Source organism: Moschus berezovskii, chromosome 15 (assembly GCF_049115385.1).
Source record: "Moschus berezovskii isolate FMDL1 chromosome 15, NW_MosBer_1.0, whole genome shotgun sequence".
Taxonomy (NCBI): domain Eukaryota; kingdom Metazoa; phylum Chordata; class Mammalia; order Artiodactyla; family Moschidae; genus Moschus; species Moschus berezovskii.
Genome location: NC_142474.1, coordinates 73,626,234 through 73,770,412, shown reverse-complemented (window position 1 = coordinate 73,770,412; position 144,179 = coordinate 73,626,234). Strand labels below are relative to the sequence as shown.

General features: G+C 44.5%; 1 long non-coding RNA gene across 1 annotated transcript; it reads left to right on the top strand.

Annotated features, from left to right (window-relative positions):
• The first annotated feature begins 46,335 nt into the window (after window positions 1–46,335).
• LOC148775474 (uncharacterized) lies at window positions 46,336–130,922 on the top strand. Its single transcript, XR_016039244.1, has 3 exons — window positions 46,336–46,465; window positions 90,697–90,767; window positions 130,742–130,922. It is a non-coding gene; the product is annotated as an uncharacterized LOC148775474 (long non-coding RNA).
• The last annotated feature ends 13,257 nt before the right edge of the window (window positions 130,923–144,179 follow it).

The window sequence follows — 144,179 nt, the reverse complement described above, 5'->3', positions numbered from 1 at the left end:
TGCCTTTGAGTCTATGTGTGTGAATAGTTCTATGCAATATTATCACAGGTGACTATGCTTATTAAAGTGTGAGTCGCTCAGCTGTGTCTGACTCTTTGTGACCGCATGGACTGTAGCCTACCAGGCTCCTCTGTCCATGGAATTCTCTAGGCAAGAATACTAGAGTGGGCTGCCATTTCCTTCTCAAGGGGATTTTTCCTGACCCAGGGATCAAACCCAGGTCTCCAGCATTGCAGGCAGGTTCTTTACCATCTGAGCCCCCAGGGAAGCCCAGCTTATAACATAACGCTAATAACTACCACTCCAGTCAATATGCCGACTGGTTCCATCCCGTCAAGACTCCCTCATGCTGTCCTTGGTGGCTGCCTTCCTCCTCCCCAGTCCCGTCCCTAACCCCTTGGCAGACACTAAGCTTTCTCCTGCTCTTTGATTTTGTTATTTCAAGACTGTTACATAAATAAACTCATATAGTGTGTTACCTTTTGGTTGACTTTTTCCACTGGGCACAATTTCCTTGCAATCCATGGAGCTGTTTATTAATATGTTAATGTATTGCTAGTATTGCATTACATGTAGCATAAGAGGTACTAGTTGTACTGGGTACATGTAACTAGCAGTAACACTAGTAACATATTACATGTATTAATAGTGCATTAATAGTGCATTCCTTTTTGTTGAATAGAATTCTACCATGTGTGGGTGCCCTGATTTGGGTTGGGACTATTATGAATCCAGCTGCTATCTTCATAGCAGTTTTAAAGCTAGAAAAGGATACCAAAGATTTGCTGAGGACAGGTTGTGTTTCATACTCATCTTGATCCCCTGGTACTTGGCATGTGTATGCATGCAGATGCTCAGTAAATGCTTCTTCGGTGAGTGGATAGATGAATAGGTGCCATCTCAAGGAGACAGTCTCAGGGTAGGTGGGGGTTTAAGATAGAAGATTTAGGCTCAAGACTAGAACACAAGGCTGGACTTTGTCACCTTGAACCTGGCTGATCTAATGCAGGCCTCTGTTCTTCATCTGTAAAATAGGATAATAGTATGACAGCTATTGGAGCGCTCTGCTGCTGCTAAGTCATTTCAGTCATGTCTGACTCTGTGCGACCCCATAGACGGCAGCCCACTAGGCTTCCCCGTCCCTGGGATTCTCCAGGCGAAGAACACTGGAGTGGGTTGCCTTTTCCTTCTCCAATGCATGAAAGTGAAAAGTGAAAGTGAAGTCGCTCAGTTGTGTCGGACTCTCAGCGACCCCATGGACTGCAGCCCACCATGGGATTTTTCAGGCAAGAGTACTGGAGTGGGGTGCCGTTGCCTTCTCCATGCTCTGGAGAGCACAAAATGAGGAAATACATGGAACTCTTTGCAAAGCCTCTGTTATACAGTTATTGCATAATAAATGTCAGGTGTGATCACTACTATTTGTAAGGTGATCATGGCTCTCCACCAGATCATCATCATAAAGCTAATAACTTATTGCTTTTACTCTGAAATGCTTTTATCTTCCAAATCTACCATTATACATTCTATATTTAAGCCTATTTAAGTCTTGTATTCATATATGTCTCATTTTAAATATCTTAAGTGATTTCTTCTTAAAATGATGATTCTTGCTTAATATTATAATAGTATCTTATGAGCATTACTGGTCAAAAATTTAATGTGCATATGCATAGAAATTCGGAAGGTTTGAAATGTTCTTACTGTGTAGTCATCCAAAGTTCCCATCAAGCTTGCAAAAAGGCATCTGTGCTTATAAAAGTGGGTCAAACAAATTTTACTTTTCCCTTTCATTATGATATAAATTCATTTGCAGAAGCAGCCAGTGTCTTGGGTCATTTTTTCCCTCTCTCCCTCAGGAATCAGGTTGCAGGTTGCGAAGTGCACACCCAGAGAGGGAAGGCCCTCCCAGCCCTCACCTGCTGGTGCTCACAGCCTGTGTGCCGGGGGCCACGTCTGGACGGAGTGTCCCTCCCGTGACCTCCTGGAATGTCAGCAGAGCCCTGAGTCATATGGAGCCTCCCGCCAGACAGCATGAGGCAGCGCTGTGAGACTGACCATTAACCAGCTACGGGGGCAGGAGTTGGGGTACAATTTCCAGTTGTTTGACAAACACCAGTCATGGTTACCATCACGTAAAGGAAGCCAGAGTCAGTAGATATTGACTTATCAAGGTTTGTCTGGGAGGCAGGCATTGCACCAGGCAGTGTTGGGTTTGTAAAGATTCTTTAGACCTTGGGCTGTACCCTGGTGGGACATGGTGTGTGTAGGGCAGGTTCTTGGAGGAATCTGGGCTTTGCAGGCGGTCAGAATAGGCAGATGTGGGGGCGGGGGGCGGGGGGACAAGGTCTTCCAGAACTTTCCCCTTTGTCTACATTACACGTGAGTCACACCTGACTGGTGACCTCTTTGCTGCCCCATTTTTGCTCATCTGCCTCCTCCACCTAAAATGCCCTTCTTTGGAGAAACTGCACTCATTTCGCAAGACACAGTTCCAGTGAGTCTTCTCTGCATACCTTCCTTCTTTCTGCCACACAGAAGTCTTTCTCTTTTTTTGGTCCTATATGGTGACAGCCCTTTACTTTTTTTAACTTAGCATAATGTTTTCAAGGCTCATTCATGTTGTAACGTGTATCAGAATTCAATTTCATTTTAAAGGTTGAAAAATGTGTTATCGTGTGTACAAATGCATTTGGTTTATTTATCCGCCAGTGGAGTCTGGGTTGTCTCTCCCTTTGAGCTGTTGTGCATAATGCTGCTGAAACATCAGTGTCCAGTATCTATCTGAGTCCCTGCTTTGAATTCTTGTGAGTATAAACCTCAAGGTAGAGTCGCTGAATCATGTGGTAATTTTAAGCATTTGAGGGACAGCAGCTGCATCATTTTATATTCCTACCAGAAATGCATAGGGTTTCAAAGTTTCCTATATCCATTTATTTTTAGCCTATGTATCTTTTTGTTTAAAGTGGTTTTCTTGGAAGTTCTCTGGGGGTTCAATGGTTAGGACTTGGTGTTATCACTGCAGGGGCCTGGGTTTGATCCCTGGTCAGGGTACTAAGACCCCACAAACCTCGCAGTGTAGCCAAAAAAATAAATCTATAAATTTAAAGTAGGTTTCTTGTACAGCATTTAATTAGGTCTTGCTTTTAATCCACTCTGACGGTCTCTGTCTTCTGACTGATGTGCTTGGACCTTTCAATTTAAAGTGTTATTGCTTTAGTTTGATATCTGCCATGTTTGTAATTGTCCTCTATTCCAATCGCCCTTGTCTTCATTTCTTTTTTCCCCTCTCCCCTTTTTCTGCCTTCTCTGGTTTTAACAAAGCATTATGTATGGTTTCGTTTTATCTTTTCTCTTAGCATATCAATTATATTGCATTGACCAAAAAGCTTTTGGGTTTTTCTGTAAGATCTTATGGGAAAACCTAAATGAACTTTTTGACCAATTCAATACCTGTTTTTTTTTTTTTTTTAACTTTTTTGAGTGGTTGCCCTAGATAGTGCAATATATGTTTACAACTAATTCATGTCCACTTTCAATAAGACTATACTGCTTCATAGAGAGTGCAAATAGAGTAATCCCAATTCTTCCCTCCTGTCTTTTATAACCTTGCTTCAATTCACTCACTTATCCATAATCTGTAACCACCAAGCGCATTGTTGCAATTACGATTTTGAACAAGCTGTTATCTATTGGATCAATGAAGAATAAGAAAATAAAATACTTCATTTTTACCTTCACTTATTTCTCCTCTAATGCAATTCCTTTCTTTATGTTGATCTGAGTTTCTAATTTATATCACTATTCTTCTCTCTGAAGAATTTATTTTCATATTCTTGCAAGGCAGTTCTACTGGCAATAAATTTCTTCATTCTTTGTTTTTCTGCGAATGTCTTTATTTTTTCTTTCATTTTAGAGGATAATTTCACTGGAGCCAGAGTGTTAGGTTGATTAGTTTCTTCCTGATACTTTCCACTGTCTTCTTGCTTGCATGGTTTCTGCAGAGACCAACATAATTCTTAATCCTAGTTCCTCTTATGGTAAGATATTCTTTCTTTCATCTGGCTTCTCTCAAGATTTTCCCTTTATTTTTGATTTTCTGAAGCTTACATATGATATGACTAGGAGGAGATTTTTTTTTTTTAAATTTATTCTACTTGGTGTTCTCTGAGTTTCCTGGATCTGGTTTGGCATATCTCATTAGTTTGAGACATCAATTCAGTTCCGTTCAGTCGCTCAGTTGTGTCCGACTCTTTGCGACCCCTTGAAACACAGCACACCAGGCCTCCCTGTCCATCACCAACTCTTGGAGTTCACTCAAACTCATGTCCATCGAGTCGGTGATGCCATCCAGCCATCTCATTCTCTGTCATCCCCTTCTCCTCCTGCCCCCAATCCCTCCCAGCATCAGAGTCTTTTCCAGGGAGTCAACTCGTCGCATGAGGTGGCCAAAGTATTGGAGTTTCAGCTTTAGCATCAGTCCTTCCATTGAACACCCAGGATTGATCTCCTTTAGAATGGACTGGTTGGATCTCCTTGCAGTATAAGGGACTCTCAAGAGTCTTCTCCAGCACCATAGTTCAAAAGCATCAGTTCTTCGGCGATCAGCTTTCTTCACAGTCCAACTCTCACATCCATACATGACCACTGGAAAAACAAATATTTTTTTTCTGTTTCTTTTTCTCCTTTCCCTTCTGGTATTCCCATTGTATGTCTGTTGTACTGTTTGTCATTGCCCCACACTTCTTGGACATTCTGCTCCATGCTTTGCAATATTTGTTTCTCTTTGCTTTTCAGTTTTGGAAGTTGCCATTGACACCTCTTCAGGATCACCGATTCTTTCCTCAGTCATGTTCGGTCTACTGATAAGCCCATCAAAGGCAGTCTTCATTTTTGTTATAGTGCTTTTTATTTCAAGCATTTCTTTTTGATTCTCTTTTGCAGTTTCCACCTCTCTGCTTATATTACCTATCTGTTCTTTCATAGTGTTCACCTTTTCCATTAGAACCCTAATTAGTCACTGTTATTTTAAACTCTGAATTTTTTTTTTTTTTTTTGATGGGGGCTTTTATTATGCCTTGAAATTTTTTGTTGAAAGTCAGATCTACTGTATCAGAAGGACCTGCGGTAGACAGGCCTTTGGTGTGAGGTTTATGTTTATCAGGCTAGGTGTTATGCTGTGTTTACTGTTTGCTGTGGTGTCAGAAGCTAAACTTGCCTTTAATGCTCTTATTTTCATCTCCCCTGTTGTCTTGGCTTTTCTGAGAGACTCCTTAAATAGGGTCTGAGGCTTGCAGTTCTTTCAACTATAATCCCCTGGAATTATGCAGGAGCCCTGTGGATGAGGTGGGTGGGGTGGGGGAGGAGGAGTGTTTTCTAGGCTTACAATTCAGTCTTTTTGTGAGCCTGACTGGATGGTTCCCTTCTCGCAGGTCAGTCAGGTTTTGGTAAAGCCTCAGCAGCTTAACTTCTGGTAAATAGTTCCTTTTGAGGGCAGGTCTTATTAATGAGAACACAATGTTTTTCCTTCCTTCTGTGAAAAACAAGAGGGGATTTCTATCTGATCTTTATAATGAGAACTTGTAGAATTCCTGTGGGGAACACTCACAAAAGTGTGGATTAGTTGCTAAGTCGTGTCCAACTCTTTGCGACCCCATGGACTGTAGTTGGCCAGGATTCTCTGTCCATGGGATTTTCCAGGCAAAAACACAGCTCAAAAACACTGGAATGGAACTGTGGTGTTGGAGAAGACTCTTGAGAGTCCCTTGGACTGCAAGGAAATCCAACCAGTCCATCATAATGGAAATCAACCCTGAATATTCATTGGAAGGACTGATGCTGAAACTGAAACTCCAATACTTTGGCCACCTGAGGTGAAGAACTGACTCATTTGAAAAGACTCGGATGCTGGGAAAGATTGAAGGGAGGAGGAGAAGGGGACAACCGAGGATGAGATGGTTGGATGGCATCACCGACTCAATGGACATGAGTTTGTGTAAACTCCGGGAGTTGGTGATGGACAGGGAGGCTTGATGTGCTGCAGTCCATGGGGTCGCAAAGAGCTGGACACGACTGGGTGACTGAACTGAACTGATAGACTGATCTCTGTGGGTCTTATTGGGGATGTCTTGGAAGCTACTCCAGTTGTAAAAGGAAATCCCAGACCTGATGCAAAGGGACGACTAAAGACTTGGCCTCACCTGTAGAGCACAAAGGTATAGGGAAGAGGGCAGCGCAGTCTTGAAGTGGAGTCTGGATCTCTAATCGTCAGCCAGGCTTCCTGGGGCGTCATCGGGAAGGGGGTGGTGTTTTGATGCCTGCTGATTTCTCTCTGTGTTCCAGCAGAGCATGAACTGAGGCTGTGAGTTTACTCAATGTGGGGATGGTGACCCCGTGTTCCCAGACCTGCTGTGCATGTGCAATGGTTGCTATGCTTGGGGGTGGTGGAAGAGCCTTTCATGGGAGAAATCATTTTGTACAGCTTCCTGGGAGGAACTGAAATATGCTCCTTGTTTCCAAGGAGGGACGCAGACATGAGGTCTGAGCACCAGAGAGCGAGCCGATACAAGATGGAAAGGCTCACGTTTGCTCTTTTTATGGGTGAATAACGCTCCATTGTATATACGTACCACAGCTTCTTATCCATTCATCAGTCGATGGACATCTAGGTTGCTTCCATGTTCTGGCTAATGTAAATAGTGCTGCAGTGAACATCGGGGTGCATGTATCTTTTAGAACTGTGACTTTCTCAGGGTGTATGCCTGGTAGTGGGATTGCTGGGTCACATGGTGGATTTATTCCTAGTTTTACAGGAAATCTCAATCCTGTTCTCCATCTTGGCTTTATCAGTTAATATTCCCACCAAGAGTGTGGGAGCATTCCCTTTTCTTTATAATCTCTCTAAAATTTATTGTCTGTAGATTTTTTTGATAAGTTGAGTCAGTTCTAGTGAGGTGGATGAACCAGTTACACAGAGTGAAGTAAATCAGAGAAAATCAAATATTGTATGTCAATTAGATAATGCATATATATATATATATAATCTAGAAAAACAGTATTGATGAGTCTATTTGCAGGGAAGGAAAGGAGACACAGAGGTGGAGAATGGGCTTGTGGATGCAGTGGGGGAGGGAGGGAGTGGGACGAATGGAGAAAGTAGCATCAACATGTATCCACTATCCTGTGTACAGCAGATGGCCGGTGAGAAGGTGCTGTATGATACAAGGAGCCCAGCCTGGCGCTCTGTGATGACCAAGAGGGGCGGGATGCAGGGGGAGGGGGGCTCAGTGTGTAATTACGGCTGGTTCACATTGCTGCAAGGCAGACACCGACACACCATTGTAATAATTAAACAAACAAATAGAACAGGAAAAGGTGTAAGTGCTGCATTCGTGTGAGCTGAGGAAGAGAGCAGGGCTGCCTCAGGGACAAGGGGAGTGGGAGACCCCAAGTCAGGAGGACAGGGTGAGCCAGGGCCCCTCTTTGCAGTGCTCTGTGGGTGCAACACCCCTGGAAGGAAAGCAGGCTTTTTTTTGCTGCAGGAGCTGTGGCAGGATGCCACCAGGAGGGGCAGCTGGAGGGCAGGTGCAGGCAGACCTGTTCCTGTACACAGGGGGGGACGTGTCTCAGGGCCTTTGCACAGGAGCCAGGGGCTTGTTCTGTGGCCGGAGAGTCCCTCCACCATGGTGCATGGGAGGCTGCGGGAGTGGCAGGAGTGGAGCTGTGCCCACCACCTTTCCGCCCATCACATCACTGAGGGGTCCTCCTTCTCCTCTGGGGGAGTTTCTAGCTCTTCTCCAGGCACTCCAGTTTTGTTTAACACCTGAGTCACAGATGTCCCTAAAGAGTAGCCCGTCTTCCCTCTGCTCAGAGCATCAGTCTGTTCCTCTGTCCAGAATGTGAATGTACAGGTGTATAAATTGTGTTTCAAACCAGTGTGACTCAGTCACTGGGCTGGTACCATGAGCCACGGCGTTCTATTTAGTCAAGGAACTTACCAGAAGGAGGAGGATTCTTAACCAGTCTGACCTTGTTAATCAGTCTGACATCTTGAGCAAAGCTAAAAGGAACCGTGAGCACAATCTGTGCCCTGTTTGGGGACGTGCAGGCAGAAGCCAGGCCACACTCAGATCTGTGTTTTGGCCCCATGAGCTGGAGTGTTTTCCTTGCAGGCTGACAGTTGGAGTGTCCTGGGGTGATGCCCGTGGAGTGGGCTTGAGGAAGGAAGTGGAGGACGGAAGAGGCCACGGTCCATCTGTTCATCCATCAGCACATCCTTCATCCTCACTGTCTTTATCAAGCTCAGCACATTCCAGATGTGATGGTCCTAAATGACAGGGGTGCTCTTCCAGGGGGGAAGTCTTCTAGGCACCCCAGGACACAGGCTCCCTGAAGGCTTCCCGAACCTGTCGATGCCAAAAAAGAACCCAGCAGTCGGTGCCTGCGTGATGTTACTCATTTTGAAGAGCGTACTGTGCTGCACCAACCATTGTTTCCATAATCCGTATGATGTCTCATTTCCTCTGCCTAAACCTAGGTTCCTCGAGCATGTGTGTGTGTTCATCTCTGTATTTGCTGTGGAGCCTGAAACCCTTGCTGATTCATACTAATTTCATTTCTTTCTCTGCTAAAGTGAAAGAACCAAATTGCGTCTGCCGCCTCTCTATTGCTTGGCACGCAGGACTTTCAAATTCTATTCTTCCTCATGCTCTGATTTGTAGGACTGAGACGGTGGTCTGGATAGCACTGGGGTCAGCTGAGTGCTCAGGGCTCACACCCCTCGGGGCACTCAGGTTGATGATCTCTGCGGGTGCGTCCTGCCTGTAACTTTCCAAGGAAGGCTGTGTTGCTTCTGTTGTGAACCAGTTCTTGCTCTTGTTTTTTCTCTCCACAGGCAGACAGGGTTTGTTCTGTGCTTCTGTACCTTGTTTCCCACCTCCATCTCCCTGACTAGGATCGACAGGCAGGTGTGAGCCGGCTGATCACAGGTGGCCGCACTTGCGCGGTCAGGACAGAAAGACCTTTGCTGGGAGGCCTGGGGTCACCTTGGGGGCTGCCATGCCTCCTGGGGATGTCATTGTTAAGCCACCCACAGCAAGTCCAGGGCTGCTGAGAGGGAACTCGAGCCTCTGCCAGTGTTGATCATCCCAGGATATTGTCCTTCCATCTGCTGGGGCAGGTAAAGGGTACCGATTTACTGGTCCCAAGTCCTCTTCTCTTCGATTTCACTGCTTCTGACCCTTAAGCAGAATTTGCTCAGCCTTGGCTCCCTGAGAACTTGCTCAGTTTCATGAGCTCTGGGGGGTTCCTCAGCTTAGAACCCCTTCCCCTGACCTTGTTTCCCTGGTTCACTTCTGCCCTGTATGTATGGCGCAGCTGAGTGTGTGTGTGTGCTCAGTTATATCTGATCCCTGCAACCCCATGGACTGTAGCCCACCAGGCTCCTCTGTCCATGGGATTTCCCAGGCAAGAATACTGGAATGGGCTGCCATTTCCTACCGCCAGGGCATATTCCTGACCCAGGGATTGAACCTGTGTCTTCTGCATTGGCCGGCAGATTCTTTACCACTGTGCCACCTGGGAAGCCTGCCGCTTGACTGACATAGCATCTATTTTCTGAAAATCTCCCAGATTCCCAGGCAAGGGTAAAGCCTAAAAATATGTTTTTTTTTTTTTATTGTGGTTAAAAAAAAAGCATATACATTTAACATCTTAACAATTTTATTTTTAAAAATCTTTATTGAAGTATAGTTGATTTATAATGCATTAGTCTCTGCCATACAGAGTAACTCAGTAATATATAATAGACTATTTCTTTCCGATTATAGTTTGCTGCAGGATGTTGACAAATTCCCTGTGCTATATAGTAGGACCTTGTTGTTCATAACCTGTTAGCAATTTTAGATGTGGAGTGCAGTAGTACTTATTATATACACATCACTCTATAGCAGATCTCCAGAACTTTCTCATCTTATGAAACTGACACCTCATATAGGTGGAAGTGTGCGGTTTGCCTTTTGTCGCTGGCTTATTTCACTTGGTGCTGTGCTGTGCCCAGTCGTGTCCACCTCTTTGTGGCCCCATGAACTATAGCCCACCAGACTCCTCTGTCCATGGAATTTTTCAGGCAAGAAAACTGGAGTGGGTTCCCATGCTCTGCTCCAGGGAGTCTTCCCAACCCAGAGATCGGACCCACGTTTCTTGCCTTTGCTGCACTGGCAGGCAGGTTCTTGACCTCCAGTGCCACCTGGAAAGCTATTTCACATATCATGATGTCCTCAAGGTTCATCCATACTGTAACATGTTTTCCTTCTTCTTTTGAGGCTGTATATAAATCACAAGCCTCATTTATTCTTTGATGGACATGTCGCGTGCTTCTACACCTTGGCTTCTGTAAACAATGCTATAATGAACATGGGTGTGCAAGTATCTCCTGGCAATCCTATTTTCCATTCTTTCAGATATATACCCAGAAGTGGGCTGGCTGGATGAAATGGTAGTTCTTAAGTTTTGAGGGACTTGTATACTGTTTTCCAGAGCGACTGCCCTGATTTACAGTCCTGCCAACCATAAAGATGCTTTGACTGCAGCACTTAAAAACACTGTTCGGCAGTTCCATTTTCTTGGCCTCTTTCTTTACTCTTGAGTGAGCATTTTCAGGCTTGAATTTTGACCTTTTTTAAGCTTGTACTCCCAGAATCTAGCACAGAGCCTGCTTGTAATAGATACTAAAACATTTTTTTATGAAGCGAGAATGGCGTAAACCCCAACTCAGGCCTCACCCAGGCCGATTACTGAGATGGCTTTTAAAATGTCCTGCCTTTTCAGAGTCCCCATTGCGGCTGCCATTAGTCCCCTGGTTTGTCCTAATGGCTGTCCATCATTGGATGCCTACTAAGTTGCTTCGGTCGTGTATGACCTGAGTGGGTTGCCATGCCCTCCTCCAGGTCATCATTTGACGTAGTGCCTGATACATAGTAGATGTTCAATAAATATTTTTAAGCATTGAACAAGTAGTGGATTCTGGAGGGTCCATTTTATTATACCAGTGAAGTCCATCCCAGTGTTTTCAGGCAGCGTTCTTTCTGCGTTCCTAGCAAATGCTTATTAACCCATGCTGACTTGAAATGTCAAATGTGATGTTTTCAGGACACAACTCAGCAGGACTCTCCTGGGCCAGGACAGTTCTAAAACTAGAAGCAAATGAAGCGGCCTTTCCCAGAGCATCTTGTCATGCTGGTTTCTTACTGACTGCCACCCAGAAACCCACGCTTCAGCAAAGCCAGACTTGTGAGTGGAAATCAGAAGCCATGTACAACTTGGTTTCCTTTCTTCCCGTATTTGAGTTCTAGATTCCTTTTTGGATTTGGGTTCCAGAAGCCTTGGCTTCTTGAGGGGATTATGCTGTAGGCAGTAGAGAGAAGTTATTGCCTTTGAGAGCAAAGTAATGGCTCAGGAGGAACAGGAATCTGGGGGTCTGGTGAACTGGGGGGCCCTGCTCTTCTCCCTCTGGCAGCATCTGGGAAGGTGGGGCGACATCAAGAGGGCGTGGCCGTGTGGTGTACCAAGCAAGCTGGACCTTGGCAACCGGAGATAACATCTTCCTGCTTCCTGCTGCTGCTTCCTGCACCCAAGCCTGGCATTGGAAGCCACTGGACGCCGGACCTCCATGGGCTGTGTGTGTGTGGACAGGAGATGAGTGTTTAGCTCTGTGTGTCTTTCTATAACCTTGGAGAAGGTGTGGGCCAGTCAGGAGCACCCACCGTTGGATGTTTCACTATTCCAGTGACTTGGAGTTGACTTTGATTTGAAGAAGGAACGTGACGTGATGACTTAGGCATGCATAGATTGCCAGACTTGAGATTTATTTCTAGCACATATGTGAGGTGTGTGGCCTGGTGCCTGGATGTTTGAGGACTTGATAAAGTTATTTTCTTTCACATTTACTTATAATGGTCGATGTCTACTCTGATTGTTTGAGATATGTAGTTAACAATACTGAGTGTTGGTCAAAAAATATTTTGGGAAACTGACTTGTTTTAAATGCACTAGGGAAGCATGTCATTTCCCAAAGTGAAGACTTCTTGTTTAAACAAAATTGTGCTAATCTGGCTTTTCACATAATTGCCTTAAACGAGATAACAGATGGAGGGATGCTCCCTTGCATTTTTCGGGAAAAGCCCTGATTTGTGTAACTGTGAGTGACCTCTTGACCCTGAAAGAGCAGCCCTGTGCAAAGGTCTTCTGTGGGACTTGCCACATGGGGTGGGGACAAGCCGTCGAGGAAGTGGACCTCTGACTTATCGTGAGGACTCTCTTGAGAAGGGAAGCCGAAGAGCATATTGCTTCTGTTGTGATTCAGTTCCAGGAAACGAGAGACCACGTGATTCCAGCACAGGCACCATGGGCTGGGCTGACGATCACGTGCTTCGCTATCTGCTCGGATCTGTGTTTAATGACTGATCCACCTCACAAGTCCCGCATGACGTGGTTTATTGCCTCTTTGCTTTCTCTACTTCCTTGTGGGAGAGGGACAGAGGACTGCTTATTATTTATACAAACCTAACAGAGAATGAGATGGCTGGATGGCATCACCGACTCTGTGGACATGAGTTTGAGTGAACTCTGGGAGTTGGTGATGGACAGGGAGGCCTGGTGTGCTGTGATTCATGGGGTCGCGGAGAGTCGGACACAACTGAGCGACTGAACTGAACTGAACTTAGTTGGGATTTCTCCACACCTCTCTTACTCAGGAAGCCAAAGGGGGATTAAAACAGTGTCTTTCATGGCTTCTAAACTGAGGAAGGTATCTATGAATTCCCACAAAGCAGTGGGCTGTTGGGATTTGTGATAATGCATCTTTGGGGTACCTTGTTTACAGATGAAAAGGAAGCTCAGGTGATGCGGCATTTGGCCCCACCCCAGGCACTAGAGCAGCTGAGGCTGAAATCAGTCCTCCTGACAGAGGATCCAGCACGTGTTGAAAAAACAAGCATAGGAATGGTCTTATAAAGCACAGATACACTGTTTTTCAACAGCTATTTACTTATTAACTCTTTAAAAACTTCAACTTAGGGACTGTCCTGGTGGTCTGGTGGTTAAGGCTCTGCACTTCCCCTGCAGGGGGTGTGGGATCCATGCCTGGTTGGGGAGCCAAGATCCCACGTGTATTACAGCCAAAAACCAAAACATAAAATGGAAGCAATATTGTAACAAATTTAATAAAGGTTTTAAAAATGGTCCGCATAAAAAAATTCAGCCTAAGGTCTTTAAGGATTTATCAAAAAAGATCTTCATGACCAAGATAATCAGAATGACGTGATCACTCACCTGGAGCCAGACATCTTGGAATGTGAAGTCAAGTGGGCCTTCGAGAGCATCACTACGAACAAAGCTAGTGGAGGTGATGGAATTCCAATTGAGCTATTTCAAATCCTGAAAGATGATGCTGTGAAAGTGCTGCACTCAATATGCCAACAAATTTGGAAAACTCAGCAGTGGCCACAGGACTGGAAAAGGTCAGTCTTCATTCCAATCCCAAAGAAAGGCAATGTCAAAGAATGTTCAAACTACCACACAGTTGCACTCATCTCACACGCTAGTAAAGTCATGCTCAAAATTCTCCAAGCCAGGCTTCAGCAATATGTGAACCGTGAACTCCCAGATGTTCAAGCAGGTTTTAGAAAAGGCAGAGGCACCAGAGATCAAATTGCCAACACCCACTGGATCATGGAGGAAGCAAGAGAGTTCCAGAAAAACATCTATTTCTGCTTCATTGACTATGCCAAAGCCTTTGACTGTGTGGATCACAATCAACTGTGGAAATTTCTGAAAGAGATGGGAATACCAGACCACCTGACCTGCCTCTGGAGAAACCTGTATGCAGGTCAGGAAGCAACAGTTAGAACTGGACATGGAACAACAGACTGGTTCCAAATAGGAAAAGGTGTATGTCAAGGCTGTATATTGTCACCCTGCTTACTTAATTTATATGCAGAGTACATCATGAGAAATGCTGGGCTGGAAGAAGCACAACTGGAATCAAGATTGCCAGGAGAAATATCAATAACCTCAGATATGCAGATGACACCACCCTTATGGCAGAAAGTGAAGAGGAACTCAAAGGCCTCTTGATGAAAGTGAAAGAAGAGAGTGAAAAAGTTGGCTTGAAGCTCAGTATTCAGAAAGCAAAGATCATGGCATCTGGTCCCATCACTTCATGGGAAATAGATAGGGAAACAGTGGAAGCAGTGTCAGACTTTATTTTTGGGGGCTCCAAAATCACTGCAGATACTGATTGCAGCCATGAAATTAAAAGAGGCTTACTCCTTGGAAGGAAAGTCATGACCAACCTAGACAGCATATTAAAAAGCAGAGACATTACTTTGCCTACCAGGGTCCATCTAGTCAAAGCTATGGTTTTTCCCGTGGTCATGTATGGATGTGAGAGTTGGACTGTGAAGAAAGCTGAGCGCCGAAGAATTGATGCCTTTGAACTGTGGTGTTGGAGAAGACTCTTGAGAGTCCCTTGGACTGCAAGGAGATCCAACCAGTCCATTCTAGAGGAGATCAATCCTGGGTGTTCATTGGAAGGACTGATGCTAAAGTTGAAACTGCAATACTTTGACCACCTCATGCGACGAGTTGGCTCACTGGAAAAGACTCTGATGCTGGGAGGGATTGGGGACGGGAGGAGACGGGGATGACAGAGAATGAGATGGCTGGATACCATCACCGACTCAATGGACATGAGTTTGAGTGAACTCCGGGAGTTGGTGATGGACAGGGAGGCCTGGCGTGCTGTGATTCATGGGGTCACATAGAGTCGGACACGACTGAGTGACTGAACTGAACTGATAACCTTCTAAGTGTAATAAATATGCCATAAATTATGTGGGCAATGCATTGATTCATTTACAAAGCAGACACCTCATGCAAAGAAAAGAATATAATTATTGCCTATTTTCCTTTATAAACAGAAAAGTGAGAACTCAATAAAAATCTGAGTAAATGGTACAATACTCCGTCATACACTGGTGGTTTAATATTTAAAGTTTTATTTATTTAAGTATCACATTGATGAGTCCAACACAAAAGCTCATGACTTTAATAATGCTGAAATGGCACTTACTCCTGATGAAAAGATAAAGTCCAGAATACGAGAAACAAGGGGCTCTAGTAAGGTCTGGCCAGTGGAATGGGCGCAGAGGCAAACCATACCTTTTCTAAAGTTTTGAAGACACAGGGGCATCCCCAGGATCTGTCCTCACCTGGATTCAAATGAAAATGAGGGTCCAGGGAGTGGCGGGACCACCAGCTGGAAAGGTCCTGGGCCCCTAATGACCCTGTGAACAGAATGACTGCTTTGAGCAGTTTTATGAACAAGAAGTAAATCTGTGTTACATTTGAGACCTTATGCCTTTTGGGTCAACTGTTACCACAGCCGAGCCCACCTCTGTGCTGCCCCCTGCTTTATTCCTGCCGGCCTCTGTTTCAGCACACACATCCCCCCGGCTCCCAGCACACGACTACAATCGGATACTGGTGGTCTCCATTGTGTTCTTCAAACGCTCAATACAATTTTAAAGTGATGATGTCTTCTTATGTTTACAGAATTTGTGTCTTTTCAAATGTGCTTGGTCATCCCATAGAGGCTCTGGTTCCTGGTTCTTACATTCAAGCCTCTCATTAATATCTTTAAGGACAGCAAGCATCATTTAAAGATCGGTTGCAGACCATTCCAGCCTCAGGGACATACTGGCCAGTCTGACCTGCTGCCTGTGTTTGCTTCCTTCTGTCTTTAGAGGTCCTTTTTTGTGAGTGATGCTTTTCCTGGTTACTTAATCTATGGAATTTCTTCAAGGCCTGGATGGTCATGCATGAGTCCAGAGAATATCTCTTCCGCCAACTGCCTGGGGGTCTCAGCAAGCTTGTCCACTTTAAACTAAAACATCCCAGTGAACTTTTCAGATCACCCCGGGGGGCGGGGCGTGTGAATTCAGACCCAAAATTTGCCTAAATTCTGGTCTCTGATGACAACTTTGAAGGGCAGGTTTTTTTTTTTTTTTTAAACCCTTTCCACTCAGTGCCAAAGTCAAGATAAGCAGGTTTTGCTGCCTTTTCTTTCTGTGCATTGGGTGAGTGCCTCCTTCCTCTTGTTTCTGATGATCTGCCCTTGCAGAGTTGGGGATGGGTGCCAGTTTTTGTTGTAGAGCCCTGCCTCCAGTATGAACAGGGTTTTATCTCTGGCCCCTGGCCCCCAAGCATCTACCAAGGCAGAAATTCTGCATATGAGCTGCCTTTAAGATCATCTTTTCTGTCAAATGTGCATTTAAAACATTTGTTGAAAGTTTAACCTAGCATTTTGGTTTATTTTCATTGAGAAGGTCTTTGGTCCTCTGCTGGTGATTTAGTCGCTAAATCCTGTCCAACTCTTGCGACCCCCATGGACTACGCAGCCCACCAGGGAATTCTCCAGACAAGAATGCTGGAGTGTGTTGCAATTCCCTTCTCCAGGAGATCTTCCTGACCCAGAGATCGAACTGGGGTCTCCTGCCTTGCAGGCGAGTTCTTTACTGACTGAGCCACAAGGGAAGCCCTTAGTCCTCAAGACAGCTGCAAATGGTCTGTTTATGCAGCTTCTCTATGGGCTTATGGGCCAGGCCAGAGCCCACGGTGAGATGGCCACCCACCCAACTTGATCAGCAGGTGGTTGAAGTCCGGTGTGCTTTTCTAAAATGCAACAAGTTTCCCTACACATTATGCCCCTAAACAAAGATAGAAACTCTTGGTTTGCAAGCTGGCCCCTGTGCAGAGAGGGCAAGGAGAGGCTGAAGAAAGATAGGCAGGCTGCTGTGTGATAAGCAGAGGAACTTACACAGCTTATGTTGGCAGTCACTGCGTGAGTGGATTTCCACCCCCACCAGAATCTCAAAGTTTCTAGGGGGAGTCTTAGCGGGGCTCGGTCCCACGTTCTGTCCAGATGCTCTCAGGAGCCCCTTAGTCTCCCAAGGCCGTGTCCTTGGAGGAGCGCCCGCTGTGGGCGTGGGGAGTATGATGTACATTCCGAGGACAGGGGAGGTTTGATCGCCTGGATCCAGCACACAGGTCAACTGTTGGTCACGTCCTCTCCGTGACCTCCTCCCACAGGACACAAAAATCCTCAAAAAGAAGAATGAGATTTGAGTAAAGGGAGGAGGTGACGCCTTTACTTGTGCCACAGAGCCTCTATTCAGTGTAATAGTTATTTTTCAGGACTTTCCATGGTGGGGTGGAGGGCCCAGTGCTAGGCCTGGAGAGCAGGGCAGGTCTCAGGACCGGCCAAAGATGAGGCTCTTCCAGCAGGATGTGGGATAACTACGCTGTAGTCAGGGCAACATTCTCAGCTCCTCAGAGGGATGCTTGTGTTTATGTATCAACTCCACTGGGCCACGGGGTGTCCAGAGATGCTGTCAAATGCTCTCCTGGGTGTGTCCATGAGGGTGTTCTTGCATGAGATGAACATTTACATTGGTGGACTCTGAGTAAAGCAAATTGCACTCCATGATGGAGGTGGGCCTCATCCAATCAGTTGAAGGCCTTAATAGAGCAGGACTGACCTCCCCTGAGCAAGAGGGAATTCTCCAGCAGACGGTCTTTGCCCCACCAGTTCTTCCTGGTTCTACAGCAGGCAGCCTTTAGACGTGAACTGGAGCATCGGTTCTCTGGGGCCCTGCAGCCTGCCGGCCCACTTTGTAGATTTTGGACTTTCTCTGTAATCATGTGAGCTGATTCTTTTTATTTTTATTATAAGGAATATTATCTTTCTTTATATATGGACCCTATTCACCTCTCTGGAGAACCCTGACTAGTACACTCAGGATGTGGATGACTACCAAGGGTGACCCTAAAGAAAGGACAATATCAGTGCCCCGAGAATAGACTGGTGACACATGGCTTCCTTTTCTCTTTCCTTCTTCCCTTCCTTCCCTCTTCCCTCCCTGCCTCCCTTTCTTCCCTCCTTTTTTCTATCCCTCCATCCCTTCCTCCTGTCTTAGACTATTTGGGCTGCTGTAAGAAAAATACCATAGACTGGGCACTTATAAACAACAGAAATTTATTTCTTATGGTTCTGGAGATTGGCACATCTGGACTCAAGGGGCTGGCCGCTTTGACGTCTGCTGGGGTCTACTTTCTGACTCATAGGTGGTGCCTTCTCCCGTGTCCTCACCTGCAGAAAGGGTTGAGAGCTCTCTGGGGTGCTTTTATGAGGACACAGCCCATCCTGGGGGCTCTACTCTCATGGCCTCGTCACCTGCCAAAGGTGACTTGGGAATCTGAAGGTCCACAATTCGGTACCCCAGCTTCACAGCTGATAAAACTCCAGCAGCTTCACAGTGGAGAAGGGCAAACATCACTATTTGAAGTAGATGCCATTGACTTCACGTAGAGTCTTCTCAACAGCCTGGCACACATCCCCTTAAAACTCTCAGAAAACAGCTTTGTGAATATACCTCCTTGTCATCAGGAAACCATCAGGAGATGTCATTTATACTTCTTGAATTTATTTAGGTAATATAAACAGGTGTAACAGATGTGATCACCTTTTAAAATGCTGCCTGCCATTAGACTTAGTTCTAAACTTTCTGTTTACTGTGTTGTATGTTAATATGTTAGCACTTAGCCACAAGAGTGAGCTTTATTAGTCACCACTGTACACTGGGCTAGGACACTGTCTTAGCCGTCCTGATCAACATGAATCTTTCTTGTTTCTGGAATCGCCAAGAAAATCACTTAAAAAACAACATGTCAAAAATGCTGGTCAACCAGCCCTAGGAAGTGGTCTTGCCAAAAATCAAGCCACAAAATTTACAAGACTTGCAGAGGACATGTGAGGATACATCAGCAAGCTACAAAGGGAAACTTTACAGGGCAAACCACATTTCTCCAACAAAATACTTCAAGTGAAAATAAAAGATGTGGGTGAGGATGGGAGTGTGGAACCTAAAGAGAGTCTAAAGAGGCAGATTCTCAACCACAATGTGAGAGACTCATGTGGACACTGGCTCAAACATCATAAAAAAAATGCATTTATGAGACAATTGGAAACTTGAACACCAGTTGGATTTTTAATGTCACAAAGGAATTCCTCGTAATGTTTAAGGTATAACAAGTATTTTATAATTGTTTTATAAAGAGTTTCTTTTAAAGAAATCTACTGAAATATTTATGGATTAAATGGTACGATGTCTGAGTTCATTTGTTTCAAAAATAATCTGGAAGATGGAAAAGGGAGGGGGCAGATGAAGCAAAATCAGTGCTTAGAAACCGAATGATGAGAATATGCGGATTCGTCATACTCTTGTTTTATTTTTTTAAGTTTATTTATTTTGATTCTGATGCAGTGGTAAAGAATCTGCCTGTCAATGCAGGAGATGGACACGAGAGACAGAGATTTGATCCCTGGGTTGGGAAGATCTCCTGGAGTAGGAAATGGCAACCCACTCCAGTTTTCTTGCTTGGGAAATCCCATGGACAGAGGAGTCTGGCGGGCTACAGTGCAAGGGGTCACAAAGAGTCGGATAAAACTGAGCATACAGATGCATGGGTCTTCATTGACCATGCGGTCAGTAGTTGTGGCTTGGGGGCTTAGTTACACTGCAGTATGTGGGATCTTATTTCCCTGCCCAGGGATCAAACCCTCCCCCTGTATTGCAAGGCAGACTTAACCACTGGACCACCAGGGAAATCCCTATACTTTTTTGTGTTTATGAATTTTAAAGCCTTCCTTAAAAAAGATTTAAAAAAACATTGACCAATCCTTATGATCTCCGGATGTATGAAATAAATTACTGTGTATGACTCAATTCACTGTAGCGGAAGCAACCTAATATATTCTGAACACCTTCAGAGTGCCAGGCGTTAGGCACATTTTCTCACCTACGTCATTTAACTTCATCTTCTTGAAAACAGATGCTGAAATTAAGACTCAAAAAAAATCAAGCTCCTTGCCTAGGACTACAGAGCTAGTAACTGGTGGAGTGGGTGTAAGCATGTAACTGTGAGGACACAGCCTCTGTAGACTTACAAGACCTTTATTAATCCTCCTTTTGTTAAAAAAGAAAAGTGGAGACGACTCCACCTATAGGGGATGTGTGCTGACTTTCTATTTTTGTTCTTTTAATTGGGGGATAATTGCCTGACGTCGTTGTGCTGGTTTCTGCCCTAGAGCAACAGGAATCCGCCATCAGTATACACATTGCCCGCCCTCTGGAGCCCCCCATCCCAGCCCTCTAGGTCCTCACAGCACACTGGGCTGAGCTCCCTGTGCTGTACAGCAGCTTCCCGCTTGACCCTGTTTTTCACCCTCCCATGTTCATTGTGGATCAGCTGGTAAAGAATCCGCCTGTAACGCAGGAGACCTGGGTTCGATCCCTGGGTTGGGAAGATACCCTGGAGAAGGGAAGGGCTCCCCACTCCAGTATTCTGGCCTGGAGAATGCCATGGACTGTATAGTCCATGGGGTTACAAAGAGCCGGACACGACTGAGTGACTTTCACTTCACTTCATGTTCATTTACCTCCCTGCTCTGCCTGCTTTGTGGGAAGTAGCTGTCCATCTGTCTAGTTCTTGCTGTAGGCGTGTCCCAGGGCTCTGTTCCTGTCCCGGGACCCTTTGCTTTTCCCTTTGATTCCTTTGGTTCCTCTCTGCCTCCTGCCAGTTCCCTAGGGAAGCCCCGCGTTAGGGAGAGATGTTATATAGTCATGGAGGCGATTTGTCGGGTGCAAATGCACTGTATCCTGTGGGGAATTAGCATCCTTGGGGGGCCCCGGTAGTGTTGAGCCCTAGTTCTTGGGCTAGGAGACAGTACCTCTGTCTGGATCTGCCCTTGTAAAGCATGAGGGCTTCTCTGTAAAGTGGTTCCTACCATGGTTCTCAGGATCGCCTGTCCCTGAGAGCAGAGGCATGGATGACAGTTTGTCTGTAACGAGCAGGTGGCAGGCTGAGTTCCCAACCCATGGAGGGAACCACGAAACACCTAGAACAGTCGCTTGCAGGAAAGCACAGAGGGGAGTGATCGCGGGCACCTGGGTACAGCGAGCTGGCATTTCCTTCACTCTGACCGTTGTATCTGTGGTGCCTTGCACCCTGCAGATCCTGCTGCTGCACGGGAAGGCTTGGGGCCATCTGTGGGGCTGGGAAGCTTGGCTAAACTCTCCACAGAGAACACAGAGTGAGGGGGAGGATCTGTCTTCTCCATCTGTTGAGCTGATTGATCTCTTGATGGAATGAAGCACGTGGATTCTATCAGAACTGCTTTCTGCCTGGGCTCTATCTACCTGTTGTCATTCCTCACGTGATGGATGGATGGATGGATAGCTTCCCTGGTAGCTCAGATGGTAAAGAATCTACCTGTAATTCAGGAGACCCAGCTTCAATCCCTGGGTTGGGAAGATCCCCTGGAGAAGGGAATGACTACCCACTCCAGTATTCTTAGACTTCCATGATGACTCAGATGGTAAATAATCCATCCACAATGTAGGAGACCTGGGTTCAATCCCTGGGTTGGGAAGATCCCTTGAAGAAGGGAATGGTTAGATAGATAGAAGTGATGGTTGGATAGATAGATGATAGATGTGATGGATGAATGGATGGACAGAGACAGACAGAAAGGCTCCTCTCTGTTCCTCTCTAATCCAGACTTTTAGCTGAAATGAGATGCTTATGCTGAGGATGGGGCAGTGGGACCCACCTTCCTGGGCACAAGCAACAGTAGGTATGTTCTCTGTAAAGGGTTTTACACATAAAGCAGAGTGGACTGATATTGTGTCTATTATCACCATGTGCTAACAGTTCCAAGCAATGTCAGTAATAAAATAGACCTCCTGAAAACAAGTCTTTTGCAGTGTAGATTGTTGCTGCTGTGGTTATGATTGGGTTTTAATCATGTAAGTTTCAAATGAGCAGATTTTTATTTGATGGTTCATAGTTTGAGTGAACTCCAGGAGTTGGTGATGGACAGGGAGGCCTGGTGTGCTGTGGTTCATGGGGTCACTAAGAGTTGGACACGACTGAGCAACTGAACTGAACTGAAATACTCTTTTACACAGGGAAGTTAATTCAGAGATCTCCAGTTATACTGTCAGCCTCAGCCTTTGTGTCAAGAGTGAGTTGGTAGTAATGTGGAGTCATCCTGTCCCCTTTGGACACGGGCTCACTCCCGCTCCTGGAGCAAGACATATTTCTGTATTTATTCAAACAGACCACGACAGCCAGGAACTAGAAAGGAAAAGAAACAGACTGAGTTATTTCACTTTCCTCATTCTATGTGCGTACCTTCAGGTGTTCATTAGTGTTTCAATAAAACTTAAGCCATGAAACTGTGTGAACCGGGAAGTATATATTTTTTTTCACAAGAGCCAATGTGAACTTGTGCATGAAATATGGTACTGAATTCAATCATAGCTCTAAAATGAAAACTGTTTCATCGTCAATCGCTTTAAAACCAAACAATGAATCAGGAGATTGTTCTTGATAGGAAGTAGTAGTTGGCTAAATTCTACCTTTGGCGAATGTTTTGATTTTATGAAACTTTATTGGTTGCTTTTTACAATGGTATCCTCGTATACACACAGTTTAATACAAGGAAAACATCATGTTCTGCATTTCTATTCTGGCCTCTATGATTGTTTATTTAATTTCATGATTGCCACAAAAAGAAATTTATAGGGTACAAGTGTGGGTTGAAATGTTCTGGCGCAAGTGTCCATGTGTGAGGGACACTGTGTTTATGATCCCCACCGCCCCCAGGCTCTCATACCTCTTCTCTGCATGGATCACAGACATGAACCCAGTTCACAGATCAACTTGTCTGTGAAACTTGCCTAATTCAATGCCACCCAAATTACTAACTGTTGCCTCTTTTTTTTTTTTTGCCTTCACTCTGCTTCGTACACTTGTTTATTCTTGCAAGGAAAGTACTGAATTTTAATGGTGGTTTGGTAAATTTCGCTGCTACTAGATGGTGAGCTAATTAAGAGCAGGGGCTGTGGCTCATTCCTCTTAGATTCCCCAGCTCCAAGCCTAACCCCTGGCATATTACGGATGCTAAGTAGTCACTTGTGGAATGAGGGACAGAAGGAAGGGAAAGAAAAGGGAGCGACGTGGCTCTTGGTGGCCATTAAATTGGCTTGGCTCGTAGACTGTAACCGTTTTATTTGCTTATTCATTTAATTTTGGGTTGTGCTGAGTCTTTGTCGTGGCGCTCCGGCTTCTCGTTGCAATGGCTTCTCTTACTGCAGCTCCTGGGCCCTAGAGCACAGCTACAGTAGCTGTGGTGCATTTGCTTAGTTGGGCTTAGTTGCCCCCTAGCAACTGGGATCTTCTGGCAGCAGGCATCAAACCTGTGTTTCCTGCATTGGCAGGCTGGTTCTTAACCATTGGACCATCCGGGAAGTCTGGAAATTGTATTCTTTTTTTTGAACTTTTTATTTTGTATTAGGTCGGGTTTAGCAGATTAACAAACAATGTTGATAGTTTCAGGTGCATAGTACGGGATCTTGGCCATATCCATTCTCCCCTAAACTCCCCTTCCGTCCAGGCTGCCACACGAGTATAGGCCATGTGCAATCCAGTAGGTCCTTGTTAGGACTCCATTTAAAATACAGCAGTGTGTACATGTCCATCCCAAACTCCCCAACTATCCCGTCCCTCCACCCTTCCTTCCTGATAACCATAAATTCGTTCTCCAAGTCTGTGAGTCTGTTTCTGTTTTGTAAGTTCATTTGTACCATTTCTTTTTAGATTCCACGTGTACGGGATGTCACACGATATTTCTCCTCCTCTGTGGAGACTGTTTGCTTTGTGCACCTTCTTTCGGTCCTGTGAGCTCAGCACCCTCCCCCCGTTCCCCAGGTCTCCCGCCTCTGCCACACACATCTTCCCCAAGGTGATATGTAAGTGGGTGAGGGGAGGTCAGATATGGGTAAGCGTAGAGACGGATCCAGACTTCTAGGAATTATATGGTGGCTAAAACCTCTGATGAGGCACGTTGACTCTGTTTTTGAGAACTTAAGCTGAGGATGAGTTTGACTAGTTTGTGAGTGGAGCAATAGGACTGATCTAAAAGGGAAAGGGCAGAATGACTCCCCTCCATCAACCCCGTCACGTTAGCTGACAACCGCATATTAGCTAATGCTGTGCCCCAAGCCCATTCTAGGTTAGGTGGAAAATACAGAGAAAGAAGCATGTGTTCACTGTAGGAAAATGAAGCAATCCAAAGAGATGGAATTAAGATAATAAAAAATGCCTAAACCTCATGATCCACAGAGAACTGCCATTAGGACTTCAGTCTTACAGCTTTGCTGGTCTCTCTCTTTTCTGAATTTCTGCGCATGTATGTCTGTTCTCCACAAAGGAAACAAGAATCCTGCTTTGTGACCTGATTCTTCCCCATGTAATAGTGTGTCATCAGCATTTTTGTGGTGTCACATACTCTTTACAGCATATTTCATAACTTGACTAGTATCGGCCTGTACAGTTATAAATTATTTAACCTGCCTTCTATTAAGGAATACTAAAGTTTGTTTTACGCTTAATTGTACTATTAAGAACAGCACCTATGCTGTTGATGAATCACTGAGCAAATGCTTCATCACATCCTTAAAACAGATTCCCGGAAATGAAATTGCTGGATAACATGTTAAGAATTGCTAAGATGTCAGAATTCCCTGTAGCTGACTTCACCTTCCGATACAGGGGGTGCAGGTTCAGTCCCTGGTCAAGGAGCTAAGATTGCACATGCCCCTCGGCCAAACAACTAACCCGTGAAGCAACAGCAGTATTGTAATAAACTCAATAAAGACTTCAAAAATGGTCCACATCAAAAAATTATTTCAAAAAATTTGAGTAATCAGCAGCCTAACTAGAAGGGTTCACATGGGTCTGTTGTGCGTGCATGCTAAGTTGCTTCAGTTGTGTCTGACTCTTTGGGACCCTGTGGACTGTAGCCCGCCAGGCTCCTCTGTCTGTGGGGTTCTCCAGGCAAGAATACTGGAGTGGGTTGCCATGCCCTCCTCCAGGGGATCTTCCAACCCAGGGATCGAACCCGCGTCTCTTATGTCTCCTACATTGGCAGGCGGGTTCTTTGCCATGCACGCCACCTGGGAAGCCCTGTGGATCTGTTGCTAGCATTTAACAAGAAACCTGATGTGGATGGATGGGATCCCAGGGTCAATTCCTACCCCACTGAAGCCAGGAAGGACCAGACACTCCCTTGTTCCCAGTCCACTGTCTTCTGCGTGTTGGCGCCTCTCCTGTCACGTCGTGACATGTGCATTCTGTTTGCACATGACAGAGCCCAAGCAGGAAGGAAGGTGCAGGGACAAAGGACTTTCTCTTACATTGTCCGCTGCGTTGTTAAGGAGGAAATTTTTCATTTTTCCAGTTTGTCAGCAAGAAAATTTATTTTCCATATCCTCCAAGAAGAAAGGTCAATAATGTAGTTACATCCTGGTGTAGTGTAGTTTTTTCTGAAAAAAGTCCTTCCATCCAGGTTGGAGACAGTCCTTTAAATTATGTCTTTTTTTTTTTAGTCCTGGTTGCAGGTCACGAGGCATCTGATCTTCATCCAAAGATAGATCACTGAGATAAGCTTCAGAAACAAACTTAGGGTGTTCTTTAAGAATTCAATTAAATTTTACATTAATATCACATAACAGCAAGGAACTATCCAAGAAATGAGTCTTACTACCTCCATTGGTAGACCGCCATTAACAAACTGGGATTTAACATTTATTGAAACATCCTTTTCTCCCTAAAATCACCCTCATTTTTACCAAATATAACCAAATTAAGACTTGTTTAAAAAATAGATCTGTTCTCAATAAACTTGACCTGATTGATCTATCCTGGAAAAGGTTCCATGTGCGCTTGAGAAAAAGGTGAAATTCATTGTTTTGGGGTGAAATGTCCTATAGATATCTATTAGGTCTAACTGGTCTATTGTATCATTTAAAGTTTGTGTTTCCTTGTTAATTTTCTGTTTAGTTGATCTATCCATAGATTTAAGTGGGGTATTAAAATCTCCCACTATTATTGCATTGTTGTTAATTTCCCCTTTCATACTTGTTAGTAATTATCTTACATATTGTGGTGCTCCTATGTTGCTGCTACTGCTGCTAAGTCACTTCAGTTGTGTCCGACTCTGTGCGACCTCATAGACGGAAGCCCACCAGGCTCCCCGTCCCTGGGATTCTCCAGACAAGAACACTGGAGTGGGTTGCCATTTCCTTCTCCAATGTGTGAAAGTGAAAAGTGAAAGTGAAGTCGCTCAGTCGTGTCCGACCCTTAGCGACCCCACGGACTGCAGCCTACCAGGCTCCTCCATCCATGGGATTTTCTAGGCAAGAGAACTGGAGTGGTTTGCCATTGCCTTCTCCGGCTCCTATGTTGGGTGCATAAATATTTTTAATTGTTATATCTTCTTCTTGGATTGATCCTTTGATCATTATGTAGTTTCCTTCTTTGTCTCTTTTCACAGCCTTTGTTTTAAAGTCTATTTTATCTGATATGAGTATTGCTACTCCTGCTTTCTTTTGGTCTCTATTTGTGTGGAATATCTTTTTCCAGCCCTTCACTTTCAGTCTGTATGTGTCCCTTGTTTTGAGTTGGGTCTCTTGTAGACAACATATATGGGGGTCTTGTTTTTGTATCCATTCAGCCAGCCTTTGTCTTTTGGTTGGGGCATTCAACCCATTTACGTTTAAGGTAATTATTGCTAAGTATGATCCCGTTGCCATTTTCTTTATTGCTTTGGGTTCAAGTTTATACACCCTTTCTGTGTTTCCTGTCTAGAGAAGATCCTTTAGCATTTGTTGAAGAGCTGGTTTGGTGATGCTGAATTCTCTCAGCTTTTGTTTGTCTGTAAAGCTTTTGATTTCTCCTTCGTATTTGAATGAGATCCTTGCTGGGTACAGTAATCTGGGCTGTAGGTTATTTTCTTTCATCACTTTAAGTATGTCTTCCCATTCCCTCCTGGCCTGAAGACCAGGACTAAAAAAAAAAAAAAAAAAGGACATAGTTTAAAGGACTGTCTCCAACCTGGATGGAAGGACTTTTTTCAGAAGAAACTACACTACACCAGGATGAGAAGACGACGACATCAGAGGTAGACAACTTGCCCAAGATGCTGGACCTGATTCGTATGATCATTTATAATGTTTTTTTGACTTCTTAGCCCTCTGCATATAAATCAAATGCTTTTCTACCATAGGCCTGATCCTATGCTAGTTTTGGAAATTAATCCAATTGTCGGGTTTGTAGACATGTAAAAGCTCATTCGGCTTATACAAAAACTCTGTTAGACTTGTGTCATCCTAATGTCCTTAAACCATGGCAACAGTCTGCTTCTAAATTGGAAAATTAAAAACAATAGCTGGAAATCAGAGTCAGGGCTATGGGAAATCCAAGATGGCTGCTTGGCTTTTCCCAGCTCCCTGACAAACCTCATTTTTTATTTGATGGGTTAAAGCCTCCCTGGCTACAGGGCCTCCATAATGAAAAATCATGGAATATTAAGTTTTGTAAATTGTTAATTTAAGTTTCTAGTTTTGTTAATGTCTAGTGTTTACTAAGACTCACTGCTGAGACAGTTCCTTGTTACGTGATACTGCTAAAAGATTTAATTAAGTTATTAAAAAGGACACTCTAGGTTAGTTTCTAAGGCTTATCTCAGTAACCAATCTTCAGATAAAGGTCAGATGTTCCATAATGTACAACCAGGAGATTAACACCAGACTATAATCATTTAACGAATGAAGTCAGGTGACTTGGGGTATACCAGGCTTTATCTAATGAAAGTTCTTGACTTACAATTCTTATTTTACTAATAACTGCTAGCTATGGCTATATTATTTTCTATGTCACTTGTTTCACTGAGCCTGTGATATAATGCTGAACTGACAGTTCCATATGAGATCAATAATTGTAATAATGTGTCTCTGGGTATGGGAAAAAGCAACAAGAGGAAATATTTTCCTGGACCAGGAGGCTAGTAAGACAGTGGTCCAGAGACTTTTGCTACTTGCAAGGCCTGGTCCAATTTTAGCACACTGAGTGGCCCATCACTTCCCTAGACCTGGGAATGAGCCTTCCCAGCACCACGGGACACAATGGCCATGAAATGGTGTCACATGGTCAGATATGTGGCTATGAAGGGACCCTGCTGACTGGAAGCTGGTCCTTGCCAGCTGCCTCTACAAAGATTACATCATGACCATTGCAAGCTGCTGACCTTCAACACCCCCTGAAAGAAGTTCAGGGTGAAAATCAGGAATGAGGCACTCTGTGCTCTGAAAAAAAAAAAAACACAAAAACTGGCAGAACAGGCCTTCAGATAGTTAGATCTTTTCAGAAAAAGGTTTTATGAGTTCCAATTCTTACATCTTCTCATACCTAGAAAAACACTGACGTCCTTAATGGTGAAATCTGCTTTGGCTATTAAAAAAATTTTTTTTTTATACAATTAAAAGTCAGAATAGAGTAGCTATGGTTCAGACTTCCTGGGAAATAACTATTTCCCAGATATCCTGAAAAATGATATTATGGGTGTGATTTCAGATTAGACGCTGTGACCTATTGTAGAACTTAATGCTCCTGTAATGCATTTTTGCTTCTGTACTTTGCTTGCTGCTCGTAAAACCAAAGTTACTCCATTTTAAGATAAGGTTGTTTTTAAGTAAAGATTCCTAAAATTGTTTTTGAAAAAAATAAAAAAAAATTTGGAAAACAATAAAAAAGAAAATGAAAAAAATTAATGTAGTTACATAAGTTCAAAAACACACAGAGATTTTAAAGGCAAAATATTTGACTTTACTATCAAAGAGCTCTACATATTCAATTGCTAAAATCTTTATGTGATAATTGTAACTGACTTTAGAAAGAGGTAGCAGTTTTTCAGAGAAGTCTAATTAACAAAGTTCTATTATCCTTGGGCTTCCCTTGTGGTTCAGCTGGTAAAGAATCTGCCTGCAATGAGGGAGACCTGGGTTCAATCCCTGGGTTGGGAAGATCCCCTGAAGAAGGGAAAGGCTACCCACTCCAGTATTCTGGCCTCGAGAATTTCATGGACTATATAGTCCATGGGGTCGCAAAGAGTCGGACAAAGAATTGAAAGTGACTTTCACTTTCATTTTTCTTGCAGTTCTTTTTTAGAATCATAGAACGTTGTTGTTATTCAGTTGCTCAGTTGTGTCCAACTCTGCGACCCCATGGACTGCAGCAGACCTCCCTGTCCTTTGTCTCCCAGAGTTTGCTCAAATTCATGTCCATTGAGTTGGTGGTACTATCTAACCATCTCATCCTCTGCTGCCCTCTTAGAGGCACTTTATTTTCTTCAGGTGAAGGAATAGATAAAAATTTACTGACCTGAAGTTCTTTCATGGCAGTGAAGTCCTTGGATAAATTACTCCTGATTCCTGCTCCCTTATGTATTTGCCCCTAGCCAATGAATATTGGAGGTATTATCATCCCACCTTATATGAAAGGAAGCTAAGATTCAGAAAGTTTTGTTGTTGTTGTATAGTTGCTAAGTTGTGTCTGACTCTTTTGGGACCCGATGGAGTCCGCCAGGCTCCTCTGTCCGTGGGATTTCCCAGGCAAGGATACGGGAGGGGGGGCCATTCCCTCCTCCAGGGGTAACTCTCCTGATGCGTTGTTGTGACACAGCAGCCAAGTTTCTTGATATCTGTTGTCTTCTAGAACGAAAATCAGATTGTGATACTCGGTGTCAGGGAAGCGATTTCAGAGTCCTGAGTGGAAGAGGGGAAACTGGACCAGTTTAGATGTCATTGCACGGGGATGAGCGGAGTGTTTGTTCCCTGGCCTGGATCTGGAGAAGAAGGCGTGTGAGCAGCCGGGGCTGGTGTTTGGCGTGACAGTGCGCAGACTGCAGTTCTGCTCACCCCCGCTCCTCACCTCCCCATCTCACTTGACTCCAGGCCTGGCTCCTCAGCCGGCTGCGAAGGCCTCGAGAGCAGGAACAGCTGGGGAACAGTGGGTGTCCTCTGTCTTGTTCATTCTCACGTCCTTTTCTCCCCTTCTCAACTGGCGGGGGCGTAGCCCACTGTTTGCACGTTGTATGTACTTGCTAAGTAAATAATTTAAGCTTCCTATTTTACAAATGAGGGAACAATTTCAATGCAGATTTTAAAAAAACTTGCTTCGAGCTGAACAGTAGGACAGGTGAGGACTGGAGCCCCGGATTGTTAACTCCATGACTCTCCAAGCCAGTGAAGAGCTTCAGTACCACTTCATACCGTTGGGCTGGCTGTCATCAAAGCAAAACCAGAAAGTGACTAGAGGCAGCAAAGATGTGGAGAAATTGAACCCTTGCACACTGCTGCTGCAAATGTAAAATGGTGCAGCTGCTGTGGAAAACAGTCCGGTGGTTTTTTCTTTTCTTTTTTTAATTAAGCATAGAATTATTCAGAAATTCCACTTCTGACTATACACTCCAAATAATTGAAAGCAAGGACTCAAACAGATACTGTCCACCCATGTTGATAGCAGCCTTATTTCCAATAGCAAAAAGGTGGAACAACCCAAGCTAGACACAAGCAGACAAATATTGTATGATTCTACTTATATCAACTCCCTAAAGCAGTTAGATTTATAGAGAAAGAAAGTAGAATGGTAGTTGCCGGGGGCTGGGGAGGGGGTGGAATAAGGAGTTATTGTTTAGTTGGTATAGTGTTTCAGTTGGGGAAGGTGAAAAGCTCTGGAGATGGAAGGTGATGATAGTCGCACAAAATGTGAATGCATATAGTGCCACTGAACTGTACGTGTGTGTGCATGCCAAGTTACATCAGCCATGCCTGACTCTTTGTGACCCCCTGGACTATAGCCCTCCAGCTTCCTCTGTCCATGGAATTCTTCAGGTAAGAATACTGGAGTGGGCTGCCACGCCCTCCTCCAGGGGATCTTCCCAACTCAGGGAATGAACCCATGTCTCCTGCCGCTCCTGAACTGTAGGCGAATTCTTTACCTCTGAGTCACCAGGGAAACCCCACTGAACTGTATAAAAATGATCAAAATGGTAAATTTTATACTATATGTATTTTACCATGGAAACAGAAAAGATAAAAAAAGAATATCAAGACAGCACAGTTGATGTTAATTTGGTTGGTTTACAATTACTTTGAGTTCATAAAAATGATCCTCTTCCTATAAATATGCACATATACATATGCATAAAAGCTTCAGCATATGGTTTTCGATAATTTTTTAAACAGATCTTTATAATTGTACTTTAGTTTTTTTTGGCCGTGCTAGGGCTTTGTTGCTGTGCAGGCTTTTCTCTAGTTGCAGAGAGCAAGGCTTCTCTCTAGTTGCGATGCACGGATTTCTCATTGCAGTGGCTTTTCTTGTTGCAGAGCATGGGTTCAAGGGCACAGAGGCTTCAGTATTTGCGGCTCCAGGCTCTAGAGCACTGGCTCATTAGTTGTGGCCCGCTGGTCTAGTTGCTCTGAGGCAAGTGGAATATTCCTGGACCAGGGATCAAACCCATGTCTCCTACATTGGCAGGTGGATTCTTTACCACTGAGCCACCAGGGAGCTCCAGCATATGGTTTTTAAAAATGCTTTGTTTTTAAACTTTTAAAACTGAATGTGAACATTATTGAAACTGAAAAGCACAGAGCAAAGAACATACAAATCATCATTACATGAAGTTTTCACCTGATGTGACCCTTCTGAGTTCTTGTGTATGTTTAATACAGTTGAACACATATTGCTGAGTGATTAAGATCACATAGTGTGTATCATGCTTTTGTAGACATTGCAAATATTTACCAAAGTCTCACACTCAAAGTCATGAGTTGTGTGCGTGTTTGCAACCTGAAAGGATTTCTAGTACCTTAGGGTGTGACACCAGGGACCTCAGTATGACTCATGTGGAAAACTACCCCTCCAGGAAGCATTAAATAAGGTTTGCCAGCTGCCCTGTAACCTGCAAGATCATAAATCCTTCTAGAAAAATCCAGGGAGAGTTTGACATAGGCCTAAAAAGGGAATAAAACCCTGTATACAGATGGCACAGTGAACAAAAGGGGTAGCTTGGCTGGCGAGTTCCCAGAGAGAGAAGTATGAACCCAGGAAAAGCCATGAGAATTTTGATAACCGAGAATACATGGCACCAACTCAATCAGGGAAGAGTGCCATTTTGCTTTTCCTGTAGATTATTGAGAAGATAGAAAGGGCCACAGGACTCTGAATAAAGATGTTGACAGAATTAAAACACTGCCTCCCTGAGACTTCCTGGTGGTTAAGGATCTGCCTTCCAATGTAGGGGACATGGGTTCGATCCCTACTCAGAGATCAAAGCTCCCACATGCTGTGAGGTAACTGAGCCCACGAGCCACAACGAGAGGAGCCCAAGCAGCACAGCTGAGATCCTTCACGCTGTAACTAAGACCGGATATAGACAAACATAAATAAACAATTGAAAACAAGCCCTGTCCTCCTTTTAATGATCAGTTCGAAGTGAGCTATAAAGCAAGACAACAGTAAGTGTAGTCCTTCTGAGAAAGTAGTCAGATCATCATATTGAAACATAGACAAGAAGATAGTTTCCACTGGCTTATTTATGTATTCACACAGCACAGCCAGCAGAGGTGCACACTCTCAAGGCTTATCAAGGTGTGAATATGAACACACCTGTGTGATTCCTTCCTTGAACTTCCTCGGCTCCTCTACTGCCAACCTGATGAACAAATCCTGATGTACGCTTCTCAAAAGTGGCTTCAAATTGCATGTCTAAAGTGCTTCTTTGCTACTAATTGTAATAAAAGGACACATCTGAGAGGTGTACCTATAAACTGACAAAAGGACATTTATAAAGGGGTTGTTGGGCCACCTCTGCTCTGAACATACCAGGAGCACTTCGACCTTGTTTGTCCTTTGGATGCTAATAGTAACCGCATTTCGCACACAGAACGACAGCTGGGCATCTGAATTCATCTCACAGCTTAGGCGATGCGCCCTCCTTGTGTCCTCCAGAGATCAAGTCAAACAATTCCATCTCCGAAGATAATTGTGTCTGTGCATTCACAGAAAAAAAGCTCCACAGTGTGTCATTTTACATTCTCTGGTTTTAGCATGAGGCTTGCTCCTTGGGAGGAAAGTTATGACCAACCTAGATAGCATATTAAAAAGGAGAGACATTACTTTGCCAACAAATGTCTGTTTTGTCAAGGCTATGGTTTTTCCAGTGGTCATGTATGGATGTGAGAGTTGGACCATAAAGAAAGCTGTGCGGCAAAGGATTGATGCTTTCAAACTCTGGTGCTGGAGAAGACTCTTGAGAGTCCCTTGGACTGCAAGGAGATCCAACCAGTCCATCCTAAAGGAGATCAGGCCTGGGTGTTCATTGGAAGGACTGATGTTGAAATTGAAACTCCAATACTTTGGCCACCTGACGCGAAGAGCTCACTCATTTGAAAAGACCCTGATGCTGGGAAAGATTGAGGGCAGGAGGAGACGGGGACGACAGAGGATGAGATGGCTGGATGGACTGACTCGATGGACCTGAGTTTGAGTGAACTCCGGGAGTTGGTGATGGACAGGGAGGCCTGGCGTGCTGTGGTCCATGGGGTCGCGAAGAGTCGGACACAACTGAATGACTGAACTGGACTGAACTTTTAACATGAGTTGTGCAATTCTAAAAATCTCAAAAGACTAGATATTCCAGATGTTCAGATGAAGACCAGAGCAGCGGTAAACAAACTGTGAGACAATGTAATAGAACCCAGGCTGTATCTGGAGACAGCCTTCCGGGTGGGAACACTCCAGCCCAGAGCCCTTTCTTCTCGCCCTGCTCTCAACCCGTGGGCAGGCCTATGCATCCACGACATTTCAAGAGAGTTTTCAGTTTCCACGAGTCCTTTCTCAGAAGACAATCTTAGCTTACCAACTCTACTTTGGTCAAGTCCTGGCTGCCTCTTGAACATCTAGGAAGGCTGCTGCTGCTGCTGCTACTAAGTCACTTCAGTCGTGTCCGACTCTGTGTGACCCCATAGACGGAAGCCCACCAGGCTCCCCCAGACACTATAAAATCAGGGCTTACTTTTTCGTGGTACATGCTGCATGCACAGCAATGTGAAACTAAATGCAGAGTCGGGGGACAAGGGCCAGTTCCTCCCACCCCCGCACGAGACACACAGGCCCAGAGCCACCCTCCCCCAACCCCCTCATCTCAGACCAGAGCACAAAGGCAACGTGTTTCAAGAGACCCTGTGGCCATGCCCTTTCCAACAGACGATACTTCTTATGGATTTTCATGAAAAGACATTTACAAGGCATGTTACTTTCTTTCCTCTACTTTTTTCTCTACACCTGTTTTTTTTTTTTCCCCTCTACATTTATCAGGCAGTTGAGAACATCAAGAAAGAGGAGCCTTCTCAAAAAAGTCATTGTGGTCAACAATCTATGCATCAGTGAAGAATAAAATGCACATGGGACCATGGTTATCATATGAAAAAGTCTTCTCAATATGGCCAACCTGGCATAGATCCCTTCTTCTAAACTCTGCCTGACTTGCCTGAATCTGGGGCTTTCATAGGCCATCCCCAGCTGCCCCAGATCTCATTTTTTTTTTTTTAAATTATATTTTTGACTGCACTGGGTCTTCATTGCTGTGCACAGATTTTCTCTAGTTGTGGCAAGCAGGGGCTACTCTCTAGTTGCAGAGTGCGGATTTTTCACTGTGGTGGTGAGCACGCGGTCTGAGTAGTTGCAGTGAATGGGCTTAGTTGCCCTGTGGCACATGGAATCTTCCCAGACCAAGGTTTGAACCAGCATCCCCTGCATTGCATGGTAGATTCTTAGCCACTGGACCAAGAGGGTATCCAGGACCTCATTCTTGTACCTTCTAGAGTAGGGGTCTCCAACCTCGGGAATCTAGTGCCTGATGATCTGAGGTGGAGCTGATGTCAAAATAATAGGATTAAAGTGCACAATAAATGTAACACCCTTGAATCATTCTGAATCCATTCCCTCCCAGTCCGTGGAAAAATTGTCTTCATGAAACTGATCCCTGGTGCCAAAAACATTGAAGACCACTGGAGTGGTCATTGAAGATTCCTGGAGTCCAGGCTTCAAATCTCTCTCTTTAAGACTTTTATGTGCTTCTTACTGGTTCTATCATTAGTCACTCATGGAGAGAGAGATTTTTGCGAACTCTTTTCATGTTTTCCAAGTGGGGCCCTGCCTTCAAGAAGGCCATTTCCAGTTACTGAACTGTCACTTCGCTCAGGGTCTCCAGGAGAGAAAAGCGTTTGACTCCCAAGGCTCCAGCATTTTTGAAAGAGCTGCTGGCCACCACCAGTGGTAGTTGGCAAGTCCTCTATTGCCTTTCTTTCTCTCTTTCCTTTCCCATGGAACCCACTCCTTCCATCCGTCTTTCAAGCTCTGCTTTATAAATAGCAATTGAAGTGGTATTGAATGCACTCTCTCTCTGAAAGAGCCTTTTCACCAAGAATGTGGTGTCTGACCGCTCTCTTGCCAATGGGTTCAACAAAGCTCTGCATGCTGGGTAACATTTTTTACCGACCTATTCACTCATGTCTGTTCTTCTACACTTGGCTTAAACCTACAACATATTCATGAAAGTAAAAAGGATAAAAAAAAAATCCTTCCCCAAATGAATTGGGAAGTATCTTTGCCATAATTTGATAAAATTATATTTTGCTACTGATTTTCCTGAAAGGCACTAATTCAGGTGTGTGTGTGCGTGTGCATATATGTGCATGTTAGTCACTCAGTCGTGTCTGACTCTTTGCGACTGACCCTATGGGCTGTAGCAGACCAGGCTCCTCTGTCCATGGAACTCTCCAGACAAGAATATTGGACTGAGCTGCCATTCCCTTCTCCAGGAGATCTTCCAAACCCAGGGATAAAAACGGGGTCTCCTGTATTGCAGGCAGATTCGTTACTGTCTGAACTAACTGAAATGTTGTTGTTGATATTCAGTCACTTAGTCATGCCCGACTCTTTGCAAACCCATGGACAACAACATGCCAGACTTCTCTGTCTTTCACCATCTCTGGAGCTTGTTCAAACCCATGTCCACTGAGTCAGTGATGCCATCCAACCATGTAGTCCTCTGTCACCCTCTTCTCCTCCTGCCTTCAATCTTTCCCAGCCTCAGGGTCTTTTCTAGTGAGTTAGCTCTTTGTATCAGGTGACCAAAGTATTGGAGCTTTAGCATCAGTCCTTCCAATGAATATTCAGGGTTGATTTCCTTTAGGATTGACTGTTTTGATCTCCTTGCAGTCCAGGGGACTCTCAAGAGTCTTCTCCAACACCACAGTTTGAAAGCATCAATTCTTCAGTGTTCAGCCTTCTTTATGGTCCAGCTCTCCATCCATACATGACTACTGAATAAAACCATAGCTCTGACTAGATGGACTTTTGTCAGCAAACTGATGTCTCTGCTTTTTAATACACTGTCTAGGTTTGTCACAGCTTTTCTTTAAAGGAGCAAGCGTCTTTTAATTTCATGCTGCAGTCACCATCTGCAGTGATTTTGGAGCCCAAGAAAATAAAGTCTGCTGTTGTTTCCCCATCTATTTGCCATGAAGTGATGGGACCAGATGCCATGATCTTCATATATTGAATGTTGAGTTTTACGCAGGCTGTTTCACTCTCCTCTTTCACTTTCATCAAGAGGCTCTTTAGTTCCTCTTCGCTTTCTCCCTTAAGGGTGGTATCGTCTGCATATCTGAGGTTATTGATATTTCTCCCAACAATCTTGATTCTGGCTTGTGTGTCACCCACCCTGGCATTTTGCATGATACACTCTGCACTTAAGTTAAATAAGCAGGGTGACAAGATACAGCCTTGACGTACTCCTTTCCCAATTTGGAACCAGTCCATTGTTCCATATCCAGTTCTAACTGTTGCTTCTTGACCTGCATACTGGTTTCTCAGGAGGTAAGTCAGGTGGTCTGGTATTCCTATCTCTTTCAGAATTTTCCACAGTTTACTGTGACCCACACTGTCAAAGGCTGTGGCATAGTCCATAAAGCAGAAATAGATGTTTTTCTGGAACTGTCTTGCTTTTTCTATGATCCAGTGGATGTTGGCAATTTGATCTCTGGTTCCTCTGCCTTTTCTAAATCCAGCTTGAACATCTGGAAGTTCACGGTTCACACACTGTTGAAGCCCGGCTTGGAGAATTTTGAGCATTACTTTGCTAGCATGTGAAATGAGTGCATCTGTGCAGTAGTTTGAACATTCTTTGGTATTGCCTTTCTTTGGGATGAAGACTGACCTTTTCCAGTCCTGTGGCCACAGCTGACTTTTTCAAATTTGCTGGCATATTGAAAGAATCACTTTAACGGCATCTTCTTTTAGGATTTGAAATAGCTCAACTGGAATTCCATCACTCCACTAACTTTGTTTGTAGTGATGCTTCCTAATTTCCACGCAAAGCAGATCCTATACTTACATACATGATAACTTAAGTGAATGTATCTAGTCAGGCTGCTTGTCATCAAATGTTAAGCAATCTGAAGGTTGAAAAATGCAGTTCATGACTTATATATGCTAAGAGGTTTCACAAAACTAAGAGCATCAGTTCAGTCGCTCAGTCGTGTCCGACTCTTTGCGACCCCATGAATCACAGCATGCCAGGCCTCCTTGTCCATCACCAACTCCTGGAGTTCACTCAAACTCATGTCCATCGAGTCGGTGATGCCATCCAGCCATCTCATTCTCTGTCGTCCCCTTCTCCTCCTGCCCCCAATCCCTCCTAGCATCAGAGTCTTTTCCAGTGAGTCAACTCATCGCATGAGGTGGCCAAAGTATTGGAGTTTCCTTGTCTCTGGAGTAGCAGAGCTACTAGGAAGAGCTTGATTCTGCTTTCAACTTTTTCTTTAAGGAAATTATGGTGGATGTCGCCCTTATTTGCATGCCCAGTGCCATGAGAAATCAACATGAAGAGAAGCGTCCACAAAATCAGCAGCTTCAATATCACAACTGTGTATTTTCTCCTAAATTGGCAGTTGCCCAGGGTGCAGGACTAAGAAATGGAATGAACCGGGCAGTTTGCTGGCTCTTTGGGTTCTAATTCTATCACAGCAGAGCCAAACCAGGGAATGAAACCGTATGTTTTCTTCCACTTTTCCTCCTGCAGTTTTCTACTTTCTCTCCCTTACTCCTCCTGCTCCAAGAGAGTTGACAAGAGCACCAAACACAGATAGATGAGAGGGCCCACCATCCTTGGTCTTTGAAGGATGCTGAGAAAGCTCCGCAGGCCCCAAACCCCTGACATTCTCAAAGCTCTCTTCTCCAGGAGAGTCACATGTGCACATGTGAGCTTGTTAGTAATTCAGCCTTTCACCAAGCCTCTGAGTCTCCCCGTGGCCCCTAGTTCCCCCACACCGTCCTTCCCTTTTTCCTTTGCATTGTGTCATCTTTGTATGAAGGTTCTGGAACTTCTCCAGGAAGGACATTTCGTGTAAGGCTGAGTGCCCTCTGACCCTTGAAAAGAGACACAGTATGCATTCAGGGGAATTTAACACAGGGCAGGATATTTGTTTTTCTCTTTCTGACTGACTTCACTCTGGGTGACAGTCTCTAGGTCCATCCACATCTCTACAAAAGAGAAAACAAATATTATATATTAATGCGTATTTGTGGAATCTAGAAAAATGGTATAAATGCTCTTATTTGCAAAACAGAAATAGAGAACAGATGTAAGGATACCATGGAAAGTGGGGAATGAAATGAATTGGGAAATTGGGATTGACACACAGACACTGCTGATGCTCTGTATGCAACAGGTAGCTAATGAGAGCACACTGCACAGCACAGGGAGCTCTACTCAGTGCTCTGTGATGACCTACATGGGAAGGCGTCCAAAAGGGAGGGGACAGACGTAAACATATAGCTGATTCACTTTGCTGAACTGCAGAAACTGACAACAGTATAAAGCAACTATATTCCAATTAAAATTAATTTTTTAAACAGTAGAATGGTATCTTCCAGGGGCTGAGGCAGGAGGGAGAACAGAGGAGGGAGGTGTACCACATCAAGAGATGATGACCTAGATAGGCTGGCAGGCACCACGGATGGCTTTGCCATTGCCCAGGAGGAAAGCAGCTGTCCAGGTGAGTATGCTCCTGTGCAGTGAAGGGCAGTGGCTCCATTGTCTTCTCTCCATGCCAGTGGGCCACTTTGACCAAATGCGAGAATCATCGGTGGAGCCTGTGATGCCCAGCGCATGCCCACACAGAATCCCTGGAAGCACTTGTGTATCAGTGTTTACAAGCGTTGACCTTGAACAACATGAGGATTAAGGATGCTGACCCTCTATGCAGTGGAAAAATCTCTCGATAACTTTATAGCTGGTCCTGTTTGTTTGTAATTGCCCATCTACAGATTCAGCCAACCTCAGATTGTGATGTACTGTAGTATGTATTTATTGAAAAAAATCTGCAGAGAAGTGGACCTGCACAGCTCAAACCTGTGTTGTTCAACTGTATATTTTAAGCTGTCCAGATAACTCCGATATGCCATCAAGGTTAAGAACTATTGTTTGATGCAAATGTTGTTGTTCTGTTGCTAAGTCATGTCTGACTCTTTGTGACCCCATGGGCTGCAGTACACAGGCTTCCCTGTCCTTTACTCTCTTCCAGAGTTTGCGCAGACTCATGTCCTTTGAGTCAGTGATGACATCCAAACATCCCATCCTCTACCGCCCTCTTCTCCTTCTGCCTTCAGTCTTTCCCAGCATCAGGGTCTTTTCCAATGAGTCAGCTGTTCACATCAGGTGGCCAAAGTATTGGAGCTTCAGCATCAGTCCTTCCAATGAATATTCAGGACTGATTTCCTTTAGGATGGACTGGTTGGATTTCCTTGCTGTCCAAGGGCCTCTCAAGAGTCTTCTCCAACACCACAGTGGTGAAGCATCAAGCACACAGAAAGCATCAATTCTTCAGTTCTCAGCCTTCTTTATGGTCCAACTCTCACACCTGTACACAACTACTGGGAAAACCACAGCTTTGACTATACCGACCTTTGTTGGCAGATGTGTAATTTATTAAGTGCCTTCCGTGTGTCAGGTGCTCTTAAGGACTGAAGGTTGTGTCCCCGTTCAGTTCATGTGTTGAAGTCCTTACCCCTGATGTGGTGGTTGGGAGGTGATAAGGTCACGATGGTGGAGCCCTCGTGATGGGATTAGTGTCCTTAGAAGGAAACTGAGCAGGGAGCTTGTTTCTTCTCTGTTCTCCACCCTGTGAGGACACAAGGTTAAGATGGCCGTGTGCAAACCAGGTCACAGGTTCTCACCAGAGATCGAATCTGAGATGCCTTCCTCTTGGATTCCCAGCATCCAGAACTGACAGAAATACATGTAAATTGTTTACAAATGGACCCAGAGAGTTGCTGAGTGTACAAAGATGAAGAAATGGTCCAGGTTCTTGGGGGAGACGACATTTGGGAGCCATGCAGCGAGGGTTCCTTTTCCATCACATCTTCACCAGTGCTTGTTATCTCTTGTCTTTTTGATAAAAGCCTTCCTAACAGAAGTCATGTGACATTTCACTATGTATTTCTTCACTATATATTGCAGAAAGGTGCAGATTATTTATTTTTTTTCTGTGCTGGGTCGTTTGCTGGATGTGGGCTTTCTCTAGTAGCGCTGCGCAGGCTTCTCATTGCAGTGGCTTCTCTTGTTACAGAGCACAGGCTGTAAGACGCACGGGCTTCAGGAGTTGGAGCACACAGGCTCCGTAGTCATGGCACACGGATCTAGTGGCCCAGAGGCATGTGGAATCTTACCAGGCCAAGGACTGAAACTATGTCCCCTGAACTGGCAAGCAGATCCTTAATCACTTGACCATGAAGGGGAAGTCCAGAAAAGTTTAAATTCAATGACAAATTTATACAAATAAATCACTCCATATACAAACAAAAGTGGACTAACCCATTGATACAGGATACACAATTTCTTCACTTTTGGAAAACCATATGACCTACTGTAATGGTTTGGACTTGTGTTTCCCTGATGACTAATGATGTTGAGCATCTTTCCATGTACCTGTTGGCTGTGTGTATGCGTTACACTGAGCACATTTAACTGCAGGCTAGCTTTGTGTAGCGGAGAAGGCAATGGCAAGCCACTCCAGTACTCTTGCCTAGAAAATCGCATGGACAGAGGAGCCTGATAGGCTGCAGTCCATGGGGTCACTACTAGTCAGACATGACTGAGCAACTTCACTTTCACTTTTTACTTTCACACATTGGAGAAGGAAATGGCAACCCACTCCAGTGTTCTTGCCTGGAGAATCCCAGGGACGGCAAGCCTGGTGGGCTGCCATCTATGGGGTCACACAGAGTTGGACACGACTGAAGCAACTTAGCAGCAGCAGCAGCTTTGTGTAGAACCACTGTGGAGAATTTGCCGTGTGCGTCCGCTTGGATCAGAGCCCTTCCACGAAGCAGCAAGTTGTGTGGGGTCACTTTGGCCAAACAAAAGATCTCTCCTGACTTCATTTGAGTCCTTGGTCTTAAACTAGATTATCAGATTTAAGGTACGGGAAGTTTCGTCCCTGCTCATTTTATTTGGCTCTTTTCATTTTTGTTTTAATTATAGTTAAGAATATTTTGGCTGGCACAGAGAAAGTCAACCAGACTAATCTCCAACCTTGGCCTTGAAAACCCCCTCCTAAGAGCCAAGCCATCTGACAGCTCCTCCTGCCTGCTGGACCTAACAGAGGCAGAGGCCCTCCCCACACTTGGTGTGGGTGAGGCAGGCTGCTGATGGGTTCCCAGAACTGGGTTCATGGCAGCAGCCACAGGCAACAAAGCCCACCCTAGCCTGGGCTGCCCCAGCCTTGGGGCTGAAGGGAGTGGGGTGCTGGTCACTGACCAGTCTCCAGCTCTCCTCTTGGCTCAGCCCTAGCTGGGAATCTGGAGTCTGGAGTCCAGAAAGGCTGTTTGCGGTCTAACCCAAGAAAAGTCTCGTTAGTTTAAAGCAGTTTCCCATCCATATAGAAGGAGGATTTTCTAATCTGCTTGTGTTAGTCAAAGTTCTCTGGAGAAACAGAACCAGTAACAGATACACACACAAACATTACATGCACACACTATGTATACACACACACACATATGAATATATATACTCATACACACATGAATATATACACTCATACACATATGCACACACCATGTGTAAATGTTTGTATACACACACACATTGCATATACATGCACACACAAACTACATAGACACACTATATATCCACATTTCCATACATAAATATATACATAATTCAGGTGATTTCCCAGGTGGTTCAGATGGTAAAGTATCTGCCTGCAACAAGGGAGACGTAGGTTCGATCCCTGGGTTGGGAAGATCCCCTGGAGAAGGGAATGGCTGTCCACTCCAGTATTCTTGCCTGGAGACTCCCATGGACAGAGGAGCCTGACTGGGCTACAGTCCATGGGATCGCAAAGAGTTACACAACTGAGAAACTAACACTGCCACTTTTACAAAGAATAGAGGAATCCCCCAGAGAAGGGGCAAGAATACTAGGGTGGGTTGCCATTTCCTACTCCAAAGGATCTTCTCGACCGAGGGATTGAATCCACGGTCTCTTACATCTCCTGCATTGGCAGGTAGGTTCTTTTACCACTAGCGCCACCTGGGAAGCTGCTACCCACTTGAGTATTCTTCCCCGGAGAGTCCCATGGCCAGAAGAGCCTGGCGGGCTACAGTCCATGGGGTCGCATGAGTCGGACACGACTCAGTAACATTTTCACTGTCACTTTTTTCCCATAAGGAATATATGCTAATTATAAGAAACATTGTATACACACTATGGAAAAAAAAGTAAAAGTGTTACTTGTTCAGTCATGTCCAACTCTTTGCAACCCCATGGACCGTAGCCTGCCAGGCTCCTCTGTCCATGGGATTCTCCAGGCAAGATTACTGGAGTGGGTTTCCATTTCCTTCTCCAGGGCAGCTTCCGACCCAGAAGTTGAACTGCTGTCTCTTGCATCTCCGGCAGATTCTTTCCCACTGCAACACATGATAAGCCCAGGAAATATAATGTACACATATGTGGAAGAGTCTGAATTTTGGAAAATTAGTTTTATTATATTCATATGGTTGTGTTTACTTAAAAGGCCTCTGTTTCATGCTCCTTAAAGTATGTACTGAATTCTAAGTTCTTAGACGAAATGATATCTTTTTAAATTAAAAAAAAAAGTAATTACCATAGTGTTCTGGCAAGAATTGTTGTGGATTTGTGGCATAAAGAACCAAAATGTTCCTACCAGATTGCAATAATCTGTTTCTTCTACAGAAGAAAAGATTCTATGATGGGCTGTAATATTCTTCCAAGTAGTAGTTCCTCCTTTCTGGGTAAGTATTGCAATTCCTGTCCACTGTTATCAGGCTTGACCATGAGACTTTGGCCAAAGAAGTCATTCTGGGTGTTCACCATCCCCCCACTTTTCCTTCTGTCTGAAGACAGACAGGGTTTCTCACTGAGGATGCCACCAGCTTGCGTTCTGAACGTGGACCTCAGCCTCCACTGATCTGTACTGGAAGGAAGACGTTTTCCTCCACCCTTCTAGATTCTTCTGGCTGGCTAGATCCTTCTTAAACTCACATGAGACAGATTAACAGGAGAAAGTCGCACTGAAATTTTATAACGTGTACATGTGAGAGACCCAGGAAGACAGAGTAAGGCATCAGAATGGCCCAAACACTCCCGTTAAATACCATCTGCAGCTAAAAACAAAAGGAGATGTTGGGGTGGTGGTTTGGGATTTCAGAGGGAAAGCAACTGTTTGGTAGACAAATGTTTGCTGAGCCAGGCACAGACAGTGTGGTACAGAGAGGAGTTTTAATAAGCAGACACTGCTGGTTCCTTTCTACCTGCACACCTAGTTCCTAATACAGTGACCTGTGAGAGAGCTCCCTGCCTGGAACAGGTCCTCTGTCAACCTTTTTTTTTTTTAGAAATTGAAAAGCATTATTTTATGTTTTGTTTATTTCTTTTATATTTGGCTGTGCTGGGTCCTCACTGATGTTCAGGCTTTAATTGTGGTGGGGGCGGGGCTTCTCTCCAGCTGTGGTACTCTGGCTGCTCAGTGCGGTGGCCCCTCTTGTTGCAGAGCATGGGCTCTAGGGGGCACGGGCTTCAGTAGTTGGTTGTGGCACGCAGGCCTAGTTGCTCCATGGCATGTGGGATCTTCCCGGACCAGGGATCAAACTAGTGTCTGCCTCTTTCCTTCTCCTCCTTTCTCTGTCTCTCATTATGGGAGACCTTTTTCAGAGCTTTCAACTAGTTTGCATTTCCTCAACATGCTCCAGTTGGCCAGAAGTGAATATCAATGAAGAGCGGGTTTGGGAATAAATAATCATAGCTTTCCTCACTTTGCTGTACACCTGAAACATTGTACATCAACTACACTTCAATTTAAAAGAAAAGTGAAGCAAAATATAATAATCATGATTTTCCTGAATATGTAACAACCTCTGAGAGCAAATGCTACTAAAAACTGATATTTCTGCAGAGGAGAATTGAGCACTTCTGGTCTGGGGTCAGTCCAGGGGCTACAATAATCTCCACGTGTGTCTGACTGCAGAATGGCTGCAGAGGGGGAGTGATGGTGGTGGAGACATTGGATGGAGAAAGGGCTCAGAGGCAGGAGATGAGGGGTGGGCCAGGTTGCAAACAGGGTGGACAGGCTGTAAAGCCCAGGGGCTGAGACCAGACTTTGGCTCTGGGCATCAGTCCAGGAGGTCAGAGGAGGTCCCAGGACCTTAGTGGAAGGGATGGAGGAGGAAGAGCAGGGGGAGCTCTGTGAGTGGGGAGGTGGAGAGTGGAGGCAGGAGAGCTGACCACCAGCTCCCAGGTCCCTGGCATGAGGTTGCGGGTCAGCGATGGAGGGAGGCGCCCAACACTGGGGCTCCTGGGCGTGAGAATCAGAGTGGGGATGCAGATTGTCCTGGTGCTGGCCCCATGCCACACCACTTCCTGCGGGCACTGGATCTGAGGCCAGGATGTAGGCAGGACCAGAGCGGGGTGGGGATGAGCAGGTTGCACCGGGAGGAGTGAAGCAAGAGGTTGTGGGTGCCTGACGCATGCCGGCCTGTGTCATGCTGCTCTCACACCTGGCCTCTCCACCTGGTGCCGGAACACGTGCAGGCAGGAACCAAACCAGGTGGTCTCTCAGCGCTGGAAGATTTCATTATAATGTGTCTCTGCTGCAGAGTGCCCTGGGGGCCAAGGGGCTATGGGTGGAAGGATGAGGGACCTGAATCTCAGCCAGGAAGCACCAGGTCCCGGGCCAGCCCCTCGGGGTCTTCAGTCGGTATCTGCCCCGCCCAGTTCCGTCAGATCAGTGTGGGCTCCGGGCCTCTGTGCAGGAGAACTCAGCTCTGTAGCTGGCTCATTTGAATCTGTGATACATGAAGAAGCAGGAGACAGTCTGGCTGGTCACCTGGCAGGCTTTTCTCTGATCTTATTCTGATGTCAGAGCTGAGCCAGCCAGTGGATGATGGGGAGGAGGGCCTTTCTTCCTCATTCATGATGCTGCTGCCTTTTCCTCCCAAATGTGAAGGGACTGTAGAGCATACCATGCTCCTAGGTTGGTCTAAGGAATGAAAATTGCTACCAGAAGGCTTGATTAAAAAAAAAAAAGATCAAAGATAGAGGGACTTCCAGGGTGGCGCATTGGTTAGGAAACTGAACTTCCAAGGAAAGGGCATGGGTTCCACCCCTGCTTCGGGAACTAGGATCCTACGTGCCCTGTGGTGTGGCGTGCTTACTCACCTAGTCATATCTGACTCTTTGCAACCCCATGGACTTTGGGGGAAAAAAATCAATCAATGGTGAGAAAAGGCAAGTCAGTGGTAGAGATACCAGCCTGCAGAGTCCAGGGTTGCCATCTCCCTTCCTTGCCCAATTCCCCTGCTCCCCACTTCACCCATTCATCCCCGTGGGCATGGGAAGATGAGTTTGGAGACCGTGGAGGCGATACCTCACTCAGGTGAAGCAGAGCCCAGCCAGATCGAAAGGCACACTTAGAAACAGAACCTTGCTGGCAAACTGTCTCTAAGAGATGCAAAGGCCTCTGGGGACCAGAGACGTGAAAAGGAAAGTGAATGTGGGAAGGGATGTGGAGGAGGATGGAGAGCCCAGCATGGGGATCTGGCTCTCAGCAGGCTTCGTGGGAGAAGGACCTGTGTTTGCTTATTCAATATCCATTCTTACCTCACAATCAGGGTGTCGAAAATGACTGTAAATGTCATCTCCTTTCTTTTTCTTACTTATCACCGTAGGACTCTGTGAAACTGGCAGGAGATCAAGAGATTGATCCCAGATCATTCATTCCAGATCAGATCATTTTATCCCGGATTCCAGATCATCAGAGCCCAGAATTTGGATTGCTACCAGTGAAAGCAAAAGCAGGTGGGGTTTGGTTTAATGATGAATATAAGGAGTGGGGGTGGAGGGGGAGGGGAGAAGACTAGCGGAAGATAGACTTGTGCAGGCATGTGCAGTGTCACGATATGAAGGTTAATTGATGGTGTAAATTAGCAATATAATTGATGGCATTAAAATTAATATATTCTTTTGTTTTGAGGAGCTAATAGCTCTGTGCAAAAATGATCTAATTTATTTCTACCACTTCCCCAATGAATCAGAAAACATCATTTTATAGATAGTGACTACATGGTTGTTGTTGCTCAGTTGCTAAGCTGTGTCTGACTCTGCGATCTGAAGGACTGCAGTATGCCAGGCTTCCCTGCCCTTCACTATCTCCTGGAGTTTGCTCAAACTATTGTCCATTGAGTTGGGGATGTCATCCAACCTTCTCATCCTCTGTTGGCCCCATCTCCTCCTGTTCTCAGCAGGAGGGAGGTCTTTCCCAGCATCATGTTTTTTCCAATGTGTCAGCTCTTTGTATCAGGTGGCCAAAGTATTGGAGCTTCAGCATCAGTCCTTCCAATGAATATTCAGGGTTGATTTCCTTTAGGACTGATTGGTTTGATCTCTTGCTGTCCAAGGACTCTCAAGAGTCTTCTCCAGCACCATAACTTGAAAGCATCAATTTTTTGGAACTTAGTCTTCTTTATGGTCCAGCTCTCACATCCATACATGACTACTGGAAAAACCATAGCTTTGACTAGGAGTTGGCTAAATATACCTGATGGCACTGTGAACTTGAGTGTCAAGGAGAAGAATACATTTTAGGTCCCCTGTCATCACCTCTGAGTGTTCTCTCCCTGAACAGAATTGAATTATAATCAAGAGTTATGAGAAATAATTATGAGTGGAATTCTTATAAAGAAAGAGATGATCAAATTGGAGCTGAGAATTCATAATACTCCCCAGTGTGAAACATTGAAAACTATTTATCACTTGGGTAATTGAATGATTTGCCCCAGGAACAGTTTCTGAGAAATGAACTCACTTTTTCCTTCAAGATATTTGAATATCTGTCTGTCTACTTATTGAGTGCTTCAGGCACTGTGCTAAACCCTTTGTAGACATAATCCCCACAAGAACCTTGTGCGGTCTAATCAGCCTCCATACTGCAAATTAAGAAGTGAGACTAAAAATAGTTAAGCATTTGCCTAAGGTCAAAGAGCTAAAAGCAGAATACGATTTGGATGCATCTGTTTGGTCCTAAACCCTACACACTGAAGCACTCTTCAGGGTTGACTTGCAGTGGCTTACATGTCTGCACGACAAGCTCAAAGAGAATTCACAGCAGCCAAAGCCCACTGATAGCATGGACACAAGCAGGTTTTGCAAACACATTTATTCGATGGCCTTCCATAGAAGGTTTTGTGCACAAGCTATTCTTATTTATCTTGCCCTCAAAAGCTTCCTTAAAAATACAGCACCTTAAAAATGGTGTGATGTTCAGAGTCATCAGGAAAGTTGGATAAGAAGACATCATTTTAGTGGCAAAGACTAATGAAATCCCATCTCCATAGTCAATAGACATGGAATCCGACTAGATTATGACTTATTCCCTCAACCCAAATGTGTCCACTTTCAAATCCTGACTTCCCAGATATAACCATGTAGAAGAAAGCCAGGCGGGTTCCGGTCTTTGCTGCCAGTTCTTGGCCAGATTCTGAGTTATAAATTTGTTGTCCTTGATGAGTTAGAAGATACTCTTGGTTCTTCAAAGGACATCGTATCTTGGTGTTTAGCTTCAAATCAACCGTGAAGATCCGTAACATGTAGAATAGTTACTTCAGTTTTGCAGTTTTGTTTTGTATTTTAAAATTTAATTTTATTTTTTTACTGAAGTATCGTTGATTTACAAGGTTGTACCAATCTCTGCCAGTTGTTGTACAGCAAAGTGACTCACTTTTAAACTTATAGAGATTCTTTTTTTTTTTTTTAAATATATTGTTTTCCATGATGGTCTATCCAAGGAGATTGGATTTAGTTCCCTGTGCTATGGTAGGACCTTGTTGTTTATCCATTCTATATGCAATAGCTTGTGTCTACCAACCCCAAAGTCCCAGTCCATTCTTCTCCCTTCCCAGCCTCCCCCCTTGAGATCACAAATCTGTTCTCCATGTCTGTGAGTTTGTTTCTGTTTTGTAGATAAGTTCATTTGTGCCATATTTTGGATTCCACATGTAAGTGGTATTATGTGGTATTTGTCTTTCTGACTTACTTCGCTTAGCATGATAACCTCTAGCTGCGTCCATGTTGCTACAAATTGTAATCTTTTATTCTTTTTTATGGCTGAGTACTATTCCATTGTATACATGTACCACATCTTTATCCATTTTTCTGCTGGTGGACACTTCAGTTGTTTCCATATCTTGGCTATTGTGAATAGTGCTGCTATGAACATAGGGGTGCATGTATCCTTTTGAATTATGGTTTGGTCTGGGTGTATGTCCAGGAGTGGGATTGCTGGATCATATGATAGTTCCCTGTTTAGCTTTCTGTGGAAACTCTGTATTGGTTTCCATAGTGGCTGTACCACCTTGAATTCCCAGCAACAGTGTAGGAGGATTCCTTTTTCTCAACACCCTCTCCAGCATTTGTTATCCGTAGACTTTTTAATGACCAGTGTGAGGTGGGATGGGCTTCCCTGGTGGCTCAGTAGTAAAGAATCCACCTGCCAATGCAGAAGATGTGGGTTTGATCCCGGGTCATCAGAAGTCCAGTTTGGCGTGATTTTGCACACAGAGCTGCTCTGTCCAGTGGATTTCCAGGGTTACACATTAAGTTAGTGAGAGGCTCAGAAAACCTTGTCCAACTTTTCAGGTGATAAAAGTATTTCTTTTTGTTGTTGTTGTTAGAAATATAGTTAGAAATGTGGTATAAGAGAAAATATTGATGACCATAGAAAAGACAACTTGTGGGATGAAGGTATTTCTGAAACTGTGACTTAGTGGGGCACATGATGGTCAAGGAAGTCATATTATTTTGGTTCAATAATTGGGAGCATTCTAAGGGTCTGGAAGTACATCTTTTACCAATGTACTCTGGTATGGGAACAAGATAATTCAGAATTGTTACCAAAATGGTGACACGCTCTCATAAACATGACATTTATGTGCATGTCTAGATGTTACCACATATCTTATCAGTGTGTGGTGACTTCCCATTTTTGGTTCCTTGTGACAAGCCGACATATAAATACACCATCAGGCACCTTTGCTTCTTCTGTCAGGGCAGAGTTAGTTGTTTTATCCGAGAGCGATGGATGACATGAATTGTGGTCAGGTGCCACTCACAGGAACTGAGTTTCCTTTGAGGTGCGCCCACTGCCCTTTTCATGCCCAGAGCAGAGAGAGGCTCCTCTGTTGTGCCTCTGGGCGCATCTCACATGGAGCCTAGAGCAGAGCTGCAAACCACAGATCTGTGAAAAAGATTCAAATCAAGAGAAAAAAATGGGGGTCTTTGCACCTGAAGACCAGTGAGAAAGAACCCATTTGCTTGGAAATGATGTAGCCATTTCCCACAGAGTTGGTTCGTTCTGCTAAAACTTCTCACCCGCTCGTGCAGAAATGTTCCTTGAAACAGAGGCTTCTCTCAGGTGGAAGGCAAAAAAACCCTCACACTTGGCTGGGCCCAGGTGGCTGGAGAAAGACTGTACCTCTCTTAATGCCAGCACCCCACCATGTGGAAGGGAGGCCCTTGTGGACTGTCTGCCACTGTTCATCGTCACTAGCCGCCTCTGGGCTGGCCGAGGACCACGGGCCGCTTTCAGTTTGATGGCTCGGCAACCTAATTAAGTAAGGAAAAGAGAGGACAGGCAAGAATGATAGGGCCAGCCTGAAGCCTTGGACTTCCTTCTTTCCCCACTCTCTTCCCAGGGTCTGTGGTCTGTTTGAAATTAAACTTCTGTTTTCTTCCAAAATGAATGATGGAGAGAGGAAAAAAAAAAAGCCACCCAGGGTTGAAACGTGGTTGCTTCTTACAGCTGACTTCCTGCCTTGGCCAAGAAGGCAGGCCCGTGTCCTCAACTCACCCCTGGCCGCCAAGCTCTATGCAAATGAGAAGCTGTTTCCATGTCTGCCCATCTGAGGCTCTCAAGTAGAAAAGAAAGAGAAAAAGAGAATGAAACCACCGTTACCGTCAACAAAAAAACCCCCAAGACCAATTAATTCTAGTTGATTGCAGCCAAGCCGGGGCGCTGGTGAGGACACGTCCTGTTTTGCCATTGAGGCTGTCACCCCCATGCCAGGAACCTCCCTGGTGAAAGAAATTGGGGGTGACAAAGAATTCACAACACTTGTGGGACGATTTTTCTAACCTTTGGTCACTGGGAATGCCATTTTCTTTAGGCTAATTTGCTTTGATGGGAAAACAGGAAAAGTAAACCTGAGTGTTAATTATGGCTGAAGATCTATTTTGGGGCCAGACTAAATTGGTCTTTGATCTTGCAAGAACTGTTCGGCCTCTCCACAGCTGTAGGCTGGGGGAACAGCTGCCAGGCAGCAGTGTGCAGGCTCAGTTGCTTCAGTCGTGTCAGACTCCGTGTGATCTTATGGACTGCGGCCCACCAGGCTCTTCTGTCCATGGAATTCTCCAGGCAGGAGAACTAGCAGGGACCCCGATATAAGAAGGGGCTCCATCCTTCACTCCTGTACTTGTAATGCACTTTGTTTGATTTGAAGAGCTGAGAAACCCTCCCAAGTCCAAGTTTTATTCCAGTGCTAATATGAAATTTAAAATCCAGCCAGAAAGATTAAGATTAGCTGTGGGCCAAGCAGGTATCATGGAGAAGGAAATGACAACCCACTCCAGTATTCTTGCTTAGAGAATCCTGTGGACAGAGGAGCCTGGTGGGCTGCTGTCCATAGGGTCACACAGAGTTGGACATGACTGAAGCAACTTAGCATATGCATGCATGCATTGGAGAAGGAAATGGCAATCCACTCCAGTGTTCCTGCCTGGAGAATCCCAGAGACAGAGAAGGCTGGTGGCTGCCGTCTATGGGGTCGCATAGAGTCAGACATGACTGAGTGACTTAGCAGCAGCAGCAGCAAGCAGGTATCAGACAGACTAAATTTAGTAGAGGTGGGAACAGGAAATGAATCTATCTTCACTTTCTGCTGTCAAAGATGACATCTTGGATGGATTTCTTAATTTATCCCTTTGCTGTCACTTTCAGCCCCAAGAATAGTCTTTTTTTTTTTCTTTAATGATTAAGACATTTGGGGTTTCATGGTCTTGTCCTATCTGACTAAGACTTCAGCTGCAAATCAGTAATTTTGCAGGGGGTTTACAGGTGAGGCTGGTAGGATAGCTAAATGGGGGAAATGCCAGAAAATGTTAATACATCTTACCCGTTTATTTTTCTCCTTTTAACTTCTCTTTGGTCCATGTTCTAGAGTATACCTACATTATGGTTCAGGAGGGCAGTTTCAACTTGTAGGTAAATATAAATCTGTTTGGGGGGTGGGCTCCAATTTTTGTGCTTTACTTTTAGGAGGGCAAATAAAATGTTTGGAGTACTGTGAAGCAGAGGAGGGCTTGAAGGGGAGGGAGAGTGACTGCCACAAGAGTGGCAAGAGGCAGTGCAATGAGTAATCCAAGAGGGAGACCATCAAGTAAGGCAGAGACCCTCACGGTAGGAGAGAAGGACTCCTTAGAGCTGGTGATGGATGGTTGTGGGGTCTGGGAGTGGAGGTGCTGTGGCAAGGTTTTGGCTTGGACGGGGGGTGGGGGGGGCGCTGGTTTGCTTTTGTTCCCAGTCTGTCCATATTCAGTTCAGTTCAGTTCAGTCGCTCAGTCGTGTCCGATTCTCCGCGACCCCATGAATCACAGCACGCCAGGCCTCCCTGTCTATCACCAACTCCCGGAGTACACTCAAACTCATGTCCACAGAGTTGGTGATGTCATCCAGCCATCTCATTCTCTGTCGTCTCCTTCTCCTCCTGCCCCCAATCCCTCCCAGCATCAGAGTCTTTTCCAGTGAGTAAACTCGTCGCATGAGGTGGCCAAAGTATTGGAGTTTCAGCTTTAGCATCAGTCCTTCCAATGAACACCCGGGATTGATCTCCTTTAGAATGGACTGTTTGGATCTCCTTGCAGTCCAAGGGACTCTCAAGAGTCTTCTCCAGCACCACAGTTCAAAAGCATCGATTCTTCGGCGATCAGCCTTCTTCACAGTCCAACTCTCACATCCACATATGACCACGGGAAAAACCATAGTCTTGACTAGACGGACCTTGGTTGGCAAAGTAATGTCTCTGCTTTTTAATATGCTATCAAGGTTCACCTGTATCAAAATCCCAGTGCTCTGAGGCCCCATCTGACTGCTTGGCAGAACGTCCAGTCTTTTCCCTCCTCAGTCACCTGTCTCTTTTTATTTCATCAAAGTATAGTTGATTTACAATGTTGCTTTAATTTCTGCTATACAGAAAAGTCATTCAGCTGTGTACATATAGTCTTTTTCATCTGCTTTTCTATTATGGCTTATCACAGGACATTGAATATAGTTCCCTGTGCTCTACAGTAAGACCTAATTGTTTATCCATCCTATGTAATGCTGCTGCTGCTGCTAAGTCACTTCAGTCGTGTCCGACTCTGTGTGACCCCTAAGACGGAAGCCCACCAGGCTCCCCCGTCCCTGGGATTCTCCAGGCAAGAACACTGGAGTGGGTTGCCATTTCCTTCTCCAATGTGTGAAAGTGAAAAGTGAAAGTGAAGTCGCTCAGTCGTGTCCGACCCTAGTTTGCTTCTATTAACCCCAAACTCCTAATTCATCTCTCACCTACCCTCTTTTACCCTTGGTAACCTCAAGTTTGTTTTCCATGTCTGTGAGTCTCTTTCTGTTTTATAAATAAGTTCAATTGTGTCATACTGAAGATTCCACATATGAGTGATATCATATGGTATTTGTCTTTCTCTGACTTACCTTCCTTACATCATCTCTAGGTCCATCTCTGTTGCTGCAAATGGCATTATTTTGTCCTTTTTATGGCTGAGGACTATTCCATTGTGTCTACGTACAACATCTTCTTTTTCCACTCCTCTGTCAATGGACACTGAGGCTGCTTCCATGTCTTGGCTGTTGTGAGTAGTGCTGCTGTGAATACAGGTCCATCTTCCCATCTTGACTCGTCTTTCACATCAAAGTTCCTGCCATCCTTCTGCTCTGCTCTCCATAGCTTTTGTCTGTTTCCCATGGTGCCTTCCTGCCCCCAGGCTGATGCTTGAGCTGTGTTCACCTGAAAAGCTCTGTACTTTCTAGTGCTTTTCTCTCTTCTATTCCAGCTTCTGCAGAGGGGTGCCTTAGAGCCAACTGGGCTTTTATACCTGAATGTCTTCTTCCCAGGATGCTGTCAAAAGATGCTCAGACCCAGCTTCATGCTCCAGGAAGCCCTGCCCTCTCCAACTTTGACACTGGCCTGCTTAGCTAGCCACACTTCTTCAAAGGTTATTTTCACACCTTCTCATGCAAATCAAGGGATGTGGCTGGTGGAAAGTCCACAGTATGGTTCAGAGTCCTGAGACATCTCATGAATATTGCCAAGCCGAGGATCAGGCTGGACGGCTAGAAGGCTGGTCCAGGCAGAACAGGCAGAGGACCACTTCCTGAGAGTGTGGGTGAAGTCCATGTCTTTACAGCAACATTTTGCCCTGACCTGATTCTCAGTCCTGATACCCAATTACTGATGAAGGGCATAATAAAGTGTAGGTGTGAGAAACATACATGTGTCAAAATCCGTGAATTCATAACCATATTCAAAACAAACGAAACTCATTTGTTTCCTTTTAAAGAGTGTGTCACCTTTGATTCTGAAAACTAGTAAAAAAGAGGGATAAAAGTCGAGCCTTTATTCTGTTTTTTTTTTTTGTATGAACCATACTCACAGTTACAAAGAGTGGACCAGGGCAATGTCCTCTTTATGGAAAAATCCAGCTACTAAATTTAGAAGGAAAGATGGAGTTAGAATATCACCATTTTGAAACTTTTAATGAAACCATTTGTTTCAGTTGTTCAGTCGTGTCTGACTCTTTGTGACCCCATGAACTGCAGCACACCAGGCTTCCCTGTTGGCAAAGTGATGTCTCTGCTTTTTAATATGCTATCTAGGTTGGTCATAACTTTCCTTCCAAGGAGCAAGTGTCTTCTAATTTCATGGCTGCAATCAGCATCCGCAGTGATTTTGGAGCCCAAAAAATAAAGTCTGACACTGTTTCCACTGTTTCCCCATCTATTTCCCATGAAGTGATGGGTCCAGATGCCATGATCTTCATTTTCTGAATGTTGAGCTTCAAGCCAACTTTTTCACTCTCTTCTTTCACTTTCATCAAGAGGCTTTTTAGTTCCTCTTCACTTTCTGCCATAAGGCTGGTGTCATCTGCATATCTGAGGTTATTGATATTTCTCCCAGCAATCTTGATTCCAGCTTGTGCTTCTTCCAGCCCAGCGTTCCTCATGATGTACTCTGCATATAAGTTAAATAAGCAGGGTGACAATATACAGCCTTGACGTACTCCTTTTCCTATTTGGAACCAGTCTGTTGTTCTATGTTCAGTTCTAACTGTTGCTTCCTGATCACTTTGCCAACAAAGGTCCATCTAGTCAAGGCTATGGTTTTTCCAGTGGTCATGTATGGATGTGAGAGTTGGACTGTGAAGAAAGCTGATCACTGAAGAACTGATGCTTTTAAACTGTGGTGCTGGAGAAGACTCTTGAGAGTCCCTTATACTGCAAGGAGATCCAACCAGTCCATTCTAAAGGAGATCAGTCCTGAATATCCATTTGAAGGACTGACGCTAAAGCTGAAACTCCAATACTTTGGCCACCTCATGCAAAGAGTTGACTCACTGGAAAAGACTCTGATGCTGGGAGGGATTGGGGGCAGGAGGAGGAGGGGACGACAGAGAATGAGATGGCTGGATGGCATCACCGACTCTGTGGACATGAGTTTGAGTGAACTCCGAGAGTTGGTGATGGACAGGGAGGCCTGGCATGCTGTGATTCATGGGGTCACAAAGAGTCGGACACAACTGAGCAACTGAACTGAACTGAGGCTTCTCTGTCTTTCACTGTCTCCCGGAGTTTGCTCAAACTCATATCCATTGAGTCAGTGCTGCCATCCAACCATCTCATCCTCTGTCACCCTCTTCCTTCCCAGCATCAGAGTCTTTTCCAATGAGTCAGCTCTTTGCAGCAAGTGACCAAAGTATTGGAGTTTCAGCTTCAGCACCAGTCTTTCCAATCAATGTTCAAGGTTGATTTCCTTAGGATTGACTGATTGTCATCAGGATGGGAATGCTAAAACCAATGGGTCAAAAAGCTGATGGGTGACGTTTTAAGGTATGGATCAAGCTGGCACTTTCTGAACTCACTGATTAATATTTAACATCCAAAACAGACACCATGAGCTTCTTGATGTGATATGATAGGAAGTACATAAAACCACCATGAAATATACTTGTTGTAAAGTGAAATTCAAATCCAATCAAGCCTCCAAATCTAACGACCAGTTTATAGTCAGGAACTACATTGGGCAGGGGACCATGTTAAGCCACACTTTGGGGGGATGCACGTAATAAAAACCTACAGTGTGGGAAATTAGGTAGGGCAAATGATCCTACTTCTTCAATAAATGAAATTCAAGGAGAACAGGAAGTGTAAAGCTATAGGTTAAAGATTTAAAAGACACAACCATCAAACTGACATGTAACCCTTATTTGAATCCTAATTTGAACAAGTCAGTTGTTTTAAAAAATTTATAAGACACATGGGGCAATCTTTATGTTTTTTGCAATATACACTGAAATATTTATGGCTGAAATAATAGGATGTGTGATATTATTATAAAATTTGCTTCAGAATGACCTGATGGCATTGAGAAGCACAGTGAGGATGGGGGTATAAGATGAAAGAAGATTGGCCATGAGTTGATAGTTGTTGAAGTTTAATGATGGCTGTTGGTATTCCTACTTTTGTGTGTGTCTGAACATTTCTGTAGTCATTTAGATTGAGGGGAAAGAGGGTTAGGCCTGATGAAGGAGGAGCATGCAGTGCAGGGGATAAATCAGGAGGAAAACCAGCATAAAATGGTGGCACTGAGCAGCGAAGATCCCCACGAACCTGTGAGTTTGGAAGTTTCAGCTGGATGACAAATTAGCTTGAGAGGCTGGAGACCTTAATTTTTACTCCATGTCTGCCTACGTGTGATTTGTGTTTGGAAAGACCACACTCTGGCTCTGGGCATTGTCATGACTGGGCACCCTCTTGCCTGTTGTTTTTTTGTCTTGACTAATTAGGAAGATCAAGGGCTCAAGAGACAGTGGCTGTTTACCTCATTTACTGTTGCCATAGACCAGTGGGTTCAGATCCTTTAAGAGGATTGAGGTTTTTCTCAGGGACCAATGAGTTATTCTAGGCAGCCTGCTTTGTGAAGGGACATCAAGACTTACGTTTGTCAGATTTAGCAAATTTAAATACGGTCTACTCAGGCTAAATTTGAATTTCAGCTAAGTAATTTTGGATAAATGTCAGATTAAAAAAATGAATACATTTTTATATAATATGGAATGAGTCATTTCAGATAAATTGATGTCCTGTATTTTATGTGGCAACTTTAACTGGAATATCAACATTAGTACTCAAGCTAAAAAGAGTTTTAGGAAGTTAACAGAGATGCAAACAAATATCCATCCATGTCAGCCCATCCATCGACATCCATTCATCCATGTCCGACCATCCATTCGTCCATCCATCCACTTATCCATCCTTCTACATGGTCATCTAGAGCTGCTACTGTGTACTGGACACTCTCTCTGGAGGCTGAGAGTACTATAATCAATGAGACAGACAACCCCCTGCCTTCATAGTGTTACATGCTAGGGGCAAAAGTTCAGCTTAGAGTGATCATAGCAAAGCCCTTGAGATAACCTTTATGTCCAAAAATAGAAGAAGAAATGAAAGAAGATATGATGACCTGTCATGCAACCATTAGAGACATCATGTTTCTGAAGGCTATTACATATCATGGGGGATTTTTCCTATAGAAAACCAAATTAAATAAAAGTTGCCCACAAACTTTTATGCAGTATCATGTAACTCTGTAAAGTAAAATAACAAGGGATGCATTAATGCTGTGTTACTGTCTAGAAGGAGATGCACCTGTACGGACTCTGAGTGCAGGAACTGTGGAAACCTTTTATTATATCTGCATGTTTTATTTTCTCATACACATTTTCTGCAAAAAGTGGTGGATCATTTTTGTATTTGAAAAGTTTTTTTCCCCCCAGAAGTTCCATAGCAACCATGGAAAGGTTAAAGATTAGTGCCAGTTTTGGCTTTGCCATTAATTCTCAGGACAATCTTGGGCAAGTCTTGTCACTGACCTGGGGCTCTTTTTGGATTCAAAATGAAGAAACTAAGCTGTGACATTTTTGTGTAATTAAGAACCAGACTAAGGTTAGAAATGCTCATTTTAATGGAATGAGCCTTCATCATCCTATTATGTCTTCATAAAGTTCACTTATCACTGTTGTATTCTTTTGTTTTATCTAGCTTTTTCAAGTACATAAAATTTACTTTTTAATGTTTTACAATTTGTTTTAAAATATTTCAGTATGGAAATTGTGTGTGTCTTCCTAATCCTCTGTGGGGTTGTGAGTTAACATTTGAAATACTCTAACTGTTCATACTCTTTGGGAATGGATGTTATTACGTTAGTACAATCAGACTTTAGTGATATGAATCTCTGCTCTTTTTGCCTTTTCATACTGTTCATGGGTTTCTCAAGGCAATAATACAGAAGTGGTTTGCCATTCCCTTCTCCAGTCCTGGCGTGCTGCAGTCCATGGGGTTGCAAAGAGTCAGACGTGACTGAACGACTGAACAACAATCTCTGATCAGTCCTAGAGAGTTCCCTAATAATAAATAGGGAATTATTATTCCCTAATAAATTTATGATGGAGAAGGCAATGGCAAGCCACTCCAGTACTCTTGCCTAGAAAATCCCATGGACAGAGGAGCCTGGTAGGCTGCAGTCCATGGGGTCGTTACTAGTCGGACACAACTGAGCGACTTCACTTTCACTTTTCACTTTCACACATTGGAGAAGGAAATGGCACCCCACTCCAGTGTTCTTGCCTGGAGAATCCCAGGGATGGCGGAGCCTGGTCGGCTGCCATCTATGGGGTCACACAGAATCGAACACGACTGAAGCGACTTAGCAGCAGTAGCAGCAGCAATAAATTTATGAAGCTATTTTTCAATGGAGAATTAAGTTGTGTCCAAGATGTGTGAGTTGGCAAGAACTATTTAACAGTACCTTGGCCAGGGCTTTCTTGATGGTCCAGTGGCTAAGACTTTGCCCTCCCAGTGCAGCAGGCATGGGTTCAATCCCTGGTCAGGGAACTAGATCCCACATGCTGCAAATTAGAGCCTGCCTGCTGCAACTAAAGATCCTGCACGCCACAACCAAGACCCAGCGCAGCCAAATATTTTTTAAAAAAGAAAACATGAATGTCATGTAGAAATACGGCAATGCTAGCAAACTGCAACCTTTGGGGTGTCATCTAAGCCAGACACATTAATCTGTCTTACGTCTGTTGTTCTCAGAGGGTTCTAGCACATGGATCCCACTAGTGTGGTAGCTGGACACTACTGTTAGGATGTTGTTGTGTCTGTTTCGAGTTAACATTTCACGGAAAGGTCCAAGCCCTGGTCCTCCATAGAGCTTACAGGAACGGCTGATTTGGTGCCCACTCCCTAATAAATATCTCTGTGTGTGGCAGAATTTGGTCTGGTCTTTGCTGTCTGAATCACACATCTCCTTGGAGCACAGTCGTGGATGATGAGCTCTGTAGTTCTTCTTTACCTTTAGTTATGGGATGTGCAAACAGTCTGATCATTTTGGATGACTGAGTTGATTCAGGTCACCTGCCATATAAACAGTAAATTTTGTTTTTAGAACTCTTTACTGAATTTTTAAAAAATTATAAAACCAATACATGTTTTGGAAAAAATGAAGCATTAAGGAAGAATATAAAGCATCTCATGAGCCCAACTTCTATTCCCACTAATTAAAGTGTGTTACGTGTCTCTTATTTTTTGGACACAGCTACATCCCTCCACTTCTCGTTGGGAGTTTTATGTGCAATAATTATTAAAAATGGATGCCGGGTTTGTCAAATGTCACCTAATAACAGCAGACAGCTGGCCCTGCCTTTCAGGAGACAGTCAGGGGAGGCTTTGGCAAGAAGTCTTGGAAATAACTGGCTTCTCTTACTGCTTTCATTTTGATGAGTTAATTTGTGTTTATTCACATATTGGATTTCACTTAGACACATGGAAAAATTTAAATGCCAAAGGAGGGGAAAAAAAACATTACATAGTACACGTTTTAAAATGCTAAACTCAAACCAATCGAGAGTTGCTTTCGGAAAGTTGAAGTCTAAAAGTTGACAGTTACCCTGGGTCATCATCCCGGGGGTTAAGCACTATAATTGCACCCAGGACTGGACCTGAGCAGAGGCTGGTCCCCAGTAGGGATGGACACGTGAAGTCAGTGCCAGCGACACGCGGGGCACACGGGAACTCGGATTCAGTTCACTACCTGCTGGTGGCCAGCTCTGGGAGCGCAAGTAAATCACAACATCTCTGTGTGTGACGAAGTCATGACCTGCAGAGCAGGGCACCTCACTCTCATTCCTTCGAGGGGCAAATTCAGCGAAACTTCTTGGGAGATCTCGTCAAGACATAAGCAGTTGGGAGGGTGGTCACGTGGCAGAGTCCCACTCTGTCAGAATTTCGACACCTACCAGTGTGACCTTGGGCAGGCGACTTATTTTCTCCCCCTTAGTTTCCTCATCAGCAAAATGGAGCTAAGAAAAAGTGACCCACTTGCCAGGGTGGTTGTACATTATAAATGTAGAGTCAGTCCACTCATTCATTCTGGATGGTGTTCTGAGTGACAAAAACCTGTAGGTATGTGAGAGAGTGTCTATCTTCAAAGAGTTTACTGTGGGAAATATGATCTATAAATAAGCATAACAGGGGCTTCCATGTTGGTCCAGTGGTTAAGGCTCTGAGTTTCCACTTCAGGTAGTAGGGTTTCATCCCTGGTTGAACCATCCTGGTTGAATTAAGATCCTGCATACCGTGTGGCGTGGCCAAGTACATAAATAACTAAGCAGAACTTCAAGCTGTGATAAATGCTCTCCTTATGGGCCCAAAGAAGAATTTTCAGAGCAGGTGAAGTTTGCTTTTAAGGGTATATGTCAGGTGCAGATGGGACAGCGTGTACTCATACATACTACAAAGCTGTTCTGCAATATGTTTATTATTAAATAAATATGGTGGTGGTGTTACTGTTGTCCTTGCCTTTGAGGGTTTATAGTATTGGCGGGGGGACATGGCAATTACACCTAGAAAATGCCACAGAAACAACAGCAGAACAAATCCTAGCTGTTGAGAGCTGTGCATCAGAGACGACAGGGCGTTAGAGGAAACATGGCAGAAAAGCAGACAGCATCTCCTGAACATTGACGAGGTGTAATGGAGCATACTGTCTTCTACAGGCCTTCCAGGTGAGGGCCCACATAGATGAGCCAGTGTCTCAGATTGCATCTTATTTGTTATAAAGGCTAAGCCAAGGGGCTGGAGTTAGGAAGAGGGTATATGACAGAGGTTGGACCCCAGTCATAAGTGAACAGAAAGTAAGAGAAAAGCTGGTCCTTTTCTGTCCCTGGTGATGTTGTGAAGAAGCTATGTGTGTTCTAGAACTTGCTGCTCAGAGGGTGGTCTGTGGAGCAGCATCAGCAGCTCTCAGGACTTTGTAAGAAATGCTGAGCTTCAGAACCCACCCCAGATCGACTGAACCAGAGTCTGCATGTTAACAAGAGCTCCAAATGATTGCTCTGCACACTCTAATCTTAGAAGCACTGCTCTAACCTGACCATGCTATGAGGAGTAGTGGCGGGAGGGTGCTGTGTGGTCCTTCTGGGCAGGAACAGGTTAGAATGGACCTGCTCTGTCAGATGGAGGTGTGCTTTGATCCTGGTCATGATGGGCACTGGGGTACCAGGCTCTCAGAGCTCCAGCTGCAGTCCATTACAGCAGCCTTTCTCTAATCCCAAGAGGAGTTCCCTGGTGCAGAAGTCTGTGGGCAAAGGATTGAGGTAATACTGCACATGGCATTTGTGTTGGTTAATTTCAAGTGTCAGCCTGATTGGGTCACATGGTGCCCAGATATTTGGTCTAATAGTATCTTGTGTGTTTCTCTGAGGGTGTTTTTGGATGTGATTAACATTTAAATAAATAGATTGAGAAAAGCAGATTGCCCTCCAAATGTGGTGGGCCTTGTTCAATCAGTTGAAGGCCTGAATAGAAAGAAGGACTGACCCTCCACAGGGTACAGGAGAATTCCTCTTGCATGATCACTTTCGAACTGGGATGTGGGCTTTTTCTTGCTTTCAGACTTGAAGAGAAGCATCGCCTCTTTCTTGGTCAAGAGTTTACTGGTCTTTGGATAAAAATTGCACCCTCATCCCTCCTATGCCGCCAGCTGCTGACTCACTGGCACACATATTTGGACTTTTCAGCCCTCCTAATGAGGTTAGCCAATTTCTTATAACAAATCTTCCAAACATTTATAAATGTTCATATATATAACATGCATATATAACACATTTCCTAGTTCTCTTTCCCTGGGGAACCCTGACTAACACAGGATTCTTTTTCACTGCTAGGAGACTCAGAGGATGCTTCTGGCTATTAAAGAAGCTTGTCAACATGGTGCAAAGTAAAACAGTGGTTTAAGGTCACCCAGTATCTCTTTGTTGAGATTTCACGTGTCTCTGGTTTTTCAGGGAGAAGGAGAAATAGACTGACCAGTGCCAATGAGTTTAACTACTAACTCCTTGACTTGCAAACTCACATGGATGTTGGTTTGCAGCTATAAACTCTCAGAGGAGTATTTCTTGCTTTCAACTTAGTGCCAGGTTTGAGATAGGTACCTTTCCTTATAGTCATCTCAGTTCAGTTCAGTTCAGTCGCTCAGTCATGTCCAACTCTTTGTGACCCCATGAATCACAGCACGCCAGGCCTCCCTGTCAATCACCAACTCCCAGAGTTCACTCAAACCCACCTCCATCGAGTCAGTGATGCCATCCAGCCATCTCATTCTCTGTCATCCCCTTCTCCTCTTACCCCCAATCCTTCCCAGCATCAGAGTCTTTTCTAGTGAGTCAACTCGTCACATGAGGTGGCCAAAGTATTGGAGTGTCAGCTTTAGCATCAGTCCTTCCAATGAACACCCAGGATTGATCTCCTTTAGAATGGACTGGTTGGATCTCCTTGCAGTACACGGGACTCTCAAGAGTCTTCTCCAGCACCACAGTTCAAAAGCATCAATTCTTCAGCAATCAGTTTTCTTCATAGTCCAACTCTCACATCCATACATGACCACTGGAAAAACCATAGCCTTGACTAGATGAACCTTTGTTGGCAAAGTAATGTCTCTGCTCTTTAATATGCTATCCTAGGTTGGTCATAACTTTCCTTCCAAGGAGTAAGCATCTTTTAATTTCATGGCTGCAATCAGCATCTGCAGTGATTTTGGAGCCCAAAAAAATAAAGTCTGACACTGTTTCTACTGTTTTTCCATCTATTTTACATGAAGTGATGGGACCAGATGCCATGATCTTAGTTTTCTGAATGTTGAGCTTTAAACCAACCTTTTCACTCTCCTCTTTCACTTTTATCAAGAGACTTTTTAGTTCCTCCTCACTTTCTGCCATAAGGGTGGTGTCATCTGCCTATCTGAGGTTATTGATATTTCTCCCGGCAATCTTGAATCCAGCTTGTGCTTCATCCAGCCCAGCATTTCTAATGATCTACTCTGCATGTAAGTTCAATAAGCAGGGTGACAATACACAGCCTTGACGTACTCCTTTTCCTATTTGGAACCAGTCTGTTGTTGCATGTCTGGTTCTAACTGTTGCTTCCTGACCCGCATACAGGTTTCTCAAGAGGCAGGTCAGGTGGTCTGGTGTTCCCATCACCTAGGTCTGAGCTTATTTCTTTTTCACGTTACAGTGAATGTGATTGGGCTATCTTCTATAGACTCCTTGTCACCTTGGGCTTTCTCCCCATCCCCTGTACCATGGGAACCTTGACTATCTAAGCTAGAATCTACTTGGTACAGAATAATGACATGAAACTTCTTTGGTGGTCCAGTGGTTAAGACTCATGCTTCCACTACAGAGACCATGATTTGATCCCTGGTGGGGGAAGCTAAGATCCCATATGGTGTGCGATGAGGCCAAAAAAAAAAAAAAAAAAATACTAATGAACACATTTGGAAACTTTAAAAAAAAGGAAAAAAAATAATATCAAGGTGAGAACATATTTGCCTCCTTGAGTTTCTGATTATTTGGCCTCTAAATTGTCCTTTGCTTTTTGGCCATCTTATCAGTGATTTTAAAAGAGATCTTTGTCAACACTTCTGCTCATCTTCAGCGGGGGAATTGTGAGGACATCCAGTGAGCCATACAGCTGAGAACCGGAACTGTGTTCCCTCTTTACAGCAGTTGCTTGAGAACAGCCTGGTGAGAAAAAGCTGAGAGGATCCCAGAAGCCCAGGTTGGGACCTGGAAGGGACTGGATAAGACCGTTTAACCTGCTCCTTCTCATTGTGTGGCTGCTCTGTGTTTCCCTATAGACTAGACATTCCCCGGTTATAGAGATCCCTTTTCCTTTGTTATGCAAAGTGCTTTCTGAAATACCAGTTCCATTATGCTCCTAGGTTTTTATCAGTTTGATTTGTTGGCCCCACACCAAGAACTGAGCTTGTCTCTGAAAGAAGGGTAAAGATTGTGGCATCATATGGATCTGGGTGTTCATTTCTGATTTGATACTTTCTAGCTTTGTGACTCTCACAGAGTCACTTGACTTTTCTGAATCTTTCTGTCTCTAAGAAGGCAGTTATTCACACTTAACCTTAGGGGTGCTGTGGGGATTACATGAAAGAGTGTCTTGGTGCTTCCCTGGTGGTCCAGTGGTTAAGTCCCCATGCTTCCACTGCAGGGGGCGTGGGTTCGATCCCTGATTGGGGAACTAAGATCCCATATGCCTCTTGGCACAGCCAAAAAAATGAAAAGAAAAATCACAAAAGAATATTTAATAATATGAAGAAAAGTTGCAATATGTTAAGTGAAGACATCAAACTGTAAAACTGAATGTATGCTCAGAACCTAAGATCCTTTATGTCACCAAAAAAAAAAAAAAAAGAACCCACCAAAACTGTGAAGTGCTTGGCATATATTATTTAATAGAAGGTAGCCTTTCCATTGATCTTTATATTTTTTCCAGTGAGTTAAGGATTACAGGATTCTAGGATTAGAAACGATCGTAAGAGTCTGATCATAGGCAAAAATTGCACCTAAGCTAACCTACTGTATTTAATCTCTAGGCCCCATTTTAGAAGACTTTCTTGACCTAGAATTCAATCTAACTACTCTTCCTTCAGTTCTTTTTACTGCTGGCCGCCTGAGATGCTATCACGAAAAGTTAACAAAGACACTTGTAATGGAAGCTTTCCGGAGGGATGTAAGGAATGTAAAATGGATGTTCCTGAGGAACTCAGGCTTAATTGCCTTCAGGGTAAACAGATCAACATCCTATTTTAGGGCCAGAGTCTGGTGTGCATACCAGAGAAACACAGGTATATTTACCACATCTAGACATTCCTGGATTTTCCCATAGTGTGTCCTGTTCCCAGCCACCTTCAGGAAGCTAGCACTCAAGCGAGCATGGACAGGGTCCAGTAAAGCCCAGTCTGGAGCGTGACTGGAATGAGGTTTGACCTCCCTGAATGGAATAAGCCAGCCCTCATGCACACAGCCCTCGCGGGCCTTCAGACACCGCTCGTCTCAGACTGGGCAGTGGGGTGAGAGAGAGTGGAAGACTTTCATACAAAACACAGCACACATTTTAGGAAAACACCACAAGGAGTGGCCAGAGAGTGGAACCAGCTGAGTTAGAAATAAAAGAGGAGGACTCGTGGGGTCCAGGGAGGGTAGATACTATTTTCATAACATTGAGAGGATAAAATCTGGCTTCTCTGAGCTACAGGAACACTTTCCCTCTTCCCTCTGTATGCTACTTTTGATTTTTTAATTTGTATTATAGTCCTTGCTGTATCAGCCTATTTCTCTTATTAGATTCTACGCACCCCCCCCCCCCAGGCAAGATCCACACAATCACAGTGTTAACTCAAATCCATATATCCATGGCTTTTAGTGATTTTTGCTCAGCCTCGCTGCTGCTGCTGCTGCTAAGTCACTTCAGTCATGTCCGACTCTGTGTGACCCCATAGACGGAAGCCCACCAGGCTCCCCCGTCCCTGGGATTCTCCAGGCAAGAACACTGGAGTGGGTTGCCATTTCCTTCTCCAATGTGTGAAAGTGGAAAGTGAAAAGTGAAAGTGAAGTTGCTCAGTCGTGTCCGACCCTTAGCGACCCCACGGACTGCAGCCTACCAGGCTCCTCCATCCATGGGATTTTCTAGGCAATAGTACTGGAGTGGCTTGCCATTGCCTTCTCCGGCTCAGCCTCGCAGTTGTGTCCTATTCATTATGGTCCCGTGAACTGTAGCCTGCCAGGCTTCTCTGTCCGTGGAATTTTTCAGGCGAGAATTCTGGAGCAGGTTGCCCTTTCCTACTACAGGGGATCTTCCTGACCCAGGGATCGAACCCACGTCTCCTGCCTCTCCTGGTCTTGGAGGTGGATTCTTTACCACTTGAGCTACCTGGGAAGCCCCAGTGATAAAATATACACACAAAAGATGTAGCTGCAGTGTTTGTTACAGCTGTTGATACTCATGGTCAAGTTACTATGGCTCAGGACTCTGAGTCACAGAGGAGGTCTTACGGCTCAGACTTTCCTAGTGAAAATCGCTCAGTCATATCTGATTTTTTGCGACCCCATGGACTCTACAGTCCATGGAATTCTCCAGGTTAGGATACTGGAGTGGGTAGCCCATCCCTTCTCTAGTGGACCATCCCAACCCAGGGATCAAACCCAGATCTCCCTCATTGCAAGCGGATTCTTTTACCAGCTGAGCCACAGACTCTCCTAAAGTGTCTCAAAGGACTCCTGTATGAGAAAGAAATGGAAAGGGATGAGATTTACCTTGGAGAACACGACTAATGCTGTTCAACTGATTTCAACTTAACAATCCTGTTATGTTACAAGGGAAGATTTTTTTGTCCAAAAAAATCTACTGGAAGAGGATTTTGGAAGACATCTTTTTAAAAAACAGTTTTACTTCTTTGTTTTATTTTTAGCTGTGCTGGGTCTTCATTGCTACACGGGCTTTCCTCTACTTGTGGCAAGGCGGGCTACCCTCTAGTTGTGGTGTGCGGGCTTCTCATTGCCGTGGCTTCTCCTATTGCAGCCCCGGCTCTAGGGCACGTAGGCTTCAGTAGCTGTGATGCTTGGGCTCAGTAGGTTTGGCTCCCAGGCTTAGTTGCTCCAAGCATGTGGGGTCTTCCCAGATAAGGGATCAAACTCTTGTCTCTTGCATTGGCAGGTAGATTCTTTACCACTGAGCCACCAGGGAAGCCCTGGAAGACATTTTCTTTTGGTACATATTCTATGTGCTCAATAAATCCTGCTATAGGCAACATACCCAGTGTTTTTCCACTCTTATCTGGCTCTGCAGCTGATTCTAGGAGAGTTCCATTTTTTGGCTGTTATCCTGTTCAGTGGTTCAGGTCACTGTGAACCAGAGGGGTGTTGAATTCTCCCACTTTAATCCCCTTTCTCACTTCCTGCTCCAAGTGGCCATAGGAATATGCAGCCATCAGTTAAAATTAATTTATCCATGTCAAAAAGATAATTGCCTAGGAGAAAGCACCAGGACAATTTCCTGCCGGGAGGAAATTTCCAATTCTTAATCATTATTTGAAAGAAGCTAGAAACGTTTTCATCAGTCTTGAAAAACCTCTTTGTTCTCTCCACAAAGTATCAATCTTACTTGAAAAAACACCTGCCCCTACAAATGTGTCTGCTCCCACATTTCCATTTTGCTGCTACTGTTTATTTCGGACCTTTGTCATCTCTTATAGGGACTCTCGCAGGAAACACCTGATTCCAGTCACTCCTCCCTTCAGTCCCTGTGCAGTACTGGAACATAAGTTGCACCCCAAGGAGAACCTTCAAGGCCCACACTCAGGGTCAGGTCCAAACAGCATGATTTTCAAAGCCTTACGTGATCTGGGACCAGTGCGCTTTTCTGACCGGTCCTCCTGGGATGCCCTTGGGATCCAGTGTCCCAGTCACACTTGACGCCTCCCCAGTTTCCTGGCATGTCAGGTACAGTTATGCTCCTGTGACTTCATCCATCTGGGCTCTGACCCTCTCCCTCTTTGCCTGGTGGAAACCAATTCATCCTTGAAGGTGCAGCCACATGGAATGGAATCTGTACAAACTCCCTTATCTAACCTACCAACACCGGGAATGACTGGTCAACCAAAAGAGTCAAAGAAGGAAATTCTAAAAAATAAAACCCACCTACCGAACCATTCTCACTTAACCACATCAAGAACGTTCATTTGTTGACTGGGGTGTGATGGTTTCACTGGTCAAAGTTTTCCACTGATTTTTGTTACAAAACACAGGCACAAAGTTTTGCTTTCCAGTGTGTGTCCTTACAAAAGAATGAGAGTTTAAAGGTATTTGAAAAGTAATCTGAATGCAGAGTTCTAGACTTTTATGATTTCATCTGCAAAAAATTTTTTTTTACCATTGTCTCATTCCTAATTGAACAACATTAGAAAATCAGTTTTGCATAATAATGCATAAGTACTTAATGTCAATGAACTATACATGTAAGTATAGTTGAAAAATACAACTGTAGTTTAAAATACAACTATAGTTGTCTGTTTGGGCTGTGTAACACGTTCATGTCAGCAGGGTTTACATGACAAACACTGTACTTCCTTTCAGTTCTGGAGTCTGATAGCTCATGATCAAGGTGCTGGCAAATTTGATTTCTGACGAAGGCCCTCTTCTTGGCTGTTGGACAGTCTGCTTGCTGTGTCCTCCTGTGGCCTTTCCTCGGTGCGTGTGTGGAGAGAGACAGAGCTCTCTGGTGTCTCCTCTAAGGGCACTAATCCTGTAGGAGTCCCACCGTGATGACCTCATTTAACCATAATCCACCCCTTTGAGGCCTCATCTCCAGTTACAGCCACACTAGGGGCTAGGGCTGTGACATAAATTTGGGGCAGGGGTGGTACAAATATTCAGTCCATAACAGACATTAAATTTTAAGTCATGTGCATTTTATCATGATTGGATAAAAAAGAGAAATTGACAAATTGTTTTCCAAAGTAAAAAAAAAAAAACTCAGTTTGCATTGTTGAGTCTCTACAAAGCCCTCAACTTAGTGGTTGTGGAAACACCCAGGCTTGTGTTTCTCACAAGATGTGGTGGCTTATTGAAATGGCCTCAATGGAGTTGAGAACCACAGTTGTTTGACACTGGTCAGCACCCCCTCCGCTGTGCGCCTCTGGTTGTGGACTCTCACAGGCTTCGAGCAGGACAGAGTCTGTCTTGCCGGGAATGTGAAGAGCTGTGGTCGCCCTTCAGATGTAGAGGCCACCCCAGGGGCTTCCTGCTGAAGTGCTCTCATTGCCCTCAGTGGCCTGTGCAATCCTGAGACCCACAGACAGCCCTGCAGGGAACGTTTCCCTAACGAAGCCTGCCTTTGCATTGGAGTCGGAGTGTGCCCCAGCACCCTTTTCTGTTTAATTCATCTTTTTAAGTTGGAGGATGATTGCTTTACAGTGTTGTGTTGGTTTCTGCCGTATAATAAGGTGAATCAGCCATAACTATGTATATTTGTTGTTTACTCACTAAGTCGTGTCTGACTCTTTGTAACCCCATTGACTGCAGCACGTGAGGCTCCTCGTCCTCCACTGTTTCCCACAGTTTGCTCAAGTTCACGTCCATTGAGTTGGTGGTGCTTTCTAACGATCTCACCCTCTGCCGCCGCCTTCTCCTGTTTATCCCCTCCCTCCCCCCAACCATCCCACCCCTCTAGGTCATCACAGAGCAGGAGCTGGGCTCCCTGTGCTGAGTAGCAGCTTCCTGCCAGCTCACTGTCTTACACGTGGTAAGCGTGTGTGCGTCAAGGTCACTCTCTTAATTCATCCCCCCTCCTGCCGTGTCCACAAGCCGTTCTCTCCATCCGCATCTCTATGACTCCCCTGAAACGGGTTCATTGGCACCATTTTTCTAGATTCCACATCTGTATGTAAATATGTGATCTTTCTCCCTTTCTGACTGACTTTACCCTGTACAGGCTCTAGGTTCACCCACCTCAGTTCAGCTGCTTCACATTCACTGCCTTTTAGTTCCTGGCATCCTTAATACTCCGAATTCGTTGCGGAAATGTTTAATTTCTTGACTGTGCTAGGCTTTTGCTGGGATTCTGCTATATAACAAATAGCTCTAGAACCTTGGAGGCTTTGTAATAATCATCACTTATTTCACATTCCTAAGTCAGCTGGCTGTTGGAGGCTGATCATACAAGCCGAACAGAGCCGGCTGGGTGGCCTTGAGGGGCATTCCTCTGGCCATATTGGGCTTAGCAAGTGGCTGGAATAGGCATCTCGCCAGACTTCCTGGCTTTTCCTATGACTCTCACCTGCACTTTCTGTCCTGATGACACACGCATACCGTGGAGATGATCTGCCCCCAATGTAGGACTTCTGCATACGGTACCAAGTGGCTTACACACGGCCAGTGTACTCCTTTGTTTGTTGATCATGTGCTTTCCGCACTTCCACATCATACACCCCCAAGTGTTTGGCACAGAGTGGGTGGTGTAGACCCACTAGCCTCTGTAGTGATGCCACTAAGAAAGACCCTTTTCACTGAAGAGAAAAATTTAAGTAAAAAATGGAAGGCAAAGAATTCGTTACTACTTACTTACCTACCTGCCTAAAATTAACACCTTTCTTTTCATAAATGGGGCAAAATGCAAAGACCCCAGGAGAAGTGATACAGTGATTTAAATTCATGTTAAAACATAAGTGATTTATTTCAGATTCTTTTTGCTCGGCCTTTCTCTAGTTGTTATGAGTGGGGGCTACTCCCACTGAGGTGCGTGGGCTTCTCCTTGCAGTGGCTTCCCTTGTTGCAGAGCACACGTTCTAGAACATGAGGGTTCAGGAGTTGTGGTGCATGGCTCAGCTGCTATGCAGCATGTCGAATCATCCCAGACCAGGGATCGAACCCATGTCCCCTGCTTTGGCAGGCAGACTCTTAACCACTGGACACCAGGGAAGTCCCAGATTCTAGTTTTTGACCAATAGTTATCAATGGCAGAAGGGGGCATTAAGAAACAGAACGACCAGAAAAGTGATTTGTTAAAATGCTTCAGCTATCGAGTTCTTAATATATGCAGGTTCTGGGCTGGGAAGCCCTGTGAGGGAAGGCCATAGTTCAGGGAGAGGAGGGAGTGCAGAACCGGGGAGCTGGAGGCCCTGAGTTTCTGTCACCATTTTCACACTGATGTCCATAACCAACCCTGTGTAACTGAAGTCATCTAGTCCTAGAGGCAAGTGGTCCAAGGAGTATGGGCACCCAGAGAACACAGTTCTGTGGCGGCACCCAGATTTCTGCAGGTGGTCCTGAAAACACCTGGGCTCAGCTCTGCATGTAGCTGGAGCTCCATACAGATCGATTGACTCAAATTTGATTATTGACACAGAGTTATGACACAGTGTCCTTCTTGAATTTATTTTTCAAGAATATGAATTTTTCCTGACTGGAAGTACCAAAATTTAAGAAGAAAGTGAATGATTTCTGTTTTAGAGGAAATTGTTGGCTATGTTGTAGGCGCTTCTGGCCAAAGGAAGAGACCTCTCTTCTGGCTCACCCTTCCTGGTCCATGCGTGGCCCTCATTGAATGATTCGCATTTTATCCTGTGCTCTATGATAGATTGTTTTTATGAGCAGAGTCTTCCACTCACAGGCTATTCATCTTGCAGATAGCTACATCTATCTACTTTTGAGAGTTTCAGGGAAAATTCATGGAAGTCATAATACTTATAATTTTATTTATTTATTTTAAAAATTTTATTTAATTTTTTATTGATACACACTTGATTTACAGTTGTGTAAATTTCTGCTATACAGCAAAGTGATTCAATTATACATATATTTATATATGTCCTTTTTAAAAATATTCCTTTCCATTATGGTTTAGCATAGGGTCTTGAATATGTTATCTATGTTATTATATACAGTAGGACCTTGCAGCTTATCCATTCCAATGTAATAATTTATATCTGCTAATCTGAACCTTATCAGTTCAGTTTAGTCGCAGAGTCGTGTCCGACTCTTTGTGACCCCATGAATCACAGCACGCCAGGCCTCCCTGTCCATCACCAACTCCCAGAGTTCACTCAAACTCACGTCCATCGAGTCAGTGATGCCATCCAGCCATCTCATTCTCTGTCGTCCCCTTCTCCTCCCACCCCCAATCGCTTCCAGCATCAGAGTCTTTTCGATGAGTCAACTCATCTCATGAGGTGGCCAAAGTATTGGAGTTTCAGCTTCAGCATCAGTCCTTCCAAGGAACACCCAGGATTGATCTCCTCTAGAATGGACTGGTTGGATCTCCTTGCAGTCCAAGGGACTCTCAAGAGTCTTCTCCAGCACCACAGTTCAAAAGAATCAATTATTCGGTGATCAGCTTTCTTCACAGTCCAACTCTCACATCCATACATGACCACGGGAAAATCCATAGCCTGGACTAGACGGACCTTGGTTGGCAAAGTAATGTCTCTGCTCTTCAACATGCTATCTAGGTTGGTCATAACTTTCCTTCCAAGGAGTAAGCGTATTTTAACTTCATGGCTGCAATCAGCATCCGCAGTGATTTTGGAGCCCAAAAAAATAAAGTCTGACACTGTTTCCACTGTTTCCCCATCTATTTCCCATGAAGTGATGGGACCAGATGCCATAGATCCCACCTATTTAGTTCAGTTCAGTCACTCAGTCGTGTCCGACTCTCCGCGACCCCATGAATCACAGCACGCCAGGCCTCCCTGTCCATCACCAACTCCCGGAGTTCACTCAAACTCATGTCCACAAGTTGGTGATGCCATCCAGCCATCTCATTCTCCGTTGTCCCCTTCTCCTCCCGCCCCCAACCTTTCCTAGCATCAGAGTCTTTTCCAGTGAGTCAACTCGTCGCATGAGGTGGCCAAAGTATTGCAGTTTCAGCTTTAGCATCAGTCCTTCCAATGAACACCCAGGATTGATCTCCTTTACAGTGGACTGGTTGGATCTCCTTGCAGTACAAGGGACTCTCAAGAGTCTTCTCCAACACCACAGTTCAAAAACATCAATTTTTCGGCGATCAGCTTTCTTCACAGTCCAACTCTCATATCCATACATGACCACGGGAAAAACCATAGCCTTGACTGGATGGACCTTTGTTGGCAAAGTAATGTCTCTGCTTTTTAATATACTATCAAGGTTGGTCATAAGTTTCTTTCCAAGGAGTAAGCGTCTTTTAATTTCATGGCTGCAATCAGCATCTGCAGTGATTTTGGAGCCCCCAAAAATAAAGTCTGACACACTGTTTCCACTGTTTTTCCATCTATTTCCCATGAAGTGATGGGACCAGATGCCATGATCTTTGTTTTCTGAATGTTGAGCTTCAAGCCAACCTTTTCACTCTCCTCTTTCACTTTCATCAAGAGGCCTTTGAGTTCCTCTTCACTTTCTGCCATAAGGGTGGTGTCATCTGCATATCTGAGGTTATTGATATTTCTCCCGGCAATCTTGATTCCAGCTTGTGCTTCTTCCAGTCCAGCGTTCCTCATGATGTACTCTGCGTAAAAGTTAAATAAGCAGGGTGACAATATACAACCTTGACGTACTCCTTTTCCTATTTGGAACCAGTCTGTTGTTCCATGTCCAGTTCTAACTGTTGCTTCCTGACCTGCATACAGGTTTCTCAAGAGGCAGGTCAGGTGGTCTGGGAGTCCCATCTCTTTCAGAATTTTCCACAGTTTATTGTGATCCACACAGTCAAAGGCTTTGGCATAGTCAATGAAGCAGAAATAGATGTTTTTCTGGAACTCTCTTGCTTTCTCCATGATCCAGCGGATGTTGGCAATTTGATCTCTGGTGCCTCTGCCTTTTCTAAAACCTGCTTGAACATCTGGGAGTTCACGGTTCACATATTGCTGAAGCCTGGCTTGGAGAATTTTGAGCGTGACTTTACTAGCGTATGAGATGAGTGCAATTGTGTGGTAGTTTGAGCATTCTTTGGCATTGCCTTTCTTTGGGACTGGAATGAAGACTGACCTTTTCCAGTCCTGTGGCCACTGCTGAGTTTTCCAAATTTGCTGGCATATTGAGTGCAGCACTTTCACAGCATCATCTTTCAAGATTTGAAATAGCTCAACTGGAATTCCATCACCTCCACTACCTTTGTTTGTAGTGATGCTCTCGAAGGCCCACTTGACTTCACATTCCAAGATGTCTGGCTCTAGGTCAGTGATCACGTTTTCATGATTATCTTGGTCGTGAAGATCTTTTTTGTACAGTTCTTCTGTGTATTCTTGCCACCTCTTCTTAATATCTTCTGCTTCTGTTAGGTCCATACCATTTCTGTCCTTTATCAAGCCCATCTTTGCATGAAATGTTCCCTTGGAATCTCTAATTTTCTTGAAGAGATCTCTTCTCTTTCCCATTCTGTTTTCCTCTATTTCTTTGCATTGATCACTGAGGAAGGCTTTCTTATCTCTCTTTGCTCTTCCTTGGAACCCTGCATTCAGATGCTTATATTCTTCCTTTTCTCCTTTGCTCTTCACTTCTCTTCTTTTCACAGCTACTTGTGACAGCATATGGTGTTCTTCTTCCCTGGATCACCTCACTGAGTGTGGTGATCTCTAGGTCTGTGTGTACGTGTGTGTGTTCAGTCGTGTCTCACTCTTTGTGACACCATGAACTGTAGCCTGCCAGGCTCCCTTCCCATGTAATTTTGCAGGCAAGAGTACTCAAGTGAGTTGCTATTTCCTACTCCCGGGGATCTTCCCATCCCAGGGATTGAACCCACGTCTCCTGAATTGGCAGGCAGATTTTTTACCAGTTGTACCACCTGGGAGGCCCCCTAGGTCCACGATGTTGCTGCAAATGGCATTATTTCATTCATTTTTATGGTTCAATAATATTCCCTTTTATATACGTTCTTCTTTATCTATTCCTCTATCGCTGGACACTCTGGTTGCTTCCAGATCTTGGCTATTGTGAATAGTGCTGCTGTGAACATTGCTCATAGTTTTATAATTCAGGAAATGACTTGAGACAGAGATGACTTCAGAAGACATGTGGTTAGTTCACTCACTGGCTTCCTGCTTCAGATTTATACTGCTGTATAACAAAGCATCCCAAAATGTAGTGGCTTAGAGCAACAATCTTTTTTTGCTGCTGCAAGTCTGTGGGGGTGACCGGGTTCACTGGGGTGTCTTCTGCTCCTGTGGGTCCACCGGGGTTGGGACATGCTCCATGGCTTATTCCCATGGCTGTTGATGGGCTGTCAGAGGAGAGCCAGCAGGAGTGGGAACCAGACAGTCTTAGTTCCCCTCCTCCTCCCGGCATCTCCAGGGGCTTCTGACAGTGTATTGACTGAGTCCCACAAGACACTGTCCTCAGGGATGAAGACAGAAACCTCAGGTCTTTCAAAGCCCTGCCTGGGAGCATAGACAGCATCAACACAGCCATATCTATCGATGGAACTGTGTCACTGGCCAATGCCTTCAAGGGAATGGGACAAAGACACCATCCCTTGGTGGAAGAAGTGGTAGAAATGAGGGACCGTTTTGATCATCCACAGCCCTGATGACAGTTTCCTAATGGAAGGCATCTTTTTTCCAAAGTGCTCTAGAAGGGCGCTTCTCAATTCTGAGCCTGCCAAGTACTCATCCGTGGTCTTGTTAAAATGCAGATGCTAATTCAGCGGGGCTGGAGGTGAAGCTTAAGATTTTGTGTTTCTCTCAAGCTCCCAGGCAGTGTGGATGCTGGGGGTCCATGGACCACAATTCTGATCTGGAAGTGTCAAGAACCAGTGTCCTTAGGTTTAATTTTTATCAGAGGCCCCTGCTGCTGCTGCTGCTAAGTCGCTTCAGCTCTGTGTGACCCCATAGATGACAGCCCACCAGGCTCCCTTGTCCCTGGGATTCTCCAGGCAAGAACACTGAAGTGGGTTTCCATTTCCTTCTCCAATGCATGAAAGTGAAAAGTGAAAATGAAGTCACTCAGTCGTGTCTGACTCTTAGCGACCCCATGGACTTCAGCCCACCAGGCTCCTCCATCCATGGGATTTTCCAGGCAAGAGTACTGGAGTGGGATGCCATTGCCTTCTCCAAGAGGCCCCTGAAAAGCTGTTAAAACATAGATTGCTCTCTTCCCTGCCTGCCACCCCCGCCATGAGTTTATGATCAAGTAGGTCTGTGGGTGTGGGGGGGCTGATGATTTGCATTTCTAATATGTTTCCAGGTGACTCTCATGATGTGGGTCTCAGGCTTGCTCTTGGAGAACCACTGCTGTAGAAAAATGTTCTCATCAAACCCTGAAAACATCTGGAGAGAAGCAGAAAGAGCAGTTAGAAACAGGCTCAGAAATGCAGCCACCTTGATTTCTACAGATTATACTTACAAGACACTGAAACATAGAAACTTCAGTCATCACTGGCAATTTACAGGAAGAAAATGTAACTGTCAGGTGGAAAAAAGCTTGCACAGATACTAAGCATATTTTAAAAAGCGGTTTATACTCATCGCACATTCAGTTAAAGTTCTTAACAATTAGCTCTACCATCTTCACCAATCTCACCGAGGTCCTTTCAGACCCGGGTCCTCTTCTACTCCTTCAAGTCAATTCAGCAAAAATGTATTGATTTCTCATTAAGGGCAAAGAGCTGTACTGGAGATGGTGGGCATATTGGGAAAACCCAGCCGGCACTCACCCTTCAGAGTTTTATGCTTTGGTCAGAAGATGAATGAAATGAAAACCCTAAATCAGTTCATTCAGGGTTTAGTATTGCAAGGCTTACTCAGTAATTCAGAGATAGAAGTGAAACCTGTATGATTTGGGAGGAATTCAGTGATAGGCAGAATCAGGCAACAAAGATCAAAGTACTCTATAATAAAGGGTCCTTTTTAGGGACTTCCCTGGTGGTCCAGTGGTTAAAACTGCACTTCCAGTGCTGGGGTTGAGAGTTTGATCCCTGGTTAGGGAACAAAGATTCCACATACCGTGCAATGTGGCCAAAAGATAAGAAATAAATCAAAAGGGTCCTTTTAGAAGAGTTAGGGGATGCATTAAGATTTTTGCCAGGAGAGGCTGGTAGGCGGGAAAAGGAGTTACTTGGCAGCCTGAGCAAGAGGTGGAAGACCAGGCTAAGAAGACAGTGAATGGTCCAGGGATACAGGGCCCACGCTGGGACTAGAGGGAGACGTGTGGAAGGGGAGGATGCTGTGATGAACTGCAGGGCCCCAGGTGCCAAGGTAAGGAGCCCTTCTTCCATGTGGAAGATGATGGGAGAACTACTGGAGGTGTCAGAGTGTGGGATAGCATGACTTGAGCCCTGCTTTAGAGATCTGGCGACCTTTGGTAGGGTGGCTTTTGAGAGATGCCAAGTGGGAGACTGGTCTGGGGGTTACTGCAGTGATTCACACAAGGCAACAATGAGGGTTTTAAAATCCCACTAGACCTGAAACTCCCCTCCATTTGGGGTTCAGTTCAGTTCAATCGCTCAGTCGTGTCCGATTCTTTGCGGCCCCATGAATCACAGCACGCCAGGCCTCCCTGTCTATCACCAACTCCCAGAGTTCACTCAAACTCATGTCCATCGAGTTGGTGATGCCATCCAGCCATCTCATTCTCTGTCGTCCCCGTCTCCTCCCACCCCCAATCCCTCCCAGCATCAAAGTCTTTTCCAGTGAGTCAACTCGTCGCGTGAGGTGGCCAAAGTGTTGGATTTCAGCTTTAGCATCAGTCCTTCCAATGAACACCCAGGACTGATCTCCTTTAGAATGGACTGGTTGGATCTCCTTGCAGTCCAAGGGACTCTCAGCAGATGCAAATTATTATGTATTATACTTCATATATTAGATATAAGATGGATGCAAAACAAGATCCTATTGTATAGCATAAGGAACTATATCCAATATCCTGTGATAAACTGTAATGAAAAAGAATATGGAAAATATATATACATATAACTGAGCCACTTTGCTGTATAGCAGAAACTCCCTGATGATTCAAGTGGTGAAGAATCCACCAGCAATGTAGAAGACGCAGGTTTGATCCCTGGGTTGGGGAGATGCCCTGGATAAGGAAATGGTAACCGACTCCAGTATGCTTGCCTGGAGAATCCCTCAGACAGAGGAGCCTGGTGGGCTACAGCCCATGCAATCATGAGTCAGACATGAATAAACATGCATGCTAAGCCAAATGCCAAAAAACTCACACGACATTGTCAATCTACTATATGTCAATCAGTTCAGTTCAGTTCAGTCACTCAGTTGTGTCTGACTCTTTGCGACCCATGGACTGCAGCACGCCAGGCCTCCCTGTCCATCACCAACTCCTTGAGTTTACTCAAACTCATGTCCATTGAGTCGGTGATGCCATCCAACTATCTCATCCTCTGTTGTTCCCTTCTCCTCCTGCCTTCAATCTTTCCCAGCAACAGGGTCTTTTCCAACAAGACAGTTCTTTGCATCAGGTGGCCAAAGTATTGGAGTTTCAGCTTCAGCATCAGTCCTTCCAATGAACACCCAGGATTGATCTCTAGAAAGGACTGGTTGGATCTCCTTGCAGTCCAAGGGACTCTCAAGAGTCTTCTCCAGCACCACAGTTCAAAAGCATCAATTCTTCGGCGCTCAGCTTTCCCTATAGTCCAACTCTCACATCCATACACGACCACTGGAAAAACCACAGCTTTGACTAGCTGGACCTTTGTTGGCAAAGTAATTGTCTCTGCTTTTTAATATGCTGTCTATGTTGGTCATAACTTTTCTTCCAAGGAGGAAGCGTTTTTTAATTTCATGGCTGCAGTCACCATCTGCAGTGATTTCGGAGCCCAAAAAAATAAAGTCTGTCACTGTTTCCACTGTTTTCCCATCTATTTGCCATGAAGTGATGGGACCAGATGCCATGATCTTAGTTTTCTGAATGTTGAATTTGAAGCCAGCTTTTTCACTCTCTTTCATCAAGAGGCTCTTTGGTTCTTTTTCGCTTTCTGCCATAAGGGTGGTATCATCTGCATATCTGAGGTTATTGATTTTCTCCCGGCAATCTTGATTCCATCTTGTGCTTCATCCAGCCCAGCGTTTCTCATGATGTACTCTGCACAAAAGTTAAATAAGCAGGGTGACAGTATACAGTCTTGAGGTACTCCTTTTCCGATTTGGAAGCAGTCTGCTGTTCCACGTCCAGTTCTAACTGTTGCTTCCTGACCTGCGTACAGTTTTCTCAGGAGGCAGGTCAGGTGGTCTAGTATTCTCATCTCTTTCAGAATTTTCCACAGTTTCTTGTGATCCACACAGTCAAAGGCTTTGGCATAGTCAATAAAGCAGAAGTAGATGCTTATATTGTCAATAAATGAAAAAAAAATTCCCCCTGGAAGCACAGCTATGGTGACTGCGATGCTTCTGTGGGTGTGGGAACAGCTGTTGTAAGTGGGGCTGTGCAGAGTGTGCTGATGGTAAAAATAATGACTTCAAAGGTTTCCGGTTACAGGATACTTTTCCCACAAATGATCTCAGAACGGCTATGAGAAGGCGGTTGTAATATTATCCCCATTTTACAAATGCACCACCGGAGGCTTGGCAAGGCCCAGGCAGTATATGGCAGAGGCGGGAGCCAGACGCCTGGGCTCTGAGGAGCAAGGCAGGAGACTCAAAGGGGAAGTGGTACCCGGGGCGTGTGCGCCGTCTGCCCTGGAGCTGAACCCCGTGTGCTCACCGTCTCCTCACGGTCCAGGGCGTATTCTTAGACCATCTTCCAAAGCCACGCACATACTAGATGGAGCCACACCCCCCTAATTTGCTCTTCTTTTCTGCCCTTTTAAATAAAACTGTCCACAGGGAAGTCTTAGTGAGGACACACTGCGAGGCCTTCTGAGCCAACCTTTAGTTGATCATCACTTTGCTTTCCCCGTCAGACTTCTCTCTTCTCCTTTCTCTACTTGCTCCTCACTCTCCCAGCTTCATCGCCCTCCTGAGGAATCTGTTAGTCCCCATGTTGACATGAATCCTTGCCAGGCGTTTGCGGCTGGAACCAAGCTCCTCACCAACTTGGCCTCGAGTCATGGGAGCGCCGACGGCTGCAGCAGCGCCATCTGGTGGCTCCCAGGAATCTGGTGGGGGCCCATCACTTTATGGGAAATAGATGGGGAAACAGTGGAAACAGTGTCAGACTTTATTGTTTGGGGCTCCAAAATCACTGCGGATGCTGATTGCAGCCATGAAATTAAAAGACGCTTACTCCTTGGAAGGAAAGTTATGACCAACCTAGATAGTATATTAAAAAGCAGAGACATTACTTTGCCAACACAGGTCTGTCTAGTCAAGGCTATGGTTTTTCCCGTGGTCATGTATGGATGTGAGAGTTCGACTGTGAAGAAAGCTGATCGCCAAAGAATTGATGCTTTTGAACTGTGGTGTTGGAGAAGACTCTTGAGAGTCCCTTGGACTGTAAGGAGATCCAACCAGTCCATTCTAGAGGAGATCAATCCTGGGTTCTCATTGGAAGGACTGATGCTAAAACTGAAACTGCAATACTTTGGCCACCTCATGCGACAAGTTGACTCACTGGAAAAGACTCTGATGCTGGGAAGGATTGGGGGCGGGAGGAGACGGGGACGACAGAGAATGAGATGACTGGATGGCATCACCGACTTGATGGACATGAGTTTGAGTGAACTCCGGGATTTGGTGATGGACAGGGAGGCCTGGCGTGCTGTGATTCATGGGGTCGCAAAGAGTTGGACAAGACTGAGCGACTGAACGGAACTGAACCCTCCTCAGGGGCTGGGAGTAGTTGGGGGAGCAGAGACCCCCTTAAAAGCCCAGGCTGTTTCTCTTAAGTTTTAAAATCTTTTTGGGAAAATGCATTTTATTTTTTAAGAGGAGTTTTGGTTTCAAAATTGAGGGGAAAGTACAGAGATTTCCCATACGCCCCCTGCCCCTACTCAGGCACAGCCTCGCCCTGGTCAACATCCTCTGCTGGGTGATGCCCCTGTTGCCCCTGTTGCAGGTCATCGTCACCCGACGTCTGCAGTGGGCATTAGGACTCACTCTGGATGCACTCTCTGTAGGTTTGGACAAAGGTATCGTGATAGGCGCCTATCATTGTAACATTGTGTTCACTGCCCTTAAAACCCTCTCTGCTCCACCAATTCATCTCTCTCGCCACCAGCCCCTGGCAACCACCTTTTCCTGTCTGTAGAGTTTTGCCTTTTCTAGAATGCCACATGGTGGTAATCATATAGTGTGCATCCTTTTCAGATTGGCTTCTGAAGTTTCCTCTACATCTTCTCTTGGCTGATGGCTGGTGTCTTTTTAACGCTGAATAATACTCCATTGTCTGGATGCACCAGTTTATTTATCCCTCACTCACTGAAGGACATCCTCGTGGTTTCCAGGCTTTGGCAGTTACGGATAAAGCTGCTGTAAACATCTGTGTGCTGGTTTTCATGCGGACAGGAGTTTTCAGCTTATTTGAGTAAATACTGAGGAATATAATTACTGGATTGTGTGGTAGGGGTATGTTTGGTTTTGTAAGAAACTGCCAAACTGCCTCCCAAAGTGGCTGTATCATTTTGTGTCCCCACCAGCCACAAATGAGAATTCCTGTCACTCTACATCCTCACCAGCATTTGATGTTGCCAGAGTTCTGGGTTTTGGCCATTTTAACGTGACGGTCTTTTGTGCTAAATTTTAAAACCATAACAACAGAATTTCTCTGCTCACTATTTGTGTTACTGGGGAAAAGGAAGGGAATAAGTAGTGCTTTTTAAGTAAGGAATTTCTCACCTGGGGATGATACTGATAACATCAGAGTCTGAACTGGAGACAGATCCTTGCTCTGTCTTTAGGATGTGCAGGCACGTGGAAGCTGTGGTTTTTCTGCCCAGCTTCACTCAGTGTTCTCTACGTGTAACATCTACCATGGGGACGCCAAGGACTGGAAGGATAGGAGAGAGAGGTATCAGTCTTTTCTTCCTAAGCTGAGCTGCCCAGCTCCATGCTGATCAGACTGGGTTTTATCTTGTTGCTTCCAGGGAAGCACCTAAGAAAGTGCCCAGCTTGGAGATTTTAAATGTAGTGTCACACATAGAGGCAGAATGGTGGCTGCCATTTATACGATCATGTGGATGGCTGATTGCAATTCATACTAGCATGTGGATGGCCGATAGAGAAAAGGAATTTCATGGGAACTTCTAGAGAGGACTGGGCTCCTGAAATAAAGAGGAGTTGGAAGCAGAGATGTGTTGACAGAGTTGGAATGAAATGGGCTCAAGGCAAAAAGGAAAATGGAGGCAGATACAGCCTCAATGACTGTCAATTTCATTTTTCCTGATGACAAGGACCTAATTTTTCCTTAGGTCTGACTGCAAGGACCCAATTCCAGGTCTTCTTTTCTTTACCTCACCTGCAACATCTGCTCCACACTCATGCCCTTCCTCCCTACCCATCCCCACACCACATCTGCCAAAGACCCATCCTATCTATTCTTTACAGCTCAGTTGCCTTTCCTGGGCAGCACATCAGACTGTATTGGTTTCCTTCTCTGAATCTCTAGAGCTTTTTGAATTAGAAACGTCTGTGCCTCGACTTAGGTTATTCTTTCTGGAATTCTTTGTTCCTCTTTTGCTGCCTGGTGAAATCTTACTCAGCTTGAAATACACACCGAGCATGCCCTCTCCTGTGTAAAAGCCTTACCCCGTCCCTTAAGGCAGAAGAATGTGCTTTCTGCTCTAGACCTTCAGTCGCACCGTCGTTATATAGTGATGTGCTGGCAAACCACCTCAAAGATACACACGTACAAAAGCACACCACAGAAACCAAAGCAACAGTAACAAAACCCGGACCTGCAGTGGTTGCCCATTTCTGTAGTGTAAATTCTCCCACATGACTGATTTCAAGTTGCCCCCGTGACATCTTCTGGATGCAGAGCTGGGAAGAGATGTAACCATTGTTACCTAGACTGTCAGAGTCTTTAGGACAGAGAGGTGGGGAGTACATCTTTTTCTCTTTGGTGACTTGTGTCTGGTCCCGTGTTCGGCATCCAGCTGGCACGCAGTGTATATCTGCTGCTGCTAAGTCACTTCAGTCGTGTCCGACTCTGTGCGACCCCATAGACGGAAGCCCACCAGGCTCCCCCTTCCCTGGGATTCTCCAGGCAAGAACACTGGAGTGGGTTGCCATTTCCTTCTCCGTATATCTGCTACTTATCTAGTATATCTGCTACTAGATATTTATTAGCTGAAAAACTGGGCGACACCATGTCTCTCAGTGGACTGGCTGGATGGCTGAATCTTTGTGGGGGAGATCAATTGCTGCAATTGCCCTGTGGCAGTTGTCATGAAGAAAGGGCACCGAAGGAAAGCCACTTGCTCTGTGGGGAGCAGGGCAACTAGTCTACACGTGCCTTGTTCTGGAAGCAAGGGCAGGGGTCTGCAGACTTCCATCAGTATGTCAGGACCTCCCCCTCTCCCCTAGTTTGCTTCTCAGGGTCTAAGCTGCACATCCATCTGAGCCGCAGCTTCACCTGACACCGAGGGTGTAGGGAGGTCCCATTGGCACTCTGGAAGGCTGTGCAAGACGAGGGGACCAGAGGCAGTGGCCATTGCTGCAGAAATGGGTTGCCTAAAAACACATTAGGCCACAACTAAGCTTTAGCTCTCCCAGAAGTTGATGTGACACTCTTACCCTGCACTGCACCCTTTTCATGGGGAGCTCCCGGGGGATGGCACACATGCCAGATCCCAGCACTCGTGGGCACGAGGAGGAAGGGCAGTGGCCTGGCCCACAGGGATGTCTGCACATCTGCGGCCCACGGTGTCCTGTCCACTCCTTCATTTCTTTCCTTTCCTATTTGGCTCTGGCTCAGGGTTTGGAGCTGGGACCATGGTTTCATGATCCTTGGCGGCCGAGCAGATATTAAACAAGGAGATGCTTCTCGCCATACACGTGGCTTTGCCTGAAGCTCACTGAAGGCAAGGTGGCCTCGGGCTGTTGTTTTTTCCTTCCCAGGCACTTAGATTGGAGAGAACTTGGTCAGAATTTGTCACCAGGGACAAGGGGCTGCTTTGGACAAATGGCTCCAAGAGGATGAGGCTGACATTCTAGCAGGTGAGGTGAGTAAAGAGAGACCTGGAATTAGGTTCTTGTAACTTGTCATCAGGCAAAATGAACCTGATAGTCATTGAGGCTGTAACTGCCTCTGTTTTCCTTTTACCCTGAGTCCCTTTCCCTTCATCTCTGCCAACGTGTTTTTCTCCTTTGGCTTCAGTCTTTCCTTATTTCAGGAGCCCAGTCTTCTCCAGATGTCCCCAAGAAATTTCCTTTCTCTATTAACTATTTTACATGCTAGTCTGAATTTCAGCCGACCATCTACATGCTAGTGTGAATTACAACCAATCATCTACATGCTAGGATAAATTGCAGTCAATCGTCTACATGCTAGTATGAATTGCAGCTAATGTCATACCTCCATATATAACAAATCCAAGCTGGGCACTTTCCCAAGTGCTACTCTGGAAACAAGGTAAAGCCCAGCCATATGTAGGTTCTCTGACCGTGTCCCTATCTAAACACAAAATGTAGGAAGGAGCTATTTCCAGGTGACCATGTTAGACCCTATAAGAAGATACATTATTCTCCACCTCCGACTCCTTGGAGCTCAATAAACACCAGCATCTCCTTTCTTAAACCTTTGAGAGTCTGAGGACTGGGGAGCTGGAATTTTTGCACAGACATCTCTGTAGCTAGAACTAAGTTTCTAAAAATGTGGCATGTTATGTAATTCAGGGGAAGGGATGGAAAAGTACCAGCTGGGGTGAGGCTGGAGACTTTCCTGCTTCTGACTCACTCCAGGCAAAAGCTCTTGTATTGAGATGCATCTCAGAGAAGCCAAACAAAACCCATTCATTCTGCAGGGTGACTGTTGGGGGAGCTGGACTGCCACTAGGGGACGGAGCCCCCAGGCACTGCTGTGGACAGTTACAAGGATTTTTCCTGTGGCCCTCAAGGCCTGCTCCCAGGGCCTGCTGCCCCCTTGCAGGGTCAGTGCCCCACACCCCTACCAGCCAGACTGCCTCCAACAGCCCCACCTACTTACTGCCCTGGTCAGTCCTTGCCTCTTCCTTCTCCTGTAGCCTCAGGCTCTGCTCCGGGTCATGCTCGCCATGTGTTGTCATTCATTAAACATTTAGATGGTTCACTGCCAGTGTGTCAGCTCTGCAAATAGAGAACACCTTTAAAAAAATACTGTTTTAACTCAAAACAGTGCATAGGTACTTCTGCAGCGACATCACTAAGAATCTAGCATTGTTTAATGAGACCCATGTCTCATATTAATTTATAACAAATTCTTAAAAAATTTTTTTTCTGTTTGGCTGTGCAGGGTCTTAGTTGCAACCTGAGGAGTCTTTAGTTGCAGCATGGGGGATCTAGTTCCCTGACCAGGGATTGAATCCGGGCCCCCTGCATTGGGAGTGGAGAGTCTTAGCCACTGGACTACCAGGGAAGCCCCGTATAACAGAAATTCTTAACTCTTATGATATCTACAGAGACTGTTGAGTGTTCTTTTGATCTGGAGATCTATTGAGAATGATGCAAAAGTTTTCCTTGTTCATCTGTAAGGAAATTTTAAGTTTTATCCAGGGGTGAGGGTCGCTTTCCTTCCAGTTTGGCTATGCCATTTATAGCTGGTACTATATTTAGTACTTGCAAATCGGGACATACCTTACATGGAAGCGAATGACATTTTAGTGGCCAACCCTCCAAGTCGACATTTCCTGGATGGGATGGACTTGCACCTCCTGGATTTTAGTGTTCTGACCCTCTCTGACAACTCCTGAATCTCAGAGCAGGGTGGGTTCCCTCTCCACGGTCTCTGCACTGTGTATCACATCCTGCCCTGTCCCTCCCACATGGCTCACAAGCTTGGTCCAGGCAGCCCAAGCGTCTCCTTCCTGTTTTCTTTGATCTTCAGTTCTTTCATTTTGGTTGCGGTATTTTCCTCATAGTGAGCTGGTGGCCAGAACTAGCAGAATCCCAGTTATTTTAAGATGAAGCCTTCATGGATACACATTTGAGGGGTAGCCCCGTTAAAGCACCAGAGTCCCCCTGCAGGGTTTCAACAGCATCATTCAGTCTGTTTTACAGACAACCTGTTGTCTAGAAGGGAGGCAGTTCCCTATGTTTCTGTGGGAGAAGACAGCCCAGGTAACCAGACTTTCAGACTCTAGTCATACAGCCATGAGAGTCATTAGAATCAAAGGAAACTCTGCATTGTGATTGCCAAACTAAATGGACCCTGGTTAGAATGTGTTTTACTCTATCTGAAAGAAGAGCAGTGGTAAGCTCTATGCCTCTCAATTTTAAACCCGAGGAGTTCTTGATTTTTGAAAATTGGAGTAACGAACTTTGAAACAAAGTGCTTTCCTTGGCTCGGTCATGGTAAAATAGAATCATGGGATGCCAGCACTGTGGGAATCTGTTCTCACTCCCTTCTTGACGAAGGAGGATGCTGTTGGGTACCACCCACGGCACACAGCTGTTAGTACCCGAGAAGGACTAGAAACCCACCACCCTGCCTTCACGTGTGAATTGCCCTACTACTCCGCACAGCCCCCACCCCATATCCACATTCTCAGGCGACTTGATGTAATGAAGTGTTTTGAATTTTATATCATTGCCTAAGCTATGTCCTTTGAAGTATTTATTTAAAATAAAAGCATCATATGGCTTTTGTGAACACCCCCAGCAGGAATGTAGATGTTCTGGGCTTGGGGAGAGAGATGATGCTGGCCATTCTAGTTTCCATATAAGATTATCGGGGCCCGTAGTCTGACATTGGTGCTTTGCCTCTGGATGGAATATTCGGTCTTTGACTCTGCACATGTTGGATTAAGGGAAGTGTGGAAGGTTTATCGGGGAGGTGGGGCGGTAGTAAGATGACTTGCATCCAAAAGGTGTGAAACTGGAACAGATTCTGCTTGAGCTGATTTGGGAAGGGATTATGGCGACGCTGAAGCTCCAGGAGGGTGATGAAGACACAGTGTGCATTTTGAGTTTGGCTATTTGAGCTGTAAAAAGGGAAACTCGTGACTCCAAAGGAATGCACTGGGCTGAATGCAGGCATGCACCGCCCACTCTCCCTGGTCCCACCTGCCTTTCCTGGACGCTCAGCTGGTGGGTGCTGCAGCCTCTCTGGCTCCTAACCCCCCTCCCCTGTCCGTGGGGCTCATGGTGGCCCTGGCTGCTCCCACCACATCCAGATCAGATGAAGGGCTGCACTGTGAGGTGAGGGTTCCCAGGTGCTAATGGGGGGAATCAACCAGAAGTGCAGGTGAGTTCACGCTCCAGGGGGTGAAGACAGCCCAAGGTGGGGCTGAAAGGGGGAGGCTTGATGCTCCGTACAGTGAGCCCTGACCCTTGAGACGGGAGACGTGCCGCAGCTGCCGTGTGAATTCCTCTCCCTCCTTCCCTCCCCCTCCAGGCCCCTCCTTCTCTGCCTTTGAGGTGTCCTGGGGCGGTGATGCCCTCTGACCTTCCCTGATAGGTCCCACATGACAGAACCACCAGCTGTGTTTTCCTTGGAGGCGCTGATGCTGAATAGCATGCCCCTTGTGTGGATCTGCTTCTCCTGCTCTGTCACTTCCCTTCCCCTCCCTCTTGCTGCCCTGGGATGGCACTTACCTGTCCATAAAGTGTCCCAGGTAAGATCTGACTCAGGTGGTGTTTTTGAGGCAGCGCAGGTCAGATGGGCGTTGACTGTAAAGTTGCTCCAGTTTGTAAGTGTAACCAGGAAGCTATGATCACATCACACCCAATTTCTCTGTTTAACTCAGTTTGCTCATGAACATCTGAAGCGACCTAGAGGGTGAATACTCTGTGTTTCCTTAATGTGGTGTCTCTGCTTCTCCATCTGTGTTTGGTTTGGCCGTTTCTTCTTCCCCGACTAGTCAATTATTTCCATATTCTTCATTCTGGATCTCCTAAAGAGCCTGGCTAATGGGTTTAGCCAATGGCTATCACTCTTCTCGGATAAATATTTTGTATGGAGTCAAGTCACTTCCCTGGTTGCTGGCCAGGGGACAGCAGGATGATTCTTGGGTTTGCAGCTCTCTCGGGCAAGATGACAGCTGGTCCTGCTCCTTAAACTAAACTCACAGGTTTAGAGAAAAACTAATTGTTACTCAGGCAGAGGAGCAATAGTGGGGTAACAGAGTAAGAGGTACAAACCATTAATGGAGGTGCATACCATTATGCATGGAATGAGCTACAGGGATAGGGCTTTCTAGGTGGCTCAGTGATAAAGAGTCCACCTGTCAATGCAGGAGATGAGGGTTTGATTCCTGGGTTGGGAAGATCCCTTGGAGAAGGAAATGGCAACCCACTCCAGTATGCTTACCTGGGAAATTTCATGGACAGAGGAGTCTGGTGGGCTACAGTCCATGGGGTCACAATTAGTCAAACACAACTGAGCAACTGAGCATGCATCATGCAAGGTACAAGGATATTTTGGATAACATAGGGAATAGAGCCAATATTTCATAGTAACTATAGAGTATAACCTTTAAAAATTGTGAATCACTATATTGTACACCTGCAACTTATATACTCTTGAACAGCAACTATGTTTGTGTTAGTGGCTCAGTTGTGTCCAGATCTTTGTGACTTCATAGACTGTAGCCCACCAGGCTCCTCTGTCCATGGAATTCGCCAGGCAAGAATACTGGAGTGGGTTGCCATTCCCTTCTCCAAGGGAATCTTCCCAACCCAGGGATTGAACCTGGATCTCCTGCATTGCAGGCAGATTCTTTACCATTTGAACCACCAGGGAAGCCCTCCACTAAATGTCAATTAAAAAATGCATTAAAAATAACTAGAGTCCATTGGAAGAACAGAGTCAGAGGGAAGGAGAAGTTGGCCTGGATTGGTCAATAGAAATTCCACTGAGGACAAAGGCATGACCTCAGTTGTCGTGGACGGGCTCTCTGGGTGCCTTTCATAAGATGGTGGTGTGTGTCCTTAGCTACCTGGCCCCTCACTTAACTCCTTCATGCTATTATCCTGTGTGTGGTCCGAGCCTCCATCCCCAGGGGCCATTTAGGCTCTTGGGCTGTGGCGGGTGATGCCCCTGTGATAGCTAAGGCGTGCTGTTGTGCAGAGGAGAGTGAGGATGCAGGTGATGACGTCATCTGTGCTCGTCTTCAAGAACCTGACAGAACGTCTCCGGTGAACTTACACTCTCCAGACTCTGAACCAGGATGTCTTAAGGAAGATGATGATACGGAGGCAGTTTGGGGGGTGGTTCCCTGGCTCATGGAGGAGAAGCTGTCCCAGAGCTAAGAAGCAAAGTGGAACAGATCAGATAGTGCCAGGTTGAGCAACAAAGGAGGTGAAGAGGAAGCAAATGCCGAGGAAACTGGTTAAGCAAGAGCCTCGTGGCTGTGTCACAGGGGTTCTAATTGGCAACATCAGGAAGGGGAGAGCTGATGGGGGCCTGGAGGACATGAAAGAGGAGGAACAAAAGCTGCTCACACTTAGTGCTTCTCTTCATCAGACCTTGCCCTAAGCACCTCATTTGGATTCTTTCTTTTTAAATTAAAGTATGGTTGATTTACGGTCGGAGAAGGCAATGGCAAGCCACTCCAGTACTATTGCCTAGAAAATCCCATGGATGGAGGAGCCTGGTAGGCTGCAGTCCGTGGGGTCGCTAAGGATTGGACACGACTGAGCGACTTCACTTTCACTTTTCACTTTCCACTTTCACACATTGGAGAAGGAAATGGCAACCCACTCCAGTGTTCTTGCCTGGAGAATCCCAGGGACGGGGGAGCCTGGTGGGCTTCCGTCTATTGGGTCACACAGAGTTGGACACGACTGAAGTGACTTAGCAGCAGCAGCAGCAGCATGGTTGATTTACAATGCTGTGTTAGTTTCAGGTGTATAACCCAGTGATTCAGTTATGCATGTGTGTGCATGCTAAGCTGCTCAGTCGAGTCCGACTCTGTGTGGCCTTATGGACCATAACCCTCTAGGCTCCTCTGAAGATGGGATTCTCCAGGCAAGAATACTGGACTGGGTTGCCATGCCCTGTTCCAGGGGATCTTCTGACCCAGGTATCAAGCCTGTGTTTCCTGTGTCTCTTGCATTGGTAGGTGGGTTCTGTACCCCTAGTGCCACCTGGGGAGCCCTCGGTTATGCGTATGTGTGTGTGTGTGTATATATATTCTTTTTCAGGTTATTTTCCATTATAGTTTATTACAGGATATAGTTCATCGTACTATACACTAGGGCTTTATTGTTTATATATTCTGCATCCCAAACTGCTAATTTGTCCTTCCTTCACCCCCTTTCCCATTTGGTAACCATATATCTGTTCTCTGTGTCTGTGAGTCTCTTTCTGTTTGTGAATAAGTTCATTTGTGTATTTTATTTTTTTAAATATCTATTTGGCTACACTGGATCAGGTTCTTTAGTTGCAGTTTGTGAACCCTTAGTTGGGGCCTGTGGGATCTAATTCCCTGGTCAGAGATTGAACCTGGACCCCCAGCTTTGGGAGCCCAGAGCCTTAGCCACTGGACCACCGGGGAAGTCCCTATGTGTGTCATATCTTGGACTCCGCATAAAGGTGATATCAGAGCAGCTGAATGAGGTTTTACAGGCGAGGACACTGAGCTATAAACAGGTGGAGTCATTTGCCTAAGGTCCCACCGTGGGAGGAAGGCAGGGTTAGGGTTCAAACGTTCTCAGGTGCACCCCCACTCTCCCTTCCTAAACCTCCCGAGACGGGAAAATTCGACTGCTGTTGAAAAGAACCCAGGTCAGGCTAGAACATGTTTCTGGCACTTTTATCATTTCCTCTCTGCTTAAGCCTGTTATCTTTCTGTCTAGGTCACAGTCATGACCAGGACCCACTTCCCAGATCTCTGTGAGCCTGCTGGGCCATGCGGCCCATTTCACAGGTAGGACCAAGGTTAAGTGTTTTGTTTTTTAATTAGCGATGCATTTGGAATCCCATTCATTCATCCATCCAATCGTCTAGCATGTGCTCGTTGAGCTCCTTCTGTATACTGGTTCTATAATGACCTTGTGCTGGGCCCTGAGGTTACAATGGTGGACAGGACAGACAAGACTCCTACTCTTAGGATTCCTTAGAGATGTGCTCCGGGGCTACTGGCCACTCTCAGCTAGTAGGGCTTGATATGGGGTGGGTCCCTATTGAGTTGTACCTGAGTATAAAATATACACCAATTTCAAAGGCTTAGTACTAAAATAAAAGGTAAAATTGCTCACCAATCATTTTTATCTTGATTACATGTTGGGCCAGTCATTGAGTGGACATAATTGGCTACATAGAATGTATTATTGAAATTGACATTACTTGCTCTTTTTACTTTTTTAAATGTGGCTAGCTCTTTTTACTTTTTAAAATGTGGCTACTAGAGAATTTATTATTATAAATGTGGCTTGCGTTTTGTATTGGCCCCAAAGTTCATTTCATTTAGGTTTTTCTGTAAGATGGAATGAACTTATTGGCCAATCCAGTGTTTCTATTGAACAACTCTGGTCTGGAGAGAAAGCCAGTCCTGGGCAAATAAGCAGAACCCTGCTCAGGGGAAGCAAGACATGTTTCTGGGGCAGGAGGCACCAGCACAGAATCGTCGACTCTAGAAAGTCATGGAAGGGTGTGTGGGAAAGACTCTGTGTCTCCAATAAATGGTGGGTTTCGTTACTTTCAGCGTTGTTTCTGAGAGTGGCAGTCTTGATTGTGCCTCTCATGGAAGGTAGAAAGCGTTCATTTGTTTACCCGCCGAGCTTGGTCATGGGTAATTATTAGGTTAGCCCAGCCTTTGTGTTCACTGAGGCTTGACTGTGTTTTGAGAGTGAGCCAAGGATGATGTTAGGTGTGTGTGCAGAAAGAGGCAGCACTGTTTTATTTTATTTATTTTTATCGATAAACATTTTTGTAGAGCATGCAACCTTTATCAAAAATACATCTCATTTTATCAGCTAACAATTTTGTTGTTATTGTTGTTCAGTTGCTCAGTCGTGTCCGACTCTTTGCAACCCCATGGACTGCAGCACACCAGGCCTCCCTGTCCCTTGCTACCCCCAGGAGGTCGCCCAAGTTCACATCCACCGATCTGGTGATGCTGTCCAACCATCTCATCCTGTGCCACCCTCTCCTCCTTTTGCCTTCAGTCCTTCCCAGCATCAGGGTGTTTTCCAACTGAGTCCAAAGTAACAAATTGTACCAAGCATTAAATACCAACAGGCTTTTGCAGTTAATTTCCTTTAAAATTTGTATGTGTTTTTACTTAATTTTTTAAACTTCTTCTTTTGTATTGGGGTTTAGCTGATTAACAATGTTGTGAAAGTTTAGTTTCAGTTGAGCAGTGAAGGTACTCAGCCATACATACACATGTATCCACTCTCCTCCAAACTCCCCTCCCACCCAGGTGGCACCGTTTTAATGAAAGTGAACATTCAAGGAGCAATTACTTTGTACTTGAGCTATTCATCTACCTGCTTCTCCCGTACCAGATCACCTCCTCCCAGGATCGACTGTCTGCAGGGGTGTCCTGATCACCTCCTTCCAGGCAGCTGGGTTGGAGTCGGGAAGGGTGAGTGCCAGCTTTAGGCATATCACCAGGAAGGGATGGCCTCCAGGAATCAAACCCAGGGCATCTGTCTGGAGTGTCATGTCTTCCCCTGGTTTGAATTCCAGTCCTGCCACCTACTGACTGAGATTTGAGTCAAACACTCAACTCCAGTGAACCTGTTTCATCCTTTATAAAACGAAGGGGAAACCGTTCGTGCAGTGAGATTTATTTTTTTAATTTTTGTTTTTATTGTGGTCAAAGTTATGTAATATACTATTTTAACCATATTCACTGTGTGGTTTATTGACACTAAGTGCATTCACATTGTTGTGCAACTCTCACCATCATCACCTCCCGAATTTTTCACCTTCTTCAGTTGAAACTCTGTCCCCACTAAACATGAACTCTCACTGAAGAATTTATTTCCAGGGCGGCAATGGAGAAAGAGACATAGAGAATAGACTTATGGACATGGGGAGAGGGGAGGAGAGGGTGGGATGTGTGGAGAGAGAAACATGGGCACTTACATCACCACATGTAAACTAGAGAGCCAACGGGAATTTGCCGTTAGGCTCAAGAAACTCAAACAGGGGCTCTGCATCAACCTAGAGGGGTGGGATGGGGCGGGAGATGGGAGGGAGGTTCAAAAGGGAGGGGAGAGATGTATACCTGTGGCTGATTCATGCTGAGGTTTGACAGAAATCAGCAAAATTCTGTAAAGCAATTATCTTTCAATTAAAAATAAATAAATTTTAAAAAATGAAGTCTCCACCACAAGCTGTCAGAGATGTCACTCACTCACTCACTCACTCATCCGTCCATCCAGTATTTACTGGTCACCTGCTATGGTCCAGGCATGGAGCGTGACGTGACGTTCAGGATTTGATTGGGAGGCAAAAGTAGATAGGCATCTACCCCCCTGGGTCTGGGGGCTCAGACGGACAGGCAGACATAAATCAAGTAATGTGGTTTCTAAAATTGAATAGTTCTCTTCAGTCTCCACACCTTGTAACTCATAAGGAAGAGAGTCACTGGTTCCTGGTGGCCTGAGTTAACCGGAATTGGCCTGGCTCACTGGGGCACTTTCCTTGACCCCATTTGGCCAACGGCACTGCCCCTGGCGGAAGTCAGGTCCTGATGGTGGCTCCTTCCTCCACTCCTGGGCTGCCCTGCCTCGTCCAGGTCTGGCCTGTGTTTGTTTTGGGGGAGTGGATTCCACCTCTGGGGACGAGCTCTGCTCCCTCCGTGACGCTGGGAGCTGGTTACTGGTCTGCACAAACACCGCATCTCTTTGGGGGCAGCCTTGGCCCCTCCCCTGCTCTTTGTGGCCATCAGCTTGCTGTCACCTTGCTCAGCCTGGAGCTGGCCTGGAGCCATGCCCACATGGCCACAGCCCTGCACAGGGTGTGAGTTCGTGAGCCGAGGGCCTTCCCTCAGCCCTTCTCTTTCAGCTTTACCAGTTCTTGCATTTCCAGCATCTTTGGTGGATTGTAACTCAATTTGGAGGCTCATTTATTTTCATAACAGGTACCGGGTGCCTTCTATGTGCCAGATACTAGCCAGATCCTGAGGCACTACAAATTCAACTGTGGGGCTTTTCTGTTTCATTAGATGGAAGGGAGAAGTGGAAAGGATCCCTCCCCACACACATGTACATACACATATATACACATACACACAGACACACAAATACCTACACACATGCCTACATATACACACCTACACACACACATATATACACCATGCCTACATATACACATACACACAACACATATACACACATGCACTCACATATATATATATACATACATACACACAGTCAGAGAAAAGAAAAAAGACTGAAAAGATTAGTGATTTAGGGAAAAGGAAGCTTTGATACAGAGTGAAAAGTTTAAAGGCTCTACAAACTAGAAAAGACTGAAAGAAAACTCAAGGGTCAGAACATAGTCTAAAGGACTAATTATTGGAGGAAAACTGCCTGAGCCTTTTCACTCTGTGAAATTAAAAAAGGAGCTTTAGATGAGACAAAAAGAAAAAAGAACCACATCTGAATTGTGTGGTGAGGAAATTGTTAAGCTCACATTTTAATCAAAGTTGTACATGCACCGAGGTCAAAAAGTCGAATAGTTGCACAAGAGTCATGATAAAACGCCCAGCGTTTCTCCGCCCCACCCTCCTCTTCTTTGAAGAGGCACTCACTTTCATTGATTTTACTGCTCCTTTCTACTTCTTTGTGATTTTGGTGAAACACCAGTTTTGACTTCGTTAAAACTGAGCCTTTAGCTGTCCTTCCCACCAGGTGCTCACAACCTTCTTATCCTGTATCCTCTCCGGCGCTGGACGGATTAATTTTTAGTCTTCCCTGGGTTTGATACAGGTGACCTCAAATAACACAGGTCTGAACTGCGCCGGATCTCTTTCACTGAATGTGCACGACAGGGCTATGCGTGATTGTACATCGGTGATTGGTTGAATCCGAGGATGCGGAATGTGGATGTGGAGGGCTGGCTGTAAAGTCATCCTTGGATCTTCGGCTGCGTGGACTGTCAGTGCCCAACATCCGAGTTGTTCAGGGGCAACTGTACATGCAGGGCCAGCTAGTGTACTATATCAGTTATCGACTTCTGCTCAACCAAGCACCCCTAACTTAGCAGCTGAGAAGATAAACATTTCACCATTTCAGGGGTCAGAGGGCCAGGTGTGGCTTAGCTGGGACCTTTGGCTCAAGGTCTCTCATGAAGGCCATTGTGATCATCTTGAGGATCAACTCAGGGTGTGGGGGGTTCCCTTCCCAAGCTCACTCACACAGCTGTTGGCTGGAGACACCAACTCCCTGTCCTGCCGGGCCTTTCTACGGGGCAGCTCACGGCCCATAGCTGCCTGCCCTTGGAGAGGAGTCGGTTTGCCGCATGCATTATGATTCCTTTTTCTCATAAATTGATTTTAGGCATGCAGAAAAGTTGTGATAATAGTACAAGCTTCCATATGCACCTCCCTTAATGTTCAACCTTAGCTATTTCTTCTTTTTGATGCAAATTTTTGTTTTCTTCAAAGTGAAATCAAGCTTGTTATTTCCTTGGTTTTCCAGGCACCTGTCACTAATGAAACTCCAAGTTCTTTCATCGACATCTCCGTTTAGGACATTGAGAGACTTCAGGTGTTCCATCTATTTTGTCCTCCTAAGGGGGTCTCTTCTAGGGCCTCTGATGAGCTGCTCCAACCCCTTGACCAGCTAAACCCTATGCCCAGGGGCCGGTTGGCATCTTGAGATCTCGCTCCATCACCTGGGGATGCTCTTACTTGCTCAGATGTAGGATCATCTGTTCCTGATTTTCCCTCATTTCCTCTTTCTCAGATTTTCCTTTCATTTTGGTCGAGCATCTTCAGATACCTTCTTGAGATGGTGCATGGGAAGTATGGTTTTTTTTTTTTCTTTTTGTAACTATGAGGGTCCCAAAATGTCTGTATTATATCCCAATATTTTGAATCATGTTTTATTTGGATGGACTGGTCTGATTGGGAATTCGTTCCCGTCAGGAGTTTGAAGATACTGCTCTGTGCCTTTCTAGTGTCCCATGATGTTCTTGAGAGCTCTGATGCCATCCTGATTCCCAAACCTTTGAAAACAACATGTTTTGAAACCTGTAGGAAAGCGGTCCCCAACCTTTTTGGCACCAGGGACTGGTTTCATGGAAGACAACTTTTCCCAGGACTGGGGAGGGTGGGGATGGTTTTTGTTTCTCTCATCTCTTGCCATGGGGCCTGGTTCCTAACAGACCATGGACAGGTTACCGTCTGTGGCCCAGGGGTTGGGGACCCCTGCTTTATGACTTCTCTTGTTCCTGGTGCTTTGCAGTGATGGGATAATATATCTTGGTCTGAGTCTGTGTTCTCTCATCTTTCTGGATATTCAGTGATACCTTTTAATCTTCAAGTTGTCTTCTTCAGTTCTGATAATTGTCTTAGAGTTATTTCACTAATGACTCCCTCATCTCCTTTGGTTGCTTTCTGAATTTCTGTTATTCAAGTGTGGGATACCTGAACTGATCCTCTAATTATTTTATCTTTTGCTTCTTATTATCCATCTCTTTATTTTAATTGCTCTACTTTGTAGAATGTTTCCTCAACTTTATGTTCTAATTCTTCTCTTGTTTTTTCATTTCTGTACTCATGCTTTTAATTTTCAAGGATTTTTTGTGGGTCATTCTTTAAGTGTGCTTTTCACAGTTCATTTTCCTGTTTCTTCTTTTAGCTCTCTAAAGACCCTAGGGATAGCTTCTCTTCTGGAAGTTTATCTTCCCTTCATATATAAACTTTTTTTTTTCCTTGAAATTGCTTTCTTTCCCCTGTTTATTTGATTTGGCCTCTGTCTCATGAGATGTTTTTTCCAGCTGTCTGGTAATCTGTGACTGTTTCCTAGTATCTTAGAGTTGGCATCTGTGCCGTAGGGAGAGATGAGTGCATGTAGATGGAGTGTATTAAGTGAACTTTGGGGGAGGGTGGTCTGGCTAAGTTGTTGAGTTTGGAGGGCTCCCTTAGCCAACCTGCTATCCTGCCTCCTCAGCTGGAGTGGAGCCCACAGAAAACTCTACAGATCTCTTGCCTGGGCGGGTGGAAGTTAAGGCTTGACTGTGAGTTCTGAGAGCCAAATGTGGAAAGTGGACTGGGGTGGGGAGGGGTTCCCAGCATGCATTTATATCCAGCGAATCCCCATTCACTCACACCTGGGGTCCCCTGCATACTAAGGTGCAGGGAGAAGTGATGCCTTGGAATACATTGGAATACATTCTAAGTGATGCCTTAGAATACAGGTGTACTTAGAAGTGATGCCTTAGAATACATAATGACTGCTACAGTTATTATGTAGGATTGTTAAGTCTGATTAGCTCATCTGTGAAGGCTCTTTTCCCTCTGGTCCTTAGCTTTGGTGGTAGGTAGGGGTTGGCACTGGAGAAGGCAATGGCAAGCCACTCCAGTACTCTTGCCTAGAAAATCCCATGGACAGAGGAGCCTGGTAGGCTGCGGTCCATGGGGCCACTACGAGTCTGACATGACTGAGCGACTTCACTTTCACTTTTCACTTTCACACATTGGAGAAGGAAATGGCAACCCACTCCAGTGTTCTTTCCTGGAGAATCCCAGGGACGGGGGAGCCTGGTGGGCTGCCGTCTATGGGGTCACAAAGAGTCGGACACGACTGAAGTGACTTAGCAGCAGCAGCAGGGGTTGGCACAGACCTGAGGGAGTTTTACTTTGACAATAGTCCTTTCCCCAAATGCCTCCTTGTCTTATTTGTGTATTTTTGGTTGTGCTGGGTCTTCCTTGCTGGGTGGGTTTTTCTCCAGGTGCAGAGAGTGGGGGCTACTCTCCAACTGCGGGACACGGGCTTCTCACCCCAGCGGCTTCTCTTGCTGCACAGCACGGGCTCTTGGGCTTCAGTAGCGGTAGCACACGGGCTCAGAAGTCCTGGCTCACAAACTCAGTAGTCATGGTACACAGGCTTAGTTGCTCTTTGGCATGTGGAATCGAACCCATGTCTCCTGCATTGTCAGGAGAATTCTTTAGCACTGAGCCACCAGGGAAGCCTGCCTCCTTGTCTTAGGTTTGGAGGCCTGATATCCAGATTAGATGCATGGTGTGTCCACACTTCGACTGCTGATTCATAGGGCAAACAGAACACCCTGGATGCCTTGGGGCCTTAAATGAGTCATTTTCTGTAGTTTGCTTCTTGTCTCCTGGAGTAGAGGGGGAGGAACGAAGACACACACGTCTAAAAATGCAGGAAGAACCTACCTCGGATCTGCTCGCTGGTTGTCAGCTCCAATGAGCCGCGTGGTTCCTCATTTTGACTGTGGACACGGTTTGGTGACAGTGGTGGTTTGTACCTGGCGAACTGCTTCCTCACACAAGTGTTATAAATACATGTGCCAGGTTTTGCAACGGGCATGCACACTGGAGAGTCTGTTGAATTAGTGACTTAAATGACTTTCACTCAATAGCTGATTCAGATAAGAGGTAATTACAGCTGAAAACCTAACAGGAGAAGGAGAATCTATGTTGTTTCCAAGAACATGGGTAATTTTATGTTCTATTTTCTCAAAAACAAGTCAGGATAGGATGGGTCAAATACTTGAATCTTGTTCTCCAGAGATACCTGTTTCATTTCATTTTTTAAAAAAGCTTTTGTGTTGGGGTATGGTCAGTTGACAGTGTGAGAGTGTCAGATGAACAGGAAAGGGACTTGGCCATCCACACACATGCATCAGTGTTGAGCAGTTTCCTGCGCTGTACAGTAGGTCCCTGTCGGTTTCCCATTTTAAACACAGCAGTGTGTACATGTTCATGCCAAACTCCCTAACTGTCCCTTCCCCTCATCCTACCCTCCTGGCAATGAATAAATTCATTCTCTAGCTGTGATTCATGGGGTCGCGGAGAGTCGGACACGACTGAGCGACTGAACTGAACTGAACTGAAGCCTGTGAGTCTCTTTCTGTTTTATATGTCGCTTCATTTGGATCATTTCTTTTTAGATTCCGCGTATAAGGGAGGTCATGTGATATTTCTCCGTCTCTGCCTGGCTGACTTCACTCAGTGTGATCATCTCTGGGTCCATCCGTCTGTGTTGTTGCAGATGGCGCTCTTTCGTTCTTTTCAATGGCCGAGTAGCACGCACTGTGCATTTGTGTCGCGTCTGCTTTACCCACCCCTCTGTCGGTGGGCACAGGCTGCCTGCACGTCTTTACTGCGTCCAGATGACACTCTTTCGTTCTTTTCAATGGCCGAGTAGCACGCACTATGCATTTGTGGGGCGTCTGCTTTACCCACCCCTCTGTCGGTGGGCACAGGCTGCCTGCACATCTTTACTGCGTCCAGATGACACTCTTTCGATCTTGGCCGAGTAGCACGCACTGTGCATTTGTGGCGCGTCTGCTTTACCCACCCCTCTGTCAGTGGGCACAGGCTGCCTGCACGTCTTTACTGCGTCCACCTCTTTTTGTGACCGTCTCCTGCAGTCTCCCCTGTGCCACGGCAGGGCTGCTGTCAGTGCTGTCACCATCCTCGAGGTGCTGCCTCTCAGTGCACTGTGCTGAATATATTTTTCAGAAATTGTCCTTTTGCTTCCCCAATTCCCACTGATTTTTTAGCTATCATGACAGGTTTAAATAAAGCACCATGATGTTTCCTTAATTTTCTCTATCAGTAAGATACATGCAGACTTAATGGAATCCCCATGCAGTAAGACCTTCCAGATCAAGGGACGAAACTTTTAGCAGATATTAGAACTGCCTCATATCAAATAGCTATTGATAGGGATATTATTTCTGCTCTGGAATCTAAATGCTAATATCACACTTGAATGAATAGTTCATTTAAAAAGTCACCTCTAGAGTTCCCAAATCAGTTTCACTTCTTAGCTAAAAACAAGTTTTCTATCCCTAAAATTTATTTTTTAAAAATATTTATTTTATTATTTGGCTATCCTGGGTCATAGTTGCGGCATGCGGGATCTAGTTCTCTGACCAGGTGTCAAACCCCAGGCCCCCTGCATTGGGAGGCAGGAGTCTTAGCCATTGGACCACCAGGGAAGTCTCCCTAAAATTTATTTTTCAAACAACCTTTATTGAACTATAATTCATATAATCACACCATGTACTCTTCTAAATTGCAAAATTCAAACTTGGGGGTATATTAACAGAGTTGCGCAGCCATCACCATAATATAATTTTAGGGCATTTTCATAACCTTGAAAAGAATCCCTAAATCTACCTCCTGTCACCCACCCCCCATCATCCCCTAATCCCTAGCCTTAGGCCAGTATGTTTTTGTTGTTTAAGAAATCATTACCTAACTCAGGGTCATGAAGATTTACTCCCATATTTCTTTCTAAGTTTTCTAGTTTAATTTCTTTCATTTAGATCCTTGATCCATTTTGAGTTAATTTTTGTGTACAGTGTGAGGTAGGGAGTTCTGATTAATTCTTTTCCATGTTGGAATATCCAGTGGTTCCGAATGCCAGTTATTGAAAAGCTCTGTTCTTCATTGAATTACCTTGACTCCCTTGTTGAAAATAAGTGGCAACTAATGAAAGGCTTATGTCTGAATTATCCACTCTGCTTTATTGATCTCTATATCTATCTGGATGCTAGTACCACACAGGTTTATGATTGTAGCTATGTAGTAAGTTTTGTGATAAGGGAATGACTCCTCCAGCTTAGTAATTCTTCAGAAAATAAGGGCTGTTGTTAAAGAAAGGGTTGTATGTCTTATAGTTTGTGAATTCATAGATACTTTTAGAATTTGAAGGCTTTGGAGATATCAGCTGATGTTCTTTGGCAGAGGTCCTCAGCTTTACATGCTCAGCTGTCCAGCAGTAAGGATGTACTCTCTCCTGCATCTGCAATAGCACGTGAGTCGGCTTTTGGCTGGTCTTGGAGAACTTCTTGATGAACCTTATTTCGGAAGTTGATTTGTTCCACAGACATTTACCTGGCATCTCCCACACGTCATGGCATATGCTAAAAGCTGGGGAGAGAAAAATAAACGGAATGGGGCTCAGTCCCTGAATTCAGTTTATTCACAGTCTGGCAAAGAAGTGGCCAGACTATCATTGCTGCCTTTCTGGAGACTGTCAACTGAAACTCCTTCACTTTGTAGGTATGAAGAAAAAGCCTAGAGGAAGAGATTTACATCAAAGCTATGGTGTCCACAGAAGTAAATACCTGTGAACACAGTGCCTTGCACATAGGCCCTCTGATTTGCTTACTAGATGGTGTGAAGCCTGGTGGGGGGTAGAGTTCACCATGGAAGGCTGAGAAAGTGCTCAAGCTCCTTCTGGGGGTGACACTCACTTTTAAAGATTCCTTTGTGCTCACTGCCTGGCCTCTCGGGCTATTGACAGTACTCTTGGCAGCGAGCTTTTCCCTGGAGCCTGTTCTTACCCTTTCTTTCTTTCTTGGCCCAGGGCATCTGGAGACAGGTTGAATAAGCACCCTGGAGTTCTGCCAGAGTCACAAGATGAGGAAGGGCAAGGACTCAAGCAGAGACAGAGAGCAGGGTGGGGAGGTGCGGGGCGTGCAGAGGAAGCTGAGCATCATGTGGTCTCCATGGCTCAGCCCTACTCAGAGGCCAGAATTAGTTTAAGCAGTTGAGAGGTCCAAAAGCCTAGCCCTTATCCTCAGGGTTATGTGTTTCCTCCTATCTGGTGGGTTTATCTGGCCATTCCCCCAAACCTACAAACAGAGAGTTCTTGAGGCAGAGCCTTCATTCCTACAGGGCAAGCAGGCAATTATAGGGGCCCCAAGTGCAGTGTGAACTCAGCTGTGACCCAAAGCAAGTCATCAGAGGTGGACAAGGTCTGGTGTGGATGGAGGCTACTGAGTTGATGTCCAGAAAGGGTGGCTAGATTTTGTGTGCTCCTCTCTGCTACATATGGAGGAAATGAATCTGAATGTAGTACAAGGTTGGGGCACATCAGAACTGAAAGAGAAAACAGAGACAAAGTTAAAAGCAACAACTGGAGACAGGTCACCTCGGTGTGCATGTCATATATTTATTGATTACATTTATTGCTTACTCCCACCCACAAAGGACAGGGGACTTCCCCAGTGGCTCAGTGGAAAAGAATCCAGCTGCAATGCAGGAGCCACAGGAGACATGGGTTCCATCCTTGGGTCTGGACGATCCCCTGGAGAAGGAAATGGCAACCCACTCCAGTGTTCTTGCCTGGGAAAATTCCATGGGCAGAGGAGCCTTGAGGGCTACAGTCCATAGGGTTGCAAAGAGTCAGACACGACTGGAGTGGTTGAGCACACATGAAGGACACATCAATGTTTTTTGTGGTTGTTGTCTTTTGATGCATTCTCAGACTCAAGAAGACTTGGGGCATGTGGAAGCTACTCATTGGATATTTGCTGAATATGATTGATCATTGTACCAACCTCAACTGGATTACTATGAAGTTAAGTGAGTTCATACTGTATTATGTTCAGGGCAGTGCCCACCTCATAGTAAGTGTCACATAAGTAGAGTGACCATGTGTCCCATGTCCACTTGGCCCAGGACAGACCTGCCTTGATTCTGTTTCCTGGAGTAGTTACTAATAGTACTCCCTTTCAGAAGAAAAAGAAGAAGAAGAAGAAAAGACTTAGATGTTAAATTGTATAGTTTACCTGCATATAAGTGTGTTTACTTTTTCAAATAAGAAATTAAAAGTATGTACTGTTTACCAGGTACCATGTTAGATGCTAAGAGGAGCAGCCCTAGTTCCGTCCCTTCTATTATAGAACTGATGGTCTGTGGACTCTCACTGGGGCCCTTTAAGAACAGGATTATGGAGACAACTCACGGCTTGAACACGTGGGTCATAGTAATAATTGGATCTATATCCAGGTAGTTCTTTGCTGTTTTATGAATGAAGTTTTCCTTTTATCAGTTTTTACAGCAAAAAAAACAAGGTAGAAACAATGTCTCTTACCCTTTTGATGATGAAAAACTGTATTTCTAAGACGACAAATAACTCAGTGAGGGTTGCATAACTAGAGAGACCTGGCCCCAGACTCTGGTTCCTACATGTTCTCCTGCCACTGCACAGCAGCCACTGAGAGGGTTGACCAGATGATCTGACAGTCCTTGCATGACATAAATGCAGCAATTCTGTATTGCCCTGTGGTCTGCAGCTTTTTTCTTACTGATTCTTTAAAAATGTATAGATTATACTTCAACCCCTGGGTCGAAAAGATCCCCTAGACAAGGAAATGGCTACCCAATCCAGTATTCTTGTCTGGAAAATTCCATAGACAGGAGCCTGGTGGGCTACAGTCTATGGGGTTGCAAAGAGTCAGACATGACTGAGCAACTAACACACACACACATGTGCTGACTAACGGTGGGATTCACGTCTCAAATTAAGGGGAAGGCAGAACTGACCCTTCTGACTTCTAATCTTGCCTGGTCTGTGGAATAAATCCACCCCCTGATTAAGTCTGACAGCACTGTGTGTGGTGTCAGTGACTGCCGCTTTCCTCGTGTTTCTCTGTCTCCCTCTAGAGACTCAAGTCCAGAATTACGATCCATATTATTCTTTATGCCAGTGTCATTATATTCTAAATGTATTATATTCTATATACCAGTGTCAGTGGTAAAGGCTCCCCTGGTGGCTCAGTGGTAAAGAACCCAATGCAGGAGACGTGGGTTTGATCCCTGGGTTGGGAAGATCCCCTGGAGGAGGAAATGGTAACCCACTCTAGCATTCTTGCCTGGAGAATCCTATGGACAGAGGAGTCTGGTGGGCTAGAGTCCATGGAGTTGCAAAGAGTCAGACATGACTAAGTGACTAAATTAGTAATATGTATTATATATTGTCCATATATAGATAAAACAGTAATGTAAATATATATACACACACACACACTTTGCAGTAGGAAGTTATTGCAGGAACACAGAAACTACAACAGCAACAAAAAAGCCGAGTCTTGCCTCCTTCCTTCCTTTTCTCACTCGTGCCTAATAAAGTGAAACGCTGCAGTAACCACCAAGGGCACGAAGATGATAGCCTCACTCAGGTTTCGCCCTCTGTGCTTTTTTTCCCACGTAGGGCACTCTGGCAACCCCTCTGCACCAAAGGGAAGAAAAAAGAAAAATCAAACCCCAAACCAAAACAACGGCAACAACAAAAAGAGGATTTAGAATTTCAAAGGAAGAGTGAAAGTAAAATTTCAAAGGAACTGGAATTCCCTGGCGGTCCAGTGTTTAGGACTCTGCGCTTTCACTGCAGGGGGCAAGGACTGAACCCTCCTGCCCTGCAGTGGAAGGGGAATTAAGATGTCACATGCCTTGTAGTGTGGCAAAACCAAAAAAATCAAAGGCAGAGAGGAAGTAATCACTCTTTCCGTTTTTGATCTTTCTCATATAGAGTTAAGAGTGATTTTGCACTTGAGACTCCATAAATGGGCTGGGGCAACTTTTTGCTGCGTTTCTGCACATTCTCTGTATCTATCTATAGATAGATAACATGACTGACTCAATGGACCTGAGTTTGAGCAAACTCTGGGAGATGGTGAAGCACAGGGAAGCCTGGCATGCTGCAGTTCATGGGGTCACAAAGAGTTGGACATGACTGAGCAAGTGAACAGCAACAACATTATGTCCTGACCACATTCACGCTTCCTTTCTCCCTCCTCCAGTGCCTTCCCCGCCTCTCTCTCATCTCTCACTACCGCTTTTGTATGTCGTGTTTTATCTGCCCTGTCCGACGCCATCAAGCCGGCTCACCCCTGAGGGTTGCTGTCTCGCCTACAGAGATCACTCAGCTCTGTGCTAGAACATTTTGTTTCCAGCAATTTGCAGATGGTAAACACTCAGAGGCAGGGCAGGGCTGGAGCCAGACTTCTCAGTGATACTGTCATCAAATAAACACTGAGGGGTTTGCTACCAGCCAATCGTGGCCAGACGCAGTCTTGCTGATGCTTGCCACTCAGAAATCAGGAAAGGAGGGCAGGGGTTCTTGCATGTGCACTTTATACCAGGATTGAAGTTGCTCGATTCTACCATCTTCTACCCGGAGTCTAGTTTAGCATCCAGGTTTCCATTACTACTGGGCTGTCTCTCAGAGCCACTCATTGTCCCTGGACCAAGAGTCCCTGGGTCTCTCCCAGCTTATGGCTGGCATTGGTGGATCTCAGATGAGGTGTTGGATAGCCAGAGAAACAGTGCTGCTCCCCATGCTAGGGACTTGAGGGAACTTGGGGAAGCTACCGTATGAATGTTTCATATGGAATACAGGGTGATTTTTATCTGTGTACCTCTTAGGATTGTACCCAAGAGCACTTGACTGCCGTTGGTGTTTCTCTCTATAGCCACGGCTGAATTATGTGAATTTATTTTTGTGTCCCCTATGCTTGGGGGCATGGTTCTTGCTCAATAATTGCTTATATCAAGAATGAATGAATGTACTATAAAACTCCAGGAGGAAAACAGGCAGAACTTTCTTTGACATAAATTGCAGCATTATTTTTGGGATCTGTCTCATCTCCTAGAGTAATGGAAAATAAAGGAAAAATAAACAAATGGGACCTAATTAAACTTAAAAGCTTTTGCACAGCAAAGGAAACCATAAACAAACCCAGCCTATGAACTGGGAGAAAATATTTTCAAATGACAAAACCAATAAAGACTTAATTTCCAAAATATACAAACAACTCACACAGTTCAGTATCAAACAAACAACCTAATCAAAAAATGGGCAGAAGATCTAAATAGACATCTCTTCAAAGAAGACATACAGATAGTTGGTAGGCACATGAAAAGATGCTTAACATCATTAATTATTAGAGAAATGCAAATGAAAACTACAGTGAGGTATCACCTCATACTCATCAGAATGGCCATCATTAAAAAGTCTACAAATAACAAATGCTGGAAAGGGTGTTAGAAAAAAGGCACAAATATTAACTTTTTTCTGAGTACAGTTTCTAGGCCAACAGATGCATGTGACATGAAGGGTTTTGAGGAAAGTCTTCATGATTTTCTTTTCTTTATGGTGAGAAATAGGACATAAAGGTATGTATGAAGAAAAGACAGAAGATACTAGGTTACAGATGCAAGAAAAAAAAAAGACAAACTTTCTGAAAAAAAGTACCCATAGATCTGATAGCCTAGAGACAATTTTCAGCCATTATGGTCACAGTTTTAGTAGTAAGAATAAAAAACACAGAATTTTACTTTTTTTTTTTGCCAAGGTTGCATGCATGTCTGTTCAGTGACTTCAGCCATGTCCAACTCTTTGTGACCCAATGGACTGCAGCCCACCAGGCTCCTCTGTCTGCGGGGATTCTCCTGGGTTGCCATGCCCTCCTCCAGGGAATCTTCCTGAGCCAGGGATCAAACCTGGGTCTCTTGAGTTTCCTGCATTGGCAGGTGGACTCTACTGCTGAGCCACTGGGGAAGCCCTTGACAAGGTTGCTGCTGCTGCTAAGTCACTTCAGTCGTGTCCGACTCTGTGTGACCCCGTAGATGGAAGCCCACCAGGCTCTCCTGTCCCTGGGATTCTCCAGGCAAGAACACTGGAGTGGGTTGCCATTTCCTTCTCCAATGTGTGAAAGTGAAAAGTGAAAGTGAAGTTGCTCAGTCGTGTCCGACCCTTAGCAGCCCCATGGACTGCAGCCTACCAGGCTCCTCCATCCGTGGGATTTTCTAGGCAAGAGTACTGGAGTGGCTTGCCATTGCCTTCTCCGTTGACAAGGTTAGTTAAAGGCAAAATCTTTGCTGTTATTAGGGAGCAAGAGCATGACCTTGTAGGGAAATGGAGGCAGGTAACAGATGGAGGACTTACTCAAATTCCTGCATAAAATTTAGGTGAAAAGGTCCCTTTAGTGCCAAACCCTATGGCAGTGGATTCCGTTTTCCATATTTATGTGTGGGTACAGAGCAGATCTGCTTGTTCTGGGCAGTTGTTTTCCTTCTGGCAAATCTGTGCATTGGATAATTCTGTGTTTGGCTTTTTCTTGGGCTTTCACAAGCTGTTCTTCCTGTTTGTGTCCTGCCCCTACCCCCACTCCCATCCCCTGTAGCCTGTCCCTGGGCTTTGCCTGTTCTCTTTCTGGCAGGTCTTCACTTAACACACTGAAGATAACTAACATCTCAGCCCTGGAGCTCTCGAAAACTTGAAGTTAGCTAAATTCATTGTGGTGATCACATGAGTTTGCAGTGTGTATACACATGTCAAGCTGTTATGCTGCATAAATAACATGGGTACAATGTTTGGTTTTTGGAAATATTTATTTGGCTGCCCCAGGTCTTAGTTGCGCCATGCAGGATGTCTTAGTTGAAGTATGTGGGATCTAGGTCCCTGATTAGGGATCAAACCTGGGTACCCTGCATTGGGAGTGCAGCGTCTTAGCCACTGTCACCAAGAAGTCCCTAATGTGGATACAATATTTTATGTCAGTTATAGCTCAGTAAAAATAACAAACAAAAAGATGTTTAATAGTGAAATGTTAAACTGGTTGAGTGGGAAGGCAGAATTTTTGGAAGACGGAATCTGCCTGGTGTCTTCTGAACCACTCCTAAAAATAGGTGACTCAGGTTTCCATCCAGCTTTTCCAAAAGGGCATTTGCAAGATTCTGGGTGGGGTGGGGGGGCGGAGAACGCTATTCCTGGGGGCACCAGGCTCTGAACTGACATTGCTGGAGTACCAGCTACTTTCCCAGACTGCCCATGCTCCCCACGGAGCCCCTGAGAACAGGGACAGCCCCAGCATCTAAGGCATCCATTGCCAAGGAGACCCTCTGGCGGGAACCATGACTTCAGCTCGGTGGCATTCCAGGTCAGGCACGTTGGCTGCCTAGAGCTGGCGTGGTCATGGGCCATCTTCCAGGGCAGCTTGACCATTTGTTGTGGGCCTGTTCATATTTTATCAAAGTGGAGAAAAAGCATTAAAGAGAACTGTGCCCTTTGAAGCTGAGATTGGTTTGTAAAACAGCAAAGTCTGAAGCATGGTGTGGACTTCAAACGTACATTTCAGAAGATCCTTGGTTTAGAAAATCACAGCAGATGGGGACTGCAGCCACGAAATTAAAAGATGCTTGCTCCTTGGAAGAAAAGCTATGACAAACCTAGACAGCATAATAAAAAGCAGAGACATTACTTTGCCAGCAAAGGTACATATAAAGCTCTGTTTTTTCCAGTGGTCATGTATGGATATGCGACTTGGACCATAAAGAAGGCTGAGGGTCAAAGAATTGATGCTTTTGAACTGTGGTGTTGGAGAAGACACCTGAGAGTCCCTTGGACTGCAAGGAGATCAAACTAGTCAGTCCTAAAGGAAATCCTGAATGTTCACTGGAAGGACTGATGCTGAAGCTCCAACACTTTGGCCACCTGATGCAAAGAGCCGACTCATTAGAGAAGACCCTGATGCTGGGAAAGACTGAAGGCTGGGAAAAGGAAGGGGATGATAGAAGATGAGATGGATGGTATCACCAGCTCAATGGACATGAGTTTGAGCAAGCTCCAGGAGATGGTGAAGGACAGGGAAGCCTGGCGTGCTATAGTCATGGGATTGCAAAGAGTTGGACACGGCTGAGCAACTGAAAAACATGTTAGAACTGAAAAGACTTTACAAGATACTTATATCAAACACCGTCCTAAGATTATTCTTTTAAGTTTCAGAATTGTGTTCTGGTCCCGTCTCCAGGTTACTTTTTCTGTTCTGTTCAGTCACTCAGTCGTGTCCGACTCTTTGCGACCCCATGGAGTGTAGCCTACCAGGCTTCTCCGTCCATGGGATTCTCCCGGCAAGAATACTGGAGTGGGTTACCATTTCCTTCTCCAGGGGATCTTCCCGACCCAGGGATCGAACCCGGGTCTCCCGCATTGGAGGCAGACGCTTTAACCTCTGAGCCACCAGGGAAGCCCCACTTTTTAGGGCATCTCTAAAAGGCAGTTACCACAGCGGAGCTGTGTTCTTTTGAGCCTGAACCTGTGAAATAAAGTTAGCATAAGTCTCCCTCTAGTGTCTAAAATTATAATTGCAGAGTCAATTAACTTGGAATGTCTGGATGCAATAAGAAACCTAAATTGTACAATAACACAGTTATCACCCTTTTAAAGGGGCTTCCCAGGTGTCGTTTGTGGTAAAGAGCCTGCCTGCCAATGCAGGAGACATAAGAGACATGGGTTCAATTCCTGGGCTGGGAAGATCCCCTGGAGGAGAACAAGGCAACCCGCTTCACTGTTCTTGCCTGGAGAATCCCACGGACAGAGGAGCTGGTGAGCTACAGTCCACAGGGTTGCAAAGAGTCAGACATGATGGAAGCAACTTAGCATGACACCCTTTTAAATGAAAGAATGCAGGTGCAACAATTGGCACCCAAGCCCTCAGAAAACAGTGGGATTATTTCCACATACAGTTTAGAAACTTTGACAAGTGTTAACAGTGAGATTTAGTTATCTAGAGTTATATCTGACCACCTAAGTCACAGCACCTTTAATTCAAATTACCCTCCTCAATAATTTTGCCAATTTGTACCCTTAAAATTAGTTTTTAGCATTTTTATTCTGTATTGAGGTGTAGCTGCTTAACAATGTTGTGATGGTTTCAGGTGAACAGCAGAGGGACTCAGCCACACACATACATGTATCCATTCTCCTCCAAACCCCCCTCCCATCCAGACTGCCACATAACACTGAGCAGAGTTCCCTGTGCTGTACAGTAGGTGCTTGTTGGTTATTCATTTTAAATACAACAGTGTGCATTTACACTCTTTCGAACAATGTCCAAGCGTTCCCATTTCCTCAGATACTCACCAATACTTGTCTGCTTAAATTCTTCGGGCCAGTCTGATGTGAAATGCTATTTTATATTTTAAAATCAGTTCTCTCCTCCTTAGTAGAAAGGTTAAGCATGTTCTCATACTTTTGCCATTTGATCCTCCTCTCTGTGAATAGCCTGTCCCAATCCTTGTTCTAGTTTCTACTGATTCGAGAGTCTTTCTTATTTGTTTGTATGAGTTGTTTATTTATAATATATAAGAAATCTCCAGTGGCTGTACACTTTCTTCCAGTGTGTGACTTATCTTTCACTTACCTTTTAATGTAAATAGATATTTTTAAAAAAGATTTTTTGATGTGGACCATTTTTAAAGTCTTTATTGAATTTGTTACAATACTGATTCTGTTTTACGTTCTGGTTTTCTGGCTGTGAGGCATGTGGGGTCCTAGCTCCCCGACCAGAGATCGAACCTGCACCCCTGCACTGGAAGGCAAAGTCCTAACCACCGAACCGCCAGGGAAGTCCCTCAAATTCATATGTATATGTATTTTTTTTCCTTTATGGCTTGGTTTATCTTGTGATGTGTTTAAGTAATCCCCTTTTAACTCTTAAGACAGATGAATATTCTACTATTTGCTCTTGAAAGTTGAAAAGAATTTTCATCTGCAGTTAATTTTTGTGTATGATATGAGGCTGGGAATTAATTACACTTTTCTATGGATAATCACTTATCCTAGGTCCATTTATTGAATAGCAAATTCTTCCCTGTCGAAGGCAATGGGCCGTGGGGTCAGATTGCCTGGGTCCAAACGCCGGCTTCACTTCTGGCCAGCAGTGTGATTTCACGGCCCCTCTTTCATTTTCAGTTGAAAACCGGTGTGTAACTCACCTCTGTATGTGTGAGTCCTCCATAGCCGAGGTGCCTCCATTTCTGTGCTGCGCCATCCATGTATTCCACCAACCAGGATCCTGTAAATAGTACGGTAGTATTTACTACTGAAAATATCTGTTTGTATGTGAACCCATGAGAGTCACACCTGTGTTGTCTGAGGGCCAGCTGTACACCAGAGGCTCTCCTTCTCTTTTGTTGGTTGTGTGACTTGTCAGCCTCTCTAATCTCATGAGCCAATCTCTCATAATAAATCTCTTCCTGTATATCTGTACACATCCTGTGGGTTCTCCTTATGCAGAGAACCCTGGTTAATACAAGTGCCATGACACTAATAGACAGCTCTGTGCAAGGCAAATAACAGTATGTTCACCCGAGGGACCAGCCACCCCAGGCATCACTATTAGAAAGGCTATGCATTCATCAATGCCACGGCACATGAGAAACTAGAATTCTTTTTAGCAGCATTTTTCTAGTACAATATGCAAATGGTTGGTTGATTTAGTATAAGATTAATGAGGATGTTTCGTGAGAGTGGGGAGATATTCATTTTAGGTTTGATGATTTAATCACAGTTAATTACTTGTACTTGCAACTACAAAGTGGAATGAACAAGAGACTGGAACAATGGCTTTGATGAAATGACAGTCATAAAGTTGAAAGAGAAGAAGATGCATTGAACATGCAAAATGGTGTAACTTTTATTTTCTCGGAGGTAAAATGAACGCCCTTTGAAAAGATACATGAGTGAAGTTTAAAAACCGCAGACACCATATATTTTACAAGTCCATAAGGAGTAATCATTTCTAACAGATGGCTCTGAAGGAGTTAATATTTCTCCCACCCAAATGTCCGTTCCATACATTCACTGAGCACCTCTGTGGTATCAGGTCCATCCCCAGAGGCATGTGCATTTTCAGGCCAAGAAGGGCAAGACAAAGTCAGAAAAAAGGACACAGCTGGGCAAAGGATGGTATTTGTGAAACTAGACATCAAGACACATTTATAAAAGTGTGTGTGCGTATAGAGGGGGAAGGAAGGAAGAAGGAAGGGACGGAGAGAGAAAAACAAAGAGGAGAGTCACTGGAGGGACCTGTGTATGTATGGGAACTTGGTAAATGATGGAATGGCATTATAAAGCAGTTCAGTTCAGTTGCTCAATTGTGTCTGACTCTCTGCGACCTCATGAATCACAGCACGCCAGGCCTCCCTGTCAATCACCAACTCCCGGAGTTCACTCAAACTCATGTGTATCGAGTCAGTGATGCCATCCAGCCATCTCATCCTCTGTCGTCCCCTTCTCCTCCTGCCCCCAATCCCTCCCAGCATCAGGGTCTTTTCCAGTGAGTCAGCTCTTCTCATGAGGTGGCCAAAGTATTGGAGTTTCAGCTTTAGAATCAGTCCTTCCAATGAACACCCAGGACTGGTCTCCTTTAGGATGGACTGGTTGGATCTCCTTGCACTCCAACGGACTTGCAAGAGTCATCTCCAACACCACAGTTCAAAAGCATCAATTCTTTGGTGCTCAGCTTTCTTCACAGTCCCATCTCTCACATCCATACATGACCACTGGAAAAAACATAGCCTTGAATAGACGGACCTTGGTTAGCAAAGTAATGTCTCTGCTTTTTAATATGCTATCCAGGTTGGTCATAATTTTCCTTCCAAGGAGTAAGCGTCTTTTAATTTCATGGCTGTAGTCACCATCTGCAGTGATTTTGCAGTCCCCCAAAATAAAGTCTGACACTGTTTCCACTGTTTCTCCATTTGCCATGAAGTGATGGGACCAGATGCCATGATCTTAGTTTTCTGAATGTTGAGCTTTAAGCCAACTTTTTCACTCTCCTCTTTCACTTTCATCAAGAGGCTTTTTAGTTCCTCTTCACTTTCTGCCATAAGGCATAACATCTATTTCTGCTTTATTGACTATGCCAAAGCCTTTGACTGTGTGGATCACAATAAACTGTGGAAAATTCTGAAAGAGATGGGAATACCAGACCACCTGACCTGCCTCTTGAGAAACCTGTATGCAAGTCAGGAAGCAACAGTTAGAACTGGACATGGAACAACAGACTGGTTCCGAGTAGGAAAAGGAGTACGTCAAGGCTGTATATTGTCACCCTGCTTATTTAACTTATATGCAGAGTACATCATGAGGAACGCTGGGCTGGAAGAAGCACAAGCTGGAATCAAGAATGCTGAGAGAAATATCAATAACCTCAGATATGCAGATGATACCACCCTTATGGCAGAAAGTGAAGAGGAACTCAAAAGCCCTGCTATTTACCTGGGGCCAGACCATGGTGGTTGTACCACCAGAAGTTCCCCTGGAATCTTAGGCAAGAATACTGGAGTGGGTTGCCATTTCCTTCTCCAGGGGAATCCTCCCGACCCAGGGATCAAACCCGGGTTTTCTGCATTGCAGGCAAATGCTTACCCTCTAAGCCACCAGGGACTTCCTTGGTGACTCAGATGGTAAAGCGTCTGCCTACAATGTGGGAGACCTGGGTTCAATCCCTGGGTTGGAAAGATGTCCTGAAGAAGGAAATGGCAACCCACTCCAGTATTCTTGCTTGGAAAATCCCACGGACCGAGGAGCCTGGTAGACTACAGTGCATGGGGTCGCAAAGAGTCGGACATGAGTGAGCGACTTCACCTAAACTGTGGTGGAGGTAACGGAGATAATGGTGAGCTCCCTCAAAAGATCCCGTGCATTTACTGCTATACTCAGTGCCCCCAACCCTGCAGCAGGCCACCAATGACCCACGCCTCCACCAGAGACTCCCGGACGCTCACAGGCAAGTACAGGGAAGTCTCTTGTGGGGTCGCTGCTCCTTTCTCCTGGGTCCTGATGCCCTCCAGGAGTTTATTTCCCAGTCCTGTGTAAGTTCTGGCAGCTCTGTGGTGGGTTAATGGCAACCTCCTCCAAGAGGGCTTATGCCATACCCAAGTCTGATGCACCCAGAGCCCCGGTCCCTGTGGCAGACCCATACCTCCACAGGAGATGCTAAAACACAGTTCTGTCTCAGTCTCTGTGGGGTCCCTGGGTCCTGGTGTGCACAAGGTTTGTTTGAGCCCTCTGAGCGTCTCTGGTGGGAATGGGGTTTGATTCTAAATGTGAATCCGTCCCTCCTACCATCTTGCTGGGGCTTCTCCTTTGCCCTTGGGTGTGGGGTATCTCCTCACAACTGCTCCAGCACCTACCGTCTTACTGGGGTTTCTCTGACCTTGGACGTGGGGTATCTCTTACCTCATGTAGGGTATTACTTTGCCAACAGAGGTCCATCTAGTCAAAGCTATGGTTTTTCCAGTAGTCATGTATGGATGTGCAAGTTGGAGTATAAAGACAGCTGAGTGCTGAAAAACTGATGCTTTTGAACTGTGGTGTTGGAGAAGACTGTTGAGAGTCCCTTGGACTGCAAGGAGATCCAACCATCCTAAAGGAAATCAGTCCTGAATATTCGTTGGAAGGACTAATGTTGAAGCTGAAGCTCCAATACTTTGGCCACCTGATGCGAAGAGCTGACTCATTTGAAAAGATCCTGATGCTGGAAAAGATTGAAGGTGGGAGGAGAAGGGGATGGCAGAGGATGAGATGGTTGGATGGCATCACCAACTCAAAGGACATGAGTTTGAGTAAACTCTAGGAGTTGGTGATGGACAGGGAGGCCTGCCATGTTCATGGGGTTGCAATGAATCAGACACAACTGAGCAACTGAACTGAACTGAGAACAAATAATTTCACAATTTGTATAGAAATACAAAAAACCTCAAATAACCAAAGCAATCTTGAGAAAAATGAATGGAACTAGAGGAATCAACCTACCTAACTTTAGACTATACTACAAAGTTACAGTCATCAGGACAGTATGATACTGGCACAAAGACAGAAATATAGATCAATGAGACAAAATGGAAAGCCCAGAGATAAATCCACGCACCTATGGACACCTTAGTTTTGACAAAGGAGACAAGAATGTACAATGGAGAAAAGACATTCTCTTTAGCAAGTGGTGCTGGGAAAACTGGTCAACTACTTGTAAAAGAATGAAACTAGAACACTTTCTAACACCATACACAGAAATAAACTCAAAATGGATTAGAGATCTAAATGTAAGACCAGAAACTATAAAACTCCTAGAGGAAAACATAGGCAGAACACTCTCTGACATAAATCACAGCAGGATCCTCTCTGACCCACCTCCCACAGTAATGGAAATAAAAGCAAAAATAAACAAATGGGACCTATTAAACTTAAAAGCTTTTGCACAATGAAGGAAACTGTAAGCAAGGTGAAAAGACAGCCTTCAGAATGGGAGAAAATAATAGCAAACGAAGCAACTGACAAAGAATTAATCTCCAAAATATACAAAATTGAGCAGCTCATGCAGCTCAATACCAGAAAAATAAATGACCATATCAAAAAATGGACCAAAGAACTAAACAGACATTTCTCCAAAGGAGACAAACAGATGGCTAACAAACACATGAAAAGATGCTCAACATCACTCATTATCAGAGAAATGCAAATCAAAACCACAATGAGGTACCATTTCACACCAGTCAGAATGGCTGCTATCAAAAAGTCTACAAACAACAAATGCTGGAGAAAAGGGAACCCTCTTACACTGTTGGTGGGAATGCAAACTAGTACAACCACTATACAGAACAGCATGGAGATTCCTTGAAAAACTAGAAATAGAACTGCCATATGACCCAGCAACACCACTGCTGGGCATACACACTGAGGAAACCAGAATTGAAAGAGGCACATGTACCCCAGTGTTCATCGCAACACTGTTTATAATAGCCAGGACATGGAAGCAACCTAGATGTCCATCTGCAGATGAATGGATAAGAACGCTGTGGTACATGTACACAATGGAGTATTACTCAGCTATTAAAAAGAACGCATTTGAATCAATTCTAATGAGGTGGATGAAACTGGAGCCTGTTATACATAGTGAAGTAAGTCAGAAGGAAAAACACCAAATACAACATATTAACACATATATATGGAATTTAGAAAGATGGTAATGATGACTCTATATTTGAGACAGCAAAAGAGATACAGATGTAAAGAATAGACTTCTGGACTCTGGGAGAAGGCGAGGGTGGGATGATTTGTGAGAATAGCATTGAAACATGTATATTACCATATGTGAAATACATCACCAGTTCAAGTTCGAGGCATGAAACAGGGCACTCAAAGCCGGTGCACTGGGACAACGCTGAGGGATGGAATGGGGAGGGAGGTCGGAGGGGGGTTCAGGATGGGGGACACAGGTACACCCATGCTGATTCATGTTAATGTATGGCAAAAACCACCACAATATTGTAAAGTAATTAACCTCCAATTAAAAGAAATTAATTTTAAAAAGTTAAAAAAGAGACAGTGGAGAGTCTTATGGGAGGTTTCATGGGCCAAGCCTAGAAGAAACTAGCATTATTTTCTCCCACACTTTACTGGCTAGGACTTAGGCAGACAGTCTCATCTAACTGCAGGGAGCACTGTGAAGTCCAGCCTGACTGTGTGCTCAGGAAACAGGAAAGAGGATGTTAGAGAATGGATAGCCAGCTCTGTCATGACACTCACTACATTTTTTAAAACTTATTGTTTTGTATTGGGGTATAGTTGATTAACAATGTTGGGTAAGTTTCAGGTGAACAGCAAAGGGACTCAGCCATATGCATGTACACATGTATCCATTTCCCCCCAAACTCTCCTCCCATCCAGGCTGCCATGTAACACGGAACAGATTTCCTTGTGCTATATAGTAGGTCCTTGTTGGTTATCCATTTTAAATACAGCAGAGTGTACATGTCCATCCCCAGTGCCCTAACTATCCCTTCTCCCCATCCTTCCTCCTTGGGAACCATAAATTCAATCTTTAAGTCTGGACACTTGGTACATTTTGTTGAATAAATTAGTAATCAAAACTTCGCACATAAACATGGGATTTCTTTACTTTCTTCCTTTTTTTTTTTCGATGAGAACTACTGTGAGAGGCAGTAGTCTTTCAGTCCATATTACTCAGTGTAGACAGGACTTAAATTCCCTTGTAAGTACAGGGATTCATTCTTTCTGAGGCTTACCCTGAATCAGCAAGACAAACTGCACTTTAACTCAGGAAACTGCACAGTGCAGCTTAGAGATATTTCTGTCAAAAATAGTTATAACGTCTTCTGGTACTTGTATAATTAACACAGGAATCAGTAAGACTCTGTTTTCTGATGTGAATTATCCCCTCAAGGTTCTGAATAGGATATGAATTGTGAAACATTAAAAAAAAATTCTTGGCATGCTAATCTTTAGGAGGTCTCATTTAAATCTGGCAAGCTATACACCTAGTTCTCAGTTAGCCTGTGATTTTGCAAGGCTCTTAGCGTTGGTGATAAGCTGGTGGTAAAATATTTTGGTTTCTTTAAAGAACTTTAAAATATATATATAACAAAGAGTATATAGAATACAAGCATACCATTTAGAGAGAAAAAAAAATCCATATGTTCACCAAAAAGGCCAATAAGTGAAGCGTGACTGTGTCTCAGGGATCCTCTGTGTCTCTCCCTCGTCTCCCATGTGTGAAGTGAAGTCGCTCAGTCGTGTCCGACTCTTTGCAACCCCATAGACTGTAGCCTACCAAGCTCCTCTGTCCATGGGATTTTCCAGGCAATAGTACTGGAGTGGATTGCCATTTCCTTCTCCAGGGGATCTTCCCAACCCAGGGCTCGAACCCAGGTCTCCCGCATTGTAGACAGACGCTTTACCATCTGAGCCACCAGGGAAGTCCCCATCTCCCATAGGTGACCACTATCTGAGCTTTAATTTCTTTCCTTTTTTTTTTTTTAAATTAACTTTTTCTTTTTTACTTTTGTTCATGGGCTTTACGCATATGGAATCAGTGTATATATTCACTCATGTCTTAAGTTTTTTAACTCAATCCTGTGTCTTTGTGATTGAAACACGCTGATGCATGAAATGTACATTGTTTATTTCAACTTCTATATTTATATTTCATTGAATAAATATATATATAATTGTTTCAAACAACTTTTTTATTACATGGAGAATTCTAACCATTCACAAATGCAGAATGGTGTCATGATTCTCCATGTACTCACTAGGTTCAATAATTACCATTTCACGGTCAATCCTGTTTCATCCAAGTTCCCACCTGATCCATTCTCACTGGTATTATTTTGAACCAAATTCTGTATATCATCATCATTTCCCTGTATCCCTAGATACATGAAATAGTGTACATGAATTTCTAAATTTCTCTAAAAAATTAAAAGAATAACTACTATTATCATGCCAAGATTAACAATAACTCTTAGTATTATCAGATTTTCCATGTTCAAATTCCCAATGACTCATGTCACTTTTGAGTGTATTTTTTATAGTTAAAAAAAAAATCAGAATCCAGATAGGGTCCACACAGTGTGATTAACTGATATTTTTGGTGTCTTCTTAAATCTATAGTTTTATGTCCACCCTGCCCCTTGCAACATTTATTGAAGAAAATTTTTGTCTTATAGAGCTGCCCACTTTGAATCTTGCTGATTACATCCCCAGGATGTACTTTGACACATCATTCTCTGTTCTGTATTTCCTGTAAATTAATATTTGGATATAGAGCTTTATCCAGACTCAGATTTTATTTATTTATTTACTTTTGGCCAGGCTACATTAGAGATAGTGTTCTGTTCTTTCATGACACAAATAACATCTGGTTATCTTTCCCTTGGAGTTCTGAGAAGCTGTTGATGGTTAACATTCAGGTCTATTCAAGTAGGTGTTACTATTTATCCTTTCAAATGTTGATGAGTATTTAGGTTGTTTCTAGGTTTTTGCTACTATGAATAATATGTATTACTGTACATATTCCTATACTTTGTATGTTATATATCATGTATATTGTTATATGTTAAAAATATTCTTATTCTTTCTGGTTAATAACTTAAGCAAGAATTTTTCTAGAAACGGGGTGGCTGAGTTGCAGGGCCTGTTCAAGTTTAACTTTATAGTCAATGCCTAAGTCTTTTCTAAAGCAATCCTTCTAATTTACACTCCAATCAAGAGTAGGTGAGAATTCTTGCAGCGTCATTGCTTTGTCCAACTTAAGTTTAGTCCATCTGGTGGATGTATAACAGTATTTCATTGCAGTTTTCATTTTCACAATAATGGGGCATTCAGTGTAAGGGTCATACATGACCAAGGACATTTCTCACCAACCAAACTGAACTGGCTTAAAGAGGACTTGTGGAAGAAAGATTAAATCCAGATGTGTGTTTCTTCTTAGTTCGTTAGTTAGTTCAGTTGCTCAGTCGTGTCCGACTCTTTGCGACCCCATGAATCACAGCACGCCAGGCCTCCCTGTCCATCACCAACTCCCAGAGTTCACTCATACTCATGTCCATCGAGTTGGTGATGCCATCTAGCCATCTCATTCTCTGTCGTCCCCTTCTCTTCCCGCCCCCAATCCCTCCCAGCATCAGACTCTTTTCCAGTGAGTCAACTCGTCGCATGAGGTGGCCAAAGTATTGCAGTTTCAGCTTTAGCATCAGTCCTTCCAATGAACACCCAGGATTGATCTCCTTTAGAATGGACTGTTTGGATCTCCTTGCAGTCCAAGGGACTCTCAAGAGTCTTCTCCAGCACCACAGTTCAAAAGCATCAATTCTTCGGCGATCAGCTTTCTTCACAGTCCAACTCTCACATCCATACATGACCACGGGAAAAACCATAGCCTTGACTAGACAGACCCTTGTTGGCAAAGTAATGTCTCTGCTTTTTAATATGCTATCCAGGTTGGTCATAACTTTCCTTCCAAGGAGTAAGCATCTTTTAATTTCCTGGCTGCAATCAGCATCTGCAGTGATTTTGGAGCCCAATAAACTAAAGTCTGACACTGTTTCCACTGTTTTCCCATCTATTTCCCATGAAGTGATGGGACCAGATGCCATGATCTTTGTTTTCTGAATGTTGAGCTTCAAGCCAACATTTTCACTCTCCTCTTTCATCAGGAGGCTCTTTGGTTCTTTTTCGCTTTCTGCCATAAGGGTGGTGTCATCTGCATATCTGAGGTTATTGATATTTCTCCCAGCAATCTTGATTCCAGCTTGTGTTTCTTCCAGCCCAGCGTTCCTCATGATGTACTCTGCATATAAGTTAAATAAACAGGGTGACAATATACAGCCTTGACGTACTCCTTTTCCTATTTGGAACCAGTCTGTTGTTCCATGTCCAGTTCTAACTGTTGCTTCCTGACCTGCATACGTGTTTCTTCTTAGACCCTCATCAAACAGAATTTAGTACAGGTGTTCACCACCCCTCCCCTGAAGATTTATTTCTTGTGCATTTTACATATGTTTTCTGACATCTCTAATTGGAAATTCACCTTAGTTATTTCTGAAAGAACTTACTCACACCACAGTCTTGATAACCGTAATATATTCTCCAGGTTTCCCTGATAGCTCAGTTGGTAAAGATTCTGCCTGCAATGCAGGAGACCCTGATCAAATCCCTTATGATTATACTGTGGAAGTGACAAATAGATTCAATGGATTAGATCTGATAGAGTGTCTGAAGAACGGTGGACGAATGTTCATGACATTGTACAGGAGGCGGTGATCAAGATCATCCCCAAGAAAAAGAAATGCAAAAAGGTAAAATGGTTGTCTGAGGAGGCCTTAAAGATAGCTGAGAAAAGAAGAGAAGCTAAAGGCAAAGGAGAAAAGGAAAGATATACCCATTTGAATGCAGAGTCCCAAAGAATAGCAAGGAGAAATAAGAAAGACTTCATCAGTGATCAATGCAAATAAATAGAGGAAAACAATAGAATAGGGAAGACTAGAGATCTCTTCAAGAAAATTGGAGATACCAAGGGAACATTTCATGCAAAGATGGGCACAATAAAGGACAGAAACCCACTCCAGTATTCTTGCCTGGAGAATCCCATGGACGGAGAAGCCTGGTAGCCTGGTAGGCTACGGTCCACGGGGTCACAAAGAGTTGGACACGACTGAGAGACGGAAAGGAACAGCAGTTCCAGTTTTTCAAGGAATCTCCATGCTGTTCTCCATAGTGGCTGTACTAGTTTGCATTCCCACCAACAGTGTAAGAGGGTTCCCTTTTCTCCACACCCTCTCCAGCATTTATTGTTTGTAGATATTGTTTTTGATAGCAGCCATTCTGACCAGAGTGAGATGGTACAGAATTATGGTTTTGATTTGCATTTCTCTGATAATGAGTGATGTTGAACATCTTTTCATCAGTTTGTTAGCCATCTGCATGTCTTCTTTGGAGAAATGTCTGTTTAGTTCTTTGGTCCATTTTTTGATAGGGTCATTTAGTTTTCTGGTATTGAGCTGCATGAGCTGCTCAAGTTTGTTTATTTTGGAGATTAATTCTTTGTCAGTTGCTTCGCTTGCCATTATTTTCTCCCATTCTGAAGGCTGTCTTTCACCTTGCTTATAGTTTCCTTCATTGTGCAAAAACTTTTAAGTTTAATTAGGTCTCATTTATTTATTTTTGCTTTTATTTCCATTACTCTGGGAGGTGGATCAGAGAGGATCCTGCTGTGATTTATGTCAGAGAGTGTTCTGCCTATGTTTTCCTCTAGGAGTTTTACAGTTTGTGGTCTTACATTTAGATCTCTAATCCATTTTGAGTTTATTTCTGTGTATAGTGTTGGAAAGTGTTCTAGTTTCATTCTTTTACAAGTGGTTGACCAGTTTTCCCAGAACCACTTGCTAAAGAGAATGTCTTTTCTCTATCATATATTCTTACCTCTGTTATCAAAGGTAAGGTGTCCATAGGTGCATGGATTTATCTCTGGGCTTTCTATTTTGTCTCATTGATCTATATTTCTGTCTTTGTGCCAGTATCATACTGTCTTGATGACTGTAACTTTGTAGTATATTCTGAAGTCAGGCAGGTTGATTCCTCCGGTTCCATTCCTCTTTTTCAAAATTGCTTTGGCTATTTGAAGTTTTTTTGTATTTCCATACAAATTGTGAAATTATTTGTTCTAGTTCTCTGAAAAATACCATTGGTAGCTTGATAGGGATTGCATTGAATCTGCAAAGAACAGCTAAAGAGCCTCTTGATGAAAGTGAAAGAGGAGAGTGAAAAAGTTGGCTCAGAACTCATCATTCAGAAAACTAGGATCATCGCATCCAGTCCCATCACTTCATGTCAAGTAGATGGAGAAACAATGGAAACTGTGACAGACTTTTTTCGGGTGGATCCAAAATCACTGCAGATGGTGATTGTAGCCATGAAATTAAAAGATGCTTGCTCCTTGGAAGGAAAGCTATGACAAACCTAGACAGCATATTAAAAAGCAGAGACATTATTTTACCAACAAAGGTGTCTCATCAAAGCTATGGTTTTTCCAGAAGTCATGTATGGATGTAAGAGTTGGACTATAATGAAAGCTGAGTGCTGAAGAATTACTGCTTTTGCACTGTGGTGTTGGAGAAGACTCTTGAGAGTCCGTTGGACTGCAAGGAGTTCAAACCAGTCAATCCTAAAGGAAATCAGTCCTGAATATTCATTGGAAGGACTAATGCTGAAGCTGAAATTCCAATACTTTGGCCACCTGATGCGAATAACTGACTCACTGGAAAAGATCCTGATGCTGGGAAAGACTGAAGGCGGGAGGAGAAGGGGATGAAAGAGGATGAGATGGCTGGATGGCATCACCGACTCAATGAACATGAGTTTGAGCAAGCTCCAGGAGTTGGTGATGGACAGGGAAACCTGGTGTGCTGCAATCCATGTGGTTGCAAAGAGTTGGATACGACTGAGCAACTGATCTGAACTGAATATGTTCTCCTTCATGTAAGTTAAAGTGAGTAAACCTATAGAAGGGCATTTCCCAGTTTGTAGCATGGAGGATATGATAGCAAGAATATTGATCTAATGAAAAGCCATACTTTTCATGGAAGGGGTGAAATCACTAGGATTAAGGTGGCAGACCAAGAAGAAGTTTCTTTGTTCATGCAATTCCTCCAAAGGCAACATTACAAGTCTCAAAATGAGGAAAGGTTAGTTCATCCTAATTTTGGTGAGATGTGTTAAAAAGCTGGTGCATGCCATGACAAACACAAAATTTAAGAGACCTCATTTAACTTCGGGTTACCCTCCATTAGAAGAAGTCTGGCAGTAACTCATTAACTGTGGGAGAAGTTTGTGTGGATATAGCATAAGCCATCCTCTTAACACTTTTTGGGTACTCAGTTCTCAATAAATGTCTTCATGTATGGATTGGTTGATTTTGAGATGATTTGTAATTTGTTCTTATTAAGGAATATTTATGAGTTATTTAATATGTTACCACTTTGGCAGGATATGTGCCTTTAAGGGATATAAAACCTTAAGTAAATGAACACAGCTCCTAAATTGGAATTTCAGGTGCCAGAGACCACAGTTAGTTCTCTGTTTAGGACTCTTCATCATAGTGGCAGAATGAGGCTGCCAAGAAGATACCTTTTTCTGCGATGCTTGTTGCCCTTCTTGGGAGGAAATCTAGGACAGAAGGTGGAGCTATATTTCTTAGTCAACAGCTGCCAAGATTGACCCCAAACAGCAGCTTTAAGTGGCAGTGGGATATGGAAATGCATGGGGGCATTTTTGGTTTTTCAAAATGGTCTCAGGAATAGTGGTCTTGGGCAATGATGGCATTTAGTGCATGGGGGGCCAGGGGGGCAAAATGTCTTACAATAACTTGAACTGTTTTATCTAGCAAATAATGGTCCTTCCTTAAATGCCAATAGCTCCTCTTGAGGAACACTGCAGACTTATTAGAGGGAGTAAGTTCTTTTGTCTTTGTGTTTTTTAAAAAATGCAAAGGTTTTAGGCAATAAATACTCTTTTTTTTTGAGGGGGGAGTTGGGTGCTTCGCTGACAGCTCAGTTGGTAAAGAATCCACCTGCAATGTGCAAGACCCCAGTTCTATTCTTGGGTTCAGAAGATCCAATGGAGAAGGGATAGGCTACCCACTCCAGTATTCTTGGGCTTCCCTTGTGGCTTTGACTGTGTGATCACAAAGCCTTTGACTGTGTGGATCACAATAAACTGTGGAAAATTCTGAAAGAGATAGGAATACCAGACCACCTTATCTGCCTCCTGAGAAGTCTGTGTGCAGGTCAAGAAGCAACAGTTAGAACCAGACATGGAACAACAGACTGGTTCCAAATTGGGAAAGGAGTACGTCAAGGCTGTATATTGTCACCCTGCTTATTTAACTTACATGCAAAATACATCATGAGAAATGCTGGGCTGGATGAAGCACAAGTTGGAATTAAGATTACTGAGAGAAACCTCAGTTATGCAGATGACATTACCCTTATGGCAGAAAGCAAAGAGCAACTAAAGAGCCTCTTGATGAAAGTGAAAGAGAAGAGTGAAAAAGTTGGCTTAGAACTCAACATTCAAAAAACTAAGATCATGGCATCTGGTCCCATCACTTCATGGCAAGTAGATGCAGAAACAATGGAAACCATGACAGACTTTGTTTTGTTTTGTTTTGGGCTCCAAAATCACTGCAGATGGTGATTGTAGCCATGAAATTAAAAGATGCTTGCTCCTTGGAAGGAAAACTATGACAAACCTAGACAGCATATTAAAAAGCAGAGACATTACTTTGTCAACAAAGGCCTATTTAGTCAAGCTATGGTTTTTCCAGTGGTCATGTATGGATGTGAGAGTTGGACTGTGAAGAAAGCTGAGTGCCAAAGAATCAATGCTTTTGAACTGTGGTGTTGGAGAAGACTCTTGAGAGTCCCTTGGACTGCAAGGAGATCAAACCAGTCAATCCTAAAGGAAATCAGTCCTGAATAGTCATTGGAAGGACTGATGCTGAAGCTGAAACTCCAATACTTTGGCCACCTTATCTGAAGAACTGACTCATTGGAAAAGATCCTGATACTGGGAAAGATTGAAGGCGGGAGAAGGGGATGACAGAGGATGAGATGGTTGGATGGTGTCACCGACTCAATGGACATGAGTTTGAGTCAACTCTGGGAGTTGGTGATGGACAGGGAAGCCTGGCGTGCTGCAGTCCATGGGGTCACAAAGAGTCAGACATGACGGAGCAACTGAACTGAACTATGGTTCCGCTGGCAAAGAATTTGCCTGCATTGTGGGTGGGAGGCCTGGGTTCGATCCCTGGGTTCAGAAGATCCCCTGGAGAAGGGAAAGACTACCTACCCCTGTATTCTGGCTTGGAGAATTCCAGGGACGTGGGGTTTTTAGGCAACAAATACTCTCTTTTTCAGTTTCTAGCTTACAGTGAGCGCTCGTGCTCACAGTCCGTTTCTCTAATAGTGATGTGACCTTAACCCAGTTCCTCAGCCTTTCTGTGCTTCAGCTTCTTGTCAGTTAGTTGAGGATCATTTTAGCAGCTGTTTTATGCAGTTGTGACATTTAAATGAATCAGTACATTTAAACCGTGTAGAAGGTTTCTGAGCCCGTGAAACCCTCAAAGATGCTAGCTGTGGTCATCCTTTTTCCTGTTCCCTCTCATAAAACTTTCCATTGCCCAGGAGTTATTGCAAAGACATCACTCTGACATGTGACTCCTCTGAGGGTGAGACAAGTTCCTATGACTCCAAGTCACTGTGAAAAAGACAAAAAGGATCATTGTAAGACAACAGAGAGACGTCATAAACCAATATGACTGACTTCCTGATTTTGTCTGGGGGACTGGCAAATGTGAACCCTTACAGAAACTCTGTTTTGTAAATAAAGTTTTATTGGAACACCCGTTTGTTTTCAGATTGGCTCTGATCTCTTTCCTGCAGTAGACTTGAGTAACTGCCATCAAGACTGTGGCCTGCAAAGACTAAAATATTTACTATATACTAGTCCTTTACCGCGGAGAAGGCACTGGAGACCCACTCCAGTACTCTTGCCTGGAAACTCCCATGGACGGAGGAGCCTGGTAGGCTGCAGTCCATGGGGTTGCTAAGAGTCAGACACGACTGAGCGACTTCACTTTCACTTTTCACTTTCATGCATTGGAGAAGGAAATGGCAACGCACTCCAGTGTTCTTGCCTGGAGAATCCCAGGGACGGGGGAGCCTGGTAGGCTGTCGTCTGTGGGGTCGCACAGAGTCGGACATGACTGACGTGACTTAGCATCAGCAGTCCTTTACAGAGAAGGTAATGGCAACCCACTCCAGTATTCTTGCCTTGAGAATCCCAGGGACAGAGGAGCCTGGTGGGCTACCATCTATGGGGTTGCACAGAGTCGGACACAACTGAAGCAACTTAGCAGCAGCAGCAGTCCTTTACCGGAAATGTTTCTTGACCTCCCTGGTCTAGCAAATAATTTGCCTTATAAGGCTACTTATCAGTGTCACCCAGTTGCTACTTCTTAACATCGTTCAAAAAGATGTAGCAAAGGTTGTTTTTTTGTTTTTAATTTTTTATTCTATGTTGGAGTGTAGCCAATTAACAATGTTGTGATAGTTTCAGGTGAACAGCAAAGGGACTCAGCCATGCATGCATCCATTCTCCCCCAACCTCCCTTCCTATCCAGGCTGCTGCATAATACTGAGCAGAGTTCTTGTACTATATAGAAGGTCCTTGTTGGCTATCTCTTTTAAATATTGCAGTGTGTACATGTCCATCCCAGACTCCCTGTCTTCTGATCCTGCCCCCGCTCCATAACGGTACATTTGTTCTCTAAGTCTGTGAGTCTGTTTCTGTTTTGTAAATAAGTTCATTTGTATCATTTCATTTTAGATTCTGCATCTAAGGGATGTCATATGATGTTTTGCTTTCTCTGTCTGACTTCCTTTACCCGGTGTGAAAATCTCTGGGTTCATGAATGCCACACTCAAAGGTTTTATATAGTGATAGTAATGCTGATGATAATTGCTAACATGGTATTTACTTACTATGGCCAGGCATGTTTCTAAATACAGGGATTAACCCTTTTAAATAAGCATCTACCATAACGCCTGATGTCTCAGTATCTGTCAAGTGTATTCAGTTAGTAACGATAAACACAGGCAATAGCTGGATGGTGAAGAAAGTCTTTTAAATGTGATAACTTTATGGTAAGAAGAATGTGAGAAGCCATATCCGAGCAAAGGAGAGTTTAGTTATCTTGGAATGTGTTTTACAATGTAAAAGAAATTCATTGCCCTCAAGTCAGTTTATTTCAGTGCAATCCCAATAAAAGTGGCAGTTTTAAAATGGTGATTTAAGCTAACTTTAAAGTTAATTTGAATGGTAAATGTATAAGAATGGGCAAGGAGTGTTTGAAAGAGTGATTACCTCGCAAGATATCAGTATGTTATGAAGTGGTATAAATTCTAAAAGTTGGTTCTTGGTAGAAGAATGAATAGCTCCATATATTACAACAGAGGATATCCAGAGTTGTGTGTGACAAGATAAAGCACGGCGTAGATTTTCATTCAGTGGGGGAAGGACAGACTTTGTGTCGTGTGACTCAGTTACTCATCTGAAATTCCATACTGGGATTGGTGGGTCACAACACAGGTAGGGCTACGCTGTTGACAATTGTCTACATTTTCTCTTTTGCAAAAGAGTTGGACCAGTTTTTAGTCTTCTTGGCAGACTTCTCAGATGGCGCAGTGGTAAAGAACATGCTTGCCAAAGCAGGAGATGCAAGTGACCTGGGTTCAATCCCTGGGTTGGGAAGATCCCCTGGAGTAGGAAATGACAATCCACTCCAGTACTCAGTTCAGTTCACTTCAGTCGCTCAGTCGTGTCCGACTCTCCGCGACCCCATGAATCACAGCACGACAGGCCTCCCTGTCCATCACCAATTCCCGGAGTTCACACAAACTCATGTCCACAGAGTCGGTGATGCTTCCAGCCATCTCATTCTCTGTCGTCCACTTCTCCTCCCGCCCCCAACCTTTCCCAGCATCAGAGTCTTTTCCAGTGAGTCAACTCATCGCATGAGGTGGCCAAAGTATTGCAGTTTCAGCTTTAGCATTAGTCCTTTCAATGAACACCCAGGATTGATCTCCTTTAGAATGGACTGGTTGGATCTCCTTGCAGTCCAAGGGACTCTCAAGAGTCTTTTCCAGCACCACAGTTCAAAAGCATCAATTCTTTGGCGATCAGCTTTCTTCACAGTCCAACTCTCACATCCATATATGACCACGGGAAAAACCATAGCCTTGACTGGATGGACCTTTGTTGGCAAAGTAATGTCTCTGCTTTTTAATATGCTATCCAGGTTGGTCATAACTTTCCTTCCAAGGAGTAAGCGTCTTTTAATTTCATGGCTGCAATCAGCATCTGCAGTGATTTTGGAGCCCCAAAAAATAAAGTCTGACGCTGTTTCCACTGTTTCTCCATCTATTTCCCATAAAGTGATGGGACCAGATGCCATGATCTTTGTTTTCTGAATGTTGAGCTTCAAGCCAACCTTTTCACTCTCCTCTTTCACTTTCATCAAGAGGCTTTTGAGTTCCTCTTCACTTTCTGCCATAAGGGTAGTGTCATCTGCATATCTGAGGTTATTGATATTTCTCCCAGCAATCTTGATTCCAGCTTCTGCTTCTTCAGCCCAGCGTTCCTCATGATGTACTCTGCATATAATTTAAATAAGCAAGGTAACAATATACAGCCTTGACGTACTCCTTTTCCTATTTGGAACCAGTCTGTTGTTCCATGTCCAGTTCTAACTGTTGCTTCCTGACCTGCATACAGGTTTCTCAAGAGGCAGGTCAGGTGGTCTGGGATTCCCATCTCTTTCAGAATTTTCCACAGTTTATTGTGATCCACACAGTCAAAGGCTTTGGCATAGTCAAAGAAGCAGAAATAGATGTTTTTCTGGAACTCTCTTGCTTTCTCCATGATCCAGCGGATGTTGGCAGTCTCTGGTGCCTCTGCCTTTTCTAAAACCTGCTTGAACATCTGGGAGTTCACGGTTCACATACTGCTGAAGCCTGACTTGGAGAATTTTGAGCATGACTTTACTAGTGCGTGAGATGAGTGCAGTTGTGCGGTAGTTTAAACAGCCTTTGGCATTGCCTTTCTAGGGACTGGAATGAAGACTGACCTTTTCCAGTCCTGTGGCCACTGCTGAGTTTTCCAAATTTGCTGGCATATTGAGTGCAGCACTTTCACAGCATCATCTTTCAAGATTTGAAATAGCTCAACTGGAATTCCATCACCTCCACTAGCTTTGTTCGTAGTGATGCTTTCTAAGGCCCACTTGACTTCACATTCCAAGATGTCTGGCTCTAGGTCAGTGATCACGTTATGACTATCTTGGTCGTGAAGATCTTTTTTGTACAGTTCTTCTGTGTATTCTTGCCACCTCTTCTTAATATCTTCTGCTTCTGTTAGGTCCATACCATTTCTGTCCTTTATCGAGCCCATCTTTGCATGAAATGTTCCCTTGGAATCTCTAATTTTCTTGAAGAGATCTCTTGTTTTTCCTATTCTGTTGTTTTCCTCTATTTCTTTGCATTGATCACTGAGGAAGGCTTTCTTATCTCTCCTTGCTGTTCTTTGGAACTCTGCATTCAGATGCCTATATCTTTCCTTTTCTCCTTTGCTTTTCACTTCTCTTCTTTTCATAGCTATTTGTAAGGCCTCCTCAGACAGCCATTTTGCTTTTTTGCATTTCTTTTCCATGGGGATGATCTTGGTCCCTGTCTCCTGTACAATGTCACGAACCTCTGTCCAGAGTTCATCAGGCACTCATATCTATCAGATCTAGTCCCTTAAATCTATTTCTCACTTCCACTGTATAATCATAAGGGATTTGATTTAGGTCATATCTGAATGGTCTAGTGGTTTTCCCTACTTTCTTCAATTTCAGTCTGAATTTGGCAATAAGGAGTTCATGATCTGAGCCACAGTCAGCTCCTGGTCTTGTTTTTGCTAACTGTATACAGCTTCTCCATCTTTGGCTGCAAAGAATATAATCAATCTGATTTCGGTGTTGACCATCTGGTGATGTCCATGTGTAGAGTCTTCTCTTGTGTTGTTGGAAGAGGGTGTTTGCTATGACCAGTGCGTTCTCTTGGCAAAACTCTATTAGCCTTTGCCCTGCTTCATTTCGTGCTCCAAGGCCAAATCTGCCTGTTACTCCAGGTGTTTCTTGACTTCCTACTTTTGCATTCCAGTCCCCTATAATGAAAAGGACATCTTTTTTAGGTGTTAGTTCTAAAAGGTCTTGTAGGTCTTCATAGAACTGTTCAACTTCGGCTTCTTCAGTGTTACTGGTTGGGGCATAGGCCTGGATTACTGTAATATTGAATGGTTTGCCTTGGAAACGAACAGAAATCATTCTGTTGTTTTTAAGATTGCATCCAAGTACTGCATTTCGGACTCTTTTGTTGACCATGATGTCTAATCCATTTCTTCTAAGGGATTCCTGCCCACAGTTGTAGATATAATGGTCATCTGAGTAAATTCACCCATTCCAGTGCATTTTAATTCACTCCAGTATTACTGCCTGTAAAATCCCATGAACAGAGGAAGCAGGCAGGCTACAGTCCATGTGGTCACAAAGAGTCAGACATAACTCAGCGTACAAAAGCATAGCATTGGCAAGTATACCTTCCAAGGGAGTAAAATAGCCACCATGATAAAGTAATTTAGATTCTGGATATTGTTGACCAATCAGATCATGAGTGCAAAATGCAAAAGATTCTTATTTTTATTCTACTCTAGAGTTTAGCTGCTTTAGGATCAAACCCAGGTGTTGTTCAGTCACTCCGTCATGTCTGACTTTCTGTGACCCCGTGGACGGCAGCATGCCAGGCTTCCCTGTCCTTCACCATCTCCCAGAGTTGCTCAAACTCATGTCACTTGAGTTGGTGATGAATTAATTTTCCCCTTGATAAATCGCCATCACAGACGCCAACAGTGTAATTTATTCTTGAAGGAAATACCGTTTAGGGACACTAGAGGTCTCCACCTTACCGTGAAACAAATGACATCACAGAGGAAAACCTTAGAAGAAAAATTTCCATGGCAACAGTGAGTGGGTATCTTGTCCCGGGGGAGTTGGTGCCGTGTGCAACCTGTGTGACCCATGGGGACAGTTCATAACGAGTAGTTTCTAGTTTCTGTTGATGGGTGGATGTCATCTGTTGATGTTTTGAAATACAGACTGAAATCTGAGTAGGCTTTGTTGGACTTAGATTTTCCACTTGTTTTTCAGATTTGTGTCTTTGATTGGACGCCTGAAGCTGCTTAAAGCCTGCGGCACTGGAAAAAACAACAACCAAAAATGTGTGGTCATTACTATGAGCCATGGCAAAGAAATCCTCTTCCAGTTTGGATTTTAAACTGACTTTTTCCAAGTAACAACATCCTGTTTTTAAATTAATTGCATGCTGCTATTTGCATTGTAAAGGATCACATGTGAATTCAGAGAAACTTTGGGTTTATTAAAAAGAAAGGAAAAGATGCAACCCCCAAATCTGTGAGGTAGAATTAGACTTTGAATATGAAAACTTTTTAGGATGGTAATATTTCTTGGTATTTGTCTCTTACTGGAGAATGCTACAACCTGAGAGCTCACAGGTATGCTAAGCACACTCTCTGGAGTAAATGCCCATGTAGTCCCTCTCCCATCACTCAGGGCCTCTCTGACTTCCTTAAAAGAAACAGGAAGAGAGCTAAGCCTGCTTCCTTCCCTCTCCTTTTCTCTCCCCAGCTCCTTGGGCTACTACAGGCGGCGGGAGGGGAACCTGTTTGCTACTCCTTACAGGGTGCTGACCCACCCTCACCCACTGTTGGCACTCGGTGCCAGAACAATCTTCATCCAAACTCTGTTGGCTCCTTACAGAATCTTGGAGTTTATAGGGAGATTTGGTGTCTCGTTCCATCACAATGAGAATCTCAAGTTTGAAAACCCTCTACATCCCTCTGAAAAAGTGGCTATACATTCTGCTTGATTTTAGAAAAGGCAGAGGCACCAGAGATCAAATTGCCAACATCCGCTGGATCATGGAAAAAACAAGAGAGTTCCAGAAAAACATCTATTTCTGCTTCATTGACTATGCCAAAGCCTTTGACTGTGTGGATCACAAGAAACTGTGGAAAATTCTGAAAGAGATGGGAATCCCAGACCACCTGACCTGCCTCTTGAGAAACCTGTATGCAGGTCAGGAAGCAACAGTTAGAACTGTACATGGAACAGCAGACTGATTCCAAATAGGAAAAGGAGTACGTCAAGGCTGTATATTGTCACCCTGTTTATTTAACTTATATGCAGAGTACATCATGAGGAACGCTGGGCTGGAAGAAGCAGAAGCTGGAATCAAGATTGCTGGGAGAAATATCAATAACCTCAGATATGCAGATGACACCACCCTTATGGCAGAAAGTGAAGAGGAACTCAAAAGCCCCTTGATGAAAGTGAAAGAGGAGAGTGAAAGGTTGGCTTGAAGCTCAACATTCAGAAAACAAAGATCATGGCATCTGGTCCCATCACTTCATGGGAAATAGATGGGAAAACAATGGAAACAGTGTCAGACTTTATTTTTTTGGGCTCCAAAATCACTGCAGATGCTGATTGCAGCCATGAAATTAAAAGATGCTTACTCCTTGGAAGGAAAGTTAGGACCAACCTGGATAGCATATTAAAAAGCAGAGACATTACTTTGCTAACAAAGGTCCGTCTAGTCAAGGCTATGGTTTTTCCTGTGGTAATGTATGGATGTGAGAGTTGGACTGTGAAGAAAGCTGATTGCTGAAGAATTGATGCTTTTGAACTGTGGTGCTGGAGAAGACTCTTGAGAGTCCCTTGGACTGCAAGGAGATCCAACCAGTCCATTCTAAAGGAGATCAATCCTGGGTGTTCATTGGAAGGACTGATGCTAAAGCTGAAACTGCAATACTTTGGCCACCTCATGCGAAGAGTTGACTCACTGGAAAAGACTATGATGCTGGGAGGGATTGGGGGCGGGAGGAGAAGGGGACGACAGAGAATGAGATGGCTGGATGGTATCACCGACTTGATGGACATGAGTTTGAGTGAACTCCGGGAATTGGTGATGGACAGGGAGGCCTGGCGTGCTGTGATTCCTGGGGTTGCAAAGAGTCGGACACGACTGAGCGACTGAATTGAACTGAACTAATTCCCAGCTCCAGGGAACTTCCTACCTCCCAAGGAGCTTAATGCTTTCTTTTGTCCCTTCTGCCTCCTTTCCTCTCTTTCTTCCTTTCTTTTCTTTCTCTTTTTTATTTTTTTAATTATGGAACTATGACAATAATTTACAGGAGACTTGGAAAATATAGAACAAAGTTATATATAGTTCCACTCTTTCTTCCTTTCTTCAAGCAAATTTGAACATAAAATTCCATACTTGGTCTATGGAGATTTGGTGAGTTATTGAATTATATGTTCAAATTTGTTTTCTCTCAGGGTTTTGAAGACCTTATTCCATTGTCTTATAGCTTTCAGTGTTATAAACAGTCAGCAATTGTAGGTAGCCTCTTTCTTCTCTATGGAAGGTTTTTGGATCAACTTTCTCTTTCCCTCTCCCACCTCTCTATCCAAATCACCCGTGTTCTGAAATTTCTTTATTATGTGCTCTGATGAGAGTTTTTTTTCCATTAATTTTACTGGGTGTCAAAATAGTCTGTTCAAGCTAGAAACAGTATTTTAGCTCTGAGTTATTTTCCTGTACTATTTCTTTCAGAACTTCCTCCCCTTCCGCTATCTCTCCTTCTGTAACTCCTTTATTTGAACATTGAACCTCAGCCCTGAAACTTTTTCTTCTAACAGTTCTAAGCTTTCCTTTTTCTGGGAGATTAAGCTTTATTTCCAACCTATAAAGCTTTTAAAAAATTTCTCTTAGCAATGTTTTAAATTTCCCAAATAGTTTTTTCTTCTCTGAAAGCTGTTTGCAGTTTTATAGCATCCATTGTGTTCATGGATGTCCTATGGACACAATGCTTCCTTTTGTGTTTCTGAAGATAATAATTATTGTTGTTATTATTTAGTTTTCTTCTATTCCTCATATCTGTTGTTTTTGTTTTCCCTCAGTTTTTTTTTAAAAAAACCATGTTATTTCGTTTTCTGCCTTTTAGGCTAGTGCTTTTGTTCAAGTGCTTAGCGGTTTAGTTATCTTTTTATATTTTGGTAAAGCACTAAGATGATGATTGAGAAGTCTGCGATCTTGGAATGGGTTTATACAGTAGTAGGCTCACTTAGCAGTAAAGGGGCCCTTAGCCTCTTTGGACATCCCTAAATGGATGGATCTCCTGTCCTTTTCTCTTAGGCTGATCAGTTTTCTCTAAAAGGAATCCTACAGTTTCCAGCCATGGGAGAAATAATTACTCTGGAAATGAACTGAGGGACTGAGGTGGGGGACAGTCTCCCCAGTAAATCCATGGGCTTTAACTTAATCTCCCACTTTTTGTTATCATGACTTCTCTGCATCCTCCACTGGGTGGCGGGAAGGGTTTGTGAGTCCAGATCTTCTCAGTCAAGGTCACCCTTTCTAGAAGAGCAAATTTCTAGTTCTCTGCTGGCTCTCAGGGTAGAATCTTGGCTACATGGAGAAACTGCCCAGAAAATCTTACTCCCTTTAAAGAGCTTCACCTTTACCTCCAGCTACATCTCCACCTTATACCTAAAGGATCTTTTGTCCAATTCACTTTTCTGTTCCCTTCTGAGAGTCTACAGAATAAACAGGTCTCAGGTTTAGGATTTCTCTCTTCACTGTGCAAAGTCTCCTTCAGCTGCTTCCCAGCTTCCAAATTTGCTGACATCTCTCACCTCTGTTCTTTCCTTGTTCGCTTTGTTCTTTTAAAGACTGTATCTTTCTTTTAAAAATTAAGTGACATTAAGAAGGAAGTGAACGAAGACTGTGTTCAATGCACCCTGTGTCTTTATTCATGTAGACAACATGGTCACTGGAAGAGTCTTTCGTTTTGGTTGAGAAACAACCCATACATGTCATCTTATACTAATTATGGTCGATCTCGTTTCCCCTCGTTCCAGTGTTTCTGTTTTCTCTGACTTCGAGTGAAACTGAAGTGTGTCCTTTTTGCTTCCTGTAACTATGGCCTCCAAACATGTGCCCACAGTACCATAGCTTTTCCTTTCCTTCTCTATGCTGTCTTCTCCAAGCCACACATCTCCAGTTCTTTTTTTTTTTTAATTTTTCGTGTCCTAAATTGCTTTAATTTTTCTTGAACTTTTTATTTTATATTGGGGTGTAGCTGATTAACAATGCTGTGACAGTTCAGGTGAAGAGTGAAGGGTCTCAACCATACGTATACATGTATCCATTCTCTCCCAAACCTCCCTTCCGTCCAGGCTGCCACCTAACTTTGAGCAGAGTCCCCTGTGCTATACAGTAGGTCTTTGTTGGTTATCCATTTCAAATATCGCAGTGTGTACATGTCCATCCCACACTGCCTAACTGTCCCTTCCCCTCAGCATCCATAAATTCATTTGTATCATTTCTTTTTAGATTCTGCATGTAGGGATATTAAATGGTATTTCTCCCTCTCTGTCTTACTTCACTCAGTATGACAATCTAGATCCATTCATGTTGCTGCAAATGGCATTATTTCATTCTTTTTAATGGCTAAGTAATATTCCATCATGTATATTTACCACATCATCTTTTTCCATTCATCTGTCAAAGGATATTTATGCTTTCATACCTTGGCTATTGTAAAATATTGGTGCAGTTAACACTGGGGTGCATGTATCCTTTTGGATCATGTTTTTCTCTGGATATGTGCTCAGGAGTGGGATTGCAAGGTCATATGGTAGCTCTGTCTTTAGATTTTTAAGGAGCACCCATACTGTTCTCTGTGGTGGCTGTACCAATTTACATTCCCACCAACATTGTAGGAGGGTTCCCTTCTCTCCACACCCTCCCATTTTATAATTTATTGTTTATTTATTGTTTGTGGATTTTTTGATGAAAGCCATTCTGGCTGGTGTGAGGTGATATCTCATTATAATTTTGATTTGCAGTTCTCTAATAATTAGCCACATCTCTAGTTCCCTGATAGCTCAGTTGGTAAAGAATCTGCCTGCAATGCAGGAGACCCCGGTTCAATTCCTGGGTCGGGAAGATTCACTGGGGAAGGGATAGGCTACCCACTCCAGTATTCTTGGGCTTCCCTTGTGGCTCAGCTGGTAAAGAATCCGCCGCCTGCAATGAGGGAGACGTGGGTTTGATCCCTGGGTTGGGAAGATCCCCTGGAGAAGGCAAAGGCTACCAACTCCAGTATTCTGGCCTGGAGAATTTCATGGACTGTATAGACCATGCGGTCACAAAGAGTTGGACATGACTGAGCGACTTTCACTTTCTTGTTCTTTTGACTTTTTTGGCCTGACTTAATTTGGTTTCTCTTTACTCCTTTGTTAACCCTCCTCTCAAAGAGCTTTAGTTCTTTGAAAGTGAAAGTGAAGTCGCTCAGTCGTGTCCGACTCTTTGCGACCCTGTGGACTGTACCCGACCAGGCTCCTCTGTCCGTGGGATTCTCCAGGCAAGAATACTGGAGTGGGTTGCCATTTCCTTCTCCAGGGGATCTTCCTGACCCAGGGATCGAATCCGGGTCTACCGCATTGCAGGCAGACGCTTTAACCTCTGAGCCACCAGGGAAGCCCATGGTCTCTCTTAAAATGTAACCACCAAACTCCTGGAATGGCCTGGTAAATCCAGGCTATGGCAATATTATTCTTAGATTCTCTACCTCTGACCCACTACCAGGTCTGGCCTGGGGAGCAGAGACCTTGGCATCTAGGGCTGGACCTGAATGAATCTTCCCAACAGAAAGAATGCAGTGTACTATAATGTAGCATCCTGCAAACTGGAAAATTATCAGTGGTCTGAAGATTCTTGCTACACGTTTGAAAGTTTTGTATCTGTACATATGTATGTATGTTCTTCTGGTAGGTATATGTATAGTTTTTATATAAATTATGGATCATACAGATGACTGCCTGTAGCTGAGTACCATCCTCAGCCACATCTCAAGCAATAGCTACATACGGCGATTGGCTGTCATTGGGCACAGCACCTTGTACATTTCTAGGGTTGCAGAAAGTTCCATCAGGTAGTGTTGCAACACAGAGCTTGAGTGCATTTTGTTCATGGGTATGTTGGCCCCAGTGGAATTACTTCGTCATGTGCAAAAGAGCTGAGGTGTGCTTGCGAATTTATGACAAATGAAGGTCAAAAGCATCAAGACACATAACCGATTCCTCTTTGATAATTGCAGTAGGGAAAAGCAGTGGATGGACTGAGTCATCACACTGTGTGCATGAGGTCATATAACCACGATAAACGCAAAAGATTTTACACTGCGGTCATCAGGACACAGTTATGTTGGAAGTGTTGATTTAGTTTCAGTCTCTCGATGTCATCGTCATGTAAGATCAGTATTGTTAATTTTAATATTGTTTATTATAGTTTAATTGCATTAACTTACAAACCACATCTTTGGTTTTATAGTTATGTATGATTAATGAGGTTGAGTTTATGTTTTTTGTGTGTGTTTGCTTGTTTAAATTTAAGTTTGGTCCCCTCCTTTGGTGACAGAATTCAGATAGAATTAATTCAGATAGAAATAATTCTGATGGAATTATTTTTCCTATAAAAGAGGTCTCTAGATTCTTTGTTTGGGAATATTATATCAATCATATAGTATTATAACAATAATATGGTATAATAACAATGTTGATGGATTGGTGGCTGCCTTGTATAATTAGGTGGTCTTCTAAGAGCTCTGCAAGTTATAACTCATTTACTTCTCATCATGTCTGCATTAACATTGGCCCTGTTGTCCTCATCCTAGACATGAGGGCACTGAGGCCCAGCATTTAAGTGGCTAGTTCAAGGTTATGTAGTGGTGAAGCTGGGATGTGAATTGGGCAGTCTGACTTCAGAACTCATCTGCTTGGCCTTGATGCATCGTCCGATAGAGGGCACAGGTGTTGCAATCAAATGCTCTCTCTCTTTTTTTTTTTTTTTTACACACTCTGGGCAAAATGTAGACTCTTTCCAAGCCTCAGTGTCCTTGTTTATAAAATGGGAGCAATTATGCTGTCCTCATAGGGCTGTTTTAAGTGGAAAAAGTATCCACAAAGCCCTTGGCACAGTACTTGGCAAGATGTTTCCATAAGGAAATCTTTGGCTCCCCGTTTGCCAGCTGGGGGCTGGCCCAACAGCCATGCCAGTCAGTGAAGTACTGCATTCTCATGATGAATTCTACTCCCGAAGCATCATCAGCGAGAGAAATGATACAGAAGGCGGAGGACTTGGAAATACGCGCCTTTCCCATCTGCCTGGGGGTGTCGCCCCACCTGCCAGATGGGTCCCAGAGCAACTCGCAGCCTTAGTGTGCTTCTCTGACAGTGAGTCCTGGGCTGGACACGAACTGCCTTGGGGGTGCCTACTCCAGCCCCAAGGATCTCTGGGCTCTGGTTGGTTGAGCCTGCTTTCAACTCTCGTCAATTTAAAAGGCAGAATGTGGAGGGAGCGTCCTCAAGCAGTGTCTCCTGATGCGGCTACGAAGGCCTCGTGCAGGAGGTTGGAGCTTCAGCTGGGCCTTGCGGGGAGGTCAGTTGTAAGAGGGCCTTTCAGGCTGGTAGGAGAACATGAATGAAAGTTCTGGGCCAGAAATACACAGTAGGTGTGCAGGGAACCATGAGTCAGCTTATCTGACACTAATAGCTGTGTGGTTTGATGTGCAAGGACTTAGCTAATCTCTGTCTTTCTCTTACTCACATACACCCACCCCAGAGATGCACTCAGAACTCTCTGGGCTCCGGGCTGTGGGGGAAATATGGAGAAACAGGTAGCCAGGACTCTTCCCTGCTGTCAGCCTTCACGGAGACCAGCCAGCATCGCTGCAGGAATGGCGGCATCCAGCCGGTTCAGTTCCTGGCCTGCCTTCTGACTGCAGGCCCCTCCTCTGCCAAGATGGCTCCTGGAGTGAGTGAGAGTGGGTTTGGTGAGTGAAAGGGGCTACACAGGGTTGACCCCAGGGCTGCCTTCAAAATACCCCTCAGCCTACGGACCCTGCAATAACTCCAGGATGTTAGAGCAACTCCAGGTGCACACAGGACAGGTTGTTGGCTCTTGGTCACTACTCCAGGGGTTAATGGGGACAGACCATGCCTCCTTCACTGCCTCTCTGGTTCCTCTCTACCTCCCACCTTCTGCTATTCATCCCTTTTGCTACCTCGTGGCCTCTGGTTTGACATTTCCTCTCTTGCTCCACCGGTTTCTGCATCTTCCTAAAATTCCCCAAGACAGAGAAGCTGATACCAAAGATTAATCAGTCCCTGTTGGGCAAAATAATTCCCACCAAGCCTTATTGTAACCAGCCACACACATTGATGGGTGATCATAGCTGGGTGCTCACCTATGGTCCAATGCATCCTTTCGTTGAGCAAATATTTATTAAGCCCCTTCCAGGGTGGCAGGGTCGGTGACAAAAGGCAGGTCACTGATGCAGCCGAGATCTCTCACGGGTACTGTGATGCCACGTGCAACCTTATCTTGGCTTCAATACATGTTTGCATGTAAAGAAACAGAACTCAGGGCAAAACGAAACAAGAACCATTTCTTCTTATTTCTGGCCTACCATCCATTCAAACCTGCTCTGTGGGGCTAATTCTTCCAGCTTCTGAAATCTCCTAGGTCCTGGGACTTTTCTGGTTATTTTTAGGTGATTTAAAATGTCCTCTGGTCACTTCTTGTCTTCCCTTGAGCCTCATTTCAGCAGCTTAACTGTGTGGTGTCACGCATGTGTGCTGAGTCTCTTCAGTTGTGTCCAGCTCTTTGTGACCCCATGGACTGTAGCCCGCCAGACTCCTCTTTCCATGGGATTCTCCAGACAGGAATACTGGAGTGGGTTGTCATTTCCTCCTCCAGGACATCTTCTGGACCCAGGGATCAAACCTGAGTCTCTTATATCTCCTGCATTGGCAGACAGGCTCTTGACCACTAGTGCCACCTGGGGTGCCACGTGCTATGTGCTGTGTTTAGTCACTCAGTCATGTCCGACTCTCTGCGGCCCCGTGGACTGCAGCCCGCTGGGCTCCTCTGTCCATGGTTGCCATGCCCTCCTCCAAGGGATCTTCCAAGCCAGGGATCGAACCTAGGTCTCCTGCATTGCGGGCAGGTTCTTTACCATCTGACATGATATAATCGCAAATCTGTTCAGAGCATCTGTTCTCTCTCCTCTGGTTCAGGCGGGCCGAGTGCCCTGCGTGGGTGAGAAGGAGAGAAACAGGCAGGCTTCCTTGCCAGGCTTCGTCACTTCCCCAGGCTTCCGTCGTCTTTTCTGGCTCAGTAACCATGGTTTCTGCCCTCTGCCCTCTCTCCCACATCGGAAGAGGGTAAGTAAAGAGGAAGGACTGGCAGGAGAAGTCTGCCTCGTCTTGGGCTGTCTGAGTGGATCCTGGCATTTCCTGGGCTGGGCAGGTGATAAAAGCTGATGCCTCTTCTCCTGGGAGTCCTGGGTGAGTCTGCCCAGGACAGATGCTCTGAATCCTGAAATCTGTGGCTGCACTTTCTGGACATGTGCAAAGGCCCCGTCCCTCTGGCTGCCCGTGTCTGGCTGCCACTTCCACACCTCAGCATCTCTGGGCAAAGCCCCAGCCGAGCAGCTGTGCCAGGTGATCCTGCTAACAAGCAAGTTAAGAAACTGGCGCAGCATCACCAGCCCTGGACCAAGATTCTTAAAGCACTTAACAAAAAATGCCAAAACCCCACAACTTCCAAACCAAGGACAAAACCCTAGAGAGTAACTTCTTTAAGAACCCCTTTCTTTTGGTGTAGAAGGTACAAAGGTTTTTTAAACTGTATGTTTTTAAAAATTTATTTATTTTATAATATAACTGCTTAACTTTTCACACCTAAAAGCAGCATCACCCTTAATGGCCCACGTCTTTTGCACAGGAAGTACCCATGCCTCCTCATTTGTCCGTGTGAGCAGGGAAGGCTCCCTTAGAACAGCTGAACTCTTGAGTCCACGTCTTCCTGAAAGAAACCCGGATGTCCCTTTCCCAATACCTTTGACCAGGACTCAGGGAAAAGTCCTCATTTCTGTTGGCAAGATTGAGTCCATGTGGAAGGACAGCACGGGAGAGAGTTGGGGGCGGTGTTAGGAGGGCCAGGCCTCCATGAGACCATCTCTCCTTATTTCTTTTCCCTAGACGTGGAACAGGTGAGACCAGGCGCGCCTTCTGACCCTGACAGTTGGTGTAAACGTCTTTCTAGCCCTGATGGGGAGATACAGCAGGAAGGCTGAGTATAGTCTGGAACAAAGCAAGACTGGATGCTGAGAGACCTGGGTTCTAGTCTCCGCTTGGTGACCATTTTCTGTGTCTCTGAGTTTCAGATTCCTAACCTTTGTTATAAATTTAATTGGAGGATAGATAAATGCAGAGTTGGTTTCTGCCAAACAACAACATGAAGCAGCTATAGGTATACACATGTTCCCTCCTTTGTGAACCTCCCTCCCACCTCTTACCCTTCTGGGTTGTCACAGAGCACCAGGTTGAGTTCCCCAAAATATTCATTTATTGGCTGTGCTAGGTCTGATTTGAGGCATGTGAACTCTTAGTTGCAACATGTGGGATCTAGTTCCCCAGCTAGGGATTGAACCCAGGCCCCCTGCATTGGGAGCGTGGAGTCTCAGCCACTGGACCACCAGGGAAATCCTGGTTCCTCACCTATCCAACAGATACATTTACAGTCCAATTTCAGAAGGTTTTTGTAAGAAAAGAGTTTGATGTGTAAGTCCTTTGTACACTCTAAAATAGGGAGCAAATAGTAACACCATTAGTCATCCAGCAGATTCACCATTTATTAAAACCTGATTATGAATTTGACATGATTTTGACCACTGTGGAGGGGAATGCAGAGTTGGATGTTACTATTTCTGAGAGCCGTCTCTCAGAAGTGTCTCCTGCTGGGGTCCTGGTGGGGGTTCTGGGCAGCAGGTGAAACTAGAAACCTGGGTGGGGTACATGCAGGGCCCAGGTTGAGGAAGGGGTGCTGAGAGGGGAAGAGGGGGCCCACAGGTGCCCTCATGCCTGCAAAGGTGGAATTGGGGAGTGTCTGTGTGTTTGGAAAGTATTGCTCACCAACCTTTGTGGCTGCGCAGGACTTTGATTCAGATTAGAACCAGAAAACGCTCAAACTAAAAGGGCCCTGAGATAGCATCTTTCTGACCCTCCCTCATTTTGAGGCCCCTGAGGACTGAATGACTTGTTCAGAGTTTCGCAGTGAACTGGAAGCAGAGCCGTTTCAGAACGGATGACCCACACATTTCCAGTCCTCCGTCTACACGCTTCCCTTCCCACTGCGGTTCCCTGAAGGCCATCCTCCACCCGCTTCCTCCTTCAGGTGGGCACGTTTGGCAAACATCTGAGCTTTCCATGAGGAGCCAGGAAGGAGCAGTATTGCCTTCCCATGGATCTAGAGCTCTGGAGTCGTACATTATTTTCAGAACAAGGGACCCCAATGTCTGCACCTGTGCTTCTGAGAACAGGCACCTATTTTCTCCTCATTAGGTGAGGTTCTCAGTGTTCATTACAGCAGAGTGTCCATTAAAAAAAAATACCACAGTAGCCTCAATATGGTCATGATCATTTCATGGCACACCTATCAGACCATCAACCTGCTTTTATTACTGCCTCAAGGTAACCTGTGCGTCCCAAGCCCTTGGCCCCCTGCAGTATTTTGTTTTCCTCATCAGACTTTTCATAAGTCTGCTGTTCATATGCATTTGCAGGTTACTCTTCCTGTAGGTCATTATGATACAAAAAATGCAAAAGAAAAGCAAGCAAGTCATCAGAGAAGCTGCACCATAGGTTAGTTTGAAGCTGGAGACGCTAACTTTACCTGATTGTTCCTTCATTTTAGTCATTTTTTTTAGGTTTTGACCCCCAGCACATAATTAACCTGGCTTTCTCTGTATATTCTTTTCCCAGCCCAAGATCAGACAGACCAACACAGTTTCCCCCTCACTTTGCCTTCCTCACTGAGCAGGGGGTAGGAGCATCCTAGTTATGGATAAGCCAATGCTTTCAATGTCTCCTTTACTCTTTTGAAATGAAACCCTACATAAATAATCCATCCCCTACAGAATTCTTCATTTCCTCCCGTTTGATGATCTTCCACTTGACCTTGGCAAGCTACTTCACTTTTAATTAAGTTTACTTCCTTCTTTGTTTTGTCTTATTCAAGACTGGTCTGATTTAGAAATGTCAGGTGCTGGACATTATTTCCCTTATTATTATTTTTTGTTAAATATTTATTTTTATTTACTTATTTGGCTGTGTCAGGCCTTAGTTGTGGCACGCGGATCTTCATTGTGTCATGTGGGGCCCAGGCTTAGTTGCCCTGAGGCGTGTGGGATCTTAGTTCCCCCAGCAGGTATCGAACCCACGTCTCCTGCGTTGCAAGGCAGATACTTAGCCACTGGACTGCCAGCGAAGCCTCACCGGACTTTGTTTTAGATAGAGTGTCAGAAGAATTTCCAGTTGCACAATGAGTTAGGGTAGCAACTAAGAATCACAAGAAACACATCTTGTATCACAAAATCCCGCCGTGGAGAAGGAAACGCAACCCTCTCCAGTTTCTTGCCTGGAGAACCCCCTGGACAGAGGAGTCTGGTGGGCTACTGTTTGTGGGCTCACAAAGACTGTGGGACTGAGTAGGCACTGCACTCTGAAACCACATATTTGGCAGGAAATAGAAGTATGATTGGAAAAAAATAGTAGGATAATAATATCTAGAGAAATTGGATGGTGGACTTCTGGTGGGAAAACTCTGAAAACAAGGCACAGACACCCCCTCCCCGCCACACACTGGTAATGGGTAATTTGGTGGCATGGATGTTTATTGTTGTGCTCCACAGGTTTTTACAAAAACACGTGGGATGGAACCATTTGAAATATTTTTATGACAGCCGAGATACTGACATTGAGTTCCTCCTCCCCTGTTAAACGTGTCAGCAGGTTCTTCGTTCAGTGTGTTGCATTTTGATGTGTTCTGTCTCTAGGGGCATGGTGGCGTACCCTCTGAGTGGCGTAGTAAGGTGGGTTTGGAGGAGAATGGTAGGCTGATTCAAAACCAGGACTGCTGGTTCTGTGCTCATTTTAAAAACAGCCATGTTATCTACTTTTACATGGTTTGTTAGAGTCTGAATTTTTAAAATTAATTTTTATTGGAATATATTTGCTTTACAGTGTTGTGTTTCTGCTGTATAGAAAAGAGACTCAGGTATAAGACATATACATAAATGCCCTCTCTTTTGGGTTTCCTTCCCCTTTAGGTCACCACAGGGCACTGAATAGAGTTACCTGTGCTGTACAATAGGTTCTCATTTGTTACCTATTTTACATATAGAATCAGTAGTGCATGTGTGTTAATCCCAGTCTCCTAATTTCATTCCACCCCTTCCCCGCATAAATTAGTTCTCTACATCTGTGTCTCTATTTGCAGTTTGCAAATAGGTTCATCCGTATCATTTTTCTTGATTCCATATATATGCACTGACGTATAGTATTTGTTTTTCTCTGACTGACTTTGTCTGATAGTCTCTAGGTCCTTGCACATCTCTACAAATAGCCCAATTTTGTTCCTTTTCATGGCTGAGTA